Source organism: Narcine bancroftii, chromosome 3, assembly GCF_036971445.1.
Source record: "Narcine bancroftii isolate sNarBan1 chromosome 3, sNarBan1.hap1, whole genome shotgun sequence".
In the NCBI taxonomy this organism is placed as follows: Eukaryota; Metazoa; Chordata; class Chondrichthyes; order Torpediniformes; family Narcinidae; genus Narcine; species Narcine bancroftii.
The window spans coordinates 43,745,808-43,889,986 of NC_091471.1; the positions used below are offsets into that span (position 1 = coordinate 43,745,808).

A 144,179-nucleotide genomic window follows, 5' to 3' on the forward strand; every position below is an offset into this window, starting at 1 on the left:
TCCTTACGGACAGCACAGGATTCAAACCCCTATCCTATCCCAATTACTAGTGCTGTAAAGGCATTGCTATGCCAACCGTGCCACCCATACTGTAATTTTTTAAAATATCTGTAACAGAATGCTGGTGTCCAATCACCAATGATGGGGACGCATTTGAGCCTTCGTCATTGGAAATTCCAATGCTAAAAAATTGTGAGTAGGGCAAGCCAGACTGTTACCGCAACCAGTTTTAGTGAATAGTCTGAAACTTAAATAGTCTTAAGTTTTATTACTTAAATACACACAACTTAACAGTCATTAATTAGATTTAAAAACCCAGCTTTACTTTTGAAATAAACATATGGATGTGATGGTGGTTGAGAAGCTTTGTTTTATTGTGCAATAAAAAATGGTCAGAAACTTGAAAATTCTATAAACCATACTGACTATATTGGGAGAAAAATTAGACTTGAAGATTATTCATTCATGTATTAATTGGTTCTCACATTCCTTTCATTACAAAAACAATGAATTCCGTCACTGAGGTTAAATTGTGACGCTTGAAAAAAATCTAGTATTGACACTGGGATTTTCAGATTCTACTCTAAAATTCAAATATTGCCGAGAAATTTTATTTCACCCATTTTTGATGCATCAGAAAGGTTTTCCCTTAATTCTGTATCAGGGATCACAACAAAATACAAAATTGGGTTGTAAAGGTAAAGGGTAAAGGTTTCCTTATTGTCACATAATACAACATTTAGAATGTAACATATGTGAAATTCTTTACCTTTTTTCTACCGTAAGGCAGACAGAGGGTTACCATCTTGTCAATTGCCCCTCACAGAAACATGGTGTTCCTAGGTGGCCTCCCCTCCAAGTATTGGCCAGTCCTGTGCCCGGTTAGCTTCCGAGATCATACAATCCCAGGTGTATTCAGGCTATTATGTGCTGTGACGTTCACTTATCATAGAATTACAGAATGGTTACAGCATCAATGTGAGCCAATTGGCACATCATAGTCAGACCTGCTCTCAACCACAGCAACTCACAAGTCCCACCTGTTGACTTTCTATCTGTAGATTTATTTTTTCCTCATCACATGTTTATCTATTCCTCTCTTAAAGATCACAATGGGACTTCCTGTACCTCAATAGTAAATCAGCTTTAATGGAACGACAGTACGAACTCAATGGGCCTAATTCCGCTCCTATGTCTTATGATCTCATCTGCAAACAGTGTGTTCCAGATGTCAACTACGCAATATATTAATGAGCTTTACCTTGTGTCACTTTTGATCCTTTTCTTTTTATGCTTCTGACCTCTATTCCTCAACCCCTCCACCAAAGGAACAATGTCCAAGTATCCATTTTGGCATGATGTCTCATCATTTTCTGCACTTCTATTAAATCTTCTCTCAGTCTTTTCTTTAAAGAAAAAATCACAACTTCTCTGGCTTCTATTTCTAACAGCCATCCCTCATCTCAGAACCCTTTAAACTGTTTATAAAAAATCAATTTCTAATGTCTTCATATACTTCCTGTAATGTGATGACCAGTCCCATGTTTGACCATGTTCAGCAGGACTTCCCTGCTCATATCCTCCATGCTTCCACTAATGAAACTCACAATTGGGTATTCCTTATTAACAGGTTTCCAATCTACATTTGTACAGACATTTTTGGGATGCCCCTAGGTTATGAAAGGCTCAGTTCCTGAGAACTGTTCATCATCTGAAACTGTTTCAAAAACGGAACTGAACACTTACAGATGACAGAAATAGTGGTAGCAGAAGAGCAAGAAGGTAACAGGAAAGCAACTCCAAGCCAGTTTCACCAACTTGGTGAACAGCAATGCACTCCCAGCTCTGCTCGGTTCAACCCAGCCCTTGATTGTTGCAGCTTGGGTAGTGTGTGCTTAAAAGAAGGCACACTTCAATGCCCAATTCATACCCAGCAGAAGATGCCTGCAGCAGCTAGCAAATCTATCCCCATCTATCCCTTCAGGTTCCCTGGAGAGGGCCTGTTTCACTGTACTTCTACACCTCTATCTCATTGAGAAGAATATTCTTTATTTCACATTGCTTAAAGGAATATTTCTCAGAATGGCTCCCTTCGAACCAGTATTCAGACAGGTCCTTCCAAGTGATGCGACACTTCATTTGTGTATTCACGGGAGTCATCTACTGCATCCGGTGCTCCTGTTGTGGCTTTTTCTACATTGGAGAGACTGGATTCAGACTGGGAGATCACATCATTGAACCCTTTCGCTCTGTCCACATCGGTAACAGGGATCGCCATGTGGCCAAGCATTTCAGTTCTGCACGCCACTCCCGCACTGTAATGTCTGTCCGTGGCTTCATGTACATCAAACCAAAGCCACCCATAAATTGTAGGAGTAACATCTAATTTTCAATCTCGCCACTCTCCAACTGGATGTCTAACATTCTCTGGTTTCTGCTAGCCTACCTGTACTTCCTCTTTCTTTTCCATCCATCAGTCTTCTTTCCTCCAGCTCTCCACCCTCTTCTCCATTCACAGAACCCCTTGTTTGCTGGTGTGCCCTCCCTCCATTGTCCACCTATTACCCATCCTGCCCATGGAAACGTGTTGTTCCCCTTGCCCCTTTCCCCCACCATTTTGTTCGGATGCCTGCCGATATTTTGTCCATACCTTGATGAAGGGCTCAAACCTAAAACATTGGTTATGTATCTTTATCTTTGCATGCCAAACTGCATGAGTTTTTCAAGCTTTGTTGGGACCAAGGAAAACTGCCTCAGGACCTTCGTGATGCCACCATCATCACCCTGTACAAAAACAAAGGCGAGAAATCAGACTGCTCAAACTACAGGGGAATCACGCTGCTCTCCATTGCAGGCAAAATCTTCACTAGGATTCTACTAAATAGAATAATACCTAGTGTCGCCGAGAATATTCTCCCAGAATCACAGTGCGGCTTTCGCGCAAACAGAGGAACTACTGACATGGTCTTTGCCCTCAGACAGCTCCAAGAAAAGTGCAGAGAACAAAACAAAGGACTCTACATCACCTTTGTTGACCTCACCAAAGCCTTCGACACCGTGAGCAGGAAAGGGCTTTGGCAAATACTAGAGCGCATCGGATATCCCCCAAAGTTCCTCAACATGATTATCCAACTGCACGAAAACCAACAAGGTCGGGTCAGATACAGCAATGAGCTCTCTGAACCCTTCTCCATTAACAATGGCGTGAAGCAAGGCTGTGTTCTGGCACCAACCCTCTTTTCAATCTTCTTCAGCATGATGCTGAACCAAGCCATGAAAGACCCCAACAATGAAGACGCTGTTTACATCCAGTACCGCACGGATGGCAGTCTCTTCAATCTGAGGCGCCTGCAAGCTCACACCAAGACACAAGAGAAACTTGTCCGTGAACTACTCTTTGCAGACGATGCCGCTTTAGTTGCCCATTCAGAGCCAGCTCTTCAGCGCTTGACGTCCTGCTTTGCGGAAACTGCCAAAGTGTTTGGCCTGGAAGTCAGCCTGAAGAAAACTGAGGTCCTCCATCAGCCAGCTCCCCACCATGACTACCAGCCCCCCCACATCCCCATCGGGCACACAAAACTCAAAACGGTCAACCAGTTTACCTATCTTGGCTGCACCATTTCATCAGATGCAAGGATCGACAATGAGATAGACAACAGACTTGCCAAGGCAAATAGCGCCTTTGGAAGACTACACAAAAGAGTCTGGAAAAACAACCAACTGAAAAACCTCACAAAGATAAGCGTATACAGAGCCGTTGTCATACCCACACTCCTGTTCGGCTCCGAATCATGGGTCCTCTACCGGCATCACCTACGGCTCCTAGAACGCTTCCACCAGCGTTGTCTCCGCTCCATCCTCAACATCCATTGGAGCGCTTTCATCCCTAACGTCGAAGTACTCGAGATGGCAGAGGTCGACAGCATCGAGTCCACGCTGCTGAAGATCCAGCTGCGCTGGGTGGGTCACGTCTCCAGAATGGAGGACCATCGCCTTCCCAAGATCGTGTTATATGGCGAGCTCTCCACTGGCCACCGTGACAGAGGTGCACCAAAGAAAAGGTACAAGGACTGCCTAAAGAAATCTCTTGGTGCCTGCCACATTGAGCACCGCCAGTGGGCTGATATCGCCTCAAACCGTGCATCTTGGCGCCTCACAGTTTGGCGGGCAGCAACCTCCTTTGAAGAAGACCGCAGAGCCCACCTCACTGACAAAAGGCAAAGGAGGAAAAACCCAACACCCAACCCCAACCAACCAATTTTCCCCTGCAGCCGCTGCAACCGTGTCTGCCTGTCCCGCATCGGACTTGTCAGCCACAAACAAGCCTGCAGCTGACGTGGACATTTACCCCCTCCATAAATCTTCGTCCGCGAAGCCAAGCCAAAGAAGATAAAGGATGCTGCTTGACCTGTTGAGTTTCTCCAGCATTGTGTTTTTACTTCAAACATGACTTGTATATTGATGACCAGCAGCTGTGAGCTGCGTTTGCATCTGCTAGCTCATTCACTCGCTGCCCACTGGGGTCAATATTCATCCTGCTGGTTCTGAGTGAGAGGCAGACAGGCTGGGAGTGGTGGGGGGGGGGGGGAGGGTGGGAGGGTGGAGGCTGGAATGGAGAGGAAAATAACAGCTTATTGGTCTCTACATGGAGGTCTCACTGCTGAATCTTGCTGGTATGACAGATTCAGCCACAGACGGAGGCAGCTGTGAACAGAGAACCAAAGCTCATTGATTTATGCTGGCAATTAGGCTTTTCATATATTACAGCAGCTGATGGATTTATAAAACGGAAAAATTATGTCTCAGCAAGACAATGTAAATCAACCATTCTCAACATCCTAAGAATCACAACACATTTAAGAGGGGCACAGACTTAAATCATAATTTTTTTAATGTTTTTATGTAGTCGTTGGGAAGTACAGAAGGAATGAACTAAATTTCACTGTTTCACAGGGAAGGGGACCCAAAAAGTTTGAGCAGAGTCCAAAGGGGGTCATAGCCAAAATAGGTTGAGAATGGTTGTTTGGTTTGCTTGATTTATTACTTTCAGCCTGATATATTTTTGTGGAATCACCTGGATGGATGGCAACCTAATGATCCACATTCTGCTGGGAAGTAATGAATGGGCGCTGTGCATTTTAATAGCACCTTTTCCACGATATGCAGTGGGAAAATGGTGCTCGCACCATGGTGAATCACCAAGAGGATGTGCTTATCTAACTACCCAGGAGGCAGAATTTTGTCAGGAAATTGCTGCAAACATTTCAAAAACATTTGAAGTAAAAACAAACAAATGCTGGAAGAATTCATCAGGTCTCGCAGCATCCATAGGAGGTAAAGATATATAACCAATATTTCAGGCTTGAGCCCTTCAAGCTGAGAGCAAAAAGCAGACAGGCACCTAAATAAAAAGGCTGGGGGAGAAGGGAAAAAAAACACAGCAGGGGGGAGGAGCACAGACCAAGAGACTAAAGGTGATCATGGGACATGTGGGATGTGGATAGGAGGACAGGAGAGGAAAGGTGAGAATTTGATCAAGGGAGGGGGTGGCTCTGTGAATGAGGAGCTGGAGGAAAGGGGACTGAGGGAAAGAGAAAGAGAGAGCTAGAGGAAAGGAGAAAGGGGAAGGGGAGATACAAAGCATGGGGCTAACAGATGTCCAAAATACCATAGAACCATAAGACATAGGAGCAGAAATATACTCTTCATCTCATCAGGTCTGCCTCAATCATGAGCTGATCCATTTTTCCACACAGCCTCACTGCTCATAACCTTTGATGCCCTGACTAATCAAGAATCTATCAATCTCTGTCTTAAGTACAACCAATGGTGTGGCCTCCACAACCACCTGTGGCCACAAATTCCACAGATTTACTACCTTCTGGCTGAAGAAATTCCTCTGCATCTCTGATCTAAGTGGATGCCCTTCAATTCTGATGTTTTGCCCTCTTGCCCTAAACTCTCCCAACATGGGAAATAACCTTTCTATTGGTACTCTGTCAATGCCTTTCAGTATTTGCCATGTTTCAGTGAGATGCCCCTTCTTTCTTCCAAATTCCAAAAGGTAGAGGTCAATATGATAAAAGTTTCATTCCCAGAATCATCCATGTGAACCTCCTTTGAATTCTCTCCAACTTTTTGGTGTTCTGATTGGAAACCAACCTGAAATGTTAACTTCTTTCTTTCATCGTAGATGATGCCTAGCTTATGAAGAACTTCAAGTCAAGTCAAGGCATGTTTATTGTCATCTGATTGTACAAGTACAACCTCACAAAACACATTCTCTGAACCTCAGTGCAAAACTTGCAGGCACACAACCAGACATAACGCACAGTACATATGCAGGACAAGTATTTCCTCCACACACATAAATAAATAAATATTGCTTCATGAATCTGAGAGCCTTGGATGGTAGTGTGAGCAGGTCCTTTGGTCGTTCACCATTCTCACTGCCCATGGGAAGAAGTTGTTCCTCAGCCTGGTGGTGCTGGCTCTAATATTCCTGCATCACACAGCTGAAAGATGCTGTGTGCAGGGTGGAAGGAGCTCTCAATGATTTTGCATGCCCTTTTCCGGTAGATTGTGTCAATGGTTGGGGGGGGGGGAGAGGGAGGGAGACTCCAGTGATCCTCTCTGGCACTTTAATGGTCCTGTGGATTGACCTCCCATCCATTTCTATGCAGCAACCTGTGATGCGCTACAGTGCGAACAAACAAGCTCAAACTATGAAGGGTGTACTACAGGCTTTAATTCGCTTAAAATTTGCACACAAGGTTCAGTATCCCTTCTGGCTCCATGTGCTGTACTACCTACACAAAGGCTGGCGTGAGCCTTTATATGGGGCTGGTGAATGCCAGAGAGTAGGAGGAGCCAGCCTCCCAGGTTTCCTCCCTGCAGGTATAGTGGGTTGCCCCCTGCAGTAGGCAGGCAGGAATATAGACAGGCACAAGCAGTCACAGACAGTCTGGTGGTTTTATAACCCTCAACCGTACCTGCAGGGAGCTGGCAGCTGGCAGCTGGCCAGGATGCTCTCAATAGAGCTTGTATAGAAGTTGACTAGTTAAGTTACAAGAAACTCCAAGAAACTCAGTGTTCTCTACTCTCTCTGCTTTAGAATTGTTAATGAGTAGTGGAGGGCTGTCATTCCTGATCCTCCTAAAGTCCAAGATCATCTCCTTTGTTTTGTCCACGTTGAGACTCAGCTTGTTACCTCACATGATTTCATGAGATTTTCCACCTCTTCTCTGTAGTGCAACTCATCGTTGTTGCTGATGAGGCTGACGACTGCTGTGTCAGCTCCAAACTTGATAACACTATTGGAGCTGGACCTGGCGATGCAGTGGGTGAAGCACATGGCCTTGAGGTGCGGCAGTACTCAGCGAGATGGTGCTTGACGTTCTGTTACTGACCCAGACAGACTGTGGTCTTTCCATTAGAAAGTCCAAATTCCAGAGAGGGGCATTGAGTCTCAGTGAGGACAGCTTCTACATCAACCTCTGGGGAATGATCGGATTTAATGCCGACCTCGTCAATGAATAGTAGACTGGCGTATGAAGCATCGTTCTTGAGGTGGGTCAGGATGGAGTGAGATGACAAGACCACAGCATCATCTGTGGAATAGTTCCTTCTGCAGGTGAATTGAAATGGGTCCAGTGTCTCTGGGAGGTGTTCTTTGATGTGTTCCATCACCATTTCATAATGGTGAGGTCAGTGCCACAGGGCAGTAGGGTTTGGATAGGGTTATCCTCACCTTGACTGCTGCTATGCAGGGGTCTGTTCATCAGTGGGACCAGAATTTTCTTTGGCATCATCCTGTTCTTCTCATCAAACCATGCATAGAAGATGTTCAGTCTGTCTAGAAGGTTGGCGGCATTGTCCTTATCTCGCAAGGTTGACTTGTTAACTTTATGTTATGGTGTTGATCCCTTGCCACATGCGCCTTGTATTGCTGATGTTGCACAGCTGTCTGTAGATCTTCTGTGTGTACTTCTACTTTGCCTTCCAGATTGCATGGGAGAGTTCAGCTAATCTCAGTGCCATCCTGCCCCCAGTTCTGAAGGCAGCATCACGAGCTCTAAGAAGGGCCTGAACCTCTGCATCCAACCATAGTGTTTGGTGAGCTCTGGTTGTGAAACATTTGATCTTGGTGACATTCTCAATGTACTTGTTGATATAGCCAATCACTGAGCTCGTGTACTCCTCTCTGTTTGCATGTGCATTTTTGGGGCCGCTTCCCTGAAACAGCTCCGGTCCTTCATCTCTCTTTGTTTGAGCTCAGCGACTTAATCCCACATCTAGCACTGAGAGAAATGATCTTAGTCAAGTGATTTCAGTTGAGGAAGTGATGTCTGCACTGTTAGATCCATCCAGCTGAAGGATAGCTGAGTACTATTTGGATGGGGAGAAAATTCAGTCCTCAGAAGTGCAAAGAGACCTGGGAGTCCTTGTGCAGAGTAATTTAAAAGTTAATATCCAGGTGGGATTGGTTGTGAAGAAGGCGAATGCTATGCTATCATTCATTTCAAAAGGTATTAATGAGACTCTATGGGGCAATGGTGAGACCCCTAAAGTACTATGTACAGCTTTGGGGCACCTATATTAGAAAAGATGTGATGTTGCTGGAGAGGGTGCAGAGGAGATTTACTAGGATGATTTCTGAAATGCAGGGGCTGGCGTATGGGGAGAGTTTGTCAGATCTTTGGTTGTATTTGTTGGAGTATAGGAGAATGGGGAGGGGAGATCTCATAGAGGCATTTCAAATATTGAAAGGTTTTGATAGAGTGATAAGGTATTTCCCTTGATGGGTGAATCGAGGACAAAGGGTCATAATCTTAAAATTAGAAGTTATCCAATTAAAACGGGGAGGAGGTAGAACTTCTTTCATCAGAGGGTCGTGGATCTGTGGAACTCACTGCCGCACAAAACAGTGGAGCCCAGATCACTGGGAGTATTTAAATAGGAAATGGATAAGTACCTCATTAGTAAGGGTATCAAGGGATATAGGGAAAAGGCTAGAAACTGGAACTGGGAGTGAGCATAATTCAGCTTAGTGTAGAGTCATGGAGCAGACTCGATGGGCCTAATGGCCTGCTTCTGCTCCTTGAACTTGTGCACTCCTGCTACGTCAACAACTTACCAGCTGAACACAGAGTTACATACCATGGAAACAAACCTTTAGCTCAAACTGCCCACATCATCTTAGAATGTCCCATCCACACTAGTCCCACCTGCCTGCTTTTTAACACTCAAGATAATATTTTGAATGAAGAATAAAATTTAGAAACATAGGCACTGGGACCCTTCAAACCTGTTCAACATCCGATGAGCACCCTCTTTCGGCTTTCTCCCCATATTCCTTGATCCTAAAGCACAACAGTGAGGCCAGTTAAATAGATTTATTTAAGGTCAGCACTTTAGTCTGTACACACCTGATGCAGCTCATTATTTTTGTTCATAATTAAGAAGAACACAGATTTAATCCATGTACCCTTCCTGCAGAACAGTTTCATGAAGAGTTTCTGTACAGCAATGTGTGGCGTAATGTTCAGACATTTTAAATGCTCACTGCAGTGAAGCCATTTCCAGAGCTCCACTTGTATAAAAATTATGAGAAAATTGTTGTCCTGTGGTTCTGAGTCATTTTCATTTGATTATCTCAATGCTTTGCTCAATATTTTTCTCCGATGTCATTTCATTTCTTGACAGATATTGTATTTCAAAAACCACCAAGCTCTTTAATTTTGGTGTGCATGTCCCATGTCCGACAAACGTGACTTTCCACCATCCTCTGGCAATTTCTAAATTAGCTGGCCCCTGAGAAGCTGGCGGGCAGATGTGTGCAGAGGCACGGATGCCTCTGTGGTAAATGCACTGCAATAAAGCAACAGCTAATCCATGATTAGGCTTTTGTCTTTTTCCACTTCATCAACATTTGGTAAGGGGTGTTGCTTCTCCTTGATTCAAAAGTAGCTTTGAGGTGAGGTCGGGAACTACAAAAAAAAGAGCAAGAGAAGAATGGCATTTATGTAAAAAGTAATTTACGTGAAAGACTGTGTGCTTCTTGATGCAAAAATCTGGTATTGCTTCCAATCACATGAATTTTGTTTTCATTCCTTTCATTTATTTTGATCAAATCAATTCAAAATCTTTGGTAAAGTTGCCTCCCTTAAAGTCTCATGGAATCCATTGACATGGACTCAGAGAGTCAGACAGCATGGAACAGATCTTTAGCCAACTTTGCTCAAGCTGATGAAAATGCTCCACCCTCATCCGCCTGACCTGCCTGAGCTTGGCCCATACCATTCTAAACCCATCCTATCCATGTATCCATCCAATGTATTTAAACCATAGGATCATAAGATATAGGAGCAGAAGTTGGCCATTTAGCCCATTGAGTCCACTGTGGCATTCCATCATGAGCTGATCCATTCTCCTGCTCAGCTCCACTTCTGTGCCTCCTTCACATAATCTTTGATACCCTGACTATTCAGATACCTGTCAATCTCTGCCTTAAATACACCCAGACCTGGCCTCCACAGCCACCCATGGTGGCAAATTCCAGAGGTTCACCTCTCTCTGGCTAAAATAATTCCTTTGCATCACTGTTTTAAATAGATACCCTTCAATCCTAAAGTTGTTCCCTCTTGTCCTTGACTCCCCTACCATGGGAAACAACTTTGTCACATCTACCTTGCCCAGGCCTTTCAACATTTAAAATGCTTCTATGATGCCCCCATTCATTCTTCTGAACTCCAAGGATTACAATCCAAGATACATAAAATGTTCCTCATATGCAGGAATCATTCTTGTGAATCTTCTCTGAACCCTCTCCAAATCATCCTTCCTTAAATAAAGAGCCCAAAACTGTCCCATGTTCTCTAAGTGAGGCTACACCAGTGTCTTATAAAGCCTCAAAGTCACATCCCTGCTCTTATACCATATTTCTGCAGATATGAATGCCAACATAGTGTTTGCCTTCTTCAGCACTGACTCAACCTGGAGGTTAACCTTTAAGATATCCTGCACAAAGACTCCCAAGTCCCTTTCCACCTCCAATTTTGAACTTTCTCTGCATTCCAATAATAATCTGCCCTTTTATTCCTTCTACCAAAGTGCATTATCCTAACATTGTATATCATTTGCCAGTTTTTTGCCCATTCTTCTGATTTATGTGAGGATAAATGTGAGGTTATCCACTTTGGTGGAAAGACTAGGAAGGCAGATTACATTCTGAATGGTGTCAAGTTAGGAAAAGGGGAAGTACAACAAGATCTGTGTCCTTGTTCATCAGTCACTGAAAGTAAACATTCAGGAACAGCAGGCAGTGAAGAAAGCTAATGGCCTGTTGGCCCTCATAACAAGGGGAGTTGAGTATAGGAGGAGATGTCCTTCTGCAGTATTACAGGGCTCTGGTGAGACCACACCTGGAGTATTGTGTGCACTTTTGGACTTCAAGTTTGAGGAAGAACATTCTTGTTATTGAGGGAATACAGCATATTTTAACGGGCTTAATTCCCGGGATGGCAGGACTGTCATATGTTGAAAGATTGGAGCAACTGGGCTTGAATAAACTGGAATTTAGAAGGATGCGAGGGGATCTGATGAACAATATAATATTATGAAGGGTTTGGACACGCTAGAAGCAGTAAAGATGTTCCTGATGTTGGGGGAGTCCAGAACCAGAGGCCAAAATTTAATAATAAGAGATAGACTATTTAGAACGGAGTTGAGGAAAAACATTATAATAATAACCATATAACCATTTACAGCATGGAGACAGGCCATGTCGGCCCTTCAAGTCCGTACCGGTTCACTTGAACAACTCCACTAGCTCAACCCTCACGCTCTCCGCCCATAACACTCCAACTCCCTCACCTCCATGTACACATCAACCTTCTCTTAAATGACAGAAGGGATCCTGCCGCAACTATCTCTTTTGGAAGATCATTCTATTTTGCCACCACTCTCAGAGTGAAAAAGCATCCTGTAATATTTCTCCTAAAGTTTTTCCCCCTTACCCTTAACTCATGCCCTCTTGTTCCATCCTCCCCTGCCCTCAGGGGAAAGAGTCTGTTTATGTCTAGTCTATCTATTCCTTTCATAATTTTAAATACCTCTATCAAGTCCCCACTCAGTCGTCTATGCTCCAATGAATAAAATCCCAGTCTCCTTAATCTCTTCCTGTAATCCAGATGCTGTAAGCCAGGCAACATCCTTGTAAATCTTCTCTGCACCCTGTCCACCTTATTTATATCCTTTCTATAATTTGGAGACCAGAACTGAGCACAGTATTCCAAACCTGGCCTCACCAATGCCTTAAACAGCCGCAGCATCACTTCCCAGCTCCTATACTCTATACTATGATTTATGAAGGCCAGCATACCATATGCCTTCTTAACCACCTTCAATGAACTCTGTACCATAACCCCCAGGTCCCTCTGCTCATCTGTGTGCCTCAATGCTCTCCCCTTAAATGTATATGTCCTATTCTTGTTATTTTTACTGAAATGCAGCTCCTCACACTTGTCTACATTGAATTCCAACTGTCACCTTTCAGCCCACTCTTCCAAACACACCAAATCCTTTGGTAATCCAAGAAAAACTTCCTCACAATCCACTGCTCCCCCTATTGTATCATCCGCATGATGTACCATCCGCATATTTGCTTACCCAGTTAACCACATCCTCCTCTAAATCATTGATGTAAATGATAAACAATAAAGGACCCAGCACCGATCCCTGAGGCACCCCACTTGTTACAGGCTTCCAACCTGACATACACTTGTCCACCATGATTCTCTGCTGTCTATCTCCAAGCCACTTCTGAGCCTTCCATGCAGAACCTTATAAAAAGCCTTACTAAAATCCAAATAGATTACGTCAACTACCCTACCTTCATTCACTCCATAACATTCCCCACCACCAAGCCACTTCTGAGCCTTCCATGCAGAACCTTATAAAAAGCCTTACTAAAATCCAAATAGATCACGTCAACTACCCTACCTTCATTCACTCCATAACATTCCCCACCACCAAGCCACTTCTGAGCCTTCCATGTAGAACCTTATAAAAAGCCTTACTAAAATCCAGATAGATCACGTCAACTACCCTACCTTCATTCACTCCATAACATTCCCCACCACCAAGCCACTTCTGAGCCTTCCATGCAGAACCTTATAAAAAGCCTTTCTAAAATCCAGATAGATCACGTCAACTACCCTACCTTCATTCACTCCATAACATTCCTCACCACCAAGCCACTTCTGAGCCTTCCATGCAGAACCTTATAAAAAGCCTTACTAAAATCCAAATAGATCACGTCAACTACCCTACCTTCATTCACTCCATAATATTCCCCACCACCGAAGTCACACTTACTGGCTGATTACTTAGCCTACACCTAATGTCTTTTTTAAACAATGGAACTACATTCACAATGCTCCAATCCCACAGTACCACACCTTCCTCCAGTGATCTTGGAAAAATCATTATCAGTGCCCCCGCTATTTGCTCCCTGACTTCCGCTAAAGTCCTGGGAAAAATCTCATCAGGACCAGGAGACATATCCACCTTTATTGACCCTAAGAGCTCCAAAACCCTCACTTTACTAATCCCTATCCTCTCCATAACTAAGCCCTTTGCCTCACATCCCATATAGCCCAATGTCCCTTTCCCTCGAGAATATAGACGAGAAAAAATTGGTTAAAATCTCTCCCATCTCATATTGTTCCTTACATAGTTCTCTGGTTGCATCATCCAGTGGACCTACTCTATCCTTAACCCTTCTTTTACTGTTCACATACTGTAAAAACCCTTAGGATTCACTTTCGCTTTATTTCACCCAGAGAGTTGTGGATCTATGGAATTCTCTACCTCAGAAGGCAGTGGAGGCCAATTCTCTGGATACTTTCAAGAAAGAGTTTGATAGAGCTCTTAAAGATAGGGGAGTCAAAGGAAATGGAAAGAAGGCAGGAATGGGCTACTTATTGTGGATCATCAGCCATGATCATGGTGAATGGTGGTGTTGGCTTGAAGGGCCAAATGCCCTTCTCCTGCACCTATTGATTTTGTCTAAGTCTCTCTGCAGCCTCTAGATTTTCTCCTCACTATCTGCCTCTCTAGCAATCTTTGTATCATCTACAAACTTGGCCACAATCCCATTTATTCTATAATCCAAATAATTAACAAACAATGTAAAAACAATTGTCCCTGACACCAAACCCTGCAGAACACCACTGGTAACCAGTAACCAACCTGAATAGGATCCCTTTCTTCCCACTCTCTGTTTCCTGCTGATAAACCAATGTGCTACTCAAGCTAGTATCTTTCCTGTAATTCCATAGACTCTCATCTTGTTAAGTAGCCTTATGTGTGGCACCTTGTCAAAGGGCTTTTAAAATACCAAATTTAAAACATCCACTGCATCTCCTTTTTCTAACCTGCTTGTGGTTTCCTCAAAAGATTGCAGTAGGCTTATCAGGCAAGATTTTCTTGAAGGAAACCATGCGGACTTTGGCCTACCTCATCATGCATCTCAAGGTACACCTTGCCAACGACCAATGTAAGGCTAACAGGTACATAATTTCCTTTCTACTGCTTTCCTCCCTTTTTAAATAGTGGAGTAATCTTTGTAATTTTTCATTCCTCTGGAACCATGCCGGAATCTATTGATTCTTGGAAGATCATTACCAATGCCTCCACAATATCTATGGCAACTTCTTTCGGAACCCACGGGTGTATTCCATCTGGTCAGGGAGATTTATCCACCCTTAGACCATTCAGCTTCCCAAGCCCGTTCTCACTGGTGATCGTGATGGCACTCATCTCTCTTCCTTGACAGCCTTGAAAGCCTAGTATACTGCTAATCTCTTCTACAGTGAAGATTTATGCAACATACTAACTTCGTTCCTCTGCCATGTCCTTGACTCCCATTATAATTTATCCAGCATTATTTATGATCAGTCCTCTATCTACTCTCACTTTGTTTGACTCTTAATATACTTAAAACAGCTCTTAAGATCCTTTTTGATATTATTCGCTAGTTTCCTTTCAAAGTCCATCTTTTCTTTCCTAATAACTTTCTTAACTTCTTAACTTTGGTTTTGACTTTTCTTGTCACCACAGTTATGTCATTTTTTTCATTCAAACATTTCTTTTTTGCAATATAACAGTCATGCACCTTCCTTATTGCTCACAGAAACTCCAGCCTTTGCTGCTCTGCCATCCTCCTTGCTAGTGCACCTTTCCGATCAGCAGTAGCCAGCTCATCTCTCATACCTCTGTAGTCCCCTTCATTCCACTGGTATACAGACACCTCTGGTTTAAGTTTCTTGCTCTGAAACTGTATTCTCTCATATTATAACCATATAACAATAACAGCACAGAAACAGGCCATTTTGGCCCTTCTAGTTTGCACAGAACTAAGTACTCTCCTCTGGTCCCTACCTGCACCCTGCCCATAACCCTCCATTCCTCTCCCATCCATATAGCTATCCAATTTTTCCTTAAATGACAAAATTGACCCTGCCGCCACTACTTCTCCCAGAAGCTCATTCCACACTGCCACCACTCTCTGAGTCAAGAAGTTCCCTCTCATGTTACTTCTAAACTTTTGCCCCTTAACTCTTAACGCATGGTCAATGCCTCTTCAGGACCCCCTTACCTTCAGCTCTCTTACCAATTCCGATTCATTACACTTTACCCAATACAGAATTGCCATTTCCCTGGTTAGCTCACCCACAAGCTGTTCTAAAAAGCCATCCTGAAAGCTTTCAATAAATTCCTTCTCTTGGGATCCAGCACAAACCTAGTTTTCCCAATAAAATTGAAATCCCCCATGACTAAAGTAACATTGCCCTTTTTGCCTGCCTTCTCTTTCTCCATCTGTAGATTTCCTGCCACATCCTGGCTACTGTTTGGAGGCCAGTTTATAACTCCCATCCGGGTAGTTTTACCCTTACAGTTTCTTAATTCTACCAACATGGATTCTCTGTCTTTTCTACCTTCTGATGCAATGTGTCATCTCTCCAAAGATTTAATTAATTGTTTAACCAGCAGAACCATCCCAACCCCTCTCTCTACCTTCCTGACCTTTGGATATAATGTATATCCACACATATTTAGTTCCCACCTGTGGTCTTCCTTCAGCCATGACTTCTTTTTGGCCTTAATTTCATATCTGCCAACTTCCAGTTGCGTTACTTGATCATCAACCTTATTTCTTATATTGCGTCCATTTAAATACAAGACCTTCGGTGATGTATTCATCATTTTCAATTTTATTTCCAAGTTAAATCCTTAAACTTATGCTTGCAATTTTTCCCTTTTGACTATCTATCATTCTTCACAATCTCACTAAACAGTGGGTCAATTTGTATACCTTCTGCCCTATTCACTGCCCTCTCATTTTGATTTTCATCCCACTGCCAAATTAGTTTAAACTCTCCCTAACAGCTCGAGCAAACCTGCCTGCCAGGATATTAGTTCCCTTCCCATTCAGGTGCAACCCATTTTTTTTTGTAGAATCCTTATCCAGAAGAAATCCCAATGAACATCTGCCCCTTTTTCCATTTCTTCAGCCATGCAGTCATCTGCCATAAATTCCTATTTCTGCCCTCACTTGTATGTGGCACAGGCATAATCCAGAGATTACAATCCTTGAAGCCCTGCTTTTTAGCTTCCTTCCTAACTCCCTGTATTCCCTTTTCAAGACCTCATCCCTCTTCCTGTCCAGTGTAGGGGCTAGAGGATTGGAGAGTGGCAAATGTAATCCTCTTATTTAGAAAAGGTTGTAGGGAGAATCCTGGAAATTATAGACAAGTAAATATTACGTTAGTGGTGTCTAAACTAATGGAGAGGATGCTTAAGGATAGGATATATGTGCATTTGGAGAAGTACAGACTACTCAAGGATAGAAAGTGTGGCTTGGTGAAGGGAAGGTCATGCCTCACAAGTCTAATTGAGTTTTTTGAAGAGGTAACAAAAATAAATTGATGAAGATAGGGCAGTAGATGAGGTCTACATTAATTTTAGCAAGCCATTTGACAAGGTCCCCTATGAGAGACTCATCCAGAAAGTCATGACTCATGGGATCAGTTGAAAATTGACTGCATGGATAAATAATTGGCTTGAAGGAAGAAAGCAGAGAGTAGTAGAGAAAGGAAAGTATTCTGCCTGGAGGTCAGTGACTAGTGGAGTGCCACAGGGACCCTGCTCTGGACCCTGCTCTTTGTAATACTTAAATTTTTTGATGAAGAGGCAGAAGGATGGTTCAGTAAGTTTGCGGATGACACGAAGGTTGGAGGAGATATGGATCGAGATGAAGGCTGTCGAAGGTTACAAGAGGATATAGACAGGATGAAGAGTTGGGCAGAAAAGTGGCAGATGATTTCAATCTGGATAAGTGTGAGATGCATTTTGGAAGGACAAACCAGAAGGCTGAGTACAGGGTTAATGGTCGGTTATTTAAGAGTGTGGGTGAACAGAGGGACCTTGGGATGCAAATCCATACATCCCTCAAGGTCACTGCACAGGTTAATAGGATAGTTAAAAAAGCCTATCAGATGCTGGGATTCATTAATGGGGGCTTGAATTCATTAGTAGAGAGATCATGATACAACTCTACAAATTTTTGTTTTCAGTTCTGGTCACTTCATTATAGGAAGGATGTGGAAGCTATGGAGAGGGTGCAGAGGAGATTTACCAGGATGTTGCCTGGATTGGGAAACAAGTCTTATGTGGCATAGTTAGCAGAGCTGGGACTTCTCTCTTTGGAGCATAGTAGGTTGAGAAGAAAGTTGATAGAAGTCTATAAGATTATAAGATAAGGTGGACAGCCAGTACCTGTTTCTCAGGGCAGGATCAGCAAACACCAGAGGACATATGTACAAAGTTAAGGGTGGGAAGTTTAGGGGAGAGATCAGGGGTAATTTATTTTTTAACAGAGTGTTGTGGGTGCCTGGAATGCTTTGCAGGAGATGATAGTGGAGGTTGAAACATTAGGGACATTTAAGAAACTCTTAGACAGACACATGATCAGACACATAAAATAGAGGATTATGGGGTAGGGAGGGTTTAGTATTTTTTTAAGGAAGGAAAATATGGGTCAGCATAACATTGAGGGCTGAAGGCCTGTACTGGGCTGTATTGTTCTTTGTTTCATATCCTTGGTACCAACATGGACCACAACATCACTCTCCCTCTTGAGAATGCTGTGGATTCACTCTGGGACATTCCTGACCCTGGCACCTCAGCAGTAAGTTCCCAACCAGAAGTCTCAATCTTGTTCACAGAACTTCCTATCTTTTCCCCTAACTATCAAATCCCAAATCATTATTGCTCTCCTCTTCTCCCCTTTTTCTTCTGAGCCAAAGGGCCAGAGACTTGACCACCATGACTTCTCCCTGGTAGATCGTCCTTCCCATCCTTCAAAACGTACTAGGGTGTAAGTCAATGAGGTGTAATAAGGCGGCATGGGCTCATGGGCTGAAGTGGCCTGTTACCATCCTGTATGTCTAAAGTTTTATTATAAAATGTAAACAAACTGGCAGAACTGATTTAAATACAACATAATAATGCTCAGGAAATCCTTACCTGGCAGTGGATGCAGGTGAGTTATTTTCCTTTTGTTTTTCAGAACCAACATTGACTTTGTATTTCAGCAGATTATTCTGTTTAATAAAAGTACAGTTAGAAGTGTTGACTCACATTTTTATGAAGGAACCAGTTCTATTTTTCAATATACTGAGAAGAAAATGTGTTTCCAGAAAGATTATCACAAAGCCACTGTTCAATATACAGTCACCAGTAGGAGACTGAGGTTTAAAAAAGACAAAGAACAAAATCAAAAAAATATTTTGACGTGTTAGATAGCATCTGTGGAGAGAGAGGTAGATTTTGAGGACCATACATCAGACCCTTTCACTGACCGGAAACATTAGCTGTCTGCATCTTCCAACATTGCCTGAGCTGTGGTGCATCTGCAGCTTTTAATTTTTTAATAACAATAAAATCTGTTTGCAGCAAATTAAACCAGAAAGGAGGTCGTCTCAGACATTCATAATTCAGAGCTTGGTAAAGAGCCAACTTCAACATAATCTATGTTGAAGCTTTTGGGATGACGAAGGAAAATTATTTTTGCCAATGACACCTTACAAAATTGCTTATAATGAGAAACCGAAATTGATTCCTGCATTGGAAACTTGCAAACCAACCAAGTAAAATGAGGTTTTCCCATTCAAAATTTAATTTGATTACCAACCAACTCATGGTGCTGTAAATGGGCTCAAAACTGATAAACAAGGTTCTTAATTCGAAGAAGAGTATATTCACAATATCAAATCAACTGGAAATGTCATCAATGTCTGTCTGAATCATAGATAACAATAAATATATGGTATGGAATTACTCCATGCAGGGTGCTTTCCAGAAAGTCAATGCGCATATCCTATTGACAGACCATGTGCCAACTGCAGCCTTCCTTTCGTGTCATGGGGTGAATTATATTACATTAAGCATAGGCTCTCTGAATGTCACAACATTGGTCTGATTTCACCTTTCGGAAGAATTAGGGTAAAACAACCATGTTTCATAGAATCGTAATGCTGTCAGTCGTTCATTCCCTGTAGCACAAAATATTATGATGATTCCTTGTGCACAAGTAGAAAGGCATTTCAAGTCCTGGATGACCTTCGTCACAAAATCTGTTCTTAATTTACGAAAAACTTTCAAAAACAATCTTCACTTCAGTCAAATGTTGTTTTCTAAATAGCATCAAAATCAGTGTTGATTCCTCGTCTCCTCATCACATATTCCTTACTAAATTCAAAGCAAACAAAATCTAAAAGGGAATAAAAAGCCACTTCAAAGAGAAAGTTAACTCTCATGTCTTCATCGTTAGATGATCAACCGCTAAAAATAGAGGGATTGCATTCTTTGATTTTAAATGTTCTTTTAAGTTGAGTCTGAAAAAGAGTGGGAAAGAAATAATCCAAGAAGTCAACATTGTGGATGATAGAAATTGGAAGTAAAATCAAAAATTGGCTGGAAATACAGGCCTCTGTGCAGCTCGGTACTGCAACAGTAAGTGCTGCTGTCTCACGGGGTCTTGGGTATAGTTCTGATCTTGGCTACCATCTGTATAGGGCCTACATGTTGTTCCCCCACATCCAGGTTGATCCAGTTTCCTTCCACATCCTAAACTTTAGACAAATGGCTAAAAGGGGCACTAATGGGTGAAGAGGTTACAGGATTACAGTGAAATAAGAAGAGCAGAAAATGGGCTTCCTCTGTCAGGAACCAGCATGGATCTAAAAGGGCTGAGTGACCTTTTCTGTTGTATTGGGCAAATCAGGCACATTTTGCATAGACAGGAGCAATCTGGTTCTCTTCTGAGGAATTATCCTTCTCTGTGTCAGAGACATTAGCTGAGCATGTTAACTTTTTTTTGTTGTAATTACAAAAATGGAGAGATGATAAAAGTTACAGCCTTTCTGTTCACTCTCTGTCTTCCTGGTCAAAATGACAATGAGCTTCAATTAATGTTTTAGTTCTATTGAATTATACAGTACCTTTTAAAAGGTAAATACATACCTGTGCTTCAAGTATGCCTACTTGTTCATTCAGTTTCAATATGATTTGATCCTGTTTTTCCAACTTCATTTTTAGGTTTTCAATCTGTGAAGAGAAATTAAACCAAAAGTATTATGAGACAGGCAGTTGAAGTAGACACTGATTTAACTAACAGCTGAGGATGGCCTTAAAGTTCATATTATAGTCATGTTCTTAAAGAACAGTCAGTGATTTTGTAAGATGGTTTATATAAATGTTTGCATTGTGATACTGCCGCAAAACAACAAATTTTGTGGCATGTTCATAACAATAAATTCTGATTCTCATTCTGATAAATCAAATTCTGGAGTATATCTGATGGTCACAATTGGTTAACATAGGTTTAAGAATTCCTGGTTAATTGGAATATCTGTTTTAATGTTAGAATCAAGAGGCATCCATTCAACTCATCCAGTCTGTCAAGCAACTAGGCAAGGTCCTGTCTACTGTCTACATTAAGGAAAATACTCGAAAGACCAAGTATTGTGGAGAAAATTGTCATGTTAACAATTTAGGCAATTTTCTGTGAAGTGAGTGTTGGGTCAGGTTGTGGCTTCTGACCAATTTACTGCTTTTCCCAACCATCTATGAGTCAATTGGTCCACAAATAACATCCTGTTATTAGAGACTTTCAACATTTGATAAGCGTCCAGTACTCAATAGGATATTATTACCATTCATAAAGCAGCTAAACTTGATATTTTGCATATGTCAGTCATTGGATAATAGGAGTTTGGATGTCGTCTTATGTAGACTGCATAGCATTACATTTTTAAAGTGCTCTCTGAACCAACTTCCTTGAAAAATAAAATATTACACAAACCACCAGGTTCAGGAACAGCTGCTACCCTGCCACCATCAGGCTCTTCAATGACAAACTTAAGCAGAGACTCATTTAAGACTCTTACTTGTGCACTTTATTGATTTACTTTTGTTCTCTCTGTATTGCATAGTCAGTTTGTTTACATTTGTTATCTGCTTAAAGTTCTTTTGTTTACATGTTTTCCCTGTGTACAGTTTATATTTTGGTAATTCTGCTGCGCCTGCAGGTAAAAGGAATCTCACGGTTGTATGTCATGTATGTGCTTTGAGAATAAATCTGAAATCTGAATCTGAAAACAGGAAATTCTGCCGTGCAATTTCCATGACAGAAAATGTAAAGAGGGATCCAGATATGATCAGTGGGGTGAATGACAACCTGCAACTCTGAATGCCATGTTTGGATTTTCCCAGTGGGGTGAACGGCAACCTGCAAATCTGGATGCGATGTTTGGATCTTTCCTGGTCAATTACTGGCTTAAACCATCTTTAGGACTCTTTAGAGGAAGACAACATTCAACCAATTCTGAAGTCTGCTTCAGCATAACTTGCAGGTGGTTCCCTTTTCCAAGCCTCCCTGACACAGACATTCCAGGATCTATGCGCATATCCCAGCATCCTTTGATACCTTAGCCATCCAAATTTATGAATGTGTTTGCTTATTTTTGGCAGGAAGCCAAGGAATTCATAAGAACATAAGAAATAGGAGCAAGTGTAGGTCATCTGGCTCGTTGAGTCTGCTCGATCATTTAATGAGATCATGGCTGATCTAATGACAGGCTCATCTCCACCTACCTGCCTTTTCCACATGTCCCTTAATTCCCTTACTCTATAGAAGTCTATCCAACTCATCTCCAATGACAACCAAATTGAGGTCAGCAATCACTGAGGATCAAGCAAAACATAGATTGGCTCACTACCTCAGTGTGAGATATAGTAATTAACAGAGCCTGCAGAACAAGATATCAGTAGTGGTTTCTTTCAATTTTGACTGAAGAAATTAATATTTTGTATAAAGGAAAAAAACTTATCCTCCAAATTAACTTCACGTCCTGCAACTCACTGTATTTATAACGCTGTGCAGATTTCGATGTTGCTGTGTGACAACAATGTCGAGGTGAAAGATTTTTTCCTGCAGCGTGGAAGATTCAAGCTGAAGCTTCTGAAACCTGTTAACAAATTAATTCCATATCAACAACGTCAACCATTATAAAAACAATGTCATTCATTGATTCTGGCCATCATTACCAAAAAACATTAACATACCAGATATAAGTAAAACACGAAAATCTGTAGACACCATGGTTGAAGTAAAAAACAGAATGCTGGAGAAACTCAAGAGGTCAAGCAGTGTCCTTTATATAGCAAAGGTAGAAAATACATAACCGATGTTTCGGACTTGAGCAGCGCATCACAGAAACAGGCCTTTCTACCTACATATCTGCGCTGAACGTGATAACCTAATTAAACTAAAACTGCTGCTTGCAATTACACGTACCCTCATATTCCCTGTATATTCACTCTTCCATCTAGAAGACTCTTAAACGCTGCTATTCCATCTGCATCCATCACTGTTCCTGGCAGCTTGTGACTTTAAACAAAGATCTTCTATTAGGTTACATTTTTACCCACGTAAAAAGATTATGAATGTCTTCTCTACCTACGTCTCCCATAATTTAAAAAAAAACTTCTGCCAGGTCTCCATTTAGCTAGCAATGCTCTAAGAAAACAAACTCATTTTTTTCAACTTTTTCTCCATACCTTCTACCCATCATCCAGGCAGCAAGGGTCTAGCAGTGGATTACTGACTTCATCTAGGCAGCAAGGGTCAAGCAGTGGATTACTGACTTTTTGAAGAAATTTAAAATGTTAATACATCACACAAGTTGAAGGGAAATATAAGAACAAACAAGCTGAAGGGAATGCTGCGCAACTATAGGAACAAACAAGAGAGACAAGGCCGTGGACAACCAGGATGGGAAAAAGTGTGGACTGACATTAACTTATTCCTCCCCAGACTGGATTTTCTGGAGCTTATTTGAGGAATGCAATATCAGTAACTTGTAACTTCCATTTAATGAAATATCTAAGGTGCTTCACAGATATTTTCCTTACATAGATTGGGAGACACAGTCAGTGAATGGGCTGTTAAATGTGAGCTGGATTGCTTTTTGCATCAATATGTTGAGGTGCCCACTAGAGAGGGGGCAGTGTTAGATCTACTTTTGGGGAATGGAATAGGCCAGGTGATGGAGGTGTGCGCTGGGGAGCACTTCAAATCCAGTGATCATGGTACCATTAGTTTCAGCTTAATTATGGAAAAGTATAAGTCTGGTCTGAAGATGAAGATCTTTAAGTGGGGGAAAGCCAGATTTGAAGAAATGAGAAGGGATTTAGAGGGAGTAATTTAGGCTGATCTTTTTTTCTGGAAAGGACATAGAGGAGAATTGGAGAGCATTTAAACGTGAGATTTTGAGAGTGCAGAATCTTTATGTTCCTGTCAGGACAAAAGGCAAGTCCAAATGTTCAAAGGAGCCGTGGTTTTCTAAAGAGATTAGGAAGTTGGTTTGGGATAAGAGGGAGGCCTATGTTAAATACAAGAAGCAAAGGATGGATGGGATGATACATAGATTGTAAAAAGAACCTTAAAAGGGAAATTAGAAAGGCAAAAAAAGGTACGTGGGGGCTATAGCAAATAGAGTGAAAGCAAATCCAAAAGATTTTTACAAATATGTGAACAGCAAAAGGAAAGTTAAGGATAGAATAGGTCCACTGGAAAATCAGAGAGGAGGTATGTGTGGGGAACCATATGAGATGAGGGAGGTATTGAGTAAATTCTTCTCGTCAGTGTTTACAAGGGAAAGAGATATTGAATTATGTAGGATAAGTGAGGCAAAAGGGTTAGTTATGGAAAATATGAGGATTAGTGAAGAGGGTATTTTAGAACTACTGGGGTATATAAAGGTAAATAAGTCTCCTGGTCCTGGTGGGATTTTTCCCAGGACCTTAAAGGAGGTCAGGGAGGAAATAGCAGAGCCTCTGAAGGTGAATTTAAATGGTCACTGGAGGAGGGTGGGTTGTTTAAAAAGGGAGCAAGGTGTAGGCAAAGCAATTATCAGCCAGTAAGTTTGACATTGGTGGTGGGGAAATTAATGGAAGAAATTCTTAGGGATATTATGTATAAATATCTGGAAAGGCAAGGATTGATCAGGGACATCCAACATGGGTTTGTGAGGGAAAAGTCATGTTTAATGAATCTTGTTGAATTTTTTGAAGAGGTGACTAGAAAGGTTGATGAAGGTAGAGCAGATGATATGGTCTATTTGGATTTTAGTAAGGCTTTCGATAAGGTTCCATATGAAAGGTTAGTGAGGAAGATTCAGTCTCTAGGGATTGATATAGAGATAGTCAGATGAGTTCAGCGGTGGGTGGATGATAGGCACCAGAGAGTCATGGTCGACAACTGTCTGTCAGGATGGACGCCAGTGATGAGCATTGTGCCTCAGGGATCGGTGTTGGGTCCTTTGTTGTTTGTCATTAATATTAATGATTTGGATGATGGGGTGGTAAATTGGGTGAGTAAACATGTAGATAATACAAAAATAGAGGGAGTTGTGGAGAATGAGGACGGTTTTCATGGACTACAGAAGGATTTGGACTGTTTGGAAAGGTGGGCTGAAAGGTGGCAGATGGAGTTTAATGTAGATAAGTGTGAAGTGCTTCATTTTTGGAGGAATAACCAAAATAGATATTTTCCTTACATAGATTGGGAGACACAGTCAGTGAATGGGCTGTAAAATGTGAGCTGGATTGCTTTTTGCATCAATATGTTGAGGTGCCCGCTAGAGAGGGGGCAGTGATTGAGGAATGTAGAGGTACAGAGGGAACTTGGAATAATGGTTCAGCATTCCTTGAAGGGGGATTCCCATGTAGTGGTGAAGGCTTTGGTATACTGGCCTTTATAAATCATAGCATAGAATATAGGAGCTGGGGTGGTGGGGGGGTGGGGGTGATGTTGAGACTGTTTAAGGCATTGGTGAAGCCAAATTCAGAGTATTATGGGCAGTTCTGATCTCCAAATTATAGGAAGGATATAAATAAAGTTGAGAGTGTGCAAAGAAGGTTTATAAAAATGTTGCCTGGATTGCAGTATCTTGAATACGGAGAAAGTTTGAGTAGACTGGGACTTTATTCATTGGAGTATAGAAGGGTGAGAGGGGATTTGATAGAGGTATTTAAAATTATAAGAGGGAATAGATAGAGTAGGTGTGAATAGGTTCTTTCCCTTGAGGGCAGGGGAGATTGGAACAAGGGGTCATAAGTTAAGGATTAGGGGGTAAAACTTTAGGAGTAATATAAGAGGATGCTTCTTCACTCAGAGAGTGGTGGCTGAGTGGAATGATCTACCAGAAGAAGTAGTTACGGCAGGGTCAATGATGTCATTTAAGAGGAGGCTCGATGAGTACATGGATGTGAGGGGATTGAAAGGTTGTGGGCATGGGTGTGAGTAGGTGGAACTAGTGGAGTTTCACGTAAAATGGTGCAGACTAGAAGGGCTGATACAGCCTGTTTCCATACTGTAAATTGTTATATGGTGAGATGGATACATAAACAGATATGACTCGGTGCAAAGTGAAAGGAGGAGGTATCAATAAACTCAGTCAAAAGTTTGGATTTTGAGGAGGATTGTTTTCCTAAGTCTATTTTTGAAGGTAGTAATCGACAGCAGACTTCATGTGGAGAATAGTTGATTGGAGCAATATAGTATGTGGAACATGGTGGGGATGTGGATCGACTGAGCATAGAAGAATCAATGGTAGCAGTGCTGGTGAAGGAAGAGGGACTCAATAAACATGGCTCATTGTGGAAAGATTTAAGATATTGCCAGCATAAGATGGCAAGTAAAAATAGTGAAAACACATGAAAGTGCTGAAGGACCTCAGCTGGTCTCACAGCGTCCATAGAAAAGAAAAATATATGACCGACATTTCGGATCTGAGCCGTTCTTCAATGATCAGTAAATGACTTATAACTATAATAGGTTATTCTTAATTGCTCTGAAAACTAATTAATTTGATTACTTGTAATTATAAATTAAGTACAGTATTAATTATGTTTCCAGGAAAAATATGTTTTTTGGACAAATACAATGTACAGACAATTATATACTGCAACTATAAATTAAGGCAAGTTAAGAAATAACAATAAAAAAAATCTTAAAATAACTAAATCCACAGAGTGCAAGCGTTTGTTTAGCACCAGTAACTAATTCCTCAGCATGTGATCGAACAGAGCAATGGCATCATCAGATCAAGCCTGAAGCCTTGACTGCCTTCTACTTCCTATGAATGCTGCATGACCTGGTGAATTTCTCCAGCACTTTTGTGTACTGCCCAGAATGGGAAGGTGGTGATTGATTAGTGAGTAATGAATTATTTTTGTTCTCTGAACAGGGGGGATAGAAGTTCAACCTCAGCCACTTGTGTTAAAGGTGCAATAGAGTCATTGCAATTCACCAGGTCATGCAGCATTCATAGGAAGTAGAAGGCAGTCAAGGCTTCAGGCTTGATCTGATGATGCCATTGCTCTGTCCGATCACATGCTGAGGAATTAGTTATTGGTGCTAAACAAACGCTTGAACTCTGTGGATTTAGTTATTTTAAGATTTTTTTTATTGTTATTCCTTAACTTGCCTTAATTTATAGTTGCAGTATATAATTGTCTGTACATTGTATTTGTCCAAAAAAAAAGATTTTTATTGGAAACATAATTAATACTCTACTAAATTAAAAGTTTCAAGTGGTTGTATTAATTCGTTTTCAAATTAACCTAAAATAAGTAATTCCATCAAGCAAAGTTATTTAGTATGACCATTGTCAGAAGGAAGCCACCGATGCAGCTGATGGATATAAACGTAGACCCAGCACTGATCCCCGCAACACAAGCCTCCAATTAGAAAAAAACAAACCTCCGCCACTACCATGTTTCTCCTACCATCAAGCCATGAGTGAACCAGTTCACCTTTGATCCCATGCGATCTAACTTTCCAAACTAACCTGCCATGTGGGATCATGTCAAAAGTCTAGCCAGTCAATATATATAACATCCACTGCCTTACTCTCATCAACCCTCTTTGTCACCTCTTCAAAAAAAAAACAGAACGATTCATGAGCAGGGGTAAAAACACACACAGAATGTTGAAAAAGCTCAGCAGGTCAAACAGTGCCCTTTATGTAGCAAAGGCAAAGATACATAAGCAAAGTTTCAGGCTTGACCCCTTCATCAAAGTATGATTCATGAGCAGGGTGTGCACTCTTTCAGAGTGCTGTTCCGGCACGTTACCACACCATTCCAGCATCTCCCTGGGCCACTTCAAGACCACTTTGGAAGCACACCAGTACGTCATGGCGACGCCAGCACCCCTCTCACCCCGTTCTCGCTACCTCCCACCCCCCCCAACTCCCATTCTCAAGTCTTTGCAGACCTGATTCTTTCAAGACAGGTCATTCTACTTCTTACTCCTACAGGTCGCTGTAAATTATACAGCACCAAATACAAAATGGCAGCCATCAAGGCCAGGTTTCGTGAGAACTCCTTGTTACCATTGCACCCTGTTCATGAGACACAGACTCCCACACAGAAAGCCCTGCTGATCATCCTAATTAGTCTCGGTACATCCAAATGTTGGTAGATCCTGTCCCTCAGAATGCCCTCCAGCAACTTTCCTACCACTGACATCAGGCTCACTGACGTTTGTTGCCTGGCTTGTCCTTGCTGCTCTTTTTAAATAATGGCACAACATTAACCCCCCTCAAAGGGCAAAAACCATGTAAACATCTCTTCAAGGGCCTCTATAATTTCTTCCATAACTTCCCAAAATATCCGTAGATGCTTTTGATCAGGACCTTGGGATATATCCACAGTAATGCCCACCAAGGCTACTAAGACCTCTTCCCTGGCACTTTGTGAAAGGTTCAGGACATTGCAAATTGTCAGCTTCAATTTCTTAGCCTCCATATCTTCCCCACAGTAAGAACTGATCAGAAACATTTATTTAAAGTCTCACCTACCTCTCATGGCTCCATGTAAAAATAGCCAGATTGATCTTTAATGGAACCAATACTGTGCCTAACAACCCCTTCACTCTTAATATACCTGGAGAATAGCTTGCAATTTTCATTTATCCTATTTTATAGATCCATCCCGTATTCATTTTTGCCCTCTTGATTTCCTTTAGAGTTGTATCCCTACACCTCTCATACTCACTGAGGGATTTACTTGATTTGGATTGCTTAAACCTAAGTCTTTATAGTTAGTACCCCGCATGGTTAGAGTCGCCATGCAGTAGCCCCAGACATTGGCCGTTTGTGACTTGGAAGCCAAGGAGACCTTCTGCTTCATCGGCAATACTGTGAGGGAAAGATGCCGCACTATGTTTGGGTGTATTAAGATCTCTGAGCTCCTACTGTTGAATAAGCAACTTGTCAAGTGCTCGTTTATCATAATGTCCATCATCGACCTCGTGAGCTTGTGTGGGTTGTCCTGGTCGAGTGTGATGGAGGCCAGTGTTGGATCATTGCTTGTTGCTGCTGTGGAAGATGGTGGTGTCCAAGATGGCATCCCCCCCAGGCCCCACATGCAGCACTGTTGAATCCCAAATATGGCACCAAAGATGGCAGCCCCCACAGTTTGCACATGGCACTGCTGGTCCCCGCTGATGGCGGTGACCAGGTCAGGGGCCCCTAAAATCCACACACGGCGCTGCTAGGATGCTGTTTCAACTTACAGACTTTGGCGTAGTGTCCCTTCCTCCCACAACTGGAGCAAGTCGAATCTTTTGCTGGGTACCCTTTCCTATGTTGCTTGCCCAGGCCACAGAAGTAGCATATTGGGTGCTCCCAGAGCAACGTAGCTGTGGTTGGGTCACCAATGGAACAGGGTGAAGGCAGCGGGAGATGATCACAGACCACTGCTGCCAGGTTCGGGTCATTTGCAGAGCGGTGGGGAGAGGGGGGCTGAGGGATCATAGGGTCTGAAAGTACTCAGCATTGGGGTCACTGAGTTGCTATTTGCAGGTCACTAGAAGGTGTCTGGCATAGACAACATCAATCTTCACATGTATTGTCCTTTGAGTATCTCAGTGACTTCCTGGTACAATGTGGCATCTCTGATTATGGAGTACACCAGGGTGCAGACCCGGGAGTACAGTTTATTGATCTCTGACTGCACAATGGTAGAAAATGTTTGCAGGAATGCTTCAAAGCAGCGTAGCCAGAATTCAAAGTTGGTGGATGGATGAGGTGATTGAGGGTTGATCTCCAGCTTTTCTGGCTTCAGGATCTGCATCATTGTATAAAACTTTCAGTGAATAAAACTGATGTATCATCAATTACTTAAACAATGGTTATTAATATATTCACTGAAGAACAAAGGTACATCCATACTGGTCAAGTGACCTGCACTGAGGATGGGGCTGCGGAACACTCACCTTTATCCAGGAGCTTGTGGGAGGGGCCAGAGGTACAGCCGGAAAATGGGTGTGCCTGACCAGACAATTATATGCAAACAGTGGTTTACCACAATACCTCTATCAAATCACCCCTAATTCTTCTACGCTCCAGGGAATAAAGTTCTAACCTGTTTAATCTTTCCCTGTAACTCAGTTCCTGAAGTCCTGTCAAACATCTTAGTAAATCATCTCTGCACTCTTTCATTCTTTTTGATATCCTTCTGTAATTAGGTGACCAAAATTGCGCACAATACCCCCAAATTTGGCCTCACCGATGTCTTGTACAATGTTAATATGACATCCAAACTCCTACACTAAATTCTTTGACTTATGAAGGCCAATATGCCAAAAGCTCTTTTTACAACTCTATCTACCCGTGACGCCCCTTTTAGGATTTATGTATCTGCATTTCCAGATCCCTTTGATCTACTGCACTCCTCAGTGCCCTACCATTTACCATGTATATCATTTATAACCATATAACCATTTACGGAACGGAAACAGGACATATCGGCCTTTAAAATCCGCACAGTTCACTAGAGCAACTCCACTAGCTCAAACCTCCCGCACTCCACCAATAAACCTCCAACTCCCTCACCTCCATGTACACATCTAACCTTCTCTTAAATGACAGAAGAGACCCTGCTGCAACTATCTCATTTGGAAGATCATTCCATTCTGCCACCACTCGCTGAGTGAAAAAGCCACCTCTAATATTTCTCCTAAAGTTTTACCGCCTTACCCTTAACTCATGCTCTCTTGTTCCAACCTCCCCTGCCCTCAGGGGAAAGAGTCTGTTTATGTCTATTCCGTTCATAATTTTAAATACCTCTATCAAGTCCCCTCTCAGTCGTCTATGTTCCAATGAATAAAGTCCCAGTCTCCTTAATCTCTCCTTGTAATCAAGATGCTGTAAGCCAGGCAACATCCTTGTAAACCTTCTCTGCACCCTCTCCACCTTATTTATATCCTTTCTATAATTTGGAGACCAGAACTGAGCACAGTATTCCAAACCTGGCCTCACCAATGCCTTAAACAGCTGCAGCATCACTTTCCAGCTCCTACACTCTATATTATGATTTATGAAGGCCAGCATCCCATATGCCTTCTTAAGCACCCTGTCTACATGGGAATCCACCTTCAGTGAACTCTTTACCGTAACCCCCAGGTCCCTCTGCTCCTCTGCGTGCCTCAATGCCCTCCCCTTAACTGTATATGTCCTATTCTGGTTATTTTTACCGAAATGCCACACCTCACACTTGTCTACATTGAATTCTATCTGCCATCATTCAGCTCACTCTTCCAAACACACCAAATCCTTCCGTAATCCAAGAAAATCTTCCTCCCTATCCACCACTCCCCCTATTTTAGTACCATCCGCATATTTGCTTACCTAGTTAACCACACCCGCCTCTAAATCATTAATATAAATGATAAACAACAAAGAACCCAGCACCGATGCCTGAGGCACCCCGCTTGTTACAGGCTTCCAACCTGACATACAGTTGTCTACCATGACTCTCTGCTATCTATCTCCCAACCACTTCTGAACCCATGTCACAATCTCTCTACTAATTCCTAGTGACTGAAGCTTCCTTATTAACCTTCCATGTGGAACCTTATTAAAAGCCTTACTAAAATACAAATAGATCACATCAACCACTCTACCTTCATCCACCTTTTTTGTCACTTCCTCAAAAAACTCAACAAGGTTCATCAAACATGACTTTCCTTTTACAAACCCATGCTGGGTGCCCCTAATCAATCCCTGCCTATCCTGATATGCGTGTATACTATCTCGAAGAATAACCTCCATAGCCTTCCCCACCACCAAAGTCAAACTTATTGGCCAATAATTACTTGGCCTACACCTACTTCCTTTTTTGAATAATGGAACTACATTTCCAACCCTCCAATCCTGTGGTACCACCCCCTCCTCCAGTGATCTTTGAAAAATCACTGTCAGTGCCCCTGCTATTTGTTCCCTGACCTCCGTTAGTCCTGGGAAAAATCCCATCATGACCAGAAGACTTATCCACCTTTATTGACCCTAGGAGCTCCAAAACCCTCATTTTACTAATCCCTATCCTCTCCATAACTAAGCCCTTTGCCTCTCTTATCTCATATAGCCCAATGTCCTTTTCCCTCATGAATAAGGATGAGAAAAAAATGTTCAATATTTCTCCATTCTCATATGGTTCCTGACATAGTTCACTGGTCCCATCATCCAGTGGACCTATTCTATCCTTAACCCTCCTTTTACTGTTCACGTATCTGTAAAAACCCTGAGGATTCACATTAGCTATAGACCCCTCATACTTTCTTTTTGCCTTTCTAATTTCCCTCTTAAGGTTCTTCTTGCAATCTAACTAATGACCATACATCTCCTTAATCCCTTGTTTTTTTATAGGCCCCCCTCTTGTCCCGAACCAACTTCTTAATTTCACCAGAAAACCACGGCTCCCTCGAATCTTTAGTCCTCCCTTTCAGCCTGACTGGAACATAAAGATCCTGTACTCTCAAAATCGCACCCCTAAATGCCCCCCAAAGTTCCTCTACATCCTTTCCGGCAAAATGATCAGCCCACACAACTTTCTGCAAATCCCTTCTCATTTCTCCAAATCTGGCCTTCCCCCACTCGAAGACCTTTCAACCTTGGACTCGACCTATCCCTTTTCATCATTAAGGTAAAGCTAATGGACCCATGATCACTGGATCTGAAGTTCTCTCCAATGCTTACCTCCGTGACCTGCCTCATTGCATTCCCAAACAACAGATATAACACTGCTCCCCCTCTAGTTGGTGTCTCAACATATTGCTGCAAAAAGCAATCCTGAACACAATGCATAAATACTAAGCCATCCTGCCCTTTTACTGACTGTGTTTCCCAATCTATGTTTGGAAAATTGAAATCCCCAACCAACACCACCCTATTTCTACTGCACATCTCACCTATTTCCTTGCACATTTGCTCTTCTAGTTCCCTTTCCCCATTTGGAGGCCTATAATATACCCCCATAATAGTAACCTCACCCTTCTTATTTTTCAACTCTACCCACACTACCTCCCCGACGATCCCTCCAGTCTATCTTGCCTCAGCACAGCTGTAATATCCTCCCTGACAAGTAATGTCACACCTCCCCCTTTTAATCCACCAACTCTGTCACATCTAAACCAGCGAAATCCTGGAACACTCAACTGCCAGTCACAACCTTCCTTCAACCATGTCTCGCTAATGGCCACAACATCATAATGCCACATGTCAATCCACACCTTTAGCTCATCCAGCTTCCTTACTACACTCTTCGCATTAAAATAAATACATCTCAGGGATCTCCTACATCTTACCTTCTGCATATCCTCCTCACTATCATTCTCACAATTTTCACTACAACTTCTTTTTACTACTTCCTGCTGTTCCTCCCTCAAATTATTTAAACTTGTCTCTTTCCTTAGCCTACAAACCCTCTCCCTGCTGTCTTGCCTAACTTTAAACCCTGTCCCCAACCACACTAGTTTAAACCTCCCCCCCACCCCCCACCCCCAACAGCCCTAGCAAATGCCCCTGCCAGGAGACTGGTCTCTCTGGGATTAAGATGCAACCCATCATTACAGAACTTGAAACCCTGTCTCTTACTCCATCCCTTTTCTTGGTTGGTCCTTCCAAAATCCAACAACACCACATTAAATTCAATATATAGGTTAAGTGGGCTTTCTAGGATACACTTAATAAATTCTGCCCCATGCAAGCCCTTTGCACTATGTGTGACCTAATCAATATTAGGACTGTTAAAATCTCCCAACAACACTACCATATTATTCCTAAAGCTATCTGAATTATCTTTACACATCTGATCCTTCAATTCCCATTGACTATTAGGGAGGTTATACAGGTAGCACAGTTTTTCTGAAGCTGATTGTGTGAGCATTTCACCATTTACAATGGAATATAAAACTGGACCAGTTTATAAAAAGAGCCATTTTGCAAGTGAGCTATGAACATGAAAATGTATGTAAGCTGATGTGTCTGGAAAGTAAACTTCCTACCCTTTTGTGCTGTCCGGTACATCAAAAGAAGTGTACTTCTTGCATTCCATCTCTTTTTCCACTGCCTGCTTCCTTTCCATCAAGTCTTTCTTCTCCTGTGAAAGATATTTGAATTAAACCCTCCAGGAGCCTTTATAAATATATGGTATAGTATTTAAAAACTAATAAGAGTTGACATTTATTTTATTTATAAATATAGAAGCAAAAAAAATCCACATCGTCTTCACTTCAGACCAGCTGATGATTTAAATTGCTTTCACTTCATTGCCCAATACCACTTTGTAAACCTTCTTCACAAGCTATTTCTTGACAAATGCTAAATCTTGAAATAAAAACAGAAGTGAAAGGAAATTTATATGATTGGATTGACTAGTGGATCAGTGGAAGAAATTAAACCCCGAGGGTGGTTTACATCTTGCTTCTTCTCACTTGTAATTCATCTTAGATATTAAAGGAGTAATCTCAGAATGGCCAAAAAGATACCAAGGAAGGTAAAAGTCACATATATTGACTTAACCATCACAATTACGAAGCTTGAGAAAGATCACTCGCTCTCCTATTATGCCTGAGTGAAAAAGCTGTTTGCATGGAGGAAAACATGTATTGATGTAAAAGTAGGAAAGTGACAAGATTTGGTTTTCCCTGAAGATACTTGTCCCTCCAAAACAGGTAACTCATTTTGTGGTGGTACACCACCGGCCTACTGCAGGGGGCAACCTCTGTACCTGCAGGAGAGTAAGGGGACAGGACAACACCTGGCCGGCTGCCAATCAGTCGGCCTGAAGGGATCAAGCCCCATCCGGTCGGGTGTCAATCACCCTCCGGAATATAAGCCTGCAACGGCCTCCCTCAGAGTTGCTGCAGCCACAGCCAGTCTGGCTCTGTGGAGGTTTTTGTGGATTAAAGCCTGTTGTTCAGTCTTTACCTTGTGTGTGTCTGATTCTGGCTAACAGTGCAGCATACATTTACAGGTTTTATGAAAACATAATTTCTTCATATTATGACAAAAGAGAAAGCTATTTCGTTTATAGAGTCTATCTCAACTCTCTGAGAATTTCCTCATTTATTTCTATTCAATCTATTCTCTATCGCATAGCGATCTGCTTATTTCTGAATCCACTGCCACTCATTTACACAAAGGATATTCACCAATTAGACTTTCAGCAAGATTTTGGAATGTAGGAGTACCTGGAAGAAACATATGGGCAAAGGGAGAACATGAGAACTCACCACAGACAACACATGAGGTGATGTCTAAACCTGAATCCCCATTATTATGCCCATGTCACCAAATTGTGCTGCCAGTCATAGAGTAGCACAGCACATGGAAGCCATTTAATTAATTGAAACTGCACTGGCCATTTTGAAGTGTAATCCAAACCCACTAACTCCTACAACTTCCTCACACACTGTTCCCTGCAAGGATTCTATCCCCTTCTCTCAATTTCTTCATCTCCATCGCATCTGTTCCCAAGATGAGATCTTCCTGTCCAGACCTTCCGAAAAGTCTGCCTTCTTCCACAAATGAGGATACCCCTCCACCACTACCAACTCAGCCTTCACCTGCATCTCCTCCATTTCCTGCTCATCTGCCCTGGCCCCCTCTGCCCCTGAAGCAACAAATATAGAATCCCCCTTACCTTCACCTACCACCCCACCAGCCTCTGCATCCAACACATTATCCTCTGAAATTTCTGGCACTTACAATAGGATCCCATTATTAGACATATTTTCCCATCTCCTCCCCTCTCTACCTTCCAAAGGACCACTCCCTCTGTGACCCGCTCGTACATTCATCCCTCCCCATTAATCCCCTCTCCCCCCACCCCCGGCACTTTCCCCTGTGGCCACAGGAGCTGCCACACCTCCTCCCCACCACAATCCAGGGCCCCAAACAGGCCTTTCAAGTGAAGCAACATTTCACATGTATCTGCAGGATTGATTTACTGCATCTGGTTCTCCCTTTGTGGTCTTCTCTACATCGGAGAGACTGGGTGCAGATTGGAGATCACTTCACTGGGCACATTCACTCCATCTGCACCAGTGATAGAGACCTCCCAGTAGCCAATCATTTCCATTCTGTGTCGCACTCCCATACTCACATGTCTGTCCGTGACTTATGTACTACCCCACCAAGACCACCCGCATATTGGAGGAACAGCACCTGATTTTCCAACTGGGCATTCTCCAGCCAGATGACATTAACATTGACTTTTCTGGTTTCTGTTAACTTGCTCTCTCCTAACTCCCTCCTCCTCTTTCCCTCTCTATTCACCTAACCATCCCTCTTCCCCTTGATCGTTGCTGTCCCTTTCCTCCCTTTTCCACCTATCACCTCTTACCTTTGTAACCATGCTCCCCCCCCCCCCACTCTTTTGTTCAGAATCTTGCCAACATTTTTCCATACCTTGATGAAGGGCTCAAGCCTGAAACGTCAGTTATGTATTTTTTTATCTTTGCTATATAAAGGACGCTGCTTGACTTTCTAAGTTTCTCCAGCATTTTGTGTTTTTACTTTGCTTTTTGATGGGCAGTTTTAGATTGTGCTTCCATGCCAATGTAAGAAACACGAAATAGGCCTAAATCGGAATGTTTGTCTGATTTGGAAGGGGATTTAAAGGATATACCAGGTCCTTTTATTTTTTCTGGGTAGCAGAGGCTGCAAGGTTAAAAGTATTGTTGAAAAGGACTTGGTGAGATGGTGCAATTCAACTTTTAAACGTACACATGAAAACTGTGGTGCTTTTTTGACCAAAGGAAAATAAATATTTTTACTTAATTGGCTTTAGTTTCTGGAATGGTTTTGAGCTGCCCTCATTCAGACTGGGTAGTATGTTCACTCAAACCACTGACTTCCACTTTGTAAATGAAAAAGTGTCAGGAAGTGAGTCATTCACTGCAATATTTGAGCCTTTACCTTGCAGCCACATGCACAAGTTCTCTAATTACATTTTGGATGTTTGGTGACTCTCGGGATGATGGTGCTGGACTTTATATTAGGCAATGCTTCAGAATATAAAGGAAAGATGATCAGATTTCCACCCACTTCCATACCTATTATAACATATAAGGAGTCCTTTGTTTCTTTGGTTCTATTTTGACTCCTCGCAGAGTAATCTCAGAAGTCCTATTTCCCCTCTCCGTTGTTCCTTGCAGTCCTCAAACTTAGAACAGTATCATACGAGAAAAGTCCCTTCCCATTACAATGACTGTGCTATCCATCATGCCAAATTAAATTAACCTCTACACAAGATCTATATCCCTCCATTCTTTGCATGTTCTAAATGCCGCTTAAACATCACTATTGTATCTGCTTCTACCACAACACACCAGCACAATCCAGGCACCAACTCTTCTCAGTGTCAAATATCTGTTCTTACACAATTTCTTCCAGTTTTCACCCTCTCACAAAGCTGTGTCTCCTAGATGTCTTTCTATGCCTCTCAGAATGTTATAAACTTCCATCTAGACTCCCCTCAGCCTCCAACACCCCAGAAAAAAAAGTTTGTTCACACTCTCCTGATAACTAAACTTATATCCCTCACTTGCCCATCTGTGACCTCTTTGTCATTAAGATGTAAATTATGGCAGCTAATTAACCCACCAGCATATCTTTGGTATGTGGGAGGAAACCAGAGCATCGTCCACAGAGAAAAGGTGAAAACTTCACACAGTGACCAGCCCAGGTCAGAATCCAAGCCAGAACACGAGATCTGCACAATCATGCCATTTGTGTTGGTAATGAATATTGCCTGGCCCTTATGTGATGTGGCTATTAACTGCATTTTACAGCTAAGCTTGAACACAGCCCATTGTTGACTAATGCCACAAAATCTCTGGCTGCCTGGTTTGGAATTGACTATTAAAACGTGACCTCTCACACAGTTTTTTTTTGTTTAAACCAGGACTGGTTCAATGGGGAGTGTCAGCTGCACTCAAAAAATGGCTTTGACAAACAGTAAGCCAACAACACTACATTTGGTTGCTTGGAAACATCTTTGCCATTCACAATCCATGGGAGTTGGGACATTACAAAGAAACAAAATCACATTTTAAAAGTAAAATAACATCCATACACTTAAGGTGAATTTAATCCTTGAATAAATGATAAAACATAATTACTAACCATTTCTTGGGAGCTGATATCTCCCAATCATATGTAGGGGGTACACTAGGTTTGACATGACATACGAAACAATGGAAATCACTATACTTGGAAATCCATTTATTAATTACAAATTATTTTGGGTATGAAAAGCTCAGAAGCTCTTCTAATAATCATCATTTCCCTTTGTCAGTAATCCTCAATCGATATTCATTTAGTCAAGAGTTTAATCACGGATTAAACAGGTTCCAATGCAGGGCTGCATTCTCTCAAGCTCACTTCTGCATGTGTCAACAAATATTTCAGCCCAAAGTCACATCTGAAACCTAGCAACTTTGAATTTGCCCCAAGTCACTTTCTAAAATGTAGTCGGACCAGTTATCCTGCATCCCTAATTATGCAAGACATATTATTGTCAGCTTCTGTCTGAACATGTTTCATTAGTGGTTGACAATAACCATATGAAATGCAATAATTGACATAATGTTCCTACTCAAAAGTAAAACCACAAGTACACTCAGTCCTTACAACACATTGATTTCTCAAAAAAGTACTAAACTATTTTACACATGAATCAAATTTATCAATTATCCACTTACAAAGATTAAAATTAAAAAGCAATTTATTATTCAATCAACTGCATATTTTTCCCAGATCTGCGTGGTCCCTCCCATTCTTATCCTTACTCAACCATTACTTGTTCCCCTTCTAACCCTCCTCTCACATCTCAACCCTCTTATTTGGCTTGCTGCCTAATTCTTGGTATTCTTGATGAAGGATTCCAAATTGACTATTTCTTCTCATGGATGTTGCCTGACCTGCTGAGCCCCTCCAGCACTTTATCAAAGTTCTCGTTGACATCTTTCAGACAGTCAAAACTACAAATCTCTAAGTCAATGTGAGATAATAGTTTGGCATCGACTAGATGGACCAAAAGGCCTGTTTCTGTGCTGCAGTGCTCTGTGGTTCTATGGTTCTAGTACAGCATTCTTACATCACCTCATTAGTATTCTCACCATAACTTCATGGAAGAGGATCATTTTTCCAATTCCACTACAGTCCTCAGCTCTCTACTATTGGATCATCTAGAAATCATCGAAGAACGTGTCTATTGCATGCCTTGGCTCTCTGGAAAATTTTACATTTCTCTCTCACACCTGTTGGCCTCAGTCAGGTCCTCTTCTGATGGACTCTCCATTATTTTATTTAGACTTAGATACACAGCACGGTAACAGACCCTTCTGGCCCATGAGCCCGTGCCCCAAATGCACCAATTAAACTACATCTCCTGTACAGTTTCCTGGAAGGAAACCCACACACATATAGGGAGAACATACAAACACCTTACAAAGACTGCTAGATTCAATTCTGGAACATTGGCATAGTAATAGCATTTACTAACCACTATGTTAACTGTGCTGACCATTATCTATACTGGTGTTCATACTTCACTGCCTGTACAGGTACACAATCTTTTATCTAGACATCTAAAATCCAGAAATCTCCAAAATCCGGCAAGTGGGGAGAGAGACGGCAGAGTGAGTTGGGCGGGTGAGGGGGAGAGATCGGCAGCGCTAGTCGGGCGGACGAGAGACCGGCAGCGCAGGTCAGGCAAGCGAGAGACCAGCAGCGCGAGTCGGGCGGGCAAGAGACCGGCAGCGCGAGTCAGGCGGGTGAGGGATGGGGGTGGGGGAGACAGCAGCATGACGAGAAGGGATATGGCAGCACAATTTGGGTAGGCCTATATCTGGTTTTCCGAAATCTGGAAAAATCCGAAATTTTGAAAACGCTGTCCACCAAGGGTTCTGGATAAAGGATTGTGCATCTGTACAATATTGTAACAGTAGCCACTGATTTCTCATTCCATTGTGAAGATACAGTTGCTATACTCCGGTGTAACAAGACTGAGTACTAGATACTTTTGGTGTGGAAGCAGCATCACAGACTAATAAATCCCATCAGGAGGAGACATTGAGTAAATCCAGGATTTCATCATTACTGTACATGGTGTTGCAATTCATTGAAGCTCCAAGCCCTTCAATTCAGGTGACTCACCCCAATAAATGCCCATAAATGTAGGTACACATCTTTGGCATTTTAGCGTGGAAGGTAACTGGGCCCATCCTCCATTTACTGGCAAAACAACAATAACCAGCCTGGCTATTTTATACCAACTGACTTTGCCTTAACAGAAAGTGTTTTTCTACACATCTTACCAATGAGAATGAGGCAAACAGGGATTCTCGCCCTTATCAAGAGTCAATTTCATGAGTAGCCTGTTCTCCCATGATATGTGCCCAACCCCGAAACAATTAAATCACTAAGCCATTGTGAATGGGTATTCCAAAGCTGGCATCTTCTACAGCTACCATAGTATGGACTCCTGCCTTTGGCCCAAACCTGACATGCAGCCTTCCATTCTGCCACACACAGGACATACAGTGTGTATGTTTCCTTTTAAAGGCATTCAAAACATCTATGAATTGACCATACCACATTATCACCTGCAGGACACTAAAGTGCTGGGGAAAATCAGCAGGCAATGCAGCATCCATAGGAAGTGAAAGGCAGTCGACATTTCAGCCCTGAGCCTTTGCTTGAGAAAGCTAAAAATCAGGCAGATGTCTGAATAAAAAAGGTGGAGGGTAGGGGGAAGAGCGCAGTCTATTAGGTAAGAGGTGGATAGAGGTGGAAGGGTAGAAGAGAAGGAAACAGAAATAATGGTGGAGAGAGCAAAGGCCAAAGACAGGTAATTCTTGATAAGAGAAATTAAGGGGAGTGAGGAGATGGAGGAAAGGAAACAGAGGAGGTTAACAGAAATCAGAGGTTCTCTCTCCTTTCATCATCCATCTGTCTCTCTTCTTCCTGCTCCCCACATCCCTCTCTTCCTTTTCCTATCCGAGAGTTAATTTTCTGATGGAACATCAAGCCAAACAACATTCATTAATGAGCAATTGTATCCACCTATAATTATTTATTTCCTTTCTCCTATCTTTGGCTGCCCCACCCTCTCTGAAACATGAAACTAATTCATCCTCATTTGACTACTTCTGAAGAAATGTCTTTGATCTGAAATATTCCACACTATTTCTAGCTGATGCACTCAAAATATCCACATAATCCACGTAATTGGCAAACTAACAGCGAGACATTCCAATTTTAAACTTCCATAATTTTACCTATTTATTTTCAACAAATATTTTTGCTCGCTGCTTGAATCTGCTGGTTGCTTGAATTCTGGATAGCAGGGGATATACCGTAGATAAAACCTAATCATTAAGCTTCATAGAGGCATCACTTCCACAAACAAACCATTGTTACTTCTGCCTGGTGAGAATAATTACAAAAACAACTCCAAAATGTTGGGTTGAATTTAAAATTTGGCAGTTTGAATAATTAGGCATTTTCTCAGTATAAGTTCAATCTCAAACCTGAGGGCAGTCATGTAATAGGTTCTTGTCCAAAGGTATTCATCTATTCTACCTTTTCCATCCTTTCTATTTGCTGTTCCAGCTCTGTTGCTCTGTCCTGCTTCTGCTGAAGTTTCGACTCCAGGTTATTGAAATTTTCTATACTTCTTTCCAAATTTTTCTCATGCTCTTCAGCAAAAGCCTAAAAGGGAAGCATAACAAGGAAAGTTAATTATATTTTGTTATTCTATTGCACCTAAATTATTCCTCCATTAAGTTAAAAAGCTAACTCTTTCATTAAAAATACCAAGTCCGAAAAAGCAGCATCTTCAAATAAGAAAATGGCAGATGTGGCAATAACAGCACTGCTGCAGGAGTCAGGTCGAGCAGGGAGAGGAAACGCAGCGCTCCCCGTAGGCTCTATCACCCAGACCAAGTACCAATGGCTTGCTAAAGGAGTTGACGGTGAATTATTTTAAAATCTTGGCCCCAGACCCCAGACTGCGGGCTCTGGGCCCAAGATGATGGCACCTATGATCGGCAACAGCCACAAGTGGTTACAGACTCCAGGGAAGCAGAGGACCTGCACAGGGCACCAGAAAATGGTGAGACCACCCCCTGTTTAAGAAGGAGAATCAGAGGATATGATCCATGAAAGGTAACCATGGCTTTGAGGGTTTTTGCAGCTAAAAAACACAGGCAGTGGGCTGTTGGCAATTCAAGGCTGTTATGAGCCCAGAGGACCCCAAAGCCCAGCAGTAATAGGTATTCACCAAGACAAATGGTTACTTAAATAAAGGTTGCTTTTAATTATCTATAAACATGAAAAGAGAATCAAACATTAACTTATCACTATTGACTTAACCAACCTAACTTAACCCCCTTCTAATTCTAAGCGCGTGTGTGTGTGTGTGTAAGTTCAGAAAAGTTATTTGGTTCACAGTTCAATCTCACTTGTCATTCCTCCAAGTTTACTGTGCAAAGAATTTAACATTTATAAAGTTCGCCAGGCTTTTGTGCTTTAAAGGTAAATGGTTACCGTTTAGGAAGGTTCTTGTCTGTTTTCAGAGAGAGATTTGTTGTTCCAGGACATCCACCACTGATTCCTTTATAATCAGTCACTCCAGTGTCTTGCTGAAGAAACTTGCCCCTTCAGGGTTCTCCAGATGATAACCTCTTTCTTTCAGGTAACCACAGAGTGCTTTTTTGTTGCTCTTATTCCAAGTGAAACATTAGACAGCCAGTCCTCTCCTCTTGCATGAACCACAATGGCTTTGACCAGGCTGAACTAAGAACTCACAACGTGTCTTCCAAAATGGGGTTTTCCAAAAGCTTGCCAGCTTGTCCTGTTCCAGTCCCAGTTGTTGCTGCTGAATGTAAAACTGTATAACTGATCTCTGTCTCTCTGTCTCCCTCTCTCTCTCTCTCTCTCTCTCTCTCTCTCTTCCCCTCTCTCTCTCTCTCTCTCTCTCTCTCTCTCTCCCCCTCTGTCTCTCTCTCTCTCTCTCTCTCTCTCTGCTTGCAAAATCTCTGAGAACAGCAAGTTCCTCTCCAGACAGAATGCAGCTCGACAAGTTATTTCATCTGTTGCCTTTTGTAAACAACAATCCATTAGTGAAGTCTCTTGGGCACTCTCCAAAGCTTTTGCAAATACTGTTGGCCCCAACATGCCTCGCATGAGCAGAGCTCCAGTATTTTAAATAAGATCTGTTTTAAAGTGTTTGTATGTGGCCTACACAAACAAACCTTTCCCAATTTATCTCCCAAAAACATATCTATATTCTGTCACAAAGTGAGAAACCCACACAGGCTGTGGGCTGCTGGTAACTGAAAGGATACCAAGTATCTGAAATGGGCACCAAGGGCCCTGATTGTGTCAGAGGTTTGAGTTTGGAGCTCGGGTTTTAACGGGTGACTGTGTGGCTGTGGAGGCTGTGTGAGCACTGAAGGCCAATCCACAGACACTCGATGACTTTGGGCAGACTACCTTTTGCTTCTCTTTCTCTGACTGTAAGAGCCAGCCAACAATTTCTGCTGATAGCGAATCTGTCTGTGTTACAGCAGACCAAAGCAAATTCTGTGTAGCATGACACCTATTTTATTACATGATAATAAAGCAATCGCGAATTTTCAATCCTGAATCAACCGTAATCAGATGCTGGAAAGGTGAAAGGTGCTGGAGGAGCTCAGCAAGTCAGATAGCATCCGTGGAAAGCAATATTTAGTCAACATTTTGGGACAAAAATCCTTCATCAGAAAACTTTGAATCATTATGGCATCTGGACATCTTTATGGACTTTCTCCCTTCCCTATAGTCCACCCAACAACACACAGAGGGTTTGACAAGTAGACAACCTATTAAAAATAGATGATGCTGAAAACACTCAGCCAATCAGGCACCATGTGTGGAATGAGAAACAGAGATGACATTTTGGGTTAAAGTTCTTTTGTCACCTCTAAGATGCTGTAGTGTGAAGGGTCATGTGACCTCCCTGACGGGAACCTGATCGGAAGACACCACATCTGTCAATCAAGATCAATCACACTGAGCGCTTAACTTGTAAATGCCCTTTTACAAAAAACCACTCATGTCGCCACTGGTTCTGTTAATCACCTGCTCTACTTTGGGCATATCTGGGCCACCCCCCCCCCCCCACACTGACCAGCAGAGGGGCAGCTGGATCTCTTTTCTTTGAAGAACAAACCCAAGTTCCACACCAGCTCATGAGCCAGAGAATCGATATCAAGTTGTAGGCCAGTAACAGGTGGCTGGCTTTTGTAGTGCACATTAATGAACCTTCATTTTACCATGCTCATTCTTCTTGATTAATCTTAGTGCTGTACCTGCACCAGGTTGAGGGACAAACTGTTGTCACGTCTTTCCTCTACACTATATATATATTTAGTGTGGCTTTTAGTTATTACCTGTTTAGTTGCATCCTATGTGGCTGCTCCATATACCATGCGTGAGTGTATGTGATTCCCAGTGACGAATTTCCCTCGCTGGCAAATAAACACTTTTGTTACAACTAATCTGTGTCCAAACACATTGCTCCTCAGATCCGTTGAAATTGTTCCTTACATAACATTTGGCAACTCAGCTTCTCTTTCCACAAACGCTGCACAACCTGCTGGTAGTTTTTATTTTTATTTCAGATATTCAACTACTGTGGCATTTTAATTTTCATGATGGCAAGATGAATGATTTTCCATAGTATATTTTATCCAGATGCTCAGATAAAGAACAAACACCTGCCAACACTTGTTTGCACATGAGGGGTGATTTCTGCAAACTTTTACATGTTTTCTTTTCCTCCTAATTTATAATCTTCAAACATTACCTGCAGTTTCTTCTTCTCTTGTTCATGCTGCTGTTTCAGTTGATCCATCTGTTTTTGATAATGCTTGTACAGTTTCTGGGAGGCATTCCGAAGTGCTGCAGCCCCTGCTTCTTGTGTGGCCTCCAACTAAAGACAAGATATGTTTTAAAACCTGAGCATGTTACACCACTCAGTCCTATGCTATAAAACGGTATGAACCCATCCACACATGTCTCAGCTAGGACATGGTGTAAATGCCCAGAAGTGGACTTTTTAAAAAAAAATAATTGAGCGTGTCTTGCCAGCTTCAACTATTTAGAGATCAGTTGTAATTTCTTTGGTCATAGTTTATGGTTTAATCTACTTCTATCCAATTATATTCTTGAATCCAGTGGGCATATCTGTGGCATTCTGCAGTTCCCATACCTTCCATATTGTGGGCTCTAAATGATCTTTTTTTTTAATTCATTTTTTCAAGTCATGGGTATTGGTATCGTCCTTGATCTGTGAGTCAGCTTCATGAATCACTGCAGTCCTTGCAACCCCACAGTGCTGTGGGGGAGGGAGTTGATTTATACCAAGCAACAATGAAGGAATGGTGATGAATGTTCAAGCCAGGAGAGTGTGCAATTCAGAAGGAACCCCAATCCAACTGCCTCAATCAATCTTCGTGGTGGTAGAGGTTACTGTCTTGGGAAATACAAGCTAACACTGAATCAAACCTATGCTGGCTCACACTTGTAACAAACAACGCTTTTGTCATCATCCTGGCAAGTCTCCTAATGTAAATCTGCTTTTTTTCTCTATCCTCACTTCCTCCAGCAGAATTTTCACGGAAGTATTGGAAGGTGGGGGAGGGAGCCCTTTGAGAGAGACGTTGGAAATGCAGTTATAAACGTGCAAGACTGTTGGCCTGAGGTTATACTCATCTGAAGCTTCACGTCATAAAGCTCAATAGTGTGTGTGTGCATGATGAATTTTGTCAGATGATGATACTCCTGACCTCTGGCAAAAGGTGATAATCTTTTGTCCCCAGAAGCTGTCTTCGATAACTATATCTTCACAGTGAAGGTTTAAAGCAAGGTATACTCCTTTAACATAACATAACAATTACAGCACAGAAACAGGCCATTAGGCCCTTCTAGTCCGCACCGAACCAAACACCCCTTTCTAGTCCCACCTCCCTGCACAATGCCCATAACCCTCCATCTTCTTCTCATCCATATACCTGTCCAACCTTTTCTTAAATAATACAATTGACTCCGCCGCCACTATTTCTCCCGGAAGATCATTCCACACGGCTACCACTCTCTGAGTAAAGAAGTTCCCCCTCATGTTACCTCTAAACCTCTGCCCCTTAATTCTTAACTCATGTCCTCTTGTTTTAATCTTTCCTCCTCTTAACGGAAATAGTCTATCCACATCCACTCTGTCTATCCCTTTCATAATCTTAAATACTTCTATCAAATCCCCTCTCAACCTTCTACGCTCCAAAGAATAAAGACCTAATCTGTCCAATCTCTCCCTATACTCTAGATCCTTAAACCCAGGTAACATTCTGGTAAACCTTCTCTGCACTCTCTCCACTCTGTTTATATCCTTCCTATGATTAGGCGACCAGAACTGCACACAGAACTCCAAATTAGGCCGCACCAACGTCTTATACAATCTCAACATCACCTCCCAACTCCTATATTCCATGCAATGATTGATAAAGGCCAGCATACTAAAAGCCTTCTTCACCACCCTATTCACGTGAGTAAACAGAAATACGGAGATACTCACTAAATTTCCATGTGCTCAGGATATCAATCCACCAACCTTACTGCTCCCTGACTCCTGCAACTAAATCTAAGGGAAAGAATGTTTGTAGGAGTTCAGTAATGAAGGCAGTTCCCCTATATGCAGTGGACCACAGTGAATCAAAAACTTCCTGAAACAATGTTAAATATGGATTTAAAGTTCTGGGCTGAATGCTAGGTGGACTCACAATGAGTCAGAAGAAATCTGCTAGATTTGAGGCATGAAATTGTTTATGACCAACTTCAGGATTTCACGCTGGATGTAACTGAACAGAAAGGGACCCCAAAGGAGAAGAGAATCTTGAAGGGCTCAAGCCTGAAATGTTGATTATTGATTGTGATAGTACAGATCTATCACCAATGTACATAGTGTATATAGTTACTGTATCTAGACTGTGCTTACAGCGATTGGCTGAGAGCTAAGCCACACCTGGGCCTTAAAGGGTTGTGTCCCTAGCCAGGTCGGATCATTCCGGACTGGTCGGCCACCTGTGAAGAGCTCCGGTCTTTTGCTAATAAAAGCCTTGGTTTGGATCAACAAGTCTTTGGTTCTTTCAACGAGCTCTACATTGATCTTTACCTTTGCTACGTAAAGGACAGTGTTTGGCCTGCTGAGTTTCTCCAGCATTGTGTGTTTTTACTTCAACCACAGTGTCTGCAGACCTCTGTGCTTTACTTCTGTCATCAGTCAGATTTCAAGCCTTCACCGACCTGTGTGCCTGGACTGCTTTCCGCTGGGAAGCAAGGATGAAATTTATTTACAGTTTCTGAGTCTGAAGGTCATTACTGAACCAGATTCAGTTTAATCAGTATTTTGTTTTGTGTGTGTATTAGTGCATGGATTCAGATGTTCCTGACATTGCTAGCATTTGTTGCCCATCTCTACTTATTCCCAAACTGAATAATCAATTAAGAGGCAACCAATATAACAGATGTGAAATCACACTCAGACGAAAATGAGTGAGGATGGCAGGTTTCCTTCCCTGCAGGACATTCATAAATGAGATGGGTTTCCATGACAATTTCATGGTTTCATGGACATTATTATTGATACTAGCCTTTTCATTTCAGACTTATTTAATCATTTGAATAAAAATTGCTCGGATTCAAATTTATATCTCAGCTCCAAATGTTAAATGATGGAAACTCCACTGAAACGCCACCTGCACAGAATATCTGTTAGTTACCTTCATTGAAACGCCACCTGCACAGAATATCTGTTATTTATCTCCACTGAAACTTCACCTGTGCAGAATATCTGTTTTTAAAAATTGATGATTTGCCAGAGACTGTTTCAGTTGACCTGACTGTGAGTCAAAACTATTTAACATCATAACAATCCTGTAGAATGTAGGTTTCTACCAACATCAGGTGCAAATTCAAATAAAGCTGCAGTTAAAGCAATTATTTTAGCGAGAGGCTAGTAATTTTATTTTTAAAATATACAATTATGGGACAAGAGCATTAATTATAGTCAGCTGAAAGATATGACAAGAAAGCCTTGCATTCATTCAGAATGCTATGACTTCACACACAAAAAAAAAACATTTCATGCACAAAGACATATTGTCAAACATGTGATATTTAGGTTATGATCAGCCTGCAACTATTTTGAAGCAACAACATGTTAACTTTACCGATTAATCAAATGAAATGAATTGAAAACAAGCAAAATGAAATACTAGAGGAATACAGGCAGTCAAGCAACATCTTTTGAAATAGGAAATGAGTTAATATTTCAGGTCAGGGACCTTGCCTCAGACCTAGGGGAGGAGCAGTGAGGCCAGTCAGCATCCCAAATAGAATTAGCAGGAGAAGAAAGGTGTCAGAGAAAAGAGTGAATGGAAACATCAAGAGAGATCAAGAGATAAGTAGAATTAGCCAGACATTTTAAAGAAATATATATATATATATATATATATATACATGTATGTTTATAATATTGATTTTATGTAAAATGTAATGGTCTGATTGACAGTCTGCATATGATACAAAAGTTGGTGGAATTGTAAAAAGTGAAGAAAGCTGTCAAATGTTATCGATCATTTTGAAATTTGAGCAGATAGAATTTAATTTAGACAAGTGTGAGATGGTTCATTTTGAGAGGACAAATGTAAGAGGAAAGTATACGGCAAATGGCAGGACTCTTAGGACCATTGATGTAGAGAGGGATCTTTATAGAGGGATCTTGGTGTCCAAGTCCACAGATACCTGAATATGGCAATCCAAGATGCTATAATAGCAATGGAGGTGTATGGTACACTTGCCTTCATTGTTTTAGCTATTGAGTATGAAAGGCAGAAGTTTTGTTGCAGCTGTATAAAATTTTGATTAGGCCACATTTGGAACAGTAAGTGCAGTTTTGCCCACCACTATGTAGAGAGTGCAGAAAAGGTTCACTACGATGTCACCTGGATTGGAATGCATTAGCTACAAGGAGAAGCTGGACAAACAGATTGTTTTCCCTTGTTACAAGCCCAGAGGACCCCAAAACCCAGCAGCAGTATATATTCACTAAGACAAATGGTTACTTAAACAAAAGTTGCTTTTAATTATCTTTAAACATGAACATAAAATTACACTTTAACTTAACTAACCTAACATAACCCCTTTCTAAATCTAAGCGCACATGGGTGTAATGTGTGGGTAAGTTCAGAAAAGTTATTTGGTTCACAGTTCAATCTTACTTGTCATTCCTCCAAGTTTACTGGTTGCAGGTAATTCTTATACTGTGCACAGAATTTAACATTTATAAAATTCACCAGGCTTTGGTACTTGAAAGGTAAATGGTTACCGCTTAGGAAGGTTCTTGACTGTTTTCAGAGAGAGATTTGTGGTCCCAGGACATCCACCACTGATTCCTTTTTAATCAGCCACTCCAGTATCTTGCTGATGAAACTTGCCCCTTCCGGGTTCTCCAGATGATAACCTCTTTCTTTCAGGTCACCACAGAGTGCCTTTTTGTTTCTCTTATTCCAACTGAAACATTAGACAGCTAGTCCTCTCCTCTTGCATGAAACACAAGGGCTTTGACCAGGGCGAACAAAGCACTTACAAACTCATCTTCCAAATGGGGCTTTGCACAAGCTTTCCAGCTTGTCCTGTTCCAGTCTCAGCTACTTCTGCTGACTGTAATATTGTAAAAGTGATCTTGTGTGTGTCTCTCTCTCTTTTTCTCCCTCTTAGAGAGAAAGCCTGTTTGACTCTCTTTCCTTGCAAAACCACATGACCCTCTTAGAACAACTCCAAACAATCTGTGGCGCCAACAAGATCTTCTATCTGTTGGTTTTTGCAAACAACAAGCCATCAGTGAAGTCTACTGGGCACTCTCCAAAGCTCTTGCAAAAGCTGTGGATCTGATATGTCTAGCATCAGCAGAACTTCAGTATTTCAAATAAGATCTGTTTTAAAGTGTGTGTATGTAACCTACTCTAACAACCTTCCCCAATTTATCTCCCAAAAATATATCTATATACTCTGTCACACCCTGGTGTGTTAAAGGCTCAGGGCTACCTGATGAATGCATCTAAAATTATTAAATCTATGTATAGGGTATTTTTCCATACAGCAAATATCAAATATTAGAGGGCATAGGTTTCAGGTGAAAGGTGGTAAGGTTAAGGAAGAATTGTGAGGTAAATCTTTTCTTTTACACAGAGAAAGTCAGTGCCTGGAACACACTGCTATGGAGAGAGGTAGACGCAAATATACATCAACATTTAGGTGGCATTTAGACAAACACGTGAATTGGCAAGGAATGGAGGAGTATGGTTCAAATGTAGGCAGATAGTATTAGTTTAGATTGGCATCATGGTGTTTGGCAGACATAATGGGCCCAAGAGCCTATTTCAGCGCTGCATTGTTTTACATTCTATGTCCTAAACAGGGTGAGAGAGAAACATAAGCACTCTAAGGAGAAAGAACAATTTTCCTAATGTTGAGAAATTCAATGTTCATTCCAGGTTGCAAATAGCCTGGAGAGAAGATAACCTTTTTGTTTATATGGGTCTCACAATGGCAATGGAGGAAGCTGAAGGTGGACTGGTAAGAGGTGAATGGACCGAAGTTACATCTCCTCCAGATGCATGGGAAGGTGCAAAAGATGGGAGTGAAATTGGTGGGTCAAGAGTCGTGAAGTGAGCAGAAAGGGGAGGAGACTGGAATTGGAAAGTAGAAATGGGATCATATTGGAGTTGGTGTAAAATGCAAAGGATAATATATTCCATGGGAAGGTTGATGGGGTGAGGGTGAGTACAGGGGAATAATCTATGTTCTGTCCTTGCTGACATTTGAGAAATTGAGGAAATCATTTGAAACCTCCATTCACAATGATAGAGGGGAAGTTACATTTCAGGAAGGAGGAGGATACTTGTTTCTGTTATTAACTTTGTTTTTTCTTTGTGATGTTAGTTGAGGGAGGAACATGAACAAAGCTCGTGTGAGGACTGCAGTCTTTCTAATGCCAGATACATTAACAACCTGCCCAAAGAAGACGTCTCAGAAATGCTAAAAGAAAACATCTCAAACAATATTACATTCCTTCAGTATTGAACTCATGACAACTTACATTGTGTGCTCTAAAGCTACAGTTTCTGAGCTTTGGTTTCCTATTGCACCATAATTTCTGTCACAATAATTAATACTCCATACCTTTGTGGCCAGCTCTTTGTTCTCTAGCAGGATAGCATGTAACTCAGCATCCTTTGCTTTAATCTGTTCGAGGATCTGGTGATATTTGGAACACAGTTCAGCCACACATGGGTCAGATTCATTAATATTGGACGACTCTGTCACTGGTATCTGTAAAACAACACACAGTGTGCAACTGCATTGATCAATATAACCAGTAACAATGATGAATAACATTTCTTTTTTGGCAATTCATGCGAGACTGAAACTATTATGCAAAAAAATCTTGAATGGTATTTAAAGAAAGGTAGATTGACATTTCCTTCATACTTTGAGGAGTTAACCCAGTTTATATTTGGGGCAAATGTCACCATGCTGTCAGAACAGTGGCAAGCTGAAGTTGTGCCTGACATTGGTCCTATCCCTCAACAACAAAATGTGACTGGTCCTAAGCTGATTGGTTTAAAACTCACAAGGATGGTTTAGAGAGGAAGTTTCCAAGGATATCTGGGAGCCTGTTAAAAGTGAGATAGGAAGAGTTCAGTGCCACCATGTTCCTGTGTGAGGGAAGAACAATGCTGTCAAGATAGGGAACTTCTCTGCAGAGGGATATTGAGGGTTTAGTCAGGCAAAAGGAGACATATATCAGGTATAAGCAATAGGATTAATCAAGTCCTTTGAGAAATGTAAAGGCATGGGTTAAGGTGAGTGTGATGAGTTTTAAAGGGGTAAATTTTCCACACAAAGAGATGTTTGGTAACTGGACTGAGCTGTCAGAGGAGATATAAGACTCTCCAGTCTTAAGAGCTTTTATTCACACTACATGAGATACATTGTGATTATCTAAACTGACCAATCTCTTCAAGTTGTAGAAAAAACAAAAATAAGAACAAAAGAAAAATAAAACCTTACTAATCTAACCCCACACTCTAAACACAGTTACAACCACATTCTTTGGCTTGGCTTCGCGGACGAAGATTTATGGAGGGGGTAAAAGTCCACGTCAGCTGCAGGCTCATTTGTGGCTGACAAGTCCGATGCGGGACAGGAAGACACGGTTGCAGCGGCTGCAGGGGAAAATTGGTTGGTTGGGGTTGGGTGTTGGGTTTTTCCTCCTTTGCCTTTTGTCAGTGAGGTGGGCTCTGCGGTCTTCTTCAAAGGAGGTTGCTGCCCGCCAAACTGTGAGGCGCCAAGATGCACGGTTTGAGGCGATATCAGCCCACTGGCGGTGGTCAATGTGGCAGGCACAAAGAGATTTCTTTAGGCAGTCCTTGTACCTTTTCTTTGGTGCACCTCTGTCACGGTGGCCAGTGGAGAGCTCGCCATATAACACGATCTTGGGAAGGCGATGGTCCTCCATTCTGGAGACGTGACCCACCCAGCGCAGCTGGATCTTCAGCAGCGTGGACTCGATGCTGTCGACCTCTGCCATCTCGAGTACTTCGACGTTAGGGATGAAAGCGCTCCAATGGATGTTGAGGATGGAGCGGAGACAACGCTGGTGGAAGCGTTCTAGGAGCCGTAGGTGATGTCGGTAGAGGACCCATGATTCGGAGCCGAACAGGAGTGTGGGTATGACAACGGCTCTGTATACGCTTATCCTATCTATTTAACACATGAAATCGTCCAAATCTCTCTGGCTCATCTCCTCATTTACACGAATTCCCATTGACATGCAGTAATCAACATCTTGATTTTAAAATCCTACTTTTATACTCCTCCACGGTGTTATGCATTCCCAGGTCTGTTGTCTCCTCTGGCATGTGTTCTACTAATTCTGGTCTCGCATTTATTTGTATAATTGGCAAGACCCAAAGTTCTGAGTTAAACAAGACAGTCTGCAGGCCCAGGCCCAGGCCCGAAGTATTGGTTATCCTTTACTTCCTGTGGATGCTGCAGGACCTGTGGAATCCCTCCAGTATGTTTGAGTGTTGCACGTGAAGATCTGAAATACGCAAGCCAAATAATTCCGCCTCCTTCTATTTCTTCAACTGTGCTTCTTCAATTGAATTTTGTCTTTCCACCCCAATATCCTTTTTGGAGGTTCTGCCATCATTTTAACCATATAACCATATAACCACTTACAGCACAGAACAGGCCAGTTCGGCCCTACTAGTCCATGCCGTAACAAACCCCACCCTCCTAGTCCCACTGACTAGCACCCGGTCCATACCCCTCCAGTCCTCTCCTCTCCATGTAACTATCCAGGCTCTCCTTAAATGTAACCAATGATCCCGCCTCAACCACGTCTGCCGGAAGCTCATTCCACACCCTTTGCATAAAGAAATTTCCCCTCATGTTCCCCTTATAATTTTCCCCCTTCAATCTTAAACTCTAGCCCTTTAGTTTGAATCTCCCCCACTCTTAATTGAAAAAGCCTATCCACATTTACTCTGTCTGTCCCTTTTAAAATCTTAAACACCTCTATCAAGTCCCCCCTCAATCTTCTACGCTCCAGAGACAAACAATTTTCTACCACTACTCTGTGACACCTTCCATTCAACCATTGCTGAATCCATTTCACTACCTCCTTATTTATACCTAATGCCTCCACCTTTTTTCCTAACCTCCTGTGGGAAACTTTGTCAAAAGCTTCACTAAAGTCTAAATAGACAACATCCACAGCTTTCCCTTCATCAACCTTTTTTGTAACCCCCTCGAAAAACTCAATCAGGTTTGTCAAGCATGATCTACCCCTGACAAAACCATGCAGATTACTCCCTATCAATCCCTGTACTTCCAAATATTTGTAAATACCATCCAACAAAACACTTTCCATCAACTTGCTCACCACAGATGTCAGACTCACGGGCCTATAATTCCCAAGTTTACATTTGGACCCCTTCTTAAACAGCAGAACCACATGCGCAACCCTCCAATCCTTTGGCACTACCCCCGTGGCCAGTGGCATCCTAAATATCTCTGTTAATGGGCCCACTATCTGTCCACAAGCCTCCCTGAGTGTCCTTGGGAATATTTTACCGGTCCCGGAGATTTATCCACCTTTATCTTTTTCAATACAGCCATCACTACCTCCTCGGTTATCCTTATTTGCTTCATGACTTCCCCACTATTTTTCTTTACTTCAACTGGTTCAATATTTTTTTCCCTAGTGAATACCAAGGCAAAGAAATCATTCAAAATTTCCCCCATTTCCTCTGACTTCTCACTCAGCCTGCCCTCGCTACCTACAAGGGGTCCAATTTTATCTCTCACTAATCTTTTACTTTTAATGTACCTATAGAAACCCTTTGGATTTATTTTTACTCTGTCTGCCAAAGCCTCTTCGTGCCTTTTTTTGGCCTTTCTAATTTCTTTCTTAAGATTCCTTCTACACTACTTGTAGTCCTCCTTCAAATTCTCAGCTCTCTGCTTTTTATACCTCTTGTACACCTCCTTTTTTCTCCTAACCAAATTTCCAATATTCCTCGAAAACCAAGCCTCCCTATGACTTCCAGCCTTTCCTTTGATCCTCACTGGGACATATCTACTCTTGACCCTCAAAATTTCTTTTTTGAATATCCTCCATTTTTCATTTACATCCTTACCTGAAAATATCCTGTCTCACTCAATACTCCCCAAATCCCTTCTTATTCATTTGAAATTTGCTCTTCTCCAATCCAGAACCTCAACTTTAGGCCCCTCCTTGCTCTTCCCTAAAACTACCCTAAAGCTAACAGAGTTATGATCACTAGACCCAATTTGTTCTCCAACATTAATGTTCGATACCTGACCTAGCTCGTTCCCTAACAGGAGATCCTGAGTCTTGAGTCGGTTCTTCTACTAATTGATTTAGAAAACAATCTTGAACACATTTAACGAACTCTAGCCCATCCAGCCCTCTAACTGTATGGGTATCCCAATCAATGTGAGGGAAGTTAAAATCTCCCATGATCACTACCTTATGATTCTCACACATATACGTTATCTCCCTGCAAATTTGTTCCTCTAATTTTCTTGGCCCATTTGGTGGTCTGTAATACACCCCTATTAGTACCCTCATGCCTCCTTCACCCCTCAATTCCACCCAAACTGCCTCACTGGATAATCCCTCCAGACCATCCTGCCACCTCATGGCAGTAATGTCCTCCTTAACAAGCAGAGCAACTCCTCCCCCTTTTTTACCCCATCTAAAGCAAATGTATCCTGGAATATTAAGTTGCCAGTCCTGGCAACCAGGACTGTAGCCAGGTCTCACTAATTGCCACAATATCATGACCCCAAGTATCTGTCCATGCTCTAAGCTCATCTACTTTGTTCACTATGCTTTTAATTGATGACAACTCGCATAATTTTGTTTTTCCATGCTGAATACTTCATACTCCAGGTTAACATCTTTAATGACATTCCTGTCTTTGACATTAAATTATCTCATGAAATATGCAGCAAGATAATTCGCAATCATTTGATCTGAGAGATGCTCTTATGTTTAGACATAGACTGAGGGATGCTGATATAAAGGAGGACATCACATTTCACCAACATTGGCATTCTCTCTATTTATTAGAGATTATTGACCTACTTATTTTACTTAGATGAATATCTCTGCCGAACAAGAATAGGGTAGAAATTCATGTGAGGGCTTTAAGTTTTCAGATGTTAGCATGAGATCTAGCCTTTACTAAGTGGGGCTACTGCCTACTCTCACCACTCATCTTTCCCACTTCATCACATTGAATTGTCTCTGACTATGAAACATATCAGAAAAACATTAACCATTTGTGAAATATTTTATACAACAAAAAATAAAGCAACTAAAACATCCAAATTTAATACACGAAAGTGCTGGAGAATCTCAGCAGGTCACGCAGCATTCTTTAAGGCAAATATACATAGTCAGCGTTTCAGGCCTGAGTCCTTCGTCAAGGTATGTGCAAAACACAGGCAGGCGCCTGAATAAAATGTTGGGGGGAGGGGCAGAGAGATGAGCACAGGGTCACAGGCAAGAGGTCGCAGGTGGATATGGGCAGGAGGGCAGAGGAGAAAAAAAGCTGGGAAGTGTTGCGGGAGGGGATAGCTCTGAATGGAGAGGAAAGAGGGTGGAATCTGGTTCATAAACATATTAAAGCAAATATATTAAAAAAATGATTAAATATACAACATAGAACATTAGAACACAGTATAGGCCCTTTGACCCACAAAACCGTGCAGACCTATACACCTATAAACCTGCCCGAAAAACAGAAATCATATCAAATAACTAAATCAAAACAAATTATTGAAGTATTCAGCTTATGTAATTCTTCCTTCATTTCCAGGAGCCCAAATATTCCCTTTTAAATCGATGGACTTGTAAATCCAGCCCCAGGTTAGAGAATGCACCGTTGAGAGTAGATTTGCCCCAATGTATTGGTGGGAAAGTATAGTCAGCCTCTACTGTACTGGTCCACTGACAGAGACAGGAATACACTGGAGGGCCCTGCAGCAAGAGCAAAACTTGTGTTTCCCAGAAGTGACATCACGAATGTGGGCAAATGCCAGCAGTGCAGACCTTCTTCAGCTGCTCAACTCCCACTAAGGCTATTTAATGATAAATGAACAACATTTAACAGGCTGGAAAAAAATCCCTTAGAATTTATGTTAACCTCTGATCGATAACGATAAAGTATAAACCATTAGGTGGGGCACTGTGGACATTCTTACATCACTTCAGGTGTAACTTTAAACAGGTGGTATCATCCAGTGAGTCAGACTATGCTTTTCTACAGGCGTATTCACTCAAGAACACCGTTCACATAAACTTTTAATATATGTGTTAATATAATCATCTGTTACTTATTTTATAGGATCAGAGGAAAACACCATTTTCTATCTACAAGAGCATATTTTTCAAAAATTGACCTTTCCACCACCCCCCCCCTTCCCCGCCCCAGTCCGACACAAGCATGGACTCCCCACCTCCCTCTGCTACGTTTCTGCATTCAACCCTACTTTATTGGAACTGCAGCGGTGCTGGGACATGTCTGCAACATTCACCCCAGTTGTGGGGGGGGGTGTGTGTGGGTGGTGAAAGAGTTATCAATAAAGACTTGGGATTCTTGCCACTGCATTGCAAGTTTTGGATTACTCACTATCTAACACTCCAGCAAAGACCTAGGAGGGAAATCTGACATGAAGTAGAATAAAACTCCAAACATTAAAAGTATGGCAGAATTATGCTCCATTCCTGGTAGTAGCCGACAAAAAGCCCCATGAGTTTCTCCTCCTGTAGTTTGCCATAGTTGGCCTGGATGATGAGATCCTGCCCTGCCACCAGTGTGTCATTCAGTTCAATCAACAGGTTTTAAACTTCGAGCCATGCCACAGATGGCCGGAGAAGAGAGAGGCTCAGTGCCACCAGCGCTGACAGCCAGCATGCACTAACAGAGCTACTGGCTGTAAAGCAGGACAATACCCATCTTCTCATCTCACCGTCAAGTTAACCTGGCCCAAAAACTCACCGAGTTGCTTTTGCCCGGGAATCAGGCACGGCCATAACTCCAACTGGTTATTGCTAGGAATGAGACTGATTGGCAAATGAGAGTTGTTCCACGGACCTCACCAGCAAAGTGCAAGCAGCTCCCAATGTGTAATGGGAGGCTCCCAGGTTGTTGAGAAGTAATGGGCTTTTTCAGCCCACTATAAAGAATGACTAAAACCATTAAAACTAGCATTAAAACCAAGATGAGGAGGCCAAAGAACACCACCGCCTTTCTACTGAAGTAGAACCCAGAATTAGACATGCATCTCATGCTGATGCAGGGTCCTTCAGGGGATCCCTAGCTGGGCTCTTATGAGGTACACAAAAGCGCTGAAGAAATTCAGCAGGTAATGCAGAAAGCAAAAGGCTGTCGACATTTTGAACCGAGACCTTCATATCGAAATTCTGACCGACACCTGACTAAAAAGATAGGGATGGGAGGAAGGAGAGGGGAAGAGGGATCTTCGGTGTGCAGTAGGCCGAGGGGAGGATTCAGAGTCAGGGCATCGGGGGCTCCAATGTGCAGTAGGCCTAGGGGAGGGTTCAGAGTCGGGTGTCGAGCATCGTACAATTTCTTCAGTGCTTCAACTCACCCAAATTTTACATTTAAAATGTAAAATAATTAAATCAGTGGTTCTCAATCTTTTTCTTTCCATTCACATACCCCTGGAAAACTCAACAGGTCAAGTAGCTTCAGATGGAGAAAGGGGAATTCTCAAAGTAGAGGTCAAATCTTTCTTCAAAACATGGTGACCCATGCTTTGCTTTGATGTTCCTGAGGATTGGAGGGTAGCCAACGTAACCCCACTCTTTAAGAAGGGAGGGAGAGAGAAATCAGTTAGCCTGACGTCGGTAGTAGGGAAGGTGCTAGAATTGGTTATTAAAAATGCAATTGCTGTACATTTGGAGAGTAGTGGTATCATTGGATAGAGTCAGCATGGTTTTGTGAAGGGAAAATCATGTCTGACAAATCTGATAGAGTTTTTTGAGGATGTAACCAGTAGAGTGGATAGGGGAGAACCAGAGGATGTGGTATATTTGGACTTTAGTAAGGCGTTTGATAAGGTTCCGCACAGAAGACTAGTGTATAAACTTAAAGAACATGGTATAGGAGGTATGGTATTAAAGTGGATAGAGAATTGGTTGAGGGACAGGAAGCAAAGTGTAGGAATAAATGGGTTCTTTTCAGAATGGCAGCCAATGACTATGGGGTTCCGCAGGGGCCATGGTGGTTTACTTAGATGTGGGAATAGATAGCAGTATCTCAACATTTGCAGATGATACGAAGTTTGGTGGCAGGGTTAGCTGTGTGGAGGATGGTAGGAGAGTGCAGGGTGATTTGGACAAGTTAGGTGAGTGGGCCAAGACTTAGCAGATCCAGTATAATGTGGATAAATGCAAGGTTATCCACTTTGGAGGTAAGAACAGGAAAGAGGATTATTATTTAAATGGTATCTGTTTAGGAAAAGGGGAGATGCAGAGAGACTTGGGTGTTGCTGTGCATCAGTCTTTGAAAGTGGGCGTGTAGGTGTAGCAGGCGGTGAAGAGGACGAATGATATGTTGGCGTTCATAGCGAGAGGATTTGAGTTCAGGAGTAGTGAGATCCTGCTGCTGCAGCTATACAGGGCCTTGGTGAGACCACACCTGGAGTACTGCATGCAGTTTTGGTCGCCTTATCTGAGGAAGGATATCCTTGCCTTGGAGGGGGTGCAGAGAAGGTTCACTAGGCTGATACCAGGGATGGAGGGACTCGCATATGAAAAAAGGATGGATAGACTAGGCTTGTATTCTCTGGAATTTAGAAGATTGAGGGGGGATCTTATAAAATTCTTAAGGGTTTAGACAGACTAACTCCAGGAAGATTGTTTCCAATGCTGGGAAAATCCTGCAGCAAGGCCCATAGTTTAAGGATAAGGGGGATTTATTTTAGGACTGAGATGAGGAAAAATTTCTTCTCTCAGAGAGTGGTAAATATGTGGAATTCTTTGCCACAAGAAGTAGTTGAGGCCGGTTCTCTGTCAATATTTAAATGTAGGTTAGATTTGGCCCTATGGCCAAGGGGATTAGGGGGTATGGGGAGAAGGGTACTGATCAGCCATGGTCATAATGAATAGCGGTGTAGGCTTGAAGGCCCAATGGCCTACTCCTACACTTATTTTCTATGTTTCTATGATACAGGGAAATAGCTTCCCAGCGAAGGACTAATCTGAAATGAACAATTTCATCTGGTACACAAGCAACCAGCATCTCAGGGGAGTAGATGGTCCGGTCGATTGTGAAATATAATGGATTACACTTGACAGCACTTTCCCATTTTCAGAGAGCAGTAGCAAGATCAACAAACATACCTTTATCTCTTGAGTTGAAGGACTGTGAGTCACTCCATCTTCAATCGAAAGCATCTGCCGTCGCACATTCTGCAGTGTGATTCGCATCTATGTAGATAATAATTTGAGCAAAATTAAACTTTCAACAATGCACACTCTGAAACTATTCCTAAATAAAGCTTTTGTTTTACATTGTAACTTTGTTTTAGATAAGCACCAGCTCCCCACCTTTTCTAGCTGAATATTGAATGCTTTTGCTCCATCATATGGAAGGACAGCAAAGCTCCAATAATCCTCTGAATTCCCAATGTTTCCGCAGCTGCCTCCACACCTTTGATTCCTGGCACTCCTTTAACCAGGCCTAATTTCCTGTGTTTACCTTAAACTTACCCATTTTCCCATACTCCTTTTAAATTACCAGAGTCCTCTTCTTTTAAAGCCATAGAATTTTTCAAGGAGGTTACTAGGAAGGTTGATGAGAGGAAGACTGTGGATGTTGCTTATATGGATCTCTCTACCTCTATCTCGGGAAACAAACTTTTCACTATAAGCTCTCCAACTCCCAAAACTACCATGACTACACTTTCTCACACCCTGCCCCCTGCAAGGATTCCATCCCCTTCTCTCAATTTCTCCATACCCGCACATCTGTTCCCAAGATGAAGTCTTCCAGTCCAGAGCTTCTGAAATTTCTGCCTTCTTCCTTCTTCCACAAACATGACTTCCCCTCCACCACTATCAACTCAGCACTCACCTGCATCTCCTCCACCTTCTGCTCATCTGTCCTGGCCCCCTCTGCCCCCAGACGCAACCAAACATAGAATCCACCCCTCATCCTCACCTACCACTCCACCAGCCTCTGCAACCAACACATCATCTGCCAGAATTTACAGCATTTACCACAGGACCCCACCACCAGATACATCTTTCCTGCTCCTCCTCTCTTGGTCTTCCATGGGGACTGCTCCTTCTGCAATTCCCTTGTGCTCTCATTCCTCCCCATCCATCCTATCTCTGGCACCTTCCCCTGTGCACACAGGAGGTGCAACACATGCTCATACCTCCTTCCTCACCACGGTCCAGGGCCCCACAAAGTCCTTTCATGTGAAGCAACACTTGTATATCCAGAGAACTTATTTACTGCATGTGGTACTCTGTTTGTGGCAGACTGGTCACAGATTGGGAGATCGCTTTGCTCAGCACCTCCGCTCCATTCACAACCACATTTTCCTCCCAGTGGCCAATCATTTCATTCCGGGTCACACTCGTGTGCTCACATTTGTCAATTGCCTTAAACACTGTTCCACCCAGACCACCCACAGAAAGGATAAACACCTGATTTTCCATCTGGGCACCCTCTAGCCAAATGGCATGAACATTGATGTTACTGTTTTCCATGAAACCTGTTTGCCTTTTTTTCCCTCTTCCTCCATTTCCAGTTCTTTCACCTAAGCCCTGCCTTCCCCCTTCCCCACAGTGCTGCTTTCCCTTCCTTCTCCACCTATCATCTCCTGCCCTTCCACCCCTCCCCTCCTCTCCCACTCTTTTGTTCTGATGCTCACTGACATTTTCTCATACTTTGATGAAGGGCTCAAGCTCAAACTGTCGACTATGTATCTCTGCCTTTGCTACATAAAGGACATGGTTTGACCTGCTGAGTTTCTCCAGAATTTTGTGTTTCTACTTCAACCACAGTGTCTATATGGACTTTAACAATAAGGGTTTTGACGAAATAGTAAGGTTCAAGCAATAGGTATCAATGTTGAAGTAGTGAAATGGATTCAATAATGGTTGGATGGAAGATGCCAGAGAGCAGTGGTGGAAGTTTGTCAAATTGGAGGCTGGTGACTAGTGGAGTGCCTCAGGGATCGGTACTGGGTCCATGGTCCATTGTTGTTGGCCGTATATATTAATGATCTAGATGATATGGTGGTAAATTGGATTAGTAAGTATGCAGATAATACAAAAATTGGTGGTGTTGTGAACAGTGAAGAAGGTTATCAAAGCTTGCAGTGGGATATAGGACATTTAGAAGAGTGGGCTGAAAAATGGCAGATGGTGTTTAATACTGATAAATATGAGGTGCTACATTTTGGTAGGACAAATCAGTAAACGCATACACGTTAAATGATAGACAATTGATGAGTGCAATAGAACAAAGGGATTTAAGAATTCTGGTGCACAATGTCCTGAAAGCTGAGTCACATGTAGATAGGGTGGTGAAGAAAGCATCTGGCACGTTGGCCTTCATAAATCAGTGTATTGAATACTGGAATTGGAATGTTGTGTTGAAGCATTGGTGAGGCCAAATTTAGAATATTGTGTGCAGTTTTGGTTGCCAAATTAGAGGAAGGATATAAACAGAATAGACAGTGCAGAGGAGATTTACAAGAATGTTGCCTGGGTTTCAGGGTTTGAGTTACAGGGAAAGGTTGAGCAGGCTGGAACTTTATTCCCTGGAGCGTAGAAGATTGAGGGGTGATTTAATAGAGGTATTTAAAATTATGAGGGGGACAGACAGAGTCAACGTGGACAGGCTCTTTCCATTGAGAGTGGAGGACCTGATCTGCTTCAACACCAGTCTTTCAAAACACCATCACTGTTCATGTGAGTGCCACTGGCCGATAGTCATTTAGGACAGTTACCACACTCTTCTCGGGCACCAGTACGATTGACATCTGTTTGAAACGGGTGGGAATCACAGCCTGCTGGAGTGAGATGTTGAAGATATCCATGAATACTTTGGTATGTTGGTCAGCACAGATTTTTATTGCAAAAACAGTAGAAGTCCAGAAATCCGGATGCCAGAAATCTGGACCACCTGAGAATCCAGACTCTCAAACTTTTTTAATTTAGTGGGCTTTTAAGTGCACGCGTGTGTGCATGCATAAGCGTCACAGATGCACAGCAGCAACAAGAGACCACATTTAATACAGGTAATCTTATCACAAAGAAATTCATTTGTATACTGTACTTTTACAAAGTTGATTGGGTGGTGGTTATGGGAGAGTTGACTGTGGATAGACAATGGAAAGCATTCACAGATCTAATGGAGAAATTGCAAAAATCTTTTATACCGGTTTGGCATAAAAATAAACCAAAAAAGGTGACTCAACCGTGGATAACAAGGGAAATTAGAGACAGCATTAGGTCCAAAGAGAGAGCATATCAATTGGCCAAAAAAAGTACCGCAACCGAAGACTGGGAGCAGTTCAAGATGCAGCAAAGGAGGACAAAGGGATTAATCAAGAGAGCAAAAATAAATTACGAAAGTAAGCTTGCAGCAAATATAAAAACCGACTGCAAAAGCTTTTATAAATATGTCAAGAGGAAAAGATTGGTGAAATCAAGAGTAGGTCCTTTGCAGTCGGAATCAGGGGAATATATAATGGGGAATAAGGAAATGGCAGACCAATTAAATTCTTACTTTAGTTCTGTTTTTACAAGAGAGGATACAAATAACCTCCAAAGGATGTTGGGAAACATAGAGACTAATGCAAGCGAGGAACTGAAAGAAATCAGTATCTCTAAGGACATGGTCTTGGGGAAATTGATGGGATTGAAGGCACATAAATCCCAAGGGCCTGATAATCTACATCCTAGGGTACTCAAGAAAGTGGTCATTCAGATAGCAGATGCTTTAAGAATTATTTTCCAGAACTCGATAGACTCAGGATCAGTACCCATGGATTGGAGGGTAGCTAATGTTACCCCACTATTTAAAAAGGGGGGTAGAGAAAAAACAGGGAATTATAGGCTGGTAAGCCTTACATCAGTAGTGGGCAAAATGATGGAATCCATTATTAAGGATGTAATAGCAGAGCATATGACTAGCAGAGAAGGGAACGGACGAAGTCAACATGGATTTACAAAAGGTAAATCGTGCTTGACAAACCTATTGGAATTCTTTGAGATGGTGACAGGTAAAATAGATGGGGGAGAGCCAGTGGATGTGGTGTACCTGGACTTCCAAAAGGCCTTCGATAAGGTCCCGCATAAACGACTGGCTTCCAAAATCAAGGCTCATGGGATTGGGGGAAAAGTATTGATGTGGATTGAGAACTGGCTGGCAGGTAGAAGACAGAGAGTTGGGATAAATGGCTCATTTTCTGAGTGGTAGGCGGTGACCAGTGGGGTGCCACAGGGATCTGTACTGGGACCCCAGCTGTTCACAATTTACATTAATGATCTGGATGAGGGGATTGGATGTAATATCTCCAAATTTGCAGATGACACTAAGCTAGGAGGGGTTGTGTGCACGGAAGAGGAGGTCAGGAAGCTCCAGTGTGATTTGGATAAATTGAGGGACTGGGAAGATACATGGCAAATGCACTTCAATGTGGATAAATGTGAGCTTATCCACTTTGGTAATACAAACCGGAGGGCAGATTACTATTTGAATGGCAATAGATTAAGAGATGGGGAAGTGCAGAGAGACCTAGGGGTACTTGTGCATCAGTCTCTGAAGGCGAGCATGCAGGTACAGCAGGCGGTTAAAAAGGCAAATGGTATGTTGGCCTTCATATCAAGAGAGTTTGAGTATAGGAACAAGGATACCTTACTGCAGCTGTACAGGGCCTTGGTGAGACCACACCTAGAGTGTTGTGTGCAGTTTTGGTCACCTTATCTAAGGAAGGATGTTCTTGCAATGGAGGGAGTGTAGAGGCGATTCACCAGGCTGATACCTGGAATGGCAGGAATGACTTATGAGGAAAGATTGCGCATATTGGGATTGTACTCGCTGGAGTTTAGAAGATTGAGAGGGGATCTCATAGAGACATATAAAATTCTGGCAGGACTGGACAGAATGGATGCAGATGGGATGTTTCCAATAATAGGAAAATCCAGATCCCGGGGCCATGGTTTGAGGATAATAGGCAAGCCATTTAGGACCGAGATGAGGAGGAATTTCTTTATCCAGAGGGTGGTGAATCTGTGGAATTCATTGCCACAGAAGGCAGTAGAGGCAGGTTCATTCAATATATTTAAGATGGAATTAGATATATTTCTTCAGTATAAGGGTATTAAAGGTTACGGAGAGAAGGCGGGGACGGGGTACTAATCAGCCATGATCTTGTTGAATGGCGGAGCAGGCTCGAAGGGTCGAATGACCTACTCCTGCTCCTATCTTCTATGTTTCTATGTTTCATTTTTTAACATAATTTCAATCATTACACTTATTTTATAGTGATAAAAATTGTTTATTGCTTTCTCTAACATTGACTTTATTTTTCTTTAAAATACCTCATTTAGATAAATGAAACATGCTGTATTTGCTATCAAAATTGACCTGTTCATCTTTTCTTTATTCCTCCTTAAATTTGAATTTTAAAAATACTGCTCGAGAATCTGAAAATCCTAACCCTAACCCTAGCCCTAATGTGCGACCCAATCCCCAAGGAGTCCAGATATTTACTGCAGCCCCTCATTAACACCCTTGTCCTAATTATGCATGTTGTTCAACTTTGCTTAATGTTTTAAGCCCCCTGTTTTATTTTTGGCACCCACTACCAGCGGTGTTCAGAAATGAACCATCACAGCAACCACAAAATGAAGTTTGGTGTAAAGTAGATAGGCATCAGGATTATTATTTCACCTTTTTTATGTATTCTGTCTCTTGCTTGATTTGTATGATGGCAGATCCATTTAATGGTTTTCTTTCTCCTTTTTCATGACTTTTGGATTCCACCGGCTTCACCTCAGTGCAGTACATTGCAGATGCAGTGAATATGTAGCCTTGTTTGGTAACAAGCAAAAAATAAAATTAGAAAATTCCTTAAATATTTTTAATGTTATAATGAATAACATTTTGTATTTTTTCTGATGTAACATATGTGAACGTTCAGGTCAGACCATCAATAATATTTCTCGTAAAAGAACTCCTAAATTAGTACTCTTGCTTGCCTCGATGATTTCAACTATGACACTCAAGAAGCTTTTTTTAATTTTTTTTTATTTTTCACATTATGAACCATACTGACCAAATTACATACAGACATTTTTCTCTTGAACATATATACAGTGTCATTTTCTCCCCTTTTTCCCCCTCCCTTCCCTCCCTCCCTCCCTCACCCCCCTCCCCATTTATTCAAAGTTCAATCTATATGATACATTAAACCCGTTAAACAATGCCGTCACTTAATAAAAATAAACAAGAAATTTGCGTCTTCTATTTTTACATACTGGGTCAGTTCATTTTGTTGTCTTCTCTTTCTGTCATTTTAGGTGGTGGAGGTCCATGATAGGATTTCTCTATTGTGTTTCATGTATGGTTCCCATATTTGTTCGAATATTGTAATGTTATTTCTTAAATTATATTTTATTTTTTCCAATGGAATACATTTATTTATTTCTATGTACCATTGCTGTATTCTCAGGTTGTCTTCTAAGTTCCAGGTTGACATAATACATTTTTTTGCTACAGCTAGGGCTATCATAATAAATCTTTTTTGTGCTCCATCCAAATCGAGACCAAGTTCTTTATTTCTTATATAACTTAGAAGAAAGATCTATGGATTTTTTTGTATGTTGCTTTTTGTGATTTTATTTAATACCTGATTTAGATCTTCCCAAAACTTTTCCACTTTCTCACATGCCCAAATTGCATGTACTGTTGTTCCCGTTTCCTTCTTACAGCGAAAATTTCTGTCTGATACTGTTGGGTCCCATTTATTTAACTTTTGGGGTGTGGTGTATAGCCTGTGTAACCAATTATATTGTATCATGCATAACCTCGTGTTTATTGTATTTCTTATAGTTCTGGAGCATAGCTTTTCCCATGTTTCATTCTTTATCTTTATGTTTCGATATTGTTCCCATTTTTATTTAGGTTTACAGCTTGTTTCATCGTTCTCCTTTTCTTGCAGTTTGATGTACATGTTTGTTATAAATTTTTAAATTATCATTGTGTCTGTAATCACATATTCAAAGCTGCTTCCTTCTGGTAATCTCAGACTGTTTCCCAATTTGTCCTTCAAATAGGTTTTCAGTTGGTGGTATGCAAACATTGTATCGTGAGTTATATTATATTTGTCCTTCATTTGTCCTTCACTATGACACTCAAGAAGCTTGACACCACCAGCATAATGCAGCCCATAGGATGGGCAGCCCATTCACCCCATGAGCAGTCATGGTGCACCATGGCTTCAATGTGTATTATGGCTTAGGATACACTGCAGTAATTTAACAAGGCTTCTTTGAAACAGCCTCCCAAATCCCACTATCCTAGATGAATAAAGGCAATGGCCAGAGGGGTATAGGTTTCATCTCCAAGTTCGCCACCAAATCATGGACAGAAATTATAGCTTCTAGTAACAAAATGAGAGACTGCAGATGCTGGAATCTGGAACTAGAAACAACCTGCTGGAGGAACTCAGTAAACTGAAAAACATCAGTGGGAGAAGAAATGAATGGGCGAAGTTTCAGGTCAGAAACCTCCTTCTTGGATAAGTGACCAGAATCATGTTACCTGCATAACAGCATCGTGAGATTCCTTCAACCGAATGGATTCCAGACATTGATATACAAACACACACACACACACACACACACACACACACACACACACACACACACACACACACACACACACACACACACACACACACACACACACACACACACACACACACACACACACACACACACCAGTTCCATTTGAAATTCAATTTGAGATCAGCAATAAATTCTGATCCCGCCAATAACATCCATACTCTGAGAAGGAATAAAATGCAATATGCCTTTCAAACTGCTGTGGACAATCTAAATGTAGGGACTGGAGGTCAGTTTCAAGTATCAAGCTAAAAGTTTCACCTTCAATGAATGCACTAACAAATATGGAGAGATTGGTCAGAATGCACCTTGCCCATTTTTGTTGGAAGAACATTTGTTTGCTGCCTCCCAGGTTTCGCAACGTGTTATTCTATAACTGGCTGATATCAGGTACTTGCGAGAAATCCACAACAGCCTCCTCTAAATGTTCTTGCAGATGAACCTATCTCCTATATACCTTCTAATGACAGTATATATACCTTCTAATGACAGTGTGGTCAGAGGCCTTTAACGTAACTCACCATCCCATCCTGGTTATGTTCTCTTTTCTGCTGAGCAAAAGGTACACGAGCTTGCAAACATGGACCTCCAGATTGCTGCCCAAATCGATCTTGTCGATTTCTCATTGTCCAAAGATGATGCCCTTGCTTGCACTATTTTTAATTATATTTTTCTCTACACCATAGGCAATGTTTTTGTATTTTTCTATACACTGCACTGCCTGACCTCTTCTAATTCTGCTCCTTACATTCTATTTATTTTTTCAGTACCTGCTGTATGAGTTGACACACCAAGAGCACAAACAAAACAAAGCTTTTAATGGATCTCAGAAGGCGTAACAACAAACAACTTAATTCAAACTGTTCACATTGTGTTAGAATGTTCTAGACCAGGAGTGGGCAACGTTCTTTTTAAAACTCACATTCCACCTTAAGTAATCCTTATGCCATCGGTGATCTGTGATTAGTAAGGGATTGCTTAAGGTGGGATGTGAGTGGAAAAGGAAGATTGAGAATCACTCCTCTGGACCCAATTGTTACTAAAGTAATTTGCTTGAGAAAAATTGCCATTGGCCCATTTCCTTTGGAGTTATGAATCCGTGCACATAATGAGTCAATTGGGTACGATTAAAATAGTGGTTTTCAACCTTTTTCTTTCCACTCACACACCACCTTAAGCAACCCCTTACTAATCCCAGACCATTTATGTCATAGGGGATACTTAAGGTGGTATGTGTGTTTAAGAAAAGTTTGCCCATCCCAGTTCTAGACTATCTGCCATTCAGCTTAAAATATTTATTTAAAAACAAGGCAAAGCATGATAATTGTTTCATTTATTTCTGGTATCTTGCAACTTTGCTTACACATCCAACATGTGCCCCTGCCTCACTTCACTTCTGCATGTTACATGACCTTTATCATGTTTTGTAGATGTTGACAAAAGCAAATTGTGGGTCTGAACACTGCTGGGGTCCATGCAAAAATGAGAGCCTCTTTATCTTATAGAGGGTCAAACATTTGACCCTGGTTGCAACTGACAATTTAAAAATTTAAAAATTTAAGTGTATATGTATCATAGAAGTAGAAGAGACTACAGATTCTGAAATCTGGAGCAAAAAAATAACAAACTGTTGAAGGAACTGAGTGGCCCAATCAGCTTAATTGGAGGCAAAAGGACAGTCAAGGAGTGGTGATATGGCTGTATGCACTGGCTGGACTGCCCTCTGGGTGTCTCCCTGCCTTAGCTCCTCCCTCTCCTTCCTACTCATTTTTCTAGCCAAGATCCGGGCCAGCAGTCTCTTGCTCAATAAAGCCTATTGAGTCTTCTGTCTTCAGTCTTCTGTCTGCGTCATTATTGGGGCTACTAATAGCGCCCAACACAAGGTTTCAGGTTGAAACCCTGCATCAGAAGCAGATTATAGCACAATCCCTGTTTTAACATGTGAGCAGGAGATATTTCAGCCCAAATGTCTTTTACCTCCTGACTAACATCACTTAGGTTTGCGCTTCTCTTCTCAAACATTTCCTCTCAATCTTCATCATGACCCACAACCACCCACTCCCACAGCCCCAATTACCTCCTGACTAACATCACTTAGGTTTGCACTTCTCTTCTCAAACATTTCCTCTCAACCCTCACCATGACCCACAACCACCCATTCCCACAGCCCCAATTTTCTTCCAATATATTGAGTCTCCTGCTCCAGAGTTGGAGCTTGCTTGTGTTCCACTGTCAGTCGCTGTGTTTGTTATCCTGTTGATCTCCATTTAGAGGTGACTTGCTGCCATAATTCAGGCCTGTAATAGACTCCACAAAATCTCCACATATTGTGATACTACATATTAACATTTTAGTCACATATCAGTCATAGGGTTGTCCAGCAGGGAATCGGTCCTTCAGCTCAACTCATCCATGCCAACTAAACTGTCTACCTGAGTTGGTCCTGTTTGCCTCTTGAAACATAAGAATTATACAAAAATATGTAAAGGATTATTTTATTTTTAATTTAGATTTAAATGTATATATTTAAAAATTTTTAGACATGCAAATGTGGTTATGGGTGGTTTCGGCCCACGAGCCCGTGCCTCCCAATTACACCCAATTAACCTACAACCCCGGTATGTTTTTTTTTGAACAGTGGGAGGGAACTGGGCCACCCAGAGGAAACCCATGCAGACACGGGCGGGAATGTATAAGCTCCTTACAGAAAGCGCCAGATTTGAACCCTGTTACCTGGCACTTTGACAGTTATCCTTCTTTACACTATCTGCTACACTGAGTGCACTGCTCCTATATATGTTTGTAATGCTGCTTTTCCTTACGTGAAAGAAATATATATATAATAACCTGGCATATAAAACCAGAAACCTATATTTAAACATCAACATCGCTGAAGAAAGTGTGTGAAGCACAGATAGGGTGGACAGCCCGCTCCTTTTTCCCAGGGCAACAAAGGCAAATTTAGAGGACATCTGTTTAAGGTGAGTGGAGCAAAGTTTAGGGGAGATGTCAGGGCTACGTTTTTTACACAGAGATTGGTGGGTGCCTGGAATGCATTGCTGTGGGTAGGTGAGGTTGGCACAGTAGGAGCATAGAAAAGACTCTTAAATAGGCACATGGGTGAAAGAAAAACTGAGGGTCCTCAGTGTGAATTGGGGAAGGATTTGTTGTGGAGTAGGGTTACATAGGCCAGTGCAATATTGTGGGCCGATGGGCTTGTTCTGTGCTGTAATGTTCAATGAAACAATGTTCACTGCCATTTTAATAAAGCCATGCATTAGAAGAAGAAATTTCATAAATTCTATTATAAGTACTTCAAGTGATAATTTCATGAATAAATAACATGGAAACATTTAGTGTTCATAACTACAGAATAAGACAAAAGAAGAAGAGAAAGGTTTTAAACAAAATTACATCATCCATAATTTGGTATCTTCATCTCTTGGGTGTGCTTGGTAATTTGATAAACCTTTTGAGCTTTTGCTTTTGAAATGGAATATTTCATCAGTCCCCCACAACTTGAATAACTTCTAGCATTGCAATTCACAATGGAGCAGAGCAAGTATAATTCAATGAAGTACATTGCTGACAAAGCACAGTGAAAAAAAATGGCCGAGTTTTGTATTAATTGGTGCGGTAGACTGCGCAGACTGCCGTTGACTAATAAGTTGTTAACTTGGCAGAATAAAGCAATGGCACCTCATGCAAGGTATGGCATGAAAGTTAGCCCTTCTTCCCCAGAGTGAAGAAAAGGTCGACGAATGGATTACCAAGGGTTTGCAATTGATTTATTGCACTGATCCGCAAGCAAATTGGGTCATGGAAGTGCAGGTTCGCAGTGGGGTGACATCACAATGGTCCTGGAGGGAGGGGCTGAAAAGTGCTGATAAGTTCGTGGAGAGATAAAGTCAGTTGATAGGTTCAATTCACTCACAGCTTCTGTATGTTTTTTTTTCTTTCGTTCACTACACAGCACACAGACCACAGTGGTGACCCCAATTGCCCAAAACACCATTTTAGACCCCAAGATGAATGACACAAGCACCCAGAACACAGTCTCACTGAAGCTGCCAACATTTTGGACCTCACAGCTGCAAGTCTGGTTCAAACAGGCTGAGGCCCAGTCAGGTCAAGCAGATCACCACAGACTCCACAAGATATTTCTACGTGGACAGTTCACTCAACCAGGACACTTGCATCTGGCTACTTACATCTGCTGCCAGCCACCAACAGGTATGAGGCAATTAAGTTATTCCTTATCCGCCCCTTCAGCCTTTCCCACTGCAAACAAGCGGCACTGCTGCTCCACTTAGATGGCCTGGAGGACAGCATGCCATCTGCCCTTCTGAACGATATGCTGGTGTTAATGGATGGCCACAGCCTCTGCTTACTTCTCAAACAGATATTTCCCAAACAGATGCCGGAAGACATCTGCCTACTCCTTACGGACGATTACTTCAGCGACCCACGCCGGTTAGCACCCCTTGCATATATCCTGCAATATGACAGGTCATCTGCTAACCTAGTTGTAGCATCACGCCCAGTGGCTCGTCTCTCTTCCACTCCACCGAGGAGGCCAACAACAGCTGTGGCATGTGGAGACTCAAACTCGGAGTGGTGGTGTTTCTTCCATCAGAAATGGGGTTCTGTAGCCCACCATTGCCATCCACTTTGCTCCCATCTGGGAAACGCTGGGGCCGACTGTCATTGATGGCTACGACAATCAGCCACTGAGTCAGCCTCCTTTATCTATGAGACTGGCACTCAGAGCTGTGTTTCCTTGTGGACACATGGGCAGAGGTCAGCACCATGACCCCTCGAACCGGTACACCTGCGCCAAGAAATCAGAACGGTCCCTCACCATGCCAACAATAGCAGCATACGCACGTATGGGATGCAGACCATCCTGCTCGTGTTCAGGTCCTGCCGTTTTACATGGACCTTCACTTTGGCTGACGGATCTCAGCCCCTACTGGGCACAGATTTCCTTTGATCCCACCTGGATAACTGAAAGGGTGCCATCTAGTCAATTCCAGGACCTTCCAAAGCTTCGAGAAGCCAAGTTCCTGGCTCCCCACTTCAACTCGGTAACCTTACTAGGCAACGGGTTTGCCAGACTCCTGGCAGGATTCCTGGCCATTATAACACCACAATTCTCCATCATGGTCCCAAAACATGGCATCCAGCACCACATCCCCATGCAGGGACCACCGCTACATGTCCAGGCATGCAGGCTTCCTCCCGACAAGCTGCAGCTCGCCAAGGAAGAATTCAGGAAGATGGAGGAGATGGAAATCATTTGGCACTTGGACAGCCCATGGGCCTCTCCTCTGCACATGGTACCGAAGTCTTCTAGGGGATTGAGACCATTTGGGGATTAGCACCAGCTCAATGACTCCATAAAAGCTGACAAGCACCCAATTCCTCACATCCAGGACTTCATGGCCAATCTACACAGAGCGATGATTTTCTCAAAAATCGACCTGGTCCAGGGATATCACCAGATCCATGTGCACCCTACTGTCATCCCTAAGACAGCACTCATCACTCATTCGGCCTCATCTGCCTGCCATTCAGCCTCAAAAACACAGGTGCAGACTTTCCAGAGACTCATGGATTCGGTAGGTGTAGAGCTCGTCGAAAGAAACAAAGACTTGTTGATCCAAACCAAGGCTTTTATTAGCAAAAGACCAGAGCTCTTCACAGGTGGCCGACCAGTCCGGAATGAACCGACCTGGCTAGGGACACAACCCTTTAAGGCCCAGACAATAGGTGTGGCTTAGCTCTCAGCCAATCGCTGTAAGCACAGTCTAGATACAGTAACTATATACACTATGTACATTGGTGATAGATCTGTACTATCACATTCACCCCTTCTTGGAGAATTGACCCTGGGAAAAAAGAAACAAAAATGAGGGAGAGAATGAAAGGAAGGGGGAGGTCAAGGACTGTAGCGGTCAGGGGGTCTGACCATCCGGCGTGACCACCGTGGTGCCGGGATTGGGGTCGCTGGAGTGGTGTCGCCAGCGGGCTCGTCGGGTGTGACTGCTCCGTCGCTCAATTCCCCAGTCGTGTTGTCAGCAGGGTGGCTCGGGTCATTGGGGTGCTGTTGGTCCTTCTGTTGCGGCACGGGGCCTGGAGAATAAGGAGTTGGGGGGTTTGCTGGGTCTACCGCGTCCTGAGCTAGGTCCCGCACCGAAACAGTGTCCTCCCGCCCGTCTGGGAACTCAACGTAGGCGTAATGTGGGTTCGCATGGAGTAGAGTCACTCGGTCGACCAAGGGGTCGTTCTTTGAGTGCCGGTCGTGGCGTCGCAAAAGGACGGGGCCAGGGACGGTGAGCCATGCCGGTACAGTGGTTCCTAATTCGGATTTCCTCGGGAAAAGGAACATCCTTTCATGGGGGGTTGCATTTGTTGCAGTACCTAGGAGGGAGCGGATGGAGTGTAAGGCACTAGTGAGAACCTCCTGCCAGTGAGAGGTGGGGAGACATTTAGACCGGAGAGCCAGTGTAACCGCTCTCCATATGGTGCCATCCTCCCTCTCGACCTGGCCGTTACCGCGTGGGTTATAGTTCGTGGTCCTGCTTGAAGCAATACCACATTCCAGAAGGTACTGTCGCAGCTCTGCACTCATGAATGAGGACCCCCTATCACTGTGGATGGAATTGGGGTACCCGAAGATGGTGAAAATACTGTGAAGGGCCTGTATCACTGAGGTGGCAGTGGTGTCTGGGCAGGCCACAGCGAATGGGAAGCGGGAGTACTCGTCGATGGCTGTAAGGATGTAGGTATTACGGTTGGTCAACAGTAGGGGCTCCTTAAAGTCTACGCTAAGACGCTCGAAGGGGCGGGTGGCTTTGATAACGTGGGAGTTATCCGGACGGAAGAAGTGGGGCTTGCATTCAGCGCACACCGAACAGGCTCGGGTCATGGAGCGGATCTCCTCGACTGTGTAGGGTAAGTTGCGCGCCTTGACAAAGTGAGCAAACCTAGTGACCCCTGGATGACAGGACGCCTCATGGAGTTTCCGTAGTCTGTCCATCAGTATGCTGGCGCACGTCCCCCTGGAGAGCGCGTCAGGCGGGTCGTTGAGCTTACCAGGCCGGTACAGAATGTCATAGTTAAAGGTGGAGAGTTCGATTCTCCATCTGGCGATTTTGTTGATTTTTATCTTACCACGCTGGGCGTTGCTGAACATGAAGGAGACCGCGCGTTGATCAGTTAACAGTGTAAAGCACCTCCCAGCGAGGTAATGTCTCCAACGACGCACCGCTTCAACTATGGCCTGGGCCTCCTTCTCGATCGAGGAGTGTCTACTCTCCAGACCCTGGAGGGTTCTGGAGAAGAAGGCTACAGGCCGACTGGCCTGGTTCAAGGTGGCTGCCAGGGCGAAGTCGGATGCATCGCTCTCGACTTTAAACGGGACAGACTCATCGATCGCGTGCAGCGTCGCAGCGCCGATGTCGGATTTGATTCGATCGAAAGCCGCTGTGGCTTCGGTCGAGAGGGGAAAACAGGTGGTCTTGATAAGAGGACACGCCTTGTCGGCGTAGTGTGGAACCCATTGGGCGTAATACGAGAAAAGGCCCAGGCAACGTTTGAGAGCTTTCTGGGTATGTGGGGGGGGTAAGTCCATTAGGGGACGCATGCGGTCAGGATCTGGCATGACTATCCCGTTCTCCACCACACAACCTAGAATAGCGAGTCGTGTGGTCCGGAAGACACACTTGTCCAAATTGTAAGTCAGGTTTAGCCGACGGGCAGTTTGAAGAAATTTGACTCGGTTGGCGTCGTGGTCCTGCACGTCATGGCCGCAGATGGTGATATTGTCCAGATACGGGAAGGTAGCGGTTAGCCCGTTCTGGTCCACCATCCTGTCCATTTCCCGCTGGAAGACCGCGACACCATTCGTGACCCCGAATGGTACCCTGAGAAATTGATATAGCCGCCCATTCGCTTCAAAGACCGTGAATGGTCGGTCCTCGCAGTGGATCGTGAGCTGGTGGTAGGCCGAACGTAGGTCAATAGTGGAGAAAATGTGGTATTGGGCGATCTGGTTCACCACATCCGTCATGCGTGGCAGGGGGTACGCATCCAGGAGCGTGAAGCGGTTAATGGTCTGGCTATAGTCGACCACCATCCGTAGTTTTTCCCCATTCTTGACAACCATCACCTGTGCTCTCCAGGGGCTTGAACTGGGTTCGATGATGCCCTCATCCAGCAATCTACGCACCTCATTCCTAATGAATTGCCTGTTTTCGTAACTATATTGCCGACTTTTGGTGGCCACAGGCTTCCAGCCAGTGGTGAGGTTTGCGAAGAGTGCTGGCGGGGCAATCCGGAGTGTGGAAAGGCCGCAGGATTGGCCCCGGGGCACGGCGGCGGGTTGCTCGGGTGCTTCGGGAGTGGGGCGATGGCAGACCGAGAGGGGGGCGTGGGGTCCCCCAAAGTGTATGGACACCGTTTGGAACTTACACTGGAAGTCTAATCCCAGCAACACTGGGGCGCACAATTGGGGAAGGACGAATAATTTGAAGTGGGTGACCGTCACGCCCTGTACTTCCAGCGTGGCGATGCAATACCCCTTTATCCCAGTCGTGTGTGACCTCGTCACTAATGAGATCCTCTGGTTAGTGGGGATAATGTCAAGTCCCCAACGGGGTGCCAAATCTGGCTGGATAAAACTGTCAGTTGACCCAGAGTCAAATAAGCAATTGGTGTAGTGTCCATGCACTTTAATCAGTTCCATTGCTCTGGTGAGGGGATGAGAGCATTGGTGGTTTAATGTTATTGAAGCAGTTGACAGGGGAGTTTTATGACGTCACGCAACGGGATGACGTAGTCAACGCTCGAGGAGCAGGTTGGAGGACCTCCCGAAAGTGCTGTTGTGGCGGCGTTGGCGGGTGAATGGTAAGTAGTGGGGTTTGTAGTTGCTCGCGATTGGCGGTGGGTAGGTCGTTGGTCGCGGCGGTCGGGCCCTGGCGGTCATCAGCGATGGACGCTAGGGTGAGCACCTGGTTGGCCGCAGGGGTGGCTGTGGAGGCGGTAGCAGCGGCGGTAGCGTCGGCCCCGGGGGTGGCTGTGGCGGCAGCAGCAGCGGCGGTAGAGTCGAGTGTTCCGCACGGGGGCGAGAGGCGGGCCAACACCATGGTTGCGAGGGTGGGTTGCCCCTTCCAGGTTCGGCGTCTCCGAGACGTCAGGCGTTGCCGTGCAGGGGAGCCCTGACGTGACGTCATAAAACTCCCCTGTCTCGTTGGACGAGAGCTCTGGGGAAGAAGAGTTTGAATGGGATAGCGGCGATTGGGCTTCACACGAGGCACTGTGTTTGCTGGCGGCCATTTTAGACCTACAGACTGCAGCAAAGTGGCCGTTTTTAAGGCACTTCTGGCACCTGGCTTTTCTTGCTGGGCACTGGGACCTGCTGTGCTTGTCCCTCCCGCAGAAATAACATTTTGGGTTCGCAGGGGGCAGTGTAGCAGCAGCCGTCAGGCCGACAGTATCTCGGGGGGTGGTAGGGTAGAAGGGCACTCTACTCACATCAGAACAAGGGGTCCAGTCCCTAGAGAGCTCGGTGGACTTTAAGGCTGCATCTTCCATTGTGATTGCAATCCGGGCCACGTCCTCTAGTTTTTCTACCCCTTGTTTGAGCAAGCGCAGCCTCACTTCATTCGATCAGAGCCCGGCCATATAGGCATCCCGGACGAGATCATTTGTGATCTCGGCAGCAGTTTTGTCCACACAGTTACAGTCCTTGCCCAATGCCTTTAATATTTGTAAATATGCCCTGCTGGACTCACCGGGCTGTTGCTTCCTCGACGCAAGCACGAGCCGGGCATGAACTCTGTTCACCGGTTGATCATACAGTCCTTTCAGTACCTTTATGGCTGCGGTGTAAGTGGTCTCATCCTGGATGTTCTCGTAGACTCTCAAGGACACCATAGACAGCAATGCTGTTAGACGCTGGTTATCCTCCTCTACCTGAATGAATCTCAGGAAGTTTTCAAAGTTCAGCAGCCAGAAGTTAAAGGCTTTGAAGGCTGTAGCTGACTGTGGGTCGATATCAAGTTTTTCTGGCTGAGTTAAACGCTCCATCCCTTTCAAAAAAAAATTCTTTTGCTAATAAAATTGTAGAGCTCGTCGAAAGAACCAAAGACTTGTTGATCCAAACCAAGGCTTTTATTAGCAAAAGACCGGAGCTCTTCACAGGTGGCCGACCAGTCCGGAATGATCCGACCTGGCTAGGGACACAACCCTTTAAGTCCCAGACAATAGGTGTGGCTTAGCTCTCAGCCAATCGCTGTAAGCACAGTCTAGATACAGTAACTATATACACTATGTACATTGGTGATAGATCTGTACTATCACAGTAGGTCACGGCCTGGATTTCATTTTTATCTACCTAGACAGCATCTTCATCACCCGTCATTCACAACAGGAGGATCTAACACACCTGCAGCTGCTCTGCCAGTGACTGAGTGACTATCTCCTAGCCATTAACCCAGCGAAATTTCACTTCGACCTGACAGCCATCGAATTCCTTGGGCACTGTATCGACCGACATGAGGCGGTCCCTCTTCAGTAAAAGTTTGAGACAATTCATAAGTTCTCCAAGCCAACTGCAGTCAAAAGTTTTCAGGAGTTCATTGGGATGGTCAACTTTTACCATCAATTTCTGCCAGCAGGTGGCAGGATCATGCAACCTCTTTTCAAGCTGCTGTCCGTCAGACCAAAGAACTCTGCTGGGACACAGAGTCTTCAGCAGCTTTCGATCAAGCCAAAGACACTCTGGCCAACACCACTCTTCTAATGCATTCACACTTTGATTAGCCCACCGCCATCACAGTCGATGCATCCAACATGGCTGACAGTGGCATCCTGGAGCAACTGATTGATCAACATTGGAGATCGCTCGCTTTCTTTAGCAGACACCTGTGTCACCCAGAGCAAAATTATAGTGCATTCCTCTATTTCCTCCAAGAACGGGATTTCATGGTCTTCACAGATCACTAGGCCCTCACTTTTGCCTTCGCCAAGGTGTCGGATCCATGGTTTGCAAGGCAGCAGCATCACCTCTCTTATATTTCAGAGTACACAATGGCTATCAAGCACATTTCTGGCAAGAACAATCTCTGTCCTATATGTCCATCCTGTCTGTGCACTCCCTGTCCCATGAAATTGACTATATGGTGCTCGTAGCAACCCAGCAGCAGGATCGTGAGATACCAGCCTAACGCATTGCAGTCTCAGGGCTACAGCAGGATGACATGCATTTCAGGCCTTCTGAAGCCACACTTCTCTATGAAGTGTCCACTAGCCAACCTTGGCCCATCATTCCTGCCACTTGGAGGTGTTGTGTCTTCAATGCACTATATGGGTTTCCCCACCCATCCATCTGGGCAACAACTCAACTGATTGGAGACATCTTCATGTGGCATGGCTTGCATAAACAGGTTGGCCACTGGGCCAGAACTTGCCTGCACTGTCCTTCCCACTGGCACACAGACGATTTGACAACGTCTACATGGACCTCGTCTGTCCGCTGCCAGTTTCCAGAGGTGCAACATACCTGCTCACGATGGTGGACAGGTTCACTAGATGGCCGGAAGCTGTCCCACTCTGTGTGGGTTTTTTTTTATTTTGTTCACTGCACAGCACCCCAACCCAATTATCACATTTCCTGGGCCATGTGTAACCCTTGTTGCAATAGGTTATCCAGGCAGAAATTCCTGGATTGGCAACCAAGATGTAACAATAAGATGAGACAGTTTGTGGAAGTGGGTGGAAGACCCACTGGCCTTTTCACTTTGACTAGAGGGAAAACTGACAGATGCAGTGTGGCTCTAAATTTCCTGCCACCTCCACATATTTTTTTTATCAAATTCCTCTCCTGTTTATACCAGGAAATTCTAATCCATAAAATATTTAATAGTAAAATAAAGGAAATCTACTGAATTGATTCAGTCACCACACCAGCCAATATTGAAACCGATGAAAGATAAGTTTAGAACACGTAAGGAAGAACTCTTTTTATTTCAGTGGTGATCAATATCCTATTGCCATCTTTGATTTTCCACAATCATCTGATAAATCGGTGTGAGTGCTGCTTAGTGGCAAGAATCAGCCTGGCCTGACCCATGTCTCTGACTCAACTACAACTGGAAGACAAGCAGACAAAAAAAAATCAGAATATTGCAGATAATTGAAATTTGAGACAAAAATTGACAATTCTGGAGACACCCAACAGGTCAGGCAGCTATTGTGGAAGGAAAAACAGAATTAATGTTTCAGATTGTAAACATGTTGTCGGAACCAGGAAAAGAGAGAAAAAAAGAACAAAAAAATTGTTGGAGGAACTCCTCAAAAATTTGAGCAGCACCCATGGGGGAAAGTGGCACAGAGTGTGAGGAAGGGGGGCACCAAAAAACCTCACCAGCAGATTATCACTATGGTAACTCAAATCTCACCTTGTCAGACCTATTCACTTGTCCTCTCCCTAGCTCCCTCAACTTAAAACTGACTATTTTTTCTCTCTCTTTTCCAGTTCTGTTGAAGAGTGTTTGAGGAAAAATGTTATCTGTTTATTTTTCTGCAGATGCTATCTGACCTGTTGAGCATTTTCTGTTTACACCACAGGACGTAAAAGATGTGCAGTAAGAGGCAAGTTCCAACCTGATTTGAAGGTTAACCAGTTCAGACCCTCACAGCCTGCCTGAGATAAACTGTCCAGTGTTCTTCACTCAGAGCATTTGTGTACCCTGGCAAAATGCACAGCTTAGTCCAAACTGCCCTTATATTGAACACTAATTCAAACCACATGAGACTAGGCCCGAGGCTGAAGTTCACTGACCACTCACTCAAATTCAAACACCGACAGTAATAAGGTAAATAACGTAGCATGCATCTTACAACAGAATATTGGACCTCCAGATGAAAAATCCCCACTCATTAACAGCCAAGGAATGAACTTACTGTTTACAGAGTATCGTTAGCCTGATATTTCATTTTATTCAGAAACACACCAGATTTCCAGAGCAAAATACTCTAATTGATGTCAGTGGAATTTTTAATACTCTGAAACAAAGAGAGAAAAGTATTGACAATGATGCTCACCTTTCTAAAATGGAGGCAGATCGTTGAAAATCAGATATGCCTGTAATTCTGCACCAGATAAATGAGTTGCCACCAGTGTGAACGTTTGGTAGGTAGATTGTCCAAATCATGGAACCTGGTGACCTTCATTCATTCAGTTGGTTTAAATGTTTTGTAGTTGACGACCTCTTGAAACTCACTAATTCGTATCTACACTGCATTACATGTAAATTGTCTCTGAAACTCTAAACGATAACCTTTGTACTTCCTCGTTGGCCATATGCCAACGATGACAGCATCACTGAAAGCTAGACAGCCATACATTCAGTGGAGGAATGCTGTAAAAGAAACTTCTGTATTATAAATACGAATCAGTTTCAAATGATCCACATGCACTCTCACCGACAAAGACCTTTGTGTGTTTCAGTTAATTCCATGTTTCAAGATAACCAGGAAAATTACTACCATTTTCTATATTAGCATTAGAACACATGATGTTTACTATGTTACTGTGACAGACTTTCCCGAACAATCACACAAAAACTGTCAAACAGTCAGTCAGCCATCAGGAAAGAGGTGTAGGTGCCACAAGACTTACACCACACAGTTCAGGATCAGCTGCTACCCCTCCACCATCAGACTTGTCTCCAGCAAACTCAATCAGGGACTCATTTAAGGGCTTACTTGTCGACTTTAATGATTTTAAAATCTGTTTACATTTCTTTATTTGTTTACATGTATACGCTATGTCCAGTTAATTTTTGCACTGCCTCGACTGCAGGAAAAAAGAACCTTAGGGTTATATGTGATTGTCAGAGTAAATCTGAGATGTATCTCAAATCTGAAAAGCTGTGAGTTTAAATCAGTGTGCATAAACAAGGGAAATGATCTAATCCTGAAACATTCAATAAGGAGCTGAAATGACTCAGCAGGGCAGGCAGCATCCATGGGTGGAAATGGTCATTCAACATGTTAGGATGGAACCCTTTACTGAGTCTAAAGTCAGAAGTGGAGAACAGAGGAGCCAATAGGTGAAATAGTCTTGGACAGAAGATGGGAGAGGTGTGGAGACAAGTAGAGGCAGTGACCATTGGAAGTGGGTGGGGGGGGGGGAGGTTGGAGAGGAAAGTAAAAACAGGAGTAGGTAAAGAAGAGATGGAAACAGATAGAACTGAGAGTTACCAACAATTATGTCATTTTAATGCCGTTAGATTTAAGGCTGTAAAGGAGAAATATGACGTGTAGTTCCTCAAGCTTACATTTGAACTCATCCTGACAATGGATGAAGCCAAGGGCAGATATGGGAATGTTGAGGTGAATTAGTGTTACTGGAAAAGCAGAATTAAAAAAAAACAGAAATTATTGAAAACACTTGGTCAATCAGGCAGCATCTATAGATGGAGAAGCAAGTTTAATGTTTCTCCAAAGGCCCTTTGCCAGACCTGGGAAGGAGAAAAACCATGTTACTTTTACTAACATAGAAATGGGGGACAGCTTTGGCTTGCTACTTCCATAGATGCTACATTCTGTGGGTGAAACTACTCCCCACAGTGCCTCTGAGGAGAAAGCTCCGGGATTTAGACCCAGCAACAATGATATTTCCAGGTCAGGACCATGTGCAACTTGGTGGCAAGTCTAAACTAATTTGGCAGGGGTATGGGAACCAGTGTGATAGGGAAAAGGGTAGGGAAGATAAAGTAATACCCAGGAAAAGTAAAATAGGAAAAGTAATGTTGGGAGGAGAAAGTAAAAAATCAGATGGTGCAGTGAGTTTTCGGGTCAATGATAGTCTTAAGAAAATTACAAAGAAAAATAGTGGGCAGAAAAATCAAAAGAAAAGGTTACAGAAGTCACTAGATATTAAAAGGACAAAGAGTATAAGGACACTTTATCTAAATGCCCGCAGTATTAGAAATAAGGTTAGTGAACTTGAGGCACAAATCGGTACCCATGCCTATGATTTGGTCGCCATCACGGAAACATGGCTACAAGGTGACCCCAAATGGAAATTAAACTTTCAAGGGAATCAGGTGGTGCAAAGAGATAGACAGGATGGTAAGGGAGGTAGAGTTGCACTCTAAATCAAAGATGAGCTCCAGGAGGTAGTGAGGGATGATATAAGATCTAAAGAGCATAATGTTGAGTCAATTTGGGTAGAGATAATGAATAACAAAGGGAAAAAATTATTGGTGGGTGTTATCTATCGCCCACCATATAACAATAGTTTAGTGGCACAGGAAATAAATAGAGAGATAAATGAGGCATGTAATAATGATACGGCAATAGTCATGGGGGACTTTAACTTCCACACAGATTGGGAAAATCAAGTTGGTCGTGGGATCTGGAAGAGGACTTCATAGAATGCATCCACGATAGCTTTCTTGAGCAGCATGTTAAGGAACCCACAATAGAAAATGCTCTCCTGGATCTAGTGTTGTGCAATGAGATAGGTAGAGTAAATGATGTAATAGTCAGAGACCATCTGGGAAATAGCGATCATAGTATGATTGGATTTCTCATTCAGATGGAAGGGGAAATAGTTAGATCTAAAACTAATATATTATGGTTAAACAGGGGTGACTACCATAGGATGAGGGAGAAATTGGGCAGAGTGGACTGGGAGCACAGGCTAATTGATGAAACAGTTGAGGAAGAGTGGAAGATTTTCAAAGAAATATTTTGTAATGCTCAACAAACATATATTCCGGTCAGGAAAAAGGGCAGCAAGAGAGGGAAAAATCAACTATGGTTAATAAAGGAAATAAAGGAGAGTATAAAATTGAAGGCGCAGGTGTACAAAGTTGCAAAGAGCAGTGGGAAACTGGAAGATTGGGAAACCTTTAAGAGACAACAAGGGGTTACAAAGCGGGAAATAAGAAATGAGAAAAAGGATTATGAAAGTAAATTGGCACAAAATATAAAAACAGAAAGCAAAAAATGTTATAAATATATAAAACGGAAGAGGGTGGCCAGAGTTAACATAGGACCCTTGGAGGATGAGAAAGGAAAACTGGTAGCAAAAAATGAGGAAATGGCCGAGGCATTAAACAAATATTTTGTGTCAGTCTTCACGGTGGAAGACATGTCCAGCGTGCCCAAGTGCGGAGTTAAGGATGCGAATGTTGGGGAAGGCCTTGATAAAATAGCTGTTACAAAGGAAGTAGTGATGGAGAAACTAATGGGACTAAAGCCAGGCAAATCACCTGATCCTGATGATATGTATCCAAGGGTTCTGAAGGAAATGGCAGAAGTTATAGTTGATGTATTGGTGGTCAAATACCAAAAGTCCTTGGATTCTGGGCAGGTCCTGGCAGACTGGAAGACAGCAAATGTCACGCCACTTTTTAAGAAGGGATGTAGGCAGAAGACTGGAAATTATCGGCCAATTAGCTTGACGTCTGTGGTTGGAAAAATGCTTGAAGCTGTCGTTAAAGATGAAATAGTGAAACTTTTGGAACATAGAGTTCAATCAGGCAGACGCAGCATGGTTTTAGAAAGGGAAGATCTTGTTTGACAAACTTGTTAGGATTCTTTGAGGATATAATGAGTGCAGTGGATAGAGGGGAACAGGTTGATGTTGTATATTTGGATTTCCAGAAAGCGTTTGATAAGGTACTGCCCAAGAGTCTTATCAGTAAGTTACAGGAAAGTGGAATCCGGGGAAGTATATTGGCCTGAATTGAAAATTGGTTTTCTGACAGGAAGCAGAGAGTCAGGATAAATGGGAGTTTTTCAGGTTGGCAAAGAGTGGTAAGTGGGGTGCCGCAGGGGTCGGTGTTAGGCCCATAATTGTTCATCATTTACATTGATGACTTGGAGGAGGGGACAAAATGTGGTGTAGCCAAGTTTGCGGATGACACCAAATTGAGTGGAAGAGCAAATTGTAATGAGGATGTGGAGAGTCTGCAGAGGGATATAGTTACGCTGGATGAGTGGGCAAAGGTCTGGCAGATGGAGTATAATGTTAGTAAGTGTGAGGTTATCCACTTTGGCAAGAAAAATAAAAGAGATGAATATTATTTAAAGGGTGAAAAACTACAGCATGCTGTTGTGCAGAGGGACTTGGGAGTGCTTGTGCATGAATCGCAAAAAGTTAGGTTGCAGGTGCAGCAGGTGATTAAGAAGGCAAATGGAATGTTGGCCTTCATCGCTAGAGGAATTGAATTCAGGAGTAGGGAGGTAATGTTGCAACTGTATAAGGTACTGGTGAGACCGCACCTGGAGTACTGTGTCCAGTTCTGGTCTCCATATTTGAGGAAGGATATACTGGCTTTGGAGATGGTCCAGAGGAGGTTTACTAGGTTGATCCCTGGGATGAAGGGGTTGACTTATGATGAAGGATTAAATCGTCTAGGATTATATTCGCTCGAGTTCAGAATGAGAGGAGATCTTATAGAAACATATAGGATTATGAAGGGTATGGATAGGATAGATGTAGGGAGGTTTTTTGAGTTGGCTGGGGAAACTAAAACAAGAGGACACAGTCTCAAGATTCGGGGGAGTAGATTTAGGACAGAGATGAGGAAAAATAGTTTTTCCCAGAGAGTAGTGAATGTTTGGAATTCTCTAACCAGGGAAGTGGTTAAGGCTGCCTCATTAAACATATTTAAAATTTGGTTAGATAAATTTTTACAAGATAGAGGAATTAGGGGATATGGGGAGAAGGCAGGTAGATGGAGTTAGGTCATAAATTAGATCAGCCATGATCGTATTGAATGGCGGAGCAGGCTCGATGGCCCATTTTTGGCCTACTCCTGTTCCTACTTCCTATGTTCCTATGTTCCTATGGGTGTAATTTCTCAATATGTTACCTTTACATTTGGCAAATACATGCCAAGTAAATGTATAATAGATGGTACCCATTAACACCACTGTACACTGTTGGTTCAGGGAAAGAATGTTTAGGATGAACTGGTCTGCTTCAGCCTGGAGTGCATCAAACTTCTCAAGTGTTGTGTAGTACTATCAAATAGACCTGACAGACCAGAGGTCAAGCTTAATAGGCTTTAATTGCTATAAACTTACAGTCATAGCTTACATGCAGTTGGCCCAATTCCAAGGCAGTACTGAGGGAGGGGATTGGGTGATACCACCTTTATTAGGAATCCTGGAGGGGGAGGATTTAGAGTATCTGAGTGGGCCAACCTGTACAATGACTGTAATACACTGTTCCACCACATTCACCCCTTCTTTTGAAACAAAGTCCTGCAGAGTGACGTGTCAGAGTCCATTCACAGTCCATTTACAGGTTCAGCCTGTTGGGTGGTTTTATCTGTTGAACTGACCATCACAGTGCTGGCTGTGGTGTTGCTGTAGGCTCCTGGGCAGTGCTCTGTGTGACGGGCTGTGATTCAGATGGCTGAACAGAATCAGTTGCGGCTGGTTCGGGGGAGTGAGTGGGTTTGGGTTAGGGGCAGTGCATTTGGTGCTGAGAGCAGGGGTCAGATCCTTGACCGTGTCTCTGGTAGTCATGGGGAAGGGGGGGGTTGCTGGTTGATCGACTGTGGTCAGTCCAGTAAGCGTTTCAGTTGTGGGGCTCCTTCATATGCCAGGTCCCAGATGGAGACAGTGTCTCTCTGCCCATCCGGGTACTGCATGTAGTCATATTGGGGCTTCACATGGATAAGGTGGATCTTCTCAACCAGGGGGTCTGCTTTGTGAGTTCAGATGTGTCTCTGGAATAGCACAGGCGCTGGGGTCATCAGCCAACTGCCAGCATTGTACCAGATACCGACCTCCTGGGGAAGAAGAAGAATATTTCATGCAGGGTTGCATTCATCACTATACAGAGGATGGGCCTGGTGGTGTGGAGCCATTGGGAAACAGGTAGCCCTTTTGGCTTGATGTCAATGTCAGTTCATTGTCTGACTTTCTGCTTCTCTATGTGTGCATCGGTGACCTCAAAGATGTCTGCACTGAAGATGCTGCCCCCTTGGATCGCACACGGTCGACGCCGGAAGTGAAAGTAGAAGTGATGTCGACCCTGGCCGTCATGCTTGGGTCCTGCCATGCTGTTCTCCATGACCAGAAGTGCCCTTGCATGGTGTCCTTTTCTTCTGCAACTGGAACAAGTTGTGCTTCTCTCAGGGCAGTTCTTCCATGGGTGCTTTGTCTGGCTACAGTAATAGCACTTCAGGTGCTTGGCGATAGCAGCTGCTGGTTGGGACCCTATGTCCCAATATGGCAGTGCCCAACTTCCCCATATGGTAGCCGTGCTGCCAATGGAGTAAGCCTCAGCAATCTGTTGGGCCGTTTCTAGTGATTTGGCGAGATCGACCACATCCTGTAGGGTTCCGATCACCTTTCTCCAAGAGCCTTTGTCTGATATGAACAGATCTCAGATCGGCTACATAGGTGTCCCTGATCAGCTCCTCCTTGTAGACAGCTGCCATATTGTTGGTCCAGCCACAAGCTCTCCTCAGCCCTGTAAGTCTCGAATGTATTCATCTACGGACTCACTAGGTGCTTGTCAACGGCTGCCCAGGAGGTATCTGGTGTAGATCATGTTCTTTGGGGTCAGGTACTGCTTTTTCAGGAGCCCTATAGTGGCTGAGTAAATCTCACAGTCTCTAATCATCTGTAAAACACAGTAAGTCTCTCATCAACTTCTTCCCGAATGTTGTGAAACCTCATAAAGACATTCAGGCAGTTCAGCCACTGATCGAATTTTGCAGAGGCCTCTGGATCCTTGGGGTCAGTGATCAGATTCTCTGCTCAAATAGCATGTAAGTATAGTGATTAAATTGTTGCGCTATCAATTAGACCCGACAGACCAGAGGTTGAGATTTATAGGCTTTAATCGCTATAAACTTACTGTCATATCTTACATGCTGTTGGCCCGATTCCAAGGCAGTACTGAGGGAGGAGATTGGGCAATATTAGGAATCCTGGAGGGGGGAGGAGTTACAGTATCAGGGGTGGGTCAACCAGTACAATAACTAATACAGTGTTCCACCACATGTTGGAGCTGCACTTATTCAGATATGATGGAAATATCCTGCAGCCTCCAATGGTACTGTGGAAAATGAAATAGAATTAATTTTCCTGGTTGACAACCTCATCTGTATTTATAACTTACCTTGATGTAGTTATAACATTCATTGATAATTACATAGCAGACAGATTTAAATCAATAGTTGAGTCCTGGGTGAGTTGTGGATTTTTAAGGCAGAATTGCTGAGATTATAGGAATTAATATTTTGTATTTTGTTTTGGAAGATTCTTCACCTTACTTAAGGATGTTCTTAAATCAAGCATTCGTAACATGGGGGCAGTCTCTATAAAATAACTGTTTTGGAAACAAGAATAGTGATTGAATTGCATATTCTTAATAGCAATTTCTGAGACTTCCTGATGATTTTTTTTTGTCAATCATCGTTCCATTCTGTAACTCTACTGATCAAATGGCCTTTGTGACATTGATCCTGACAGTATGAGAATGAAATTGCCATTCCATAGTCTGCTATCAGGTGCATATTAGTCATGTTTCACTGATTAAATATCAGCATTCATCTTTAAAACTTCTCGTCAGGAGATGTGGTGCAATCATTTCACCTGCTGACATAATATACCTACTTAAATAAAGCTAACAGTGATAAAGGCAGAAGTGAATGAAAACAATCAGGGTTATCAAGATAAAAAGGAACAAAGGTGTTCCAGTGCAAAATTGTCTCCCTTTCCCAACAATATGTTGCCTTGTATTTACACACTGTATAAGGTCACTCAGCTCCAAATCTCATCGTCATCGAGATGCAGACCGGAAACAGGTCCTAGCCCAATGAATCCATGCCAACCACTAAGTGCCCATTTGTATACTAATCCCACCCAACCCCATTTTATTCTCCCCACATTCCCATCAACTCCCAGGTTCTCCTATTCACCTATAAATTTGGAGCAGGTTACAGCAGATAATTAACATTAAATTAACATTGGGATGTGAGAGGAGACCAACACAGTCAGAGGAGTAACATGGAGGGTGACAGACAGTGCCAGAGGTCACAATGAGCAAGGTTGCTGGAGATGTGTGACAGTAGCCTCTTTTAAACTGCAGCACCTAGGTCGTCCTCCTGGGACTCAGGTGTGGTTACTGGGGCAAAGGTGCTGGAAGCACCTTTTAAATTGCAGGGGGATCTACTCATTAAATCACCAACCCAGCAACTTAAGCTGGATCCCGCCCCGCCATGAAGCATGTATTCACCGGAAGTACTGCCAGATTTTCGGATGCTGGCTGCCCGATGAAGCATGCATGCAAGTGCTGACATCACTGGAATAAGCAGGTTGGCTATTTTCGTTTTCAAATCATCTATGGAAGTGACCTAGGTAAGTTTATCAAGATTCCCTGACTACCTCTGAGGTAGATCGGGGCCCAGTTGGATTCCAGTGGAGTTGACCAGGATGGACCCTTTCTAACTGCCATGTAACTGGGGTGCTAACCCAGCAAATTGCCCAGTTAACTCCATTTTACATGGAGGGTTGAAAAGGCCTAGTGTCTCCACCAACAACACCACTGTGGCTGGCTCAGTGAATAGAACTCCACGTGATGTTCTGGAGATGGGTGGGATGGAACATATGATAAGATTTTGAATGGTTGATTTCCAAGCTGGTGAAATGCTCTGCCAATTGCCCAAATGATATAATCAACAGGACAACTTCTACACCATTGAAACTGATGTTGCTCCATCTTTTTAAACTAGTGCCATGTACTTACATTACTCTGTAAGACTAAGTAAAATTAGTATTTCTGTGCATGTTCAGTTTAACTTGAAAATAATTGAGATCCTGACAATAATGCAGTACCCTTCAACAGATTATAGTGTGTCCAAATAATTTAAAATTATGTTAATTGAATCTATTCATGAACGAGTCTTGAAGCAAAATAATCTACAAACCTCACGCATTGTTAAATGCAAGAGATGGAGCTTTTAATGAAATTCTAACCTATAATTACACACAGGAAACCATCTGACCCCAAAAATTAACTTAATGTTTTTGTATAATACATCTCTCATAAAATTTGAAATATTTTAAAATTAAAAAGAATAATTTTAATATCTCAGATTCTACCTTAATTATAAACCTCGTTCCATTTATTCTTTACCGTTTTGTTAAAAATTGAAACAATGTTTTCTTCTGCTTCCTGGTGAACTGAAACATTTCTTGAATGTGATTGATGACTCGGTCACCCTAAGAAACATCAGAACAGCTGGGCAGCCAAGATCAAAGTGACCCAAATTCCAACAACCTCAGAATAAAAAAGAGGAAGAATCTCTCTGTGGGCATTGCTCAATCTCTATGGGATAAATGATGAACATTGTTACTTTATGTCTTACAGACAATTCTGGAGAATTAACTTCATTGCTGTTTAGGGTTCATCCGTGAGCAGTCTTGCAAGTTCACTGGAACATGCATATAGCTGTACAAAATGGAAGAACAAGAGCACAGTTAAGAAGATAGCTTTATAGTGCAAAGGATCAGTAACCATATTCCTCCAGAAATTACGGTGCTTACCAGAGGATCCCACTACCAGACACATCTTCCCCTCTTTTCCCCTCTCTGTCTTCTGTAGGGACCGCTCCTTCCAATACTCCATTGTGCACTCATCCCTCCCCACTAATCACGCCCACCCCCCCTTTCCCCCAGCGCCTACCCAAAGGCCGTAGGAGATGCCACACTTGCACCCACACCTCCTCCCTCACCATGGTCCAGGGCCCAAAATAGGCCTTTCAAGTAAAGTAACACTTCACTTTTGTATCCACAGGACTAATTTATTGCATCTGGTGATTCCCTTGTGGCCTTCTCTAAATCGGAGAGACTGGGCACAGACTGGAAAATTGCTTCACTGGGAAACTTCCCTCCATCTGCACCAATGACAGAGACCTCCCAGTTGCCAACCCATACATATCTCTGTCCATGGCCTTATATACTGTCCCATGAAGACCACTTGCAAATCCTTATGAATATTTTTCTATGATTTTATATTCAATGTGTTATTGTTATTATATTAATTAAGTCCTATATTTTCCATTTTCTTAAAACTTAAATAAAATATTCCAAAAAAAAACAACCTGCAAATTGGAGGAATGAAACCTAATTTTCCATCTGGGCACGCTCCAGCCAGATGGCATTAACATCGACTTTTCTGGTTTTGCTAACCTTCTCTCCTCTTTCCCCTCTCCCTTCCCTTCCCCCCTCCAGTTCTCCTCCCTCCCTACCCCCTCCATTCACCCACCCATCCCTCCTTCCCTGATCGCTGCTGCCCCTCCCTCTCCTTTCCACCTATCACCTCCTGCCTTTGCGAACACCCCTCCCCCTACTTGGATGCTGGCAACATTTTTCCATATCTTGTTGAAGGGCTAAAGCCCAAAATTATGGTTACGTTTGACCTGCTGAATTTCTCCAGCTTTATGTTTTTGCAGTAACCACAGAGCAAGAGCAGCATGAGAACACTGTTGTGAGTTAATTCAGGAGGTAGCTGGTCACAGGGAAGAAGCTGTCTTTAGGTTAGCACAAGTCTGTTACAGCGCAGGGACCTGATTCAAATCTGGCACTGTCTGTAAGGAGTTAGTATGTTTTCTCCGTGTCTGTATGGGTTTCTTCCATGTGCTCAGGTTTCCTCCAACCATTTAAAACATAACAGGATTGCAGGTCATTTGGGTGCAATTGGGTGGTATGGGCTCATGGGTGAAAGGGCCTGTAACCGTATAGTATGTTCTATATAAAAAAATAATTGTATTTAAACTACTTGGTGCCCTGATGGGAGAGAAAAGAGCAAAGTGGGTCTGGGGTGGAGTTCATCCTTTGGTATGCAGGCTGCAAGAGGTATAAGTGGAGTTAATAGAGAGGAGGGAGGTTCGCATGATGTTCTGATTTGCATTCACCACCTTCTTCAGCGTCTTCGAATCTTGGGCAGAGCAGCCATCTTGTGGGAGATAAATCACATTCTGAAAAACTAATTCACTTCCTCATATGTATCTTCTTTGTGTTCCTGCTATCATCATTTTTTTCTCTGGTCACAGCCCAACCTCAATCACCAGTTAAGCACTCACTTAACCACATCATTGACTCCTTCACTGAAGTCTATGAGGTGATAACCTTTAGACTAAACATCGAGAAGGTTTCAACGCCACGCATCTTCATATGGAACAACAGCCTTTTGATACAATCATGCCACTCCAACCTTCATCACAAGATGACAGGAAGAAAGGAAAGTCACTTCATGATGTTTTCAAAGCTTCCTTGAAAAATGTCATTCTTACCTTGGGATGTCTTAGCTTGTAGGAAGTCAAACGGAGAAGGAGCAGCAAGAAAACTGCTAGAATAGGAGAACTTGGATGTCATTTTGTAAACATGGAAAGAGCACACATGATCAGGAGGAAGAGAAGGAGAAGAAGAATTGAATTAGTATAGCTATGAGAGTGAGGTTCAGGAGGTCCAATTAGAATTTTTCTTAACCAGTTATAAAACCTGACACTTAACCTACCCAAATATCAAAATTGAGTCCACATTATTAGCATTGTCAGGTCCAAACAGGAGTTAAAGTGTTTTGTGCACTCCAAGAACTGTTATCTTGTTAATCCTAATCCTTGAAGTTGCTATTTTTCTGAATACAATTCAAATAATAGGAAGCCTTTCCTTTAGAGTTGAGCATTTTCCAATAATGAAAGAATTAATAATTAAAATCATTCTCATTTATATCTTGATGTGGGATGCAGTACAGATGTACTGGCTTCACTATTTTATAGAACCATGAACAGTGAACATAGAGCATCATAGCATAGTGTGGGCATTTTGGTCCATGATGTTGTGCTGACCTATATAAACCAAATCAATCTAACCCTTCCTTCATTCATAGGCCAGAATCCTTTATTTTCATTTTATCCATATTCCTCTCTGAGAGTCCTTTAAAAGTCCCTATTATAGCAGCCTGCAATCTATCCCAGATACCCACTACTCTTTGTACCAAAAACCTTCCTATGATGTCTCCCCCAAACTTTTCTCCACTTGCCTTAAACAGATCTCCTCTGGCAATGAGTAAAAAATGCTGGCCATCCACCCTATCAATGCCTCATAGTCTTGTAGACCTCTATTCTTTCTTTTCTTTGGCTTGGCTTCGCGGACGAAGATTTATGGAGGGGGTAAAAAAAGGCAAAGGAGGAAAAACCCAACACCCAACCCCAACCAACCAATTTTCCCTTGCAACCGCTGCAATCGTGTCTGCCTGTCCCGCATCGGACTGGTCAGCCACAAACGAGCCTGCAGCTGACGTGGACTTTTTTACCCCCTCCAGACCTCTATTAAGTCACCTCTTATTCTCTGTCACTCCAGAAAGAGAAGCTTTAGCTCAACATTTCCCCATAAGACATATTCTCCAATCCAGGCAGAATCCTGGTAAATATTATCTGCATGCTCTCTAAAGCTTCCACATGCTTCTATGATGAGGTGACCAGAACTGAACAAATATTCCAAGTGTGGTCTAACTGGAGTTTTATGAAGCTACAATTTGAACACCATCCCCTTATTAAGAAATTAACCACTCTATCAAATTATGTGGCAACCTTGAGACCTCCATGGACTTGAACCCCAAGATCCCTCTATTACTCCATACCATTAAGAAACCCACCATTAACCATCTACTCTGCCTTCAAGTTGATCTTTCAAAGTGTGCTTCACCCTTTGCTGGATTGAACTCCATCTGCCACTGCCTCCCAACTTTGCACCCTGCCTATATCCTGTTGCAGCCCTAGGCAACCTTCATCTACACCATCAACAACACCTCCAACCTTGTGTCATCAGCAAATTTACTGACAGATCCCTCCACTTCTTTGTCCAAGTCCTTTACAAAAATCACATAGAGCAGAGCCCTGAAACAGATCCTTGTGGAACACCACTGGTTACTAACCTCCAATAAGAATACACTGCTTCTCCAGTAGAAGTCTGAAAATATGAACTGCTCTTGGATTGGGTCGGTTAGGATTTTCTGACAATAAATTTGTATTTTAAAGTATTATCAGATAATCCTAACAGACCCAGGTTAGGATAAAGGAAGAATAAAGAGGCAAATTTTGATAACTTATTAATTAGCAAATGAGTTTATCAAAAATGAGCAGTTTTAAAGAAAAAATAAAGGTTTTTTTTTAATTGAGAGTTTTCAAGAAGTCCAGATTCTTGGATGGTCCGGATTGTTGGACGTCTTCTGTACTATTGCCCTCTGCCTTCTCTGTGCAAGCCGAATTCTGAATCCGGTTTCTAACAAGGTTTTCCACAAGGTTAAATGGTCTTACTGTGGCATAGATCAATGTGCATTGTTACGAACCCAGAGGACCCCAAAACCCAGCAGCAATAGATATTCATGAAGACAAGTGGATACTTAAACAAATGTTGCTTTTAGTGATCTTTAAACATGAAAACAGGATCAAACTTTAACTTATTACTACTAATTTAACTTAAAGGAACATAATCCCCCTTCTAATTCTAAGCGCATGTGTATGTAATGTGTATGTAAATTCAGAAAAGATCTTTGATTCACAGTCCAATCTCACTTCTCATTCCTCCAAATTTACTGGTTGCAGGCAATTCTTATACTGTGCACAGAATTTAACATTTATGAAGTTCACCAGGCTTTGGTGCTTGAAAGGTAAATGGTTACCACTCAGGAAGTTTCTTGTCAGTTTTCAGAGAGAGATTTGTTGCTCATTGGACACCCATAACCGATTCCTTTAGATCAGCCACTTCAATGTCTTGCCAAAGAAACTTGCTCTATCAGGGTTTTCCAGATGATAACCTTTTTCTTTCAGGTCACCACAGAGTTTTTTTTTGTTTCCATTATTTCAAGTGAAACATTAGACAGCCAATCCTCTCCTCTTGTATGAACCACAAGGGCTTTGACCAGGCTGAACTAAGCACTCACAACCCATCTTCCAAATGGGGTTTTTCCACAAGCTTTCCAGCTTGTCCTGTTCCAGTCCCAGCTGTTGCTGCTGACTCTAGAACTGCAGAACTGAATTCTCTCTCTCTCTCTCTCTCTCTCTCTCTCTCTCTCTCTCTCTCTCTCTCTCTCTCTCTCTCTCTCTCTCTCTCAGAGAAAAATACCTGTTTGACCAAAACCACATGACTCTCTTAGTTCTACTCCAGACAGCTTGCGGCTCCGACAAGTTATTTCATCTGTTGCCTTTTTGTAGACAACAATCCATTAGTGAAGTTTCTTGGGCACTCTGCAAAGCTTTTGCAAAGGCTCTTGGAGCCGACCTGTCTCACATGAGCAGAGCTCCAATATTTTAAATAAGATCTGTTTTAAAGTGATTGTATGTGACCTACACTACAACAAAACCTGCCCCAATTTATCACCCAATATCATATCTATAATCTGTCACACCATCAACTGCCTTAAGTCTGACAGTACTAATGTGGGACATGGGTATTACAGGTTGGGATATCTCCCCAGTCAGGGTCAACCTGCTATTTCTCACTGCATAATAACAACCTTCCAATGATTAAGTTGAGAAAGCTAAAGGATTTTATCCCTCTCATTAGGAGAAGTAAGTTCTGTGTTCTCTAATGGTACCTGGTCTGAAAACTGTTAACTCAAAAGCTGTTAACTGTTCACTCCATCAAGGACAGCTACATGAAGTGGTGTCTTAAAATAAGGAGCCTCCATCTTCAAGGACCCCCACCACCCAGGCCATGCCCTCTTCACTGTGGTACCATTGGGGGAAAGGTACAGGAGCCTAAAGATGAGCACTCAGTGGCACAAGGACAGCTTCTTCCCCGCTGCCATCAGATTCCTGAATAATCAATGAACCAAAGACACTGCCTTACCTTCGTGTACTGATTCTGATTCTCATTCTGAAGAAGTGGGGTTAACACAAAGTGGATTTTTTGCCAGCATGGTCATGGGGTTCTATAATTCTGTACGATGTAAAGGTGTGCAGCAAAGGAGCAAGCCATTTGGTTCCATTGTGTCTGCATTGTTCACTACTGGAGCAAGTGATATTTAATATCACTTTCCATTGAATGCCCCACATTGAACTACCTCATCTTTTTTGACTACTTGGCTAATATCCCAACTCACATCTCAATAAAGACCTTTTGTTTAATTTCTGTGACACTTGCATATAAATTTAAACTATATCAAGATGTAATCTTGACTACAATTTGAACTCGTGTGAATTAAAAGGCAAAAGTTCATTTCATAAGAAACGTGTCAAAACTTGTAACACGCCTCACAAATGAATAGACTGGTACTTGCTAATGGTTTCGTAAATTTTGTGGTCAGGTTCTCACTGCATGTTGCCAAGTTTCTGAATGTATTAAACTTCAACACACCAGCAGCTCCTGGATAGCTTCTTCTCAACTCATCGTAAGTGCTTACTCTTTTAATCAACTGACTCCATGTTGGATGGGGAGTAGAACATCCCTATGGTACTACCTTAAAAATTTTTAGTAACCTAATCTAAGTAATCTAAACAAAGGGTGGCATGGTTAGCGCAAACTATTGCCGCTATTGGGTTTTGATTTGCCACTGTCTGTAAGAAGTTTGTACATTCTCCCCATGTCTGCATGCTCCAGATTCCTCTACCCATCAAAAATGTACCAGGTTGTAGGTCATTTGGGTGTAATTGAGCAGCACGGGCTCAAGGTCCGAAAATGCCTGCTACTGTGCTGTGTCTAAATTTAAATAAACCAAATGTACACCAATTCTATAATTTGCTACACATAGTAAGTATTCTTTTGCTTTGTGTTGCATGGCTGTTGCTATGGTTTCTTGTGCATGTGTCATTCAAGTGGCTCCATCTGTTTTATTGACACCTCTAATTTGCATATTGAGTCATTCTATCAATAGTTTTTTTTCCTTCCTTGCTCTGCTGGTAGAGCTAATTCCACCAGAACAACTTTTGGTTTTCAATTTATATTCATTTCAACCTGATATTGGCTACCATCAGATTTCTGAGTGACAACTTGTTCTTTTCACTGTCAACTACCGTATATTTTGGCGTTTAAGTTGAGTCTTGAAACCCTCAAAAATCAGGGGTCAACTTAGAAGCCAGATACAAAAATTAGACCTTAAATTCAACTCAAAAAACAGCTCGACGTCGATTCAGCGAATAAGACAACCTTGGAAGCACCACCAAACCGCTGGCACCGCTCTTCTCTGACACCTCATCACCGCTGCCAATACCCACCAAGACATTTTACAATTGTAGATCTTGAGGTCCTCACTCCTGCCTGGGAGCCCGAGGTACTTGGCTCCTGCCCAGGATGCCGAGATCCCCGCTCCTGCCCAGCCAGAGCCGTGGTTCCTGCATTGAGTACACTCAGGCAGCGAGGCAACTTTTTCGATGTTGCACCCAATGTTCAGAATGGAGTCGCCGTCGCTGACTCCGGCTGCAACCGATGCTGAAGACTTGGACCAGGCTCTGTTTGGCATCTTCCTGCCCAGAAGCAAGGGGCTTTATTTAAACTTCCTTACTTAATTTATAGATGTGTTATTTGGCGATTGAGGTATTGTAACAAAATTTGGGTTGTTGCTGGGAGGCTCAAACACATGTTCCTTGCAGAAAATTGAGCGGGGGGGTCATCTTATTCACCCAACATATGATAAAACCATGAAAATGAGGCTGAAAATGGGGTTCTGACTTATCTGAAGGTGGACTTGTACACCAAAATATACAGTATATCCAATATCTATTTCATTTTCATCAGTCAAAAACATGTATTTGAAAGCCAGCAATGACAAAAAAAAAATGACCTGCCCAAGACCAAATTTATCATCCTGGCAAATTTAAGTTTGGGAACTCTTTTGTATACATATATATTTATAACATGATTGATGTGTAGCAATGAAACTAATGTTATGCAGCAAGTTTTCAATGTCATTTATTGTGAGTTGAGATAAGAATATTCACAGGCAATAGAAGAGCTTGGTTCTTGTAATACAGTAATATTAGTGATATTGCACTCCTTAACACATAGCAAACAATATATTTTATACAAAGAGAATGACAAAAATAATTACTGGATATACTCGTGATACTGTGTAATAATCGAACCTTCCTTTTCTGGACCAAAAATTGAGTGTTTTTGTATGACCCATGTAAAAGTTGACCCCCCCCCACCTATTTTTGGCCCCGAGCTCCCACTCACCCTGACCACCTGCCCGTCCAAGCTCCAACACCCCAAAAACAGACCCTCACCTTGGCTACCCACCCACCGGAGGTCCCAATGCCCCAACCGTCCTCCAACTGGAGTTCCCTATGCCCCAGCGGCACACCCACCACAGCTCCAGACACCCGGTAGAAAATCCTCACCTGTTCTACCCCACCATTGGAACTCGCCTGCCCATCTGAGCTCGTGACCACAGAGCCTTGCCCTGGCTGGCACCCATCAGAACTCCTGACACCCTGGCTGCCCACCTATCTAAGCTCGCAACACCCCAACCATGGTCTTCCCACCTGGTCCCGGCCAGGTACTAACTGAGGTCAAAAGTTTGACCCATGTAAAATTCAATTCCCACTCCCCCCCCCCCTTCTCTTTTGGCCTGAAAAAATAATCCAAAAAATGTAACAATTACGCGTATAAAGGGAACATTTTGAACATCACACAATTGGGTAGGTTCCTGGAAGTCTTTTTCAGTGGTGATTTTTCCAATAATTTTAGCAGAAACCTGAACTAAATCTTTGCTTTGGGAGTTGGTGCAAATTGGAGCACAACTTGTAACAAGATTATTGATTGTGACAAGAGCAACTCCAATCTGCAGTGTTTTCTAGAAGCCCAACCAGACCTCATAACCACATCATTGTCAACCTGTTCTTACCCTTGATGGGATGCCTCAAACTTTCCATCACAATTGCTTTACCTGGTAAAGCAGTTCATGCATATTTTTTTACAAACCAAAAGCCAAAACTCGGCTTTATCCACTAGTGATTTTGAAGGGCAGGGTGAGCCCTTATTGGTAATGTCCATCTTTATCCTGCTTCATTTTACCCCACAGAGATGAGGACAAAAGCTCAGCAAAGTCCATATTTGGCACTCACCTGTCTTGTCAAGCTGTGGTGCCCTCTGCTGGATCTGTGCCACAAATTTACACCCGACTGCCCTCATAACCCAAGAAATGGCTAAACATTATGCAATAATAGCGTCAGGTTCTTTGAAAGCTTTTATTGTCAATCTTTGAAATGCATTCAGTATTCCAATTTAGGAAATATTGATTCTGTTTACAAAACAATTGGTAAATCACTGCTCAGAGACGATAAGTTCTGCAAGAACTAATCTTTACTTTGTCATCGGACATACTTCCAGGAACTTTTTCGTTGTTGATGCATTGAGAGATTATTCAGGTTCAGATTTCAGATTCAGATTTCAAATTTATTGTCCAAGTACATACATGACATCACATACAACCCTGAGATTCTTTTTTTCTGTGGGTGCAGCAGAATTACCACTAATTGGTGGTGCAAAAATTAAACTGTACTCAGCGTATACATGTAAACAGATAAAGAAATGTAAGCAAACTGTGCAATACAGAGAGAGAAATGAGTCCCTGATTGTGTTTGTTGTTGAGGAATCTGATGGTGAAGTGGATTTGACTTGAACTTTGCATTTAAAACATGTATATTCCCACTTTCAGTGTAATAAAACATCAATTTCATGAGATAAATGGAAATATTATGTCTTGGTGAGCATGCCATTTTTAGTCTGAAATCCCTGGATGAAATCACTTGATTATATGGAGGTAATAAACTTGAACTTGAAGAAGTTTTAACCACAGAATGTTATAGATTTCAATAATTATTTAAAAGTTGGAGCATCACTCCAACTTTTGAAGGTTCAAGAAATTAGCTAATTATGCAAAAATGTGAGTGAATTTTTTTCAGCAGGAGGTGGAGGCAGATTGAACATCTTGCTTCTCAGATATGTTGATGCATGTCAACAAATCCCTCAGGAGATAATATAACCTTCAAGATATTTTTTATTTAATGCAGGTTGAAACTATTTGGGTGGCAGGCAGGCATTTCATATCAGTCAAGAGTCTTTGCACTTCAGCACTGGGGCTTGCTACACTCCAGTTGATGTGACACTCTTGCGCAGGAGTGTTAAACTGCTCCTGGGTGGACCTAAACAATCCCAGGATGTGATTCGGAAGATGAACTGCTCTCATCACAATATGTATCTGACACTCAACATCTAAAGACAGATTATCTGCTTGTTATCACAGTGCAGTCCATGGGAAATAGTTTGGTGCACATTTGACAGACATTTTTCCCACATTGTAGCAAAGACCACACTTCAAGAAGGGTTTCATCTGCTAATGAACCATTTTTAGATATTATGAAAGCTGATCCAGGAATTCAAATCATTCTTTTATTTTATGAGCATCCCATTCATTTATCCTCCAATAAATGAAGCGAACTTTGCCTCAAACAACTGTCTACAAATTGACAAATTTTGTCAAGATTGAAAAATCAGCTCACACAAAATTTAAAAAATCATCCTGAATCTTTGTTTGGAGTAAACAAATCTGTCTCAATGAAAAATAAAAATTTATGAGGTCTGGACTGACCAACTAAGCAAGGAGATTCCGCCAAAGTAGAGGATACAAGGGTTACACAATGATTCAATGCAGGGTGAGGAATATCAGACAGAGGTTTGGACTCTTCATTGCCATCTTCTGGTCAATTATTGTTTTGAAGTATCAGAGCTGCTTGAAAAGATTCAGTAAAGATGATGGTAGAGACCCAACAGAATGCTTACAGAATAAGACATTTATTTGAAATGTAACTACAATAGTGGACCGCACGAAGTAATGTCAGCTCTAATTCACTGAAGGTGAGTGAGATGAACTTTTACGTTCACATACATTTTGATTTCTCACAGGTAAACAAAGAGAGCAGCAGCAGGGATAATGCTAGAGGGGGAACAGGAGGATCATGGGTTGGAAGGGGCTGTAACCATGCTGTATGGCTAAATTTAAATTTTAAACTAATAGATACAATAGGAGTTTTATAATTGATACAGTTAAGCTTTTTTTTTCTTTTGCTCTGGTATCACAGAACACAAATCAGAATTAGAATTTAACGTCATGAACATGTCACAAAATTCATTGTTTTGCAGCAACATTTCCATAAACCACATTTCAAAATAAATAAAAATAGTGTAAGAAAAAGAAAAAGACAAGATGAGTTAGTGTCTGTGGTTCATTGATCATTCAGAAATCTGATGGCAGAGGGAAAGAAGCTGTCCTTGCTGAGTGCTCGTCTTCAGGCTCCTGTATCTTTTTCCCAATGGTAGCAGTGTGAAGAGGGCCTGGCCTGTGTTGGTGGGAGTCCTTGAGGATAAAAGCTGCTTTCTTAAGATACCGCCTCTTGTAAATGTTCTTGATGGAGTGAAGTCTGGTGCCCGTGATGCCGCAGGCCAAGTTAACAACCCTCAGGAGTGTTTCTTGTCCTGAGAGTTGGCGCCTCCATGCCAAACAGTGATGCAACCACCCAGAATGCTCTCCACAGTACACCTGTAGAGGTTTATGAGAGTTTTCAGTGACATACTGAATCTCCGCAAACTCCTGACAAAGTGAGCCTTCTTTATGATTGCATCAACTTGGAGGCTCCAGGACAGATCCTCAGAGTTGTTGACACCCAGGTATTTAAAGTCGTTGACCTTCTCCACTGCTGACCCCTTGATGAGGACTGGGTCACATTCTCCTTATTTGATCCTGAAATCCATAATCATTTCCTTGGTTTTGCTACCACCTATTTCAAGGTTGTTAGTGTGACACCGCTAAACAAGCTGACCTATGTCCCTCCTGTATGCCTCTTCATTACCGTTTGTGATTCTGCCGACAACCGTGGAGTCATCGGCAAATTTTCAGATGGCATTTGAATTGTGCCTGGCCACACAGTCATGGGTGTAGAGTGAGTAGAGCAGTGGCTAAGCAGGCATCCTTGAGGTGTGCCTGTGTTGATCACCATTGATGAGGAGGCGCTGTTTCCAATTGGTACTTCCTTTCCAGAACAGCTGAGATGTCTGGCTTCTTCAGAAAATGTAGCTTCCCCTGACTGCCCAGGTCACCCCAATTTACGACACATCTGTCTTGTCCCTTCATCTCCATCATTCGTAACAAGGACAGTGTTCCCCCTTGTCCTTGCCTATTTCCCCACCAACCTCAACATTCAATGAACCATTATCCATAATTTCTGCAACCTATAACTGGGTCTCACCACCAGGCACATCTTCCCTTCCCTTCCCCATTGTGATTTCCATAGTGTCACTCCATCTGTGACTCCTTTAGGGACTTTCAGGTGCATTCTCCACCAAGAATGTGCCTGCAGAATCAGAATCGGACCTGTGGGATGGTCATTCAGGTGACAGCGCTAAAAGCGCAGCACTGGCCATCTGAAAGGGACAGCTGCATGAGAGGTGCCTCGGAGCACACTCCAGCTCCTGACCCAGAGCTGACAGCCCACCCCGGCTGCCCCAGTGTTGACAGCCCGCGCTGGCTGCCCCTGCCCTAACGTCCCACGCCGGGGGGCAGGGGGAGTGGGGAGAGGGGCTGTCAGGCATTCGGCAGCTGATTGCCATCCCCTTAGCAGCTGCTTTCAGGCGGCTGCATTCAGGTGCCTGAGGGACCTGAGTGCTCTGGCAATTATCCCTTCCAGAGTAGGGTTACACAGGTGCCTCCTGTGCTTTCAAGTGGCCTCCCAGCAGCTGCATAGGGGCATAATATGTGGCTTTTCATCGGGGTATTTTGGCCACCTGAAAGTGCCTTTTGTCCCTTCCCAATAATCACTCCATTGGTGCCTACCCCTGTGACCACAAGAAGGGCTACACTTGCATTTACACCTCTTCCCTCACTACCATTCAGCATTCTAAACTGTTCTTCCATCACTTCACTTGTGAATCGGCAGGGGTAATCTATTGTATCCTTTGCTCCCATTGCAGCTTCCTCTACAAAGGGGAGACAGGCACAGAGTGGGAAATCGCTTTGTTCAGCACCTTTGTTCTGTATTCTGCAACAGCAAGGATTGCCCAGTGGCCAAACACTTCAATTCTACACCCCTTTGCCAATTGACATGTTCGTTCATGTCCTCATGCTCTACCAAGTTGAGACCACCCACAAATTGGCACCATCTCGGCAGTCTCCAACCAGATGGTATCAATATTGACCTCCAATTTCCGTTAACCCCCTGCCTCAGACTCTCCCTTTCCTGACATTTCTGTCACCTTTCCATCAGTTCTGCACTGCCGTTCTTCACCTAGCAGAGAGCCGTCGTTCTTAATCCTCTGCCTTCACCCCTTATTACTGCTCAGCTTCTTTCTCTTCTATGATGTTAGCCTAGACTCCACCCCCTATCCCTCCCACCCCCTTTTTATTCAGGTCTCTGCCTGATTTTCAGCAGCCTTGAAGAAAGGCTCAGGCCTGAAACATCGGCTGCCTTTTGCTTTCTATGGATGCTGTGTGACCTGCTGAGTTTTTTTCCAGCACCTCAGTTTACTGGTAAAATTTCTTTTTTTTTTAAACTTTATTTATTCGTTCAAAATACAGATAATAAGTAACATATATAACAATAAACTAAGCATGAACGATATATTTTATATATATAAAAGAAAAAAAAAGAAAAAGAGAAAAAAAAGGAAACCCACCCCCCCTTTCAGCCAACTCTCCTAAGGAGAGCCATAGAGAAAAAAAAATTAAAGAAAAATTAAGCATACATATAAAGATCTAATCAATGTAAATCAAAATATTCTGAATATAACAACCACTTATTAATAAAAAAACTATAGTTATCACGTGAAACAAATGAGATTTTTTTCCATTATTAAACAAGATTTCATCTCATTATGCCATCTATTAATATCAATCATATTCGTATCTTTCCACGTACTAGCAATACATTTTTTCGCTACAGTTAATGCTAAATATACAAAAGCAAGTTGAAATTTATCTAATCCCAGACCTTTCAGAGGTTGCAAACTACCCAATAAAAATACTGTCAGATCTAAAGGTATTTTAATCTTATACAGGTATTCCAGAAACAATTGTACTTTCTTCCAAAAAGATTGTATATATATACATGTCCAAACCGCATGAAAAAAAGTTCCTACAGCGTTACCTCATCTAAAACACAAATCTGATTCATGAAAACCATGATGACAAGATGGCGTAGAGTCTAGACGTGTAATCTCGACCTCTCTGGTCAGACTTTTAAGAACCCGTTTTTAACTCTTTGGTTTCAATTTTAAACTTTTTAAAAACTTAGTTTAAAGTATTAAGGAACTGTTATGGCCATTAATGGTAAAAAGATTGAACCTCAAGTGCTGAAGAAACTACATTTTTGGAGTGTTGAAGATTTAGGGCCTAAACAGCCTGCTGCAGCTTCAGGTTTAATTTCTTCCATGTCTAGATTGGCTGTGGGAGCTGAAAAAAAAATGACGACTACTCACCAGGAGAAGGATATCGCTGGAATTACTCGTTCTCAGGAAGAAGATGCGTGTTCCCAAGAAGTGGATCCTGATTCTGGCAGCCTGCCAACTCTAACAGAGGGAGTACGAGTTGTGGGGGGAGACCAGCATTAATCTCTTGAAGAGGTCAGGGTGCCGTCGCTGGGAGTTCAGACTCGCAGTAAGACTGTTAAAATGCCTGCTGTTGAGCTGCAGTTACCTGGTTCTGTTACTATGTTAAAGAAAGCAGGGTTGAGTCTTTCTGAATTACAATTTAATCTGTTAAATACTGTCACTCAGCCTATAATGCAAGAGTTGTCTCAAATGAAAGATAGTATGAGGTCAGAATTCATTACAGTTAATGCATGTGTGGAAGCATTTTTTGAAGATTTTAAAAAATTTCAGTCTGCTTTTTTGGAATGTAAACAGCAAGTGGCCTCTAATACAGAAAAAGTGATGGAGGTGGAAAAATCCGTTAAAGAATTGCGAGAACGTGAGAAGGAGTTAGAGAGGAAAGTAGACTATTTGGAGAATCAAAGCAGAAGGAATAATGTGAAGATTGTTGGTTTGCCGGAAGGTATGGAAGAACAAGATCCTCTTCATTTTTTTACAGAATGGATCCCACAAATATTGGGGCAAGAATTTTTCTCTGGAGGCTTGGTATTGGAAAGAGCTCATAGAGCCTTAAGAAGAAGACCTCTGCCTGGTCAATCACTGAGATCCATGACAATTCGATGCTTGAATTATTTGGACAGAGAAACAATAAGTGTTTGATAGAGTTGAGTGGAATTTTTTGTTCAAAGTTTTGGAGAAATTTAAGTTTGGTCCTTTTTTGACTGGTTGGATTAAGGCTTTATATAGTAAACCGGTAGCTAGAGTACTGACAAATGGTTTGATTTTGGAACCGTTTAAACTGACCCGATCTACTCGCCAAGGTTGTCCTTTATCGCCAGCTTTGTTTGCGCTAGTGATCGAACCTTTAGCACAGCTGATAAGACAAAATACACAGATACAGGGTATGAAAGTTTACTTCAGATCTTATCTCTTTGAACAAATGATTTAATTATCTTCAAGGTCTCCTGACAGTCTGCGACCAACAAAAGACAACTGCATCTCTGGGCCTCATGGTGGAAGTTAGGTAATGTCTACTGATTCATATGCATCCCTGGGCCCCATAGTGGAATTTAGATTATGTCTTCTGATGCAACTGCATCCCTTCTTGCAGAAGCTGGTCTAAATCCTCCATTACAGGGCTAAAGGTGTAGCAATTTTGATACATAAGAATTTATCTTTTGAATTACAATCAATGGAGGAAAAGGCAGGATGTATTCTTAAATTGAATTGTAAGATTTTTAGTGAATTTTGGACTTTACTTAATATTTATGCCCCAAATGCAGATGATGAAATATTTATTTCAGGTGCATTTTTATGTTTGGGTTAGGCTAATGATAATATTTTAGTTGGTGGTGATTATAATTGTGTTTTGGAACCTTTATTAGATAAATCTCTGAAGAAAGTTAAGAAATCCAAGATGGCAGTTCAGGTTCAAGCGTTGATGAAAGATCTTAATTTAGTAGATATTTGGAGACGTCTTAATCTGACAGAGAAAGATTTCTCCTTTTATTCATCTAGACATGAATCGTTTTCAAGAATTGACTTCTTTTTAGTATCGACACACTTACAAGGGAAAATACAACAAGCGGAATATAAAAGTAGGGTGATTTCAGATCACTGATATATTTTACATATATAACTTCTGAGAAAGTTCAAGTAGCTTATCGTTGGTGGTTTAATATAATGTTGGTAAAAAATACGGAATTTATTGATTTTTTGAAAGAACAAATTAATTTCTTTTTGAAAGAAAATTCTAATTCTGTTCACAGTAAATTTGTAGTAAGGGATGCTATGAAAGCTTATTTGAGAGGAGAAATAATTAGTTATACTTCTAAAATAAAAAAGAATCGATTAAATCAGAGTTTTGAGTTAGAGAAACGGATTAGTGAGTTAGAAAAGGAGTTTCAGAGAGACGCTACAGAAGATCAGAAAATAGAATTATCTAGGTTGAAACTGAAATATAATTCTTTGCAATCTTATCAATTTGAGTGTATGATTAACAGGACTAAACAATGATATTATGAATGGGGAGAGAAAGCACATAAGGTATTGGCATGGCAATTAAAGAAGGAACAGGTTTCGAGGACTATTAATGCTGTTAGACGGAATTTGTTTATTACGTATAAACCTCATGAGATTAATGATGAAGTTTGTTTATTTTATAAAAAGTTATATACATCTGATGGAAAACAAGAAAATGGATCGATTGATCTTTTTTTTATCAGAGTTGAACTTACCGACGTTAGAGGATATAGATATACAGGAGTTGGAAGCACCATTTACTGACTCGGAAATTAAAATGGCTATGATGGAAATGCTGAATGGTAAATCGCCTGGTGATGATAGATTTTCGGTCAAATTTTATAAAAATTTTTACGATGACCTCTCTACAGTGTTTGGAAATGTACTACGTTAGGTTGGAGAATATTATGAATTGCCTGAGTCTTGTTCTAGTGCTTTAATTACGGTAATCCCAAAAAAGGATAGAGATCCTTTGAAAGAATCTTCATATAGGCCGATTTCGTTGTTGAATGTAGATTATAAAATTATAGCTAAGTTTTTACCTAAGCTGATTCATATGAATCAAACAGGTTTCATAAAGAATAGATATGCTTCGGATAATATTTTTCGTGTGATTAGTTTGATTGATAGATTTCGACAATCTTCAGACCATCCAATGGTGATATCTTTAGATGCCAAAAAAGTGTTTGATAGAGTTGAGTGGAATTTTTTGTTCAAAGTTTTGGAGAAATTTAAGTTTGGTCCTTTTTTTACTGGTTGGATTAAGGCTTTATATAGTAAACCAGTAGCTAGAGTACTGACAAATGATTTCGGAACCGTTTAAACTGACCCGATCTACTCGCCAAGGTTGTCCTTTATCACCAGCTTTGTTTGCGTTAGTGATCGAACCTTTAGCACAGCTGATAAGACAAAATACACAGATACAGGGTATGAAAGTTTTAAATGAGGAGTATAAAATTAATTTATTTGATGATGATGTATTGGTGTATTTAATAAATCCAGCTCAGTCACTTTTGCACTTGAAGGAATGTTTAACACAATATGGATGTCTTTCTGGATATAAAGTTAATTGGGAAAAAAGCGAAATATTACCGGTGAGTGAAGGAGATTATTCAGCTTATAAGAACATTCTTAATTTGAAATGGACAGATCAAATTAAATATTTGGGTAAATATTTGGATGTCAATTATCAATCTCTATATAAATTAAATTATGTTCCGTTAATAAAAAAAATTAAAACTGATTTGATTAAATGGAAAGATTTACCTATTAATTTATTGGGTAGAATAAATACAATTAAGATGAATATTTTTCCACGTATACAATATTTATTTCAATCTATTCCATATTTACTTGATAATTTTTTTTTTGAGATTTGAATAAAATGGTTAGGGAGTTTATATGGAGAGGTAAATTTTCAAGAGTAGCCTTGAATAAATTAACTTGGAAATATGATCTAGGGGATTATGTTTACCACATTTTTGAAATTATTATGAAGCAGCCCAACTTTAATTTATTAGTTCATTGATAGATTTGGAACAGCCCCCTAGTTGGGCCAAAATTGAGATGGCAAATATTTTTGAATTTGAAATACATCAATTTTTGTTTAGATGGAATGTAAATTTGTCACAGCAATATAATGTGCCTATACTAAAACATTAATGAAGTTATGGACAAAGAAAAAGAAAATGATAGGTTCTACTGGTGAATTATCAGCCTTGACTCCATTGTATAATAATCCACTTATTTCTTTCCCAATACATAATCGAAGTTTATTACACTGGAGATTTAAAGGTGTGGAAAATTTGGGAGATTGTTTTAAAGAAGATAAATTTTTATCTTTTGATCAGATGAGGGACAGTTATGGTATTGATAAGAATTCTTTGTTTCTTTATTATCAAATTCGATCTTTGGTAAAGCATGTGTTTGTCAGAGATATGACTTTACCTGAAATGACTAAATTTGAGACTTTTCTTATGAAGGTACCAGAGAAGAGTTATATTTCAGTTATATATCAAATATTACAGGATGGTATGGATAAAAAGGGCTGGGATAAATCTAAAAGTAAATGGGAAATGGAGATTGGTTTTATTTTTTTCCGAGGATGACTGGTCAGATATTTGTTATGATAGTATAACTAGACTGATAAATGCACGTTATGCAATGATTAATAATAATTTTTTACATCAATTATACTTAACACCTGAAAAGTTTTTAAAAATATGGTTTTCACTGGTAAAATTTCTACCACATTTTTACGCCAACAGACTAATTCCTGGATCAGACTAGCAACCCAAACAATCTAACCAATTAGTATCCATACTCTGTCAATTTCACATGTTGTCAAAAATGGGGTTGATGAATGGTGATGATTTAAATGCAAGGTCGCAGCATATTCGTCAATGGACCTTTCAATAGTTGATCGAGAACTATAACGTCACTCGTTGTTCATATTAGCACTAGAAATCTAGCAGGGACATTAGCAGCTTATGGAAACCATTATTGAATTCTCTTCCATCAGTGGAAATAAGGCACAACATCTACAGATTGATGATCAACCTTAACGATGATTTGTTCTGAGAATAAGACCCAATCAGATTGGGTTTTTTTTTCAGATTGTGTACTCTGGAAAAATATCTAGAACAGAAATCTATAATCTCTTAATGGATTACATGAGATATCTGGAATGAATGTTGCCCATTGGCTACCTTGAACTTCAGCAGTTTTATGATGTTGATTCTTGGAAGGGTTAAATGACATGACTTTAATTATAAGGTGGGGAGCTGGCTAATGGAGGACCTCAGTTTTCTTCAGGCTGACTTCCAGGCCAAACACTAATTCCCCATGACAACCAGCCCCCCCACATCTCCATCGGGCACACAAAACTCAAAACGGTCAACCAGTTTACCTATCTCGGCTGCACCATTTCATCAGATGCAAGGATCGACAATGAGATAGACAACAGACTCGCCAAGGCAAATAGCGCCTTTGGAAGACTGCACAAAAGAGTCTGGAAAAACAACCAACTGAAAAACCTCACAAAGATAAGCGTATACAGAGCCGTCGTCATACCCACACTCCTGTTCGGCTCCGAATCATGGGTCCTCTACCGGCATCACCTACGGCTCCTAGAACGCTTCCACCAGCGTTGTCTCCGCTCCATCCTCAACATCCATTGGAGCGCTTACATCCCTAACGTCGAAGTACTCGAGATGGCAGAGGTCGACAGCATCGAGTCCACGCTGCTGAAGATCCAGCTGCGCTGGGTGGGTCACGTCTCCAGAATGGAGGACCATCGCCTTCCCAAGATCGTGTTATATGGCGAGCTCTCCACTGGCCACCGTGACAGAGGTGCACCAAAGAAAAGGTACAAGGACTGCCTAAAGAAATCTCTTGGTGCCTGCCACATTGACCACCGCCAGTGGGCTGATATCGCCTCAAACCGTGCATCTTGGCGCCTCACAGTTCGGCGGGCAGCAACCTCCTTTGAAGAAGACCGCAGAGCACACCTCACTGACAAAAGGCAAAGGAGGAAAAACCCAACACCCAACCCCAACCCACCATTTTTCCCCTGCAGCCGCTGCAACCATGTCTGCCTGTCCCGCATCGGACTTGTCAGCCACCAACGAGCCTGCAGCTGACGTGGACTTTTACCCCCCTCCATAAATCTTCGTCCGCGAAGCCAAGCCAAAGAAATTATAAGGTAATTTTCAGAGATGACAGGTGCAATGTGTGGACACCTGTGACTGAAAGTTATATGTGTTGTTGTCAAATGAAGGTCCCTATTTAAATGCTGAATCAGAAGTTAAAGTCAGGGACATTTAAGTAGAAAGTTAAAGAGAACCAATTTCCTGTCTATGTTTGTGATAAATAGTGATATAAAAACAAGCAGATTTGATCTTCCATAAACTAAAGTGTGTTTCAAGAAGTGAACAAGCTAGTTTGTGCCAGCCACAGCTCTATCTGCAGCAGTTTTGTTTTATATCAATCATTTATTGTCAATCCCTCCGACACTGACATGAATGAGGTGAGCTGCCATTTTCACTCACAGTGCTCCCTTCTGCTGATGGTACCCGCTCCCCACCTCCCCTCCCTTAGCTGATCAGGAGGAAGTTTCAAGATTTAGTCCCAAGACAATGAAGGACTCGTGAAACATTTCCAAATCAGGATGCTACACAGCTTGCGGCAAAACTGCAAATGACTGTATTCCCATGCAACTGTTGATCTTGTCCTTCGTTGTAGAAATCCCAGGTCTGGAGATCCTATCAGAGAGAGGATACAAGGACCTTTTGTCCAATGTTAAATTTATGTGCCTTTTGCAGGAGCCCAATTAATAAAACAAACTGAAAAAGAAAAAAATTCATTTCTCCTCTATGAACAAATGATCCTCCAGCTTCACAAGTCTCATCTCCCAAAAACTCTGACTCATAGTCACCAGTTTCAAACACTGAAGATGAAGCTCTTTGTCCCAAGAGTGATCCAAGAACATTTATAGAATAAATGGGGAAAAAAATAATTTCTAAAGCATTCAAAGATAAATAACAAGGCAGCTGGAGGTTCACATTTGATCAACAGTGCCACCTGCTGTATATTTACTGGATTGTTTGAGATTAAATATAATTTACTTTCCAAAATGTGACAAAACATTTTCCTGTAATGAATGTTTATTTTACATAGTGTTAGGTCTGCTTTGTTCATGAATGAGTGAGTCAAACACCAGACTGAGTCGAAATCAAGGTTCTTTGTTCTTTATTGCCGGATTGTAACACTTGCAACTAACAGTGTTAGTTGGAGAAGGCGCATTCTGCCGTTATCAGCAAGTGGTGTTTTTTATATACCTTAGGATACGTACTTAGTAAATTATCATACCATGACATTGTCCAATGAATAAACTGTTGCTAGCCTCCTGCACATCATTTTGTCATCCCCACTCTTATCTTGAGAGTACAAGGTCACAACTGCATCTTGTTACGGCCCAGCACTGGGTGACTCCCTCTACATTCCCAGCTCATGATGTTTTTACCTAACAATAGACACCACTAAATCCTTGCTCAGGATTGGAAAAGGATAAGGATGCTGCTCAGGTTAAGGTGCCAAATTGGGGTTTAAAGTGTTGAATTAGGGGTCGCTGATTTCAACGGAGTAAGTCAGGACCTGGCAAAAGTGGATCGAGAGCAGATGTTTGCAGGTAAAAGTATACCTAACAAGTTCAAGCCTTTTAAAAGTGAGATGGCAGGAATTCAGGGCAACTTGATGCTGAAAGACGAGAATGACAAGTTTAGGGAATCCTGGCTGACAAGGGATAATGAGGGTCTGAAGATTTAAAAATAGCAAATTTTAATTTTTTGTCAATTTTTAAAAGTCTTAACACTATAATTAAAAAAAATATATACTTTTTATTTTAAAAAACAGCATGGTAACAGGGCGTTTTGGCCCGCAAGTCCATGCCGCCCAATTATATCCAATTGATCCATACCCTCGGCACGTTATGTACAGTGGGAGGAAACTGGAGCACCTGGAGGAAATCCATGTAGATCTGGTTAAAATGTACAAACTCCTTACAAATAGCATGGGATTCTAACCCCGGTCATAGGCTACTGAATATAAGAGAATCGCCTGAGGGGGTATATTGCAAGAATTTTAAAATATAGGAAGGCATAAAGGTGCAATGAAATATCTATGACATGAAAGATTAAAGAGAATCTTATTTCATATCAGGAAAAAGGCCTGTATACCTGGAGTGATGAATACTGGGGAATGACGTGGAAGAGATGTAACCTCTGCAAGGCATCGATAAGATCAATAGTAAGAATCCTTTTTGTGTTGGCAGTTCCTAAAGCAAGAGGGTGCAGGTTCAAAGGGAGAGGGGGGATTTAGAGGGGACCTGATAGGATGAAACAGTTTGATATCTAGAATATCCTGCTAGAGGATATGGTGGAGGCACTTAGGTGGGTGAAGTGAAACCCTGAAGTCTGCAGTGATTGTAGACAAAACACAGAAATGGTGGAGGAACTCAGCTGGTCTCGGAGCATCCATCGGAGGCCAAGATATATTGTGACATTGGGCCTGAGCCTTTCCTCAAAGTAAATGGGTAGGTACCTGAGTAGCCAAAGCAGAAAAAAAATATAGACCTAGTGCAGACAAATGGAATTAGTACGGTCTGCATGTGTGTGGGGCTGAGATTCCGTGAAATTCAAGAAGGCATTGAAAGTAAGTTATGAAAAGCACAAGCCTTTGTTTCCTTCAACTCTGAACAAAACACTCGGTGAATTCAAACTTCTACTATTACAGAGACATTTTGATGCAAGTCCTAGTTATACTTTTCATTTTTACATACACTGTAAATCAAAGCAAGTTAATATTAATTAATTGGTTTTATTTATTAAAAATCAATGTAAACTCCAGTTTGGGTACCCTCCTTGAGCTGCTTGATAGCCCACCTTGGCAGTTAATCACATTAGTCTGCAACTGAAAATAGAAATAAGCTATAGAGTGGATAAGGTAGAACGTCGAGAAATTTGTTCCCGGACAATATCATGAAACCATTGACATCAATGTGTTCCACCATGCCAATGAAATTCATTCTACCACCTTCAGAAGTCAGCGCCACCATTTTCCAAAGCATTTCCAAGCACATCGCTTTGTGACTCTTCAATCGGCACACTGGGATCTCTGTACTCACATTTCTGATTTCAGGATTTCTAGCCCTGTAACAAAATCATCATGAAACAACTCAAAAGGTTCACGAGTTCCAACTCTTGCCCAAACCAATCGATAATCAATTGGCACACAAGAGCAGGAATTCTCACGGCAGGGAGCTAACTATTCCCAAATGTCTATCAGGGGGCTCTGAGAGAGGGCTCTTCTTCATGAAACAATGAACTTAGACATAGAAATCTCTCCAGTGAGAAGAAGCCATAAAAGGTAGCACTGCAAGCAGTGGAATACTGAGGGGTGATTGCCTGAAGTTTCATGATGTGGGCCTAGAAACACCAGAGTTGGAGGTGAGGGCGCTGCTCCTGTGCTGGACCTGACACTTCAATGGTGATCTGAAAAAGAACCAAAGTAAAAATGCTGAATGACTGCGATGTTCTGGCAGGCAGCATGGAGCTGATCACATGGGTGTCATAAAGCCTGTTGAACCAAAAAGCTAATGGAAGGGAAGTGGTTCTAGACTGGGGAAAGGTAATTACAATGATACGGAACAGTAGAGAATGAACTTATCAAGTTAGGCAATAAATACCTGCTAAAACCAATGCAGATAGAATATGGAGATATATGCATGAGAAGCAGAATGATGCATGATACATCAGTTCTTTGGTATGTCACCAAAGTCTCTCGAAAACTTCTACAGGTGTACTGTGGAGAGCATGCTGGCTGGTGGCATCACTGCCTGGTACGGAGGTGCCAACAGTCAGGACAAGAATAAACTCCAGAGGGTTGTTAACTTGGCCTGCAACATCATAGGCACCAGACTTCACTCCATCGAGGACACCGACGTGAGGCGGTGTCCTAAGATGCAGCCTTTACCTTCAAAAACCCCCACCACCTAGGCCACGGCCTCTTCACTCTGCTACCATCAGGGAAAAGGTACAAGAGCCTAAAGACAAGCACTCAGCAACACAAAGACAGCTTCTTCCCCGGTGCCATCAGATTCCTGATGATCAATGAAACCAAAGACACTTCCTTACTTTGAATTTTCATGCACTATTTCTTTGCATTTGTTATCTGTTTGCAGTTCTTTCTTAGTTTACATGTATACGATATGTACAGATTTTTCTGGTTCGCCCACAGAAAAAAATAATCTCAGGGCAATAGGTGAAGTCATGTATGTACTCTGATAATGAAATCTGAAATCTGAAATCTGACTATATTAATTTATTTTTTTATAAGTTGGTTTATATCAATGTTTGCACTGTGACGCTGCCACAAGTCCACACATTTTGTGACTTGTTCATGAAAATAAATTCTGATAACTTCTCTTTGTGATAATAGATTTTGGAGTAATGATGTGATGTAGCACGTAATAGCCTGAATATGCCTGAGATTGTCTGATCTTGGAAGCCATACAGGCTCAGGACTGGTCAGTACTTGGAGGGGAGACCACCCAGATGCTGCAGGTTTCTGTGAGGGAAGATGAGCATGTTGACTCTCTGCCACCTTACAGTAGACCAAAGTTAAAGTATTATGGGACAGTAATGGAAGCTTTACATTTCCTATCATTTTGAGTGCAGAATTCAATACAACTGACATATGTTTGATATAATTTTCTGCTTTTGTTCCTACTCTAGTTCACAACTTACATCATCAACACATAAAGCTCATCTCTAAACACATAAGCATAAAATGTTTGTCCAGTTTCTACATTTTTTTTTCTACACAGGGAATAGTGGGTACCTGGAATGCATAGTTGGGAGTGGTGGTGGAGACTGGTACAATAGGAAAATTTAAGAGTGTCTTAGACATGGTTACAAGAAAAATAGAGGGTTATATGTGTTGTCAGGAAAAATTAGATGGTTGTGGAGTAGGTTTACCTAAGTCAACACAACATTGTGTACTGTGCTGTAATGTTCTATGTTCTAAAAATGTCTTTTATCTCTTTAATCATTTAAGACCTGTTAATTTAAATGTCTGTAATTAATTAAAATCTTATTCATGGATTACTGATCCAAGCCACTAAATTCTTTGTTTTTCCAAAATCCCTTCTTCCTCAAAATATATGTGTTTTTGTAATCCAGTGAGACAAAATGTACCTTTGGGACTGCACGTGAATCCACAAAAATAATTTATACTGTAATCCTATTGTTCCTTTTGGACAGTCTGTTTGAAAATTTAAATGAGCTGGACTGTACAAGGAGGTACGGCAAGAAATCCAAGTATATCAGAAATAATTTCAAGGATAGTTTAAGGATTACGAATCAATAACTTGTTTCTGCAGAACTTTGCGATTGGTTGAGCCGTCAGAAATGATTGTAGATTCATTTATTCTGAAGTTGTTGTTAATTTTGACCCAACTTGGTTAGAACCACAGAACATTACCGCAGAGAAACAGGCCTCTTCAGCCCTTCCAGTCTGTGCCGAACCATTTTTTTTTTGCCTAGTTCCACTGACCTGCACCCAGTCCACTCTGTATCCGACTTCTCTTGGTGGTAGCACTCTAACATTACAAAAGGTGACTGTCAATTTCCAGGCATAATTCACATCCTATCTGCCACCCAATTTTTGTTGCATCTTGGGCACTGAAAATAAGCCATAAAATGTTTTGGTCCATTACTTTGAGGATTTCTGTGCAGCACTAGGTAATTTCAGAACTGCCAATTTCAGGACTTGTAATTCCAACTGACTTTCCTCTCTCAATTTCAATACATTGTGGTCAATCATAACCACATTATTGCTACACTGAGTGAAAACATCAATTGTAGATTGCAGCTTTGTAGCATTAACCATCTGGGCCTAATCAAAATAGCACCATTTAAGATTATGGGGAAGCATTAGAGAAATTCTATTGAAAGGAATGCCATCAGCTTTGGTAGAGCTGTGGAGCTTATCTGTTGGGATAGATAAACTGAAACAGACCACAAAAGATCAGATATCACTGGAAACCTGTGAAAACACAATGAAGGATGAATGCCTAGCATTCTCATGTTACTGATGAAGTGCCAATCTGCTTTGTACTCTGGCAGACTGAGGTTGGAAAGGACTAGTGTATGTTTTCACTCCATTTCCCTTTTTTCAATCCCCCATTTGATGTGTGTGTGTGTGTGTGTGTGTGTGTGTGTGTGTGTGTGTGTGTGTGTGTGTGTGTGTGTGTGTGTGTGTGTGTGTGTGTGTGTGTGTGTGTGTGTGTGTGTGTGTGTGTGTGTGTGTGTGTGTGTGTGTGTGTGTGTAATGGAGACACAGCTTGAACACGAGAAGTAGAAGGTGGACCAAAAGCATTACTAATGGGCAGATGCTAAGGATGCACTGCTGATCAATGAAGATGTAACCTGCCAGCATTTGGAGGTAGAAATCACAAAAAATATTCTTCAGGATAATATTCCAGATTTGCAGCGGAATATCCATCTCAGAATAATTTACTGCCTGATTGATCAAGTGTTTGTAAAATAATGTATGGGAAGATTGCAATGAATCTATGGAATGTTAAGAACAATTCAATTAATTGATGATGGTGGGATTTAATTAATCTCTGAGTGACTAAACAGATTTATAACCTCAAATGATATAGATAAGGTAGTTATCAGCATAAATAAAGTAAATAATCAAATCTTTTTTTCCTAGCATAGGGGAGACTAAAACTGGAGGATATAGATTTAAGATGAGAGGGGAAAGATTGAAAAGGCACTTGAAGATTATCTTTTTCTCACAGATGGAAGAAGGTATGTGGAATGAACTGGCAGAGGAAGTGATAGGGACATTTGCAACTTTCAAAATACATTCAGTCAGGAACATGGAGAAAGGAGAGCAAAGGTTTAAAAGGCTATGGGCCAAACACAGGGAAATGGGACTAACTTGGATAGACAAATTGGTCTGAAGGGCCAGTTTCTGAGATCTAAAACTCTCTGACTCTAAATCTGAATCATGTGATGAGAGAGGACCACAATTTAGATTTATTATTGAATGAAGCCACTTGTACAAGTGTGAGGTGTTGCATTTTGGAAGGACTAACCAAGAAAGGACATACACGGTAGGGCAGAGGAGTGCGGTGGAACAGAGGGATCTGAAAATACTGATATATAATTCCCTGAAAGTGGTGTCACAGATGGATAGGATCATAAAAAAAGCCTGTGGCATATTGGCCTTCATAAATCAAAGTATTGAGTATAGGAGCTGGGATGCTGTATGATTGCAGGAAAGATATCAATAAGAGAGAAAAAGTGCAGAAAAGATATATTATGATGTTGCCTGGACTTTAGGAACTGAGTTACATGGAAAGGTTATTCCCTGGAGTATAAAAGAATGAGGGGAGATTTGATAGAGGTATTTAAAATTATGAGGGGGATAGGCAGAATTAATGTAGATAGGCTTTTTTCCACTGACAGTAGGTGAAATTCAAACCAGTAGATATGGGTTAAGGGTGAAAAGGAAAAGGTTTAGGGGGAACATGAGAGGGGACAGAGAGTGGTGGGAGTGTGGAACAAACTGCCAGCTAAAGTGATGGATGGAGGTTCAATTTTAACATTTCTGAAGAATTTGGACAGGTACATGGATGGGAGAAGTGTGGACTGGGTGCAGGTCAGTGGAACTAGGCAAAAAAAAAATGGTTCGGCACAGACTGGAAGGGAGGAAAGGAGGAAAAACCCAACACCCAACCCCAACCAACCCATTTTCCCCTGCAGCCGCTGCAACCGTGTCTGCCTGTCCCGCATTGGACTTGTCAGCCACAAACGAGCCTGCAGCTGACATGGACTTTTTTAACCCCTCCATAAATGCTGCTGCATCTTGGGTAGATTTAAGATGGATGACTCTACTTGAGGACCTGCCTGTGTGTGTTCTGTCTTAGTGCCGTTTGCTTAGTTAACTGGTGACACTGTAAAATGGACTGGAAATGTCGACCACGAGTGGAGGCTGTTTAAACAAACATTCAAGCTGTGCCTACAAGCGATTCAAATTGATAGCTAACCAGATACATGGAAGATTGCACTGCTACTAACGTGGCAGGACCTAAAGCCCTAGAGGTTTTCAGAACATTTATATTTGCAGAGGCAGAAGACCAGAGCAAATTCGACAAGGTTATCAAGAAAAATGAAACATTCAAGAGGTACATGTTTCGTTTGTGCATGCAACTACAGGGAGAGAGCTTTGATACTTTTTTTAATTGATTTAAAATTGAAAGTAAGAACATGCAATTTTCAATCGCTACAAGATTCAACAATCTGTGATCAAATTGTATTCAGGATTATTGATAAGAAGGGTTGCTGTGAGAGACAGAGATTACTTTATCTGGAACTGTGAAGGTATGCTACCCAAGTGAAATAGCTCTGCAGCCTGCAAAAAAGTTCAGTGATTGTGTAAAATGAAAATGGACCAAACATCAACACAAAAAGTACGGGTAAACACAAAATGAAAGTTAAAGATAAAGAGCACCACCTCAGGTTCGTAGTAGTGCAAGATAGACATTATTCACAGCTTGGTGACAAAGCACGTGAAAACTTAAGCCTAATCAAGAGGGTGTACCATATTAACAGTGCCAATGCATGGAACAGTGTAGAGGAAATAATTGTTCAATTTCCAGACATCTTCAAGGGGTTTGGAGTTCTACCATTCATCTATAAAAAGAAGTTAAAGGAGGACACACAGCCAGTAGTGCAGTCCCAGCGTGGGTTCCAGCACCACTAAACGAAAAGCTCAAACAGTAACTGGACTGAATGATGGCATGAGAGGTCATAAAGAAAATGGAGGAGCCCACAGAATGGTTGAATTAAATGGTGTGACAAAAACATAAACAATGACCTCTGTGTGTGTATGGACCCAAAAAACTTGAATGCCAATATAAAGAGAGAACATTATCAGATTCCAACCAGGGATGAAATTACAAGTAAGATGACCGGTGCAACGTTTTTCACTAAACTGGATGCATCCCATGGCTTCTACCAAATTAAGACATGTCATGGATGACGTGATTCTATGGGGATCCACGCAGGAACAACACAATGAGAGGCTGATCAAAGTGCTACAACACATCCAGAAGTATGGATTAAAGCTAAACAGAGCAAAATGTCAGTTTGGTGTGAAGGAATCACCTTTCTGGGAATAAACTATCAGAGGCTGGTGTGGAGCCAGGCAAGAGCAAGGTGAAAGCAATTTTAGAGATGCCCAGACCCACTGGCAAAAAGGTTATATTGAGAGTGCTGGGAATGATCAATTTCATTGGTAAATTTATTCCAAACATGTCTTCCAAAACAATGCATCAAAGAAAGTTGTTACAGGACAAATGTGAATTCAAGTGGACAGACAACCATGAGGAAGAATGGGGATGACTGAAGACCATTCTAACTACAGAATCAGTGTTTTTGACCTTTTTTGATGCACCCAGAAAGATGAAAATATCAAAAGATGCAATAGGTGCCGTCCTACTTCAGGCTGTGGGAGAAGATTGGAGGACAGTTGCATACACATCAAGGACAATGACAAAATCTGAATGTTGATATGCACAGATCAAGAAAGGGTGTCTAGCTCTGGTCTATGAACTCAAGAAATTCTACAGTTATGTGTATGGTCTACCAACATTCGTGGCAGAGACAGATCACAAGCCATTAATAGCCATAATCAAGAAAAATCTGTGAGATGTCGCTGCAAATCCAAAGACAGATGATGAAGCTACAATGTTATGACTTTGAATTACTGTACAATCCAGGGAAATTTATTGTGTTGGCTGATGAGACAGAACGAAGCACACAATGAGACAGAACGAAGCACACAATGAGAGTTCCACAGAAACAGATGTGAATCTCCACGTGAAACTGATTATTGAATCGCTTCCCGTATCTGACATGAAATCCAAGCAGATTGCAGATGAAACTGAAAATGACAAAGTTCTAAGGAAGGTCATCAAGAATCTGAATGAAGGATGGCCAAGAGGTGAACGTCAGTGTCGGACTCTGGTTTTACCCTACCCTCAATTTAGTCTATGTGTCATCTGAGTCCAGCGTGTTCGTTGAATGAAGTGATAGGAGAAGGTATTCGGTTCAACAATCAGTTTATTACACAGCACAAGAATAAAGCTTAACAGAGTTCTGGTTCAGTCGTTAGTTCATAGGTTCATTGGTCACTATTCCCCAAGACTGACCTCTACTGTCCAGTCTCTACAGTTTATTTAGCTCAACCTTATCATACAGAACAAAAGTTGGCTTCCTTTGCTAGATCTCATTATCATACAGAACAAAAGTTGGCTTTCTTTGCTAGATTTCTTGCATAAGATTTATCACAAGTAATTTCCTGCTCTGCAGATATCTGGGGTATAGAGCACCCATCTTAATCCTCAAGGCCAAAATATCCTGTTATTTTGATCAGAAATCAATTCATACCCCAGATATTTCTAATTATTTCTTTGTTCTCATTTGGCCATGTTCTTCTGTTCTACTCAACACCTCCTTCTGCCTTCTTACTGAGTTATTCCATTCTCTTTGTTTCTGACAGTCTCTGTCAGGATTCTCTTTGTTCTTGTCTGGCAATCGTCCCCTGTGCTAATCAACACCTCCTTTTGCCTTAACCTTCCTACTAAATTGTTTTATATATATTCTCTCTTTTGTATTTTGGGAACAGGCAATTCTAAACCTACTGTAATCAGCCAACTTTGCTACATACTGTGGCTGCCCCTTACTTACATTACTCTTTCCCTTCACCATGAGGTAAATATTAAATTGTTACATAGTACTGGATTCATGTATACAAACTGAATAGTACATAAGCATATATTCTACATATTTTCTATGATTCTTCTTTGGCTTGGCTTCGCGGACGAAGATTTATGGAGGGGGTAAAAAGTCCATGTCAGCTGCAGGCTCGTTTGTGGCTGACAAGTCCAATGCGGGACAGGCAGACACGGTTGCAGCGGCTGCAGGGGAAAATGGGTTGGTTGGGGTTGGGTGTTGGGTTTTTCCTCCTTTGCCTTTTGTCAGTGAGGTGGGCTCTGCAGTCTTCTTCAAAGGAGGTTGCTGCCCGCCGAACTGTGAGGCGCCAAGATGCACGGTTTGAGGCGATATCAGCCCATTGGCGGTGGTCAATGTGGCAGGCACCAAGAGATTTCTTTAGGCATTCCTTGTACCTCTTCTTTGGTGCACCCCTGTCACGGTGGCCAGTGGAGAGCTCGCCATAGAACACGATCTTGGGAAGGCGATGGTCCTCCATTCTGGAGACATGACCCACCCAGCGCAGCTGGATCTTCAGCAACGTGGACTCGATGCCGTCGACCTCTGCCATCTCGAGTACTTCGACGTTAGGGATGAAAGCGCTCCAATGGATGTTGAGGATGGAGCGGAGACAACGCTGGTGGAAGCGTTCTAGGAGCCGTAGGTGGTGCCGGTAGAGGACCCATGATTCGGAGCCGAACAGGAGTGTGGGTATGACAACGGCGCTGTAAACGCTTATCTTTGTGAGGTTTTTCAGTTGGTTGTTTTTCCAGACTATGATTAATTAACCCCTATATTCCAACATCAGCCATACTACAAAATCAGAGCAAAGCTAACTGCTGTCAGTGCAGAGCAGAATTGTCATTCCTCAATCACTGCAACAAGAGATGCGGAAAGAATGCATGGGGGGGGGGCAGCTTGGAATATAAAAAAATGGAAGAGGAGGGCCAGAACTACTGTTTAGTTGCCACAAATAAATGCTGACATTGGCAGGAAGATTTCAAGCTGTGAGACCTGTTTAAAACATCACACAGAGCAGACCAAGGAACCCATGATAATAACTGATGTACCAGCAGAACCATGGCAGAAAGTTGCAACTGATATGTTCCACATGGATGGAAAGAGTGACTTGCTGTTTATTGATTAAACAGCTCAAGGAAAGGGGATGTAGTGATGTAGTGCTTCCACCAGGAGGAGTCACAGACAGAGTGTGTGGTATCTGGGGAATGCTGTTACATCTTGGGTAGATTCAAGATGGATGCCTCCACATGAGGACATGCCTGTGTCTGTTCTGTTCTTAGTGCTGTTTGCTTGGTTAATAAATCTAGTTGTTTAAAAAGAACTCAAGTTTCTTTATTGTAATAAAAGAAACATCACACCTTTCATAACAACAGAGGCTGAAAGTAGCCCATTAAGAAGAGAAAGTATTTTAGGGAATTTCGAAAAGAAATCAAACTTGCATATGCTTTCTAAAGCAGCCAATAGAGGTCTCTTAATTGTTGGATGGATGTTCTGCAGTCTGGAAAGCTTATTGGGTCATCCACAGGACATATTCTGACTAGTTATTATTCAGTAGCTTGAAGTCCAATTTTTGTACCGTTATCCAGATTTGTAGTGACACTTAGCTTATGATAGGGAAGCGAGGGAAGCCTCTGTTCTCAATCACAGCTTGCCAACATCAACACTCAAAATCAGAATCAGAATATATTGTCATGAAATGTCATGAAATTAATTATTTTGTGGCAGCATTACAGTGTCAATATTTCTGTAAATCGCATTTCAAAAATGAATACATAGTGCAAGAAAATGGGATAAAGTGAAGTAGTGTCTGTAGTTCATTGTCCATTCAAAAATCTGAAGGTGGAGGGAAGAAGCTGTTTCTATCCCACTGGGTGATCGTTTTCAGGCTCCTGTACCTCCTTCCTGATAGTAGCAGTCTGAAGAGGGCTTGGGGGTCATTGCGGATAGCAGCCGCTTTCTTAAGCCACGTCCTCTTGTAAATGTCCTTAATGGAGTGAAGACTGGTGATTGTGATGTAGCAGACCTAGTTAACAACTCTCTGTAGATTTCTCATGTCCTGTTCATTGGCACTTCTGTACCAGACGGTGATGCAACCAGTCAGAATCCTCTCCACAATAAACTAGAAAATTTTTGAGAGTCTTTGGTGATATCCCAAATCTACACCAAAGCGCAGAATCCTGAAATGTGTCTTATTTCTTTATTTGTAAACAGAAATGGGATCAATAAACGGCCAATTGGTTATGTACCTCTCCCATCCTTGCTCAATTCCACTGTGACAAAAACTAACTTCATCACCCTGTTCAGTTCAGCAGGACCTTAGCTTTCTTGCTTCAAGTATTTAAGATGCAATTAAATTAGCCTCAAGTGTTGCCGTAAGAACCCAATTCTGCTCCAGCTCTGCTTATTGATTATTTCAGAGTTTAGTCGCTTCACACTTGGTGTCAGTCAGTGCCTTTAGCTGCCAGGTTTAAGAAATCTTATTTTAACTTCCCCACCTTGCTGCCATTCTCTCTCCTATTAACTTGTACTTTATTTGATTTGTCATTAATTTCTATTTAATTATGCTCTTGTTAAGTGCCTTTGGATATTTTGCTACATTAAAGGCACTTTACAGTTGCTGTGCGAGTAAATTTAGACATAAAGCATGTTAGCAGAACCTTCTGGCCCATGAGCCCATTCTGCCCAATTCACCCAATTGTCCTACTGTGGCGGTACACTAGCCCAGCTTGTCACACATGCGGCGGGGCAGCCAGCCAAAATGGCGCCTTCGGGGGTTTCCTCCCAACCTCGGCACCAGGCTCAGAAGCCCACACTTGGGGATCCACATGATGGCCCAGTGACGTCGGGGTCCCCCAGCGCAATTCTCAGCCAGGTCCGTGCTGGGAGTATAAGACCAGCCAGACAGTCTACAATAAATCAGTTTTTGCTCACTGAACTCATCCCATCTGGTTGTGCGATCCTTCAGTTAACAGTGTAGCTGCCGCTACAATTGGTGACTCCGACAGGTTCAAACGTCTTTGAACCCAACATGAACGACCCTTCGATCAACGCTACAGCCATCAAGCTTCCTGACTTCTGGGTTCAGGAGCCGGAGACCTGGTTCAGCCACGCAGAGGCTCAGTTTCACCTCCGCCAGATTTAATCGGATTCGACCAAGTTTTACCATGTGGTCGCCACCCTGGACCAGGCCACTGCCAAACGAGTGGTGCACCTCATTCAGCACCCACCCGCAGAAGATAAGTACGGGACAATCAAACGGGTGCCCACTGGCTCCTCGGCCTCTCCAGGTGCCAGCATGCCGCTTGAATGCTGTGCCTCAACACCTTGCGGGACAGAACTCCAATCGAGTTGATGGATGAGATGCTCATGCTCATGGGCGATCACACCAACTGCCCACTTTTCAAGTGCATCTTCCTCGACCATCTGCCTGAAGAAATCCGGCCGTTACTGTCCCAAGAGAGCTTTGTCAACCCTAGGAAGGTTGCTAAAAAGGCTCAGGAGCTATGGCTCAAACAATTCCTGGAGGGCTCAGCAGTCAAGCAGGTTACAAGTCATGGGCATGACCACGCCAGGCCTTCCTCTAGCACTGCGGTGAAACACCCGGTCTCTGCAGGGGCATCAAAGAGCATAGCCAGAAGCAAGTCATCCACTTCAGGCCTCTTCTTCTTCCACCAGCACTGGGGAGCCAAGGCTCGGAAGAGTCGTCAGCCCTGCTCGTTCCAGGGAAATGAGCAGGCCGGCGTCTGTTAATGGCTGCGGCAGCTGACCAAGAACACAGCCTTCTCTACCTATGGGATTCAGTCAGCGGCCAATGTTTCCTCATCGACACCGGGGCCCAGATCAACATCATCCCAGCCACAGCCATTGAGTCCCAGAACCGGCCTCGAAGACATCACCTCCATGCAGCCAATTTGAAGGAGATACGAACGAATGGAGACAAGACCATCCACTTCTAGATCGGCCAGCAGAAGTTCTCGTGGAGGTTCACCATTTTGTCCCTTCGAACCACCATCCTGGGTATCAACTTCCTCCTCGCCCATGGACTCCTGGTCGACATTCGTGGTAGACAAGTATGTGCAAGACAAGTATTCATATGGACAAATAAAAAAATAAATATTGTTTAATAAATATAAGAGTCTCAGATGGTTAGTGAGAGCAGTTCCTTTGATCACTCAGTATTCTCACTGGTACCTTCCAATCCATTCACCTCAATGCCTCCTGCACAGAGCAGCCACAGATGGCCACGGTCAGGATGCCCAAGGACAAGTTTCAGCGTATCTTCGATGAGTTCCTAAGCCGCAGTTCTCCGCCACCTCACCATGCCATGGGGTGTTTCATTATATCCCCACCCAAGGCCCGCCAGTCCATGCCAAGGCACACCGGCTCCCGCTGGATAAGCTCCAGATAGCGAAGGAAGAGTTCTCGCATCTGCAGGAGCTGAGGATCATTCAACGCTCCGACAGTCCTTGGGCCTCACCACTCCACCTGGTCCCAAAGCCTCCGGTGGCTGGCGCCCCTCCAGAGATTATTGATGGCTTAACGATGCGACAGTACCTGACCATTACCCAATCCCTCACATCCAGGACTTTACGGCCAACCTGCATGGCACGAGAATATTCTCCAAGGTTGACCTGGTGCACAGGTATCACCAAATCCCAATGCACCCTGAGGGCATACCCAAAACTGCCATCATCACCCCCTTCGGCTTGTTCGAGTTCCTCGCATGCCAATTGGGCTCAAGAACGCTGCCCAGACCCTCCAGCGCCTTATGGACGCAGTGTTCAGGGATTTGAATTTTGTATTCATTTACCTGGAGACTGGGCACAACACAAGCCTCACCTGTGTACCCTCTTCTCCCAACTGGCCGACTTTAGCCTAACGATCAATCTGATCAAGTGCCAGTTCAGGAAAGAGTCCCTGCAGTCCCTGGGCCATGCCATCACGACCGAAGGAGCCACACCTGCTGCCTCGAAAGTTGCTGCAATCAGGGAGTTCTCACACCCGAACGACCTCAAGGGGCTACAGGAGTTCGCGGATATGGTCAATTTCTATAACCGCTTCATTCCAGGCACTGCGCGCATCATGCAGCCGCTCTTTGCCCTCATCGCGGCCAAAGACAAGACAGTCGCCTGGACTCCAGAGGCCAGCAGGGCATTGGAAGCCACAAAAGCTGCCCTTGCGAAGGCTACCCTGCTCATCCACCCATGCACTGACCTACATATGGTGCTCTCCGTCGATGCCTCTGCCACAGCCATCGGTGCCATCCTGGAGCAGCAGGTGAACAGACAGTGGGAACCACTGGCATTCTTTAGCCGACTTCTTTGCTTGCCAGAGCGCAAGTGTAGTGCTTTCGATCGTGAGTTGCTAGGCATGTACCTGGCGGTGTGTCATTTCCGCTATTTCTTGGAGAGGAGGACTTTCACCATTTTTACTGACCACAAATCCCTCACTCAGGCGCCCGCTATGGCAAGAGATCCCTGGTTGGCCCGCCAACAGCATCACCTCTCCTTCGTGTCAGAGTTCACCACCAACTTTCGACACAACGCGGGGAAAGACAATGTGGATGCCGATGCACTCTCATGACCGGCTATTTGTGCGCTGACACCCGGCCTCAACTTCAACCAACTCGCCCAGGACCAGAAGTCTGATGAGGAGATATGGGCCTTCAGGACTGTCATCGCAGGCCTGTGGTTCAAGGACCTCCTGACTCCTCACGATGAGGGCACCGTACTGTGCGATGTCTCCATGGACACCCCGTGACCAGTGGTTCCCCAGCAGTGGCACAGGTAAGTCTTCCACCATATCCATGACCTTTCCCACTCTTCCATCAGGTCCACAGTCCATATGGTGGCAGAACATTTTGTCTGGCATGGGATTCGGAAGCAAAGTGCGGACTGGGCCAGAACCTGCACCCATTGCCAGCTTTCCAAGGTACATAGGCACACCAGAGCGCCTGTACAAGATTTCAAACATGTCCGGGAACGGTTCAGCCACATACATGTGGACATCGTCCCCATTTTGCGAGGTAACCGTTACCTTTTCACAGTGGTAGACCGCACCACTCGTTGGCCCAAGGCAATCCTGATGCCAGATGCCTCCACGGACTCCTGCTCCTGAGTGCCTTTGAACAGTTGGGTTGCCCGGTTCAGCGTCCCGAACCACCTCACCAGTGATCGGGGCACCCAGATCACCTCTGTGCTCTGGGCACAGCTCGCCAACAGGCTGGGGATCGAGCTACATCACATCATGGCCTTTCACCCACAGGCCAATTGGCTAGTCGAGCGATTGCACCGCCACCTTAAGTCGGCACTTATGGTCCCCCTCACCGGCCCCGAATGGGTGGACGAGCGGCCTTGGGTGCTCCTGGGCATCCGTTCGACACCCAAAGAAGACCTACAGGCGTCATCAGACGAGCTGGTCTATGGTGCATCGCTAGCCCTACCTGGTGAGTTCATCAACGCACCTCACAACCCCCAGCAGTCACCGCACGGTCTACTTCCCTGCCTCCGAGCCAAGTTGGACTCTTCACACCTCCACCACCGCCCAGACATGGCACACGGGCCTCTTACATCCCCAGCGAGCTGTAGTCTGCAGAGTACTTTGTTATTAGGCGGGACCCGTCCACAGCACCTCTACAAAGACCATACGAAGTGCCGTACAAAGTCGTCCAGTGTTCAGGATCCACTTTCACACTGGACATCAGTGGTAAGAGGGAATTGTTTACGGTGGACAGGTTAAAGCCAGCCCACCTCGACCCCACCGAACCAGTAGTTGTGGCCCAACCCAAGAAACGAGGCCACCCGGCAAAAAAGGACATTGGCTCCGGTTCTGGGGGGGCTGTGTGGCGGTACACCGGCCCTGCTTGTCATGCATGCAGCAGGGCAGCTGGTCAAAATGGCGCTGTCAGGGGTTTCCTCCTGACCTCAGCACCAGGCTCAGAAGCCCACGCTTGGTGTCCCACATGACACCCCGGTGACATCAGGGCCCCCCAGCGCGGTTCTCAGCCAGGTCCGGGCTGGGAGTAGAAGACCAGCCAGGCAGCCTGCAATAAATCAGTTTTTGCTCACTGAACTCAACCCGTCTGGTTGTGCGATCCTTCAGTTAGCGGTGTAGCCGCCGCTACACTACAATCCTTGATATGTTTCAGAGGCTGAAGGAATTCAGAGTCTCTGGGGAAACCCCATGCAGACAGGGGGGAGAACATACAAGCTCCTCATGGACAGTGCAGGATTCGAACCTCGGTCCCAATTGCTGGTGCTGTAACAGCGTTGCGCTAACTGCCTCACCAGCCGTGCTGCCCATAATTTTCAGGGGCACTAATTCCTTTTAAAAAACACCATTGGAGAAAATACGTGTATTCCAAACCATTCACTTTTATTCCAGATTTTCATCCATGCTATTACAAGGCATTAAAACCAGGCATTGGCTTTAATGCCCTGTGGACTAAATTATTTTGGCAATTTTAGTTTTCTAGCTCTTGCTTATATTTTGATAGTTTTGCAGGTGGATGGAAACCAGAGTGTTAGAGTAGATAATGAGGTGGAGGAGGATAAAGGTCATGTGAGGATTGCATGTATTGAAAGAAATTAAAGGTTTGTATTTGATAGAAATGTTCTCAGGTGTATTTATTTCAACGTCAAGGAGTATTGTCAGAAAGGCAGATGATCTTAGGGTGTGGATTAGCACATGGGATTACGACATTATTGCTATTAGGGAGACTTGATTGCAGGAGGGGCAGGACCGGCAGCTCAATGTTCCGTGGCTACGTTGTTTTAGACAAGATAGAGGGGGAGGGATGAAAGGGGGAGTGGTATTGCTAGTCCGGGAAAATATCACAGCTGTACTTAGACAGGACAGCCCAGAGGGCTCATCTTCAGAGGCCTCATCTTCAGAGGCCATATGGGTGGAGTTGAGGAATGGGAAAGGTGTCAGAGAGAATTGGAGGAGCAAATCTGTAGTGAGATAGTAAAATGATGGAAGAAACCAAAAGTTGTGATGATAAGAGATATTAATTTTCCACAAACTGACTGGGATTCCCATACAGTAAAAGGGCTGGATGATTTGGAGTTTGGCAAATGTGTTCAGGATAGTTTTCTAAATCAATATATAGACGTACTAATGAGAGAGGATGCTATGCTTGATCTCCTATTCGGGAACCAGACAGGTCATGTGACAGGAGTAAGTATAGACAAACATTTTGGGTCCAGTGAGGAGAAGATTGAGGAGGAAGTGCGTTGACTGAACAACAGGATGGTAAGTACATAAAGTAAACTTACCGGTCAGGTTTAATTGGTTAGGGACCAATAAAAGGAGGGGAGGGTCAAGGAGTGGCCAGCAAGGAGTGGCCCAGAGAGTGAGTGGCGCAGTGAAGGATTGGGACTTGGGACTTCCAGGCTTTGGCTCAACAGGCTTCAGCGAAAACAGGTGAAGAGAAAGGTAAGCTGAAATCTTTGCCTTTCTTAATAAGTTTAATATTGAATTCAGAGTCATGCCTATGGGGTTAGTACTCTGATCTGGGTGTCAGATGTGGGAACCATGGGTGTCTTCCACCCTCCCCAATGGCCGCATCTGAGCCTGGTGCACCGAAGTGCAGTTCCGTAAAGGCCGAGTTGGGGAATTGGAACTGTAGCTTGATGACCTGCATCTTGTTATGGAAAATGAGGAGATGCTTGATAGGATGTTCACCCTTCCCAATGGTCGTACCTGGATGCAGCTCCTTAAGGACCAAATTAGGGAGTTGGAGTTGTAGCTTAATGACCAGTGGCTCATTAGGGAGAGTGAAGAGGTCATTGATATGACGTACAGGGAGGTAGTTACACCTAGACTAGAGGCGCCGGGTAAGTGGGCAACTGTCAGGGGAGGGAGGAAAAACACCAGGATAGTGGAGAGCACCCGTGTGGCTATTCCTCTCAGCAACAGGTATATTGTATTGGATGCTATTGAGGGGCGGGTGGGGGAGGTGCTTGACCGGAAAGAGGATGGCCACAGTGACCAGGTAACTGCCACTGAGTCTGGCTCTGTGGTGCAGAAGGGAAGGAAGAGGAATGCTGTGGTCATAGGGGACTCCATTGTCAGGGGTACAGACAAGGGATTCTGTGAGCCTGATGGTGTGTTGCCTCCCAGGTACAAGGGTGCGAGATATCACAAATCAGATCCAGAGAATTCTGAGAGCAGTGGATCAGCAGCCTAATGTCTTGATACATGTGGGTACCAAAGACATAGATAAAAAAATGAGAGGAGGTCCTGAAGAGGGATTGCAGTGAGTTAGGATGGAAGCTAAGACACAGGACCACCAGGGTAGTGATCTCTAGAATGCTACCTCTGCCAAGTGCAAGTGGAGACACAAATAGAAGGATCAGATGGATGAAAGTGTGGCTGAGGGGCTGGTGCAGAAGGCAGGGTTTCAGATTCATAGACCATTGGGATCTCTTCTGGGGAAGGCATGGCCTCTACAAGAAGGATGGGTTACACCTGAACCCAAAAGGTGCCAATAACCTGTTGGGAAGGTTTAATAGAGCTCTTGGGTATGATTTAAACTAATTGGCAGGGGAATGGGAACCTAAGTGATAGGGCAATGGATAGAAAAGAGAAAATAGGAAAAGTTGGATAGGTAATGAAATTAAAAGGGCAGAAGGAGCAGAAAGGGATCGGAGAGTGTGGCCAAGTGCGTCAGGTAACAAGGTGAGGGGTGTGGGGAGTAACAGACTAAAGGTATTATGCATGAATGCATGGAATATAAGAAATAAAATGGATGAACCTGAGGCTCAACTGCATTTTGGAGGGTTTGATGTTATAGGAATAACAAAAATATGGCTGCAGGAGGGCCAGGATTTGGAAATTAATATTCCTATCAAAAGGACAGAAAGGTGGGTGGAGGGGGTGGGGTGGCTCTGTTGGTGAGCAATGATTTTTAGTCCCTTGAAAGGAGGGACATAAAAGCAGATGGAGTAGAGTCTGTTTGGATAGAGTTGAGAAATTGCAATGGCAAGAGGACCATAATGGGAGTCATATACAGGCTCCCAAACAGTAGCTCGGATATAGGAGGCAGAATAAATCAGGAGTTAAGATTGGCATGTCAGAATGGTAATGATACAGTTATTATGGGGGATTTCAACATGCAGGTCAACTGGGAAAATCTAGTTGATGGGGGTCTGCAAGAAAATGAGTTTATAGAATGTCTCTGGGATGCATTCTTAGAGCAGTTTGTGATGGACCCCACTAGGAGGAAGACATAATTATTGAGTTTGTGCATGGTAGGTTGTGTTTAACAAATCTTATAGCGTTTCTTTGAGTAAGTTACCAAGAAAGGCTGTGGACGTTGTCTCCATGGACGTTAATAAGGTCTTCTGACAAGGTCCCACATGGCAGGTTAGTTCACAAGGTTCAGGTACAAGGAATCCACTGGAGAGGTTGTAATCTGGGTTTGAAATTGGCTGAATGGGAGAAGACAGAGAATGGTGGTGGATGATTGCTTCTCAGACTGGAGGCCTGTGATTAATGGTGTGCCTCAGCAAACGGTGCTGGGACCAATGTTGTTAGTTTTCTATATCAATGATCTGGATGATAATGTGGTAAATTGGATCAGCAAGTTTGCTGATGACACTAAAATTGGAGGAATTAGGACAAACCAAGGTAGGACATACATAGTAAATGGCAGGGCACCGAGGAGTGTGGAGGAACAAAGGGATCTGGGAATACAGTTACATAATTCCCTGCAGGCTCGTTTGTGGATGACAAGTCCGATGCGGGACAGTCAGACACGGTTGCAGCGGTTGCAGGGGAAAATTGGTTGGTTGGGGTTGGGTGTTGGGTTTTTCCTCCTTTGTCTTTTGTCAGTGAGGTGGGCTCTGTGGTCTTCTTCCAAGGAGAATGCTGCCCACCGAACTGTGAGGTGCCAAGATGCACGGTTTGAGGCGATATCAGCCCACTGGCGGTGGTCAATGTGGCAGGCACCAAGAGATTTCTTTAGGCAGTCCTTGTACCTCTTCTTTGGTGCACCTCTGTCTCGGTGGCCAATGGAGAGCTCGCCATATAACACGATCTTGGGAAGGCGATGGTCCTCCATTCTGGAGACGTGACCCACCCAGCGCAGCTGGATCTTCAGCAGCGTGGATTCTATGCTGTCGGCCTCTGCCATCTCGAGTACTTCGATGTTGGTGATGAAGTCGCTCCAATGAATGTTGAGGATGGAGCGGAGATAACGCTGATGGAAGCGTTCTAGGAGCCATAGGTGATGCCGGTAGATGACCCATGATTCGGAGCCGAACAGGAGTGTGGATATGACACCGACTCCGTATACGCTAATCTTTGTGAGGTTTTTCAGTTGATTGTTTTTTCAGACTCTTTTGTGTAGTCTTCCAAAGGCGCTATTTGCCTTGGCGAGTCTGTTGTCTATCTCGTTGTCGATCCTTGCATCCGATGAAATGGTGCAGCCGAGATAGGTAAACTGGATGACCGTTTTGAGTTTTGTGTGCCCGATGGAGATGAAGGGGGGCTGGTAGTCATGGTGGGGAGCTGGCTGATGGAGGACCTCAGTTTTCTTCAGGCTGACTTCCAGGCCAAACATTTTGGCAGTTTCCGCAAAACAGGACGTCAAGCGCTGAAGAGCTGGCTCTGATTGGGCAACGAAAGTGGCATTGTCTGCAAAGAGTAGTTCACGGACAAGTTGCTCTTGTGTCTTGGTGTGAGCTTGCAGGTGCCTCAGATTGAAGAGACTGCCATCCGTGCGGTACCGGATGTAAACAGCGTCTTCATTGTTGAGGTCTTTCATGGCTTGTTTCAGCATCATGCTGAAGAAGATTGAAAAGAGGGTTGGTGCGAGAACGCAGCCTGGCTTCACGCCATTGTTAATGGAGAAAGGTTCAGAGAGCTCATTGCTGTATCTGACCCAACCTTGTTGGTTTTCATGCAGTTGGATAACCATGTTGAGGAACTTTGGGGGGCATCTGAGGCGCTCTAGAATTTGCCAAAGCCCTTTCCTACTCACGGTGTCAAAGGCTTTGGTGAGGTCAACAAAGGTGATGTAGAGTCCTTTGTTTTGTTTTCTGCACTTTTCTTGGAGCTGTCTGAGGGCAAAGACCATGTCAGTAGTTCCTCTGTTTGCGCGAAAGCTGCACTGTGATTCTGGGAGAACATTTTCGGCGACTTTAGGTATTATTCTATTTAGGAGAATCCTAGCGAAGATTTTGCCTGCAATGGAGAGCAGCATGATTCCCCTGTAGTTTGAGTAGTCTGATTTCTCGCCTTTGTTTTTGTACAGGGTGATGATGATGGCATATCGAAGGTCCTGAGGCAGCTTTCCTTGGTCCCAGCAGAGCATGAAAAACTCATGCAGTTTGGCATGCAGAGTTTTGCCGCCAGCCTTCCAGACCTCTGGGGGGATTCCATTCATACCTGCTGCTTTGCCACTTTTCAGTTGTTCAATTGCCTTATATGTCTCTTCCCGGGTGAGGACCTCATCCAGCTCTAGCCTTAAGGGCTGTTGAGGGAACTTGAGCAGGGCGGATTCTTGGACTGAGCGGTTGGCACTAAAAAGAGATTGGAAGTGTTCTGACCATTGGTTGAGGATGGAGATCTTGTCGCTGAGGAGGACTTTGCCTTCTGAGCTGCACAGCGGGCTTTGGACTTGGGGTAAGGGGCCGTACACAGCCTTTAGAGCCTCGTAAAAACCCCTGAAGTCACCAATGTCCGTGCTGAGCTGGGTTCGTTTGGCGAGGCTAGTCCATCACTCATTTTGGATCTCCCGGAGTTTGCGTGACGGAAGACCCGTTTCTTCTCTGGCCAGGAAGGCTTTGCAAGGTGAGCCTGGTGGGCAGCTCGCTTCTTTGCCAGCAGCTCCTGGATTTCCTGGTTGTTTTCGTCGAACCAGTCCTTGTTTTTCCTGGAGGAGAAGCCCAGTACCTCTTCAGTGGATTGCAGTATGGATATAAGTACTGTGCATTTGTATCACTTGTCTGTATGTGTGTTATGTCTGGATTTGCAATACATTGCACCAAGGACTGGAGAACACTGTTTCAACTGGTTGTACTTGTGCAATCAGATGATAAATAAATATGAACTTGAAGTATTCTGACCTTTCATCTTAGTTCCATTCATCTCTAAATAGTCACTAGTATGATACATTTTGTGTTCTAAGAGTTTGCAGATGACTGTGACAAGGGAATAGGTCAGCTCAGTTGGAAATGGCACTGAATTACCACCCATCATTCTCCTGTTGATCAGCACGTTTTCAACTTTTATGCCTACACATTATAAAGTGGACATTGGAGACTTGTTGATGATAAAATGTTAGCATGACTGGCCTCTCATTCTGCCACTGGTCCAAGAGTTGGGCCTGGTTGCTGCTTTTGGACCTCCGCACTTCACTAAATAGTTATGGTTGAAGATGGGCTGGACTTACAAGGACACAAAACTTGTAGCCTCAAGAATATTGCAGAGGCATGCACGTGGATCTTTCATCTCAATGTAAAGAACGGCCAAAAGAGTTGTTTGGCTATATCGTCCTTGTTGTCTATAACCTAGCACATCATTGGCTGGTAGCCTCCCCAGAACAAGTGTTGAAAAATTGCCGAACCCATGGTATATCCTGGACTGAATGAATGCCAGACACCTTCGGCAGAACTCCAGTGAAAGGCAGCCAGGAAGATTAGGATCCATGCGTGAAACACGAAAGTCTGCAGATGCTGTAATTGTGATAAAAACTCACAGAAAAGCTGGAGGAACTCAACCAGTCTTGCAGCGGCCATAGGGGGTGAGCATATTTCACTGAAGTTTCAGACCTGGGCTCTTCTTTGAGGAATAAGAAAAGAACAGGAAGACATATGAATAAAGAGACTGAAAACTGGCCCAGAGATGAGTCCAGACCAATAAAAGGTGTTAATTAGATATGATAAGAGGAGAGGTGAGAACTGATTTTGGCTCCGTGAAAGGAGTCAGAGGGAAAAGGGAAGAGAGGGAGGGAGAGAGAGAGAGAGAGAGAGAGAGAGAGAGAGAGAGAGAGCTGGGAAAAGGCACCAGGAGAAATGGAAGGAATTAATGGAAATCAGAAAACTCTGCATTAATGCCATCCGGTTGGAAGTGCCCAGATGGAGAGTGGTCTCAGTCTGACAGACATGTTAGCAGGAAACAGAATGGGATCAGGCTGCATATCCAGGTAGAAATCTTGAACTTGCTGCCAGTTGCATGTGAAACTCTGCTCTCATGGTTTAGCATGGAAATAGAGGCTTCTCCCAGCCAGATATAGTCCAGTGGCGTTTGTCTTCCCAAAATTCACAATTGAAGAGAAGGACATTTCTGTTCTTCCAAGACAGGACATTGTGAAAGTATTCCAGCAACTTAAGCACAGTGGAGACACACAGGAGATTACATTGCTGGAATCTGAAAGTAAAAGCAATCTTGCCACTGATGCCTCTCGACACACTGTATTCCTCCAGCAGCTGGCGTTTAGTTTAAAGCACAGTGGAGGTGTGGAAGGAGAGGAAACTAAGATAGAGTTGGTCTGAAGAACTTTTTCATAAGATGGGAAACTGTACTGGAGCATTACTGTAGGTCTCTCTTGTGCACTTTTGACAAATGATAAAAGCTGCAGGGAACTTTTATCTTTGTCTGTTTGGAACAGTATGTGATGTACAAAATTTAAATACTGCTATGGTAACCAACTGACTGCCACACAAAAGGTGAAGGGTCCTGCTATATAATTCTCTGTTCTATAATTCTGTAATTCTATTCATGCTTGATTTTCCTGATGGTTAAGTTGTTTGCCTGACAAATTCAAAATAGATTGGGATATTCTAGATGACATGTTAAGTTAAAGGCTACCTGAACTCAGTGGTTTGAGCTGTCAGGCACATGGAAATGCAACTAACCTTCAAATTCTGGTTTCTATAGTCGTGGAAGAATGTATTTAGAAGTTAAATACACAAGACAAAAATAGTAATTTGATGCTCCCAGTGGGAAGGTTCATTCAGAGGGAGCGTGGGTTTGAGATCAGGGGCTAACGTTACAGTTCTATGGCCAAACTCTTCCCTTGTGAGAATTGTGGAATTACCCTTTAAATAGCATGAAACTTACTCTGGATTTTTTTTTGAGGTGAGCTTAATGATTTAATCAGTTGAGTATGTTATTATCCATAGTAATCCAGATGGCAAAAAAAACAAATGGTCTGGGAACTCAGTCATTTTTCTATGTCTTCCTGTTTGTGACAGATTAAAATGCTGTTTCTAAATTACCTTTGAAACCATGGTCCTAAAAGGAATAAAATACAGGAACAATGAGGTGTGACCATTTTGACAATTTACTGTTAAAACATTCGAAATACATTTAGTTGGGTACACGGAGAGCAAAGGTTTAGAGGGGATAGGCAATAAATTCAAACAAATACTTAGGTAGGCAATGTATAGTAGACAATTCGATGACACTATGACTTATGAGGTTAGCTATTAATCAATGGTGATAAGATTGATGCACACTTTTTGTTTTGGCAAATAATCTGTCATGTTATTTCTCCTCGAGGTTCCAAGGATTTGTTCTCTAAAAATCTACTCTGAGGGAATTTGTAATGTATCTCAGGGCCAATTACCTCAGATCAGTCAAAAAAGATACTCGGAGGCTGTAGAACTGAAAGGATTGTCTAGTGATCAATGCAATCCATTCTTTGACAGATAAAACTTCATGGTTTTTCATTGGTATCATGCTGTGGCATTGATGAAAACCAAGAACTAACTCTGCAACAACAATATGACCAGTATTTAAATTATAGCTTTGCTATTAATAATGTACCAAAACAATTAAAGGTGTTCAAAATTCAGATCCAAGCCCAAAAGGCTTCACCATGTGCTTAAGGTATGTTTGTAGCAGGAAAGCATGCTTGGCAATTAAAGGTTTTAGAAGTAAATTTCAAAGCTCAGAACTTTGTGCCTTGACAGTTAAACCCATAGCCATAGATAGTGTACATATCAAATCAACTTGAAGGAGTTGAGATACGTCGGAAAATTGAAGGGTTTGAAAATGTATTCTTCGACTCTCTAATGGAGAAGGTTGAAATCATGGAGGGGTATGAGAATAAACATGTGAATTTTAAGTGTGGCCAAGATCCAAATAGAAGGGAGATGAGTAAAAGGCTCCAGGTGTGAGCTAGAATTCAGACAGCAGAGATTTGGATGACCTTACTCTTTGTGTTCTCAGCACCGCCAAATGACAAATGTAAAGACTAAATGGCAAATGATTTATCCCCATTGTTTGCATGCATTTTGTTTACAGGATGGGGAAGAGTAGAGCCCTGGGAGAACAACTCTTGAAAAATTTCTGGCCCCTTCCTCAAGAGAGAAACTCCTGCAGAAAACATCATAATTTAACATATGTTTGCTTGTCTCTTAGGGCCTTCTTCATCCTTAATTTTTCTTTTATTCTCAGGGGGCAAACTCAAGGATTTCATGCTCCCTTGGAACCCCAAGAGAGGGAATGCAGGTCAGCGAGAGTTCGATGGGTTTCATAGTACTGATTCCCCAGCATGGCTAATCAATGAACATGTGTTGTGTCATATACGGTATTCTCCACAAAATAACTCTGATATTCTAGTTTGGGCAAGGAATCATTATCCTTTCAAATCCAATTTGTCAAATATTCAATTATATAAATTCTGTAAATCTTTTCTTCTAACTAACTTTTCATGCAATAACATCCATCCATTTAGAAATGCAACTCTTTTACAATAATAACCACAAGGTAGTAAGCACAAACTTTCAATTGTTTTGGAAGACATGAATGGTGGTTTACTTCAGGGTCTAATTAACAGTGTAATTCCTCTCCCTGCCCATCTTCAGTCTTTATTCTGATGCCTTCCTGTTCTTTGCTTGTCCTTGAAGAATGGCTCAGGCCTGAAATGTCAGAAATATATCTTTACCTCTTATGGATGCTGTCAGACTAGCTGCAGTTTTTCAGTGTTTTTACTACAATCACAGTGTGTGCAAACTTTCGTGTTTCACTCCAATTATTGACGTTGACTGATTCATAGCTTCTTCATTTCAAGAACTGATTTCTTTAGGATTTAATTCATTCATCCTCCTCCATGACCCATGAACATCTGTTAATTTGGCCCACAGCTTCCTCCCCTGTATTCCTGTTGAGTTCCATTCGCCTCCCATTTACATGGACCCATAAGTACTTCAGTGAACTTAGCTAGAAGCTAGTTCTACATGCCTGTTATTTCTTTTGTTTGAAGTCTTCCATCCAGCTTCATTTATTTTGCTTACCATTATTTTCACCATTTGAAATTTCTGCGACGTTAATGCCTATCAACTGCATTCCATCACTTTGTTTACCGTCCCACATTATGAGGTAGAAATAGCTTTCTGACGATCTTGTTGTGGCATAAATAAAACTGACTGCCTGTTCCTTCCAAGACTCTGATACTCACAAGTAGTACAGGCAAACCCGCCATACGCGACTTAGATCAACGTGAAATTCAAGTACTGTGATTTGGAAAACTGCGACCTTTTCCTGTTTTACACATGTAATTTTTCAGTTACCAAGAGATCTTTCTGGAAATTTCTGAAAAACTCAAATAGATTGTGTGAATGGCCTAAATAAAATATGTGCAAATGACTGTTAGACTCAGATAAAAGAAAATGTGGACAAAAATCTGACAGTGATGTTAAAAGGAAAAGAAAAACAATTACTTAAGAAGAAAAACTTGAAGTTAATAGACAACATAAAGATGGTGCCAACAATGTGAAAATCGGACATGATCTGGGCTACAATGAGTCAACAATACACACAATTTTAAGCAGAAGGACAAGGTAATGTTGCCAATTACTCGAAACAGAAGTCCATTACGATTGAAATGGAACAGCTACTTCATTTTTGGATTGAATATTGTAACCCAAAGCTCTGTCACCGAGTTTCTAATGCCCTACTTCACTTCAAGACCCCTCAGATTGGCCAATTTAGGCCACTTGGTTGTTCTGTGCTCAAATCGAAAACTCAAGGGAGATCGCGCCTTCACGATAGCGGCTTCCAAAACTGTGGAACGACATTCCTCCCTCCATTAAATCAGCCCCTTCCTTTAACTCCTTTAAATCCAGGGTGAAGATGTATTTTTACTCGCAAGCATTTTGAGGTGATTGTTATTTGTTCCCATGTTGTATGTACAATTCTGAACCTTGGGTATCCATTTTGTACTGCGTTTTGAACAGTTGCTTAAGTTAAGATGTAATTTATGATCTGAACAGCACTTAGGTCAATGTGAGTTGTTTTAAATGTGCTATGTAAATAAAATAAAATAAAATAAAAGTGAATACAACTTTGTACAAAAGACATTCAAACCAAAGCTTTAGACATCTTTTCAATGCTTAAAGAAAATAAATTTCAAGTGGATAGGTAATCGTTTGCTGCAAGTTTAGGTTGATTTGGCCGCTTTAAACATCGGACAGGATTACACAATGTAAGGATTTGAACTTGTTGAAGCCATCAAGGATTTTTATCTAAATGTAAATCCTAACATGGAAAGAAGCATGGAAGTCTGCAGCAATTTCAAAAAAAATTATAGCTGGCTGTAGGAAATTGTATAATGAGAAAAAAAAATCAAAATCTCTGCAGTCAACTTTAGACAAATATCTTTCTAAGAATTAGTTTAGTTATGATGTAATTACAAAATAAATGAAAAATATCATAATTATTTTTATTAACCTTAACAGCTTTGGCATTATATGCAGCTAAAAGTTTTTTCTGAAACATTTTTATAAGTCTTGATGGACAATGCGAAAGGATAGGGATTCTTTGTGATTATTCCCATTGATTCTATTAATCACTTAGCGTGAATTTGTCTTATATGAGTTAAAATTGGGACAAATTAATCACATAAGGCCAGGTTTGCCTGTGTTCCACAATTCTCCAATGCCTGCCTCTCCTTTCCAGTTCTCTTAACCACTTGTTTGTGTGACAAATTTTCAAATGGTTTCAATTTTTAAAAATTTTTATGCGCTCTTTTCACTAAGGTCTGTTAAGTAATTTGCAGCTAAAAAGAACACATTTCAAGATTATAATAATTGTCTTATTCATTATACAATAAATATGCATACTAGGCAGTTATGATCCACATTGGATGTGCACTGATAGGGGTCCGGAAGGGCTGGGCAATGGTGGGAGCATTTTGGTTCAAGTTCTTTATCATGCTGTTTGGCACATCAGCCGCTGCCCCTGTTGAACTTCACAACATTCGGAACAATCCCGAATTTGACTAAAATTAGTGGGTGCCATTGCTGGTGAAGCAATAAGTTCTGTAGAGAGTGAATGCCAGTTCACTCCAGCAAGAACATGACACCCTTCCCAGTAAGGAGACTTCCACGTTGCTCTTGCCAGGGGCTATGAGATGGTGAGAACAAGTTCAGAGGGTCTAAGCAGTGAGAAGTCTGAACACAGTTTAACCGCAAACAAAGGTCTTGCTAGACAGGGAGTCGGGGCGGGGATGGGGGGGAGGGTGGGGGTGAACACTCACTACAGGGATCACACAGACAAAGAAACTACACACAATTTGTATGCATCAGATGGTGGTTAATCACTTGATAATCACAAGATAGACAACAGACTAGCCAAGGCAAATAGCGCCTTTGGAAGACTACACAAAAGAGTCTGGAAAAACAACCAACTGAAAAACCTCACAAAGATAAGCGTATACAGAGCCGTTGTCATACCCACACTCCTGTTCGGCTCCGAATCATGGGTCCTCTACCGGCATCACCTACGGCTCCTAGAACGCTTCCACCAGCGTTGTCTCCGCTCCATCCTCAACATTCATTGGAGCGCTTTCATCCCTAACGTCGAAGTACTCGAGATGGCAGAGGTCGACAGCATCGAGTCCATGCTGCTGAAGATCCAGCTGCGCTGGGTGGGTCACGTCTCCAGAATGGAGGACCATCGCCTTCCCAAGATCGTGTTATATGGCGAGCTCTCCACTGGCCACCGTGACAGAGGTGCACCAAAGAAAAGGTACAAGGACTGCCTAAAGAAATCTCTTGGTGCCTGCCACATTGACCACTGCCAGTGGGCTGATATCGCCTCAAACCGTGCATCTTGGCGCCTCACAATTTGGCGGGCAGCAACCTCCTTTGAAGAAGACCGCAGAGCCCACCTCACTGACAAAAGGCAAAGGAGGAAAATCCCAACACCCAACCCCAACCAACCAATTTTCCCCTGCAACCGCTGCAACCATGTCTGCCTGTCCCGCATCGGACTTGTCAGCCACAAACGAGCCTGCAGCTGACGTGGACATTTTACCCCCTCCATAAATCTTCGTCCGCGAAGCCAAGCCAAAGAATCACGTCCTAATAAATCACTGATTATAATTGCAATTCCTGATTGTGAAATAAAGGTTGTATGAGGGTTAAACAAGCAGTACCCACCACCTCCTTTGAAGAAGACCGCAGAGGCCACCTCACTGACATAAGACAAAGGAGGAAAAACCCAACACCCAACCCCAACCCACCAATTTTCCTTTGCAACCGCTGCAACTGTGCCTGCCTGTCCCAATTCGGACTTGTCAGTCACCAACGAGGCTGCAGCTGACGTGGACATTACCCCTCCATTAATCTTCATCCGCGAAGCCAAGCCAAAGACCCACCACCCACCCACTTAACTACAGAAACTAACCACGTTGATAACAAGAATAAGTCCTAATAACAGCACCCATCCTGTACTGGCACGCTCCTTGTAATTGATTCTCCATCATCGCCCACAGCTCAGAACCTGGAGTGGGACTTGGGTTCATTCTCAGAGGAAAAAGAGACCCAGCTGCACCACATGTTGGGCTTTATACCCCAAATGGCCAGTGGGACTGACCAAGGCATGTCCAAAGAAGTGCAAGTGATTAAGGGAGCCATTAGCAAGGCATGGTAGCCTTGATTGACGTGAGGAAATGACTTTTAACCTGCCTGGTCAAATGGCCCTCCATGAGCAAACACATGATTATTTTTTATTTGGAGCAGTTTCCTGTCCAAACTGTTAGATAACACACCACCCCCCCCCCCCCCCCACCCCAGATAACAGGTTATTTCAGTGCTTTGCTGATTTAACCAGGGTTGCTGCTATATCAACACAGCCACCAGCCACCAGTCACAAGCCTGTGGACTGATTTCACTCTCACTGGGAAGAGATGCAGGCCAAGAAAATTCATTGTAGGTAACTCCAAGAACAGGCCACAATCCTTCTGGTCCATGGTCCAGACCAGGGGTGTCAAACTCAACTTCACCGAGGGCCAAAATTAAAAACTTGGACTAAGTCGAGGGCCGAACTAAATATTTACTGAAAAGTTTCAACAACATCTGCATGTTTTCTCTTCTTTCAACATATGTAATGTTAAACTTTTTCTTATTAAAATAAATGTTTAATAATAGTTTTGGATAAACTCTTTCCAGAAGCATTAACAAATGAGAAATAAAATATTCAATAAATAATATTTCTCTATAGAGCAGGGGTGTCAAACTCAACTTCACCGAGGGCAAAAATTAAAAACTTGGACTAAGTCGAGGGCCGAACTAAATATTTACTGAAAAGTTTCAACAACATCTGCATGTTTTCTCTTCTTTCAACATATGTAATGTTAAACTTTTTCTTATTAAAATAAATGTTTAATAATAGTTTTGGATAAACTCTTTCCAGAAGCATTAACAAATGAGAAATAAAATATTCAATAAATAATATTTCTCTATAGAGTATTTGTCAAATGTTGCTAGTATGCTGTCGAATAGTAAAATCTGAGGGCTATTGAGAATGTGGGAGAATAACATGATTCCTGAAACAATCCAATGGGTGACTGATTGTGGGCATGAACTCTAGCAGGGTTATTTGCCATGCCCTTTTTCCATTGGTACAGATATCATTTGATTTACACACTTTTCAAGTTTTATGCCTAATGTGCTTGTATCCAGGTGCAGGACCATTTTTAACCAGGAATATATTTATCACTGTGACATGAAACTATTGGAAGATCGTTTTATCCTGAGATTAAAGTTCATAATACTTACTCAGGCCTGTGTGCGGGAGGGCGGGGGTTTGCGGGCGATCGGGTTGTACGACGACAGTGTGGGGGCATCAGCTCTCGCTGCAGGACGGCATCTCGGTGGATCAGCGGCCCCGTCACCGTGAGTCGCGGGTCGGCCTGCGGCAGGGTGGGGCAGTGGGCAACGGTCCTGGCGAGGTCAGGGCCGAGGCCTCCGGTTCCGGGCGCTGGGAAGCGGCCTTGGCTTCCCCTGACACCGGCCAGGCTCCAAAACCAGAGTCCATAGTGAGACCCTGCAACGTAAACAGAGGAGGTGGGGGCGATTAGCGGGCTGACGCCAATGCATTCAGGGATTTGTTGTATTACTGCGCATGCGCTATACTGGCGCGGCGGCCAGCGGGCCACCTCTAATACATTTTTGAAATGATCTTGCGGGCCAAATATAATTATATCGCGGGCCAAATTTGGCCCATGGGCCAGAGTTTGACATGTGTGGTCTAGATTATTGCTCACCTACCACTGTGTGACAAGAAGGGCAGATTAACAAAATATGGAGACAAACAGATGGAGGAATGCAGTGGGTTGAGCAATATCTGTCCTAAATACTAGAATTTGCACTCTTTAGTTAATTTGGCTTAATCACACAACACTGCAAAATAGCTGAGTGTGTGGGATGCATGAAAAGTTATGACTGTAATAAAATCAAGAAGTTATTGTTGAAGCTATTATGTGTAAGTATCTTCCTGAGCACAGTAATATTGGGAGGGGTGGGAATAACAATTGGAATAGCAACCAAAATGCTGGCCAGAAAATGTAGCAATTTGCAAATTAAAATTGTCACTATTGCAGATCAAGACTCTACATCAGGACTGTGGGTGGAGAAGGAAAAGAGGTGGGGGGGGGTGGAGTGTGGGTGGTGAGGCTCAGGTCAGCAGTTGGGCCAAAGAGGGGTGAAGGATGATGGACAGGTGAGGAGAGGGAAGGATGGAGTTGCAAGTCAGAAGAAGGTGACTGATAGAAACAAGAAGAGAAGACTAAGGGCAGATGGAGATGGGTGAGTGTGGAAGCAGCGGCTGGAGGTGGATAAGCAGATGGAGGCAGGTAGGAAGGAGATAGGTGAGTGTGGAAGCAGCGGCTGGAGGTGGATAAGCAGATGGAGGCAGGTAGGAAGGAGATGGGTGAGTGTGGAGGCAGCGGCTGGAGGTGGATAAGCAGATGGAGGCAGGTAGGAAGGAGATGGGTGAGTGTGGAAGCAGCGGCTGGAGGTGGATAAGCAGATGGAGGCAGGTAGGAAAGAGAAGGGTGAGTGTGGAGGCAGCGGCTGGAGGTGGATAAGCAGATGGAGGCAGGTAGGAAGGAGATGGGTGAGTGTGGAAGCAGCGGCTGGAGGTGGATAAGCAGATGGAGGCAGGTAGGAAGGAGATGGGTGAGTGTGGAGGCAGCAGCTGGATGTGGATAAGCAGATGGAGGCAGGTAGGAAAGAGAAGGGTGAGTGTGGAGGCAGCGGCTGGAGGTGGATAAGCAGGAACACAAAGGTTACCGGTGCTGGAATCTGATAAGTAAGGAAGAATCCTTTG

The 144,179-nt window shown here is 42.7% G+C and overlaps 1 protein-coding gene across 2 annotated transcripts; it reads right to left on the reverse strand.

The window, feature by feature from the left end:
* Window positions 1-9,380: 9,380 nt before the first annotated feature.
* Window positions 9,381-80,938, reverse strand: LOC138757125 (coiled-coil domain-containing protein 68-like). Of its 2 annotated transcripts, none has more exons than XM_069923932.1 (11): window positions 80,698-80,938; window positions 65,633-65,772; window positions 60,058-60,144; window positions 51,270-51,419; window positions 44,839-44,964; window positions 41,571-41,699; window positions 33,983-34,077; window positions 22,490-22,595; window positions 20,590-20,673; window positions 18,592-18,668; window positions 9,381-9,989 (listed from the first exon to the last, which is right to left on the reverse strand). In XM_069923932.1, the coding sequence occupies exons 2-11, from the start codon at window positions 65,747-65,749 to the stop codon at window positions 9,899-9,901; spliced, it is 1,062 nt and encodes a 353-aa protein (XP_069780033.1). In that variant the 5' UTR covers window positions 65,750-65,772; window positions 80,698-80,938; the 3' UTR covers window positions 9,381-9,898. The 2 variants fall into 2 exon arrangements, with proteins under 2 accessions (XP_069780033.1, XP_069780032.1); XM_069923931.1 differs by lacking the exon at window positions 80,698-80,938 and adding an exon at window positions 77,385-77,803.
* Between the last annotated feature and the right edge of the window lie 63,241 nt (window positions 80,939-144,179).

What these genes read in the sequence shown, in the direction of transcription:
- LOC138757125 (XM_069923931.1), bottom strand. Translation starts at nt 77,679, where the DNA reads ATGGAGCGTTTAACTCAGCCAGAAAAACTTGATATCGACCCACAGTCA. An exon ending in AAATAGAAAGGATGGAAAAG is followed by an intron (nt 34,078 to 41,570) that starts GTAGAATAGATG and finishes TATCTTTCACAG; the next exon opens with GAGAAGAAAGACTTGATGGA. An exon ending in GTACCGGACAGCACAAAAGG is followed by an intron (nt 22,596 to 33,982) that starts GTAGGAAGTTTA and finishes ATTTGTTAACAG; the next exon opens with GTTTCAGAAGCTTCAGCTTG.